Source organism: Cervus elaphus, chromosome 23 (genome assembly GCF_910594005.1).
Source record: "Cervus elaphus chromosome 23, mCerEla1.1, whole genome shotgun sequence".
Classification (NCBI taxonomy): Eukaryota; Metazoa; Chordata; class Mammalia; order Artiodactyla; family Cervidae; genus Cervus; species Cervus elaphus.
Window position 1 is genome coordinate 24,312,561 of NC_057837.1, and position 144,179 is coordinate 24,456,739.

The 144,179-nt window shown below is 39.4% G+C and overlaps 1 long non-coding RNA gene across 1 annotated transcript; it reads left to right on the forward strand.

The window, feature by feature from the left end:
• The first annotated feature begins 1,244 nt into the window (after nt 1–1,244).
• Nucleotides 1,245–114,675, forward strand: LOC122682234. Its single transcript, XR_006337273.1, has 8 exons — nt 1,245–1,563; nt 3,570–3,662; nt 9,441–9,511; nt 106,575–106,779; nt 109,531–109,626; nt 112,502–112,555; nt 113,915–114,107; nt 114,246–114,675. It is a non-coding gene; the product is annotated as an uncharacterized LOC122682234 (long non-coding RNA).
• Nucleotides 114,676–144,179: the final 29,504 nt, after the last annotated feature.

Here is a 144,179-nt window from a genome sequence, read left to right on the forward strand (position 1 = left end):
AGAGAGATTCAAGCTACTCTCCGAAGTAGAAATGAAGGACAGACATTGTGGATCATACCTCATCTTGGATCTTGAAAATATATCACAGACCTGATTAGGTAAAAGCTCAATTTGAGCCTTTAAGCATGATTTGAGGAATCTCCTTCTAGAATCCAGATAGCTCTTTCACCTGCCTAACCCAGAATAAATACATATTTGTTAAGTAAGTGGTAGGTAAGGTATTTATGATTTAGAATCCAGGAGCTGAGCAATATTTGTCAATTACTCACAGATTATGCCATATTGGCAATTCTCGGTTTTGTAATTTGACAAACTGCTGGCTATTGACTTCGTTAAGTATTGTTAGTCGATCAGAAAAGTAGTGAGCTTAACAAAATAATAAGCAATGACTTTACTTAAATTCCAAAAGCAGATTCCTTAAAAAAAAAAAAACAACTTTATGTGAAATTTAAAGGACGTCTAACCAGGATGTTATGATTAATTAACAATCAAATCTGTCAACACCAGAACAGCTACCACTGCTTGACTGATTTTAACTGATAAATTTCACCCAACTGATGATCCTTAGTACAAATACAATGACCCCTTGGGATTTCCCTGGTAGTCCAGTGATTAGGATTTCCCACCTGCACTGCAGGGACACAGGTTCCATCTCTGGTCAGGGAATTAAAATCCCGCATACCCAGCGGCTCAGCCAAAAAGTAAAAACTGATGAGAATCCCATGGACAGAGAAACCTGGTGGGCTATAGTCCATGGGGTCACAAAGTCGGACATGACAGAGCGACTAACAGAGTGTACTATTTAGCTAGTACAATCTGGATATTATTCCAGGATTTTGCGTTTAGTTGTCAGCCAAAAATGGAAAAAGTAAGAGACTTTTACAAAATACGCATTGGGGTAGGGTGCGAGGTGGAGTGAACTTCCTCTGCTTGAACACATCAGAGATAAATATTAATAATATGCATATTTTCTCATACCAATTACCAACTAGTTGCCATTTAGATGAACGCCTCACAATAAATATGTTCTGGCACTACGATTTTTGTGAAGTAGGTTTATATTTGAAAATTTAAGAAACTGTTATTCATTCACTCATTTATTCAATTGATTTCACTCCTCTCCCTCTCTTCACTCGGGGCTCCTCCCACCTCGTCACTCGGGGCTCCTCCCACCTCCCTCAGAGGTTCTTCTTGCCCTCCTCTCTCAAAACTCCTCACAGCGTCGTCACTCGGGACTCTGAACAACTGCCTCCCTCAGGGCTTCTCTGGCTGTCCTCACATATGGCTCCTCTCACCCTTCTCGCTCAGGGCTCTTCTCACTCTCCTACCTCAGGGCTTCTCTCGTCCTCCTCACTCAAAGCTCCTCACACCCTCGTCACTCAGGACAACCGAAGCCCTCCCTCCTCGGAGCTTCTCTCACCCTCCTCCCTCTGAGCTCCGCACAACGCCCTCCGAGATCCTCTCGACCTCCTCACTCAGGTTTCCTCTCACCCCCTTCCCTCAGACCGCCCCACAACCTCCTAGCTCAGGGCTCCCTCCAAGAATTTGAAGGATTTTAAATAGGTGAGTAAACAAATAAAACCGTTTGCTTACTGTCTAAAAATATCACTGTGTTGTTAAGAGAATGAACTGCAGTAAGGCAAGAGGAAGAGGCCATTGCTCTAGTCAGGGTGAGAAGAAGGGAGAAAGGCAGTGGCCATGGAGAGAATCAGGCAGACTCAGATTTCATAGGTCTAGTTGAGTAAATAGAGAATTTGAACTCCACCCAGTTAATACCTCAACATTTTTTTCTTAGCTGAAAGGTGACGTTTTGTAAGAGATCTGTACATCATTGTTATCTCATCCATTCTGTACTTGATTCTGAATCGAATTTTACTGTTGGGTATATATTCTTGCCTGGAAAATTCCATGGGCAATTCCATGGGACCCTGGTGGGCTACAGTAAATGGGGCTGCAAAGAGTAGAATGCAACTGAGTGAGCACTGTCATGCAAAACAGGAGAACATACAGACTCATTATATATTAAAAATGATGTCCTGACTTAAGTTTTTAAAGTTCCAAGTAAGTAATTTCAGTGGGCAGTAAAGCTTTCCCTGTGTTGGATAATCCCAGATAATTGTTGGTAAGAACACAGTTCCTGTGTCACTGCAGTCACTTGTCTACTGAGTGGAGATGCATCAAGCAAGGAGGTCACAGAGTATGAAACCCACTGGAATAAATGTAAGATTGTCTGAGCAGAGGTCCTGTATCACTCAATGATATCATTGGGGAATATCACCCAATGATTTCTGATTTTGGTATAAGAATTCTGAACAATCAATTTGAGTCTTTTTGATTTGTAGATTTTGTATATGTGCTGCCGAAGCGAGCACTTGATTTGTAGATTTTGGAAGGTGATTTAGTGACGTGACTGAGGAGAGAAATCATCACTTCTTTTTTTATGGCATTCCTGCTGCATGCTTTGCACTCCATGTTTAAATGAACGTGTTTTCTTCTATTTGAGGAGATAATTCATACACCTGTGAAACAACGAACAAAACAGCTTGAACACTGAATATCACAATATGGTGGAAAGAGCATGGACTTCAAAATTAGACACAGTTCTCAAAGTCTGCTTCTTCCTCCCAACAAATGCATGCTTTTAGACAAATCATTAACCTCATCGAATCTTTCTCTTTCAGCTTAAAAACATTTTTAAAAAATATTTTTATTTATTTATTTATGGCTGCCCTGGGTCTTTGTTGCTGGGTCAGGCTTTCTCTAGTGGCAAGCAGTGTCTGCTGTTCGCTGCGGTGTGCAGCCTTCTCATTGTTATGGCTTCTCTTGTGGAGCACTGGGCTCTAGAGTACAGGCTCAGTAGTTGTGGCCTGTGGGCTTAGTTTCCCCATAGCATGTGGAATCTTTCCAGACCAGAGATCGAACCTGTGTCCCTTGAATTGGCAGGAGGATTCTTAACCACTGGAGCACCAGGGAAGTCCTCTTTTTTAGCTTTATCTAAGGGAAAAAATGGAAATATGGATTCATTTTCTGCCTTAGTATGCTAGGATTAAATAGAAAAATCTGAATGAGAATGAAAAGAAAAGAAAACTTGCACAGTAATAGGTACTTAAGGTATGTTTTTAAGTTTCAAGAGGGTGATTTTGAATTTCAGAGCAAGGAAAGCTTCCTCACATTGAAGGAGTTAGAATAATAGTTGTTAAGGAAGCAACACACACATTTGTTCTGATTGCCTCCAGGTTGGAAGTGCATGGCACAAAGTTTAGAAGCATTAGCTTTTGTGTTATTAAATAATCACAGACTTTGAAAGCATAAAATGTGCAGATCAGGCAAGTATAAAAAGAATTGGAAAGATGAGTATGGGCTTTTAGTAAGCTGGAAACTATTAGTCTCAGAAGGCTGATTAGAATGTAGATAAGTCTGTGGAAGAAGGGGTGTGACAGGAAACTAGAAATATCTATTACCTTTCTCTTCTGCACTGAAATTCTCTTCCCCAGCCAGGATCTGAGCTAGCGGAGTCAGCCAGACCAGATGATCTTTCTGTTTTCCTTTTCCTGGTTCAATTTTTGCAGGACTCTGACTCCCAGCCAGAGGAACTCAAAAAGTCTCTGCTTTCAGCAGCATGTTCTACTGCCAGCTTCTGTCTCCACATCTCCTAAATCAAGGTAGGCTTCTCCACTGCCAAAAGCACCGGACAAAAAGCAGAATGACCCTTTGATCTCTTATGTATGGAGCTCCTATGTTATGCAAAGAAGTTTATGGTGTGTTTTATAAAGAGAACTGAATTGGTGTTTAATCTCAAAGGCATTCAAGAGCTTAGAATCTAAGAAACTATGAATGTGTGAAATGAGATTGCGCTGATTCAAATGGTAAAAAATTCACCCTTAATGGATTGCTGAAGAGGGGCACTTACTCTTTAGAATGACACCGAGACAATACTGCACAGAGTTGTTGTTAGGAGTAAATGAGCAAATACACACAGAGCACTTAGATGTACCCTGTAGGCAGTGTGTGTTCAATAAATGTGAGCTGCTACTGACTTCAAACAGTGTTGCCTAATATGTCTTGTGGTAAAAATCTCTTGGGGGGATTTGTTACATTTAGAGATTTCCAAATCCCTCCCAGAAAATGATTATATTTCAGTTGGTCTGAACAGGGTAGTGGGAAGTGGAATCCTTACAGTTAATAAATGTCTCAGAATTCTTTAGATTTCTCAAGTTTAGAAAACACCACCTTAGTCAAAATGTACAAACTTCCAGTTATAAATAAATCCTGGGGCTATAATGTACAGAATAGTGACTATAGTTAATAATACTATATTGTATATCTGAAAGTTGATTGAGAAAATTCCCTTCTGGACAAGATTCACCCTTCTGGAAGCCATTAAGAACATTTATGATTTATGGGTAGAAGATAAAATTTCAGTGTTAACAGGAGTTTGAAAGAAGTTGATTCTAACACTCATGGAATACTTTGAGGGACTCAAGCCTTCAGTGGAGGAAGTAACTGCAGGTGTGTGGGAAGTATAGAAATAATCAAAACAATAATAATTATTAGTGATTATTACTTTTTAGCATACAGAAGAAGGAGAAAAATGATCCACTCTGTTCAATATGCTAGATATACCACAGTTTCCTCTTGGTTTTAACTGAAATAGAACAGGTTAATCAGAGCAGAGAGAAAATGGACTTTACAACAAAAAATTAATAAACTCAAACCTTAGTGAAAACAGTTGAGAGGCCAGGATGGGGAGGGCCCATGCCCCCTGGCAATAGTGGAGCCCAACAGGAAGAAGAAAGACTTCCTTTTCTCACCTGGCAAGAGCTCAGCCAATGAGAGACTGTCACAACTCAGCCAATGAAAAGTCACTAGGCTTCCAACTCTCATTTCCTCCAATAGACTCTTTGTTTACTACAGCACTTCGACTTTTCTACTCTTTGAAAGAGTTCTCTGCTTGCTCTGTGGGGCTTGCACAGTGGCTCAGTTTGGCTATAGACCACATTTGCAATTCTTTGTTGATTTCAAGTAAGCCCATTTTTGCTGGAGAAATAACTATTGTCTATTTGTTTCAGAGCAGTAATAACCAACTTCCTGTCTCCCTCCTTTCCCATAATAATTCAAGAAAAGCCAAGGGACCAATTAAGACCTCCAAGTATGCTTTGATTTGTGACCTAGGGCTATTCTTCACAGACCAGAGGAGCTTGCTTCTTGAGTGTTTGTCATTTCAAAATTTATGTATTCTTGTACAATGGTGATTTCAGGAGGAGTTGCATTTTAAATGTGGTAAATGTGTTGAAGGGTATTTTAAATTTGTTGATTGTCTGTCGTCTCATGGCAAAAGTGTTCCTAATGATTCTTAAATAAGCATATTTTCTTGGCATTGAGTAGTACAGTCAATGCCAGGTGGAAAATACTGACACCAGGTTTAAATTGTAAAGTGTTTTGCATGTTCTAAGGGCAACACTTAGTGAATTATGTTTGGAAATGTAATTTCTTCAATGAACTATTTGTGAATTTGTGGATGCAGTGTGCCCAGCTTCTCGGTTGCTGTTTGATCTCCTGGGCACACATCCACTAAATCACTGAAGTCGCTCAGTCGTGTCCAACTCTTTGCGACCCCGTAAACTGTAGCCTACCAGATTTCTCCGTCCATGGGATTTTCCAGGCAAGAGTACTGGAGTGGGTTGCCATTTCCTTCAGAGGATCTTCCCGACCCAGGGATGGAACACGGGTCTCTCTCATTGTAGGCAGACGCTTTACCGTCTGAGCCACCAAGGAAGCCAATAGATCACCAGCACTATTTAAATTGTTTCCTCTTCCTCCTCCTTCTTTCTCTTCACCCCTCTGCTCCTTTGTCCTCCACTTTTGCTCCACGCCAAAGGCTTATAGTTAAATTCCATCCGTACATTCCCATACATTAATTTGTGTCTGATGTAACTCCACAGTATTTGGCAAGTCATGGTATTTTTGCTTCTCTATTCTTTTCACTCACATTAAATCAATTCAAGAAACCCAGAATGTTTGATTTAGATAAATGCAACTAACAGCATTGGAGGTTGCTTATGTGCATGTTTTTGCAAAGTAATCTGATCTTAAAAGGTAATTGTATTAGGACCTTGCCAAAGTCAGGAATAAAATACTCTTAAAACAAATCACAACTACTTCTGATTTTCTAGAGTTAGCAAGGAGCAGGACTTTGCAGGCAACAAAAGTTAATGACTAGCCAAAGGGTTTTTCAACTCTCCTCTTTATTTTCTACCTAAAACCATGTTAAGCCATACCTAGATAATATGCTCATTGATTTTCAGGTATCTACAAATAAGATAGTCTTCATAAAATCTTGAAACAGTCTTGGACTCTTATTAACTTGGACAAAAGTGAACACAAAGGAATTTGCCTGCAGCACACAGCTGGGCCCTGTGACCCCACTGACCCAGCTTCTCTTCTAAAGGGTAGCAGTGTTCTGCCCTTTACATCTCCTCTACAATAGAAAATGTCAGTGAGAAGACACCCAGCCTTCGCTCTTCTCCCACGGGGAGCATGCTCACTGGGCAGTTTTTCTCTAATAATCTTAACTGGCAAAAGTGCACACATTTTGAACTGAGAGAAAATTCTTATGGCATTTTGCAAACATCATGTAGCTGCAAATATTTGTCTTCTGGGGAAGAACTTGCAGAGCCTTGTGGTAAGTTGCTTAATAGTAGTCATGGTCTGTTAATTCCATTTTTTCTTTCTTCCTAAGAAAGAGTGAAAAAAATAACTGTCTGGTGAATATCAGGATTCTTAGGCTCATATAGGAGCACTGAACCAAAGGTCTCCCAGAACAGCAGTGTTTTATTCTAAAATATAAAAATTGACTTACCAGAGCAGGGATCTTGACTAGAGTCCATGGCTCTTAGGGGAATTTTTGACAGGAATGCAGGATGCTGAAGACCTCTCTAAAAAAAAGAAAGAATACAAAATATAAGTTTTTTTGTATGTACATTTCATCAGTTTTTCTAAAGCTCCCCTGACTTTCTAAAATGATCTTCTTTTGCAGCAATCCAGAAGCTAAGGTTTGCCTCTCAAAGTTAATTCTGAATTGGCATATGAAACTTACATGCCATTGCCTAATTCCATTTTTTGGAATGTTAAGTAAAACAAACACCTAGGAAACAAGGACAATATTAGAATATGACTGAGTCTTGCCCTGCTTTTTCTTGTTTTAACTTAGTGGTACTGTATTGATTTCAAGAGCTTTGCACTGAAATGTGTTGTTCAGTTCAGTTCAGCTGCTCAGTCGTGTCCAACTTTTTGCGACCCCATGGGCTGCAGCATGCCAGGCTTCCCTGTCCATCACCAACTCCCCGGAGCTTGCTCAAACTCATGTCCATTGAGTTGGTGATGCCATCCAACCATCTCATCCTCTGTCATCCAGTTCTCCTCTTGCCTTCAATCTTTTGCAGCATTAGGGTCTTTTCCAACGAGTCAGTTCTTTGCATCAGGTGGCCAAAGTTTTGGAGTTTCAGCTTTGGCATCAGTCCTTCCAATGAATATTCAGGACTGATTTCCCTTAGGATTGACTGGTTTGATCTCCTTGCAGTCTATTCTCCGTCATCACAGTTCAAAAGCATCAATTCTTCAGTGCTTAGCTTTCTTTATAGGCCAGCTCTCACATCCATACATGACTACTGGAAAAATGATACCTTTGATTAGATGGACCTTTGTCGGCAAAGTGGTGTCTCAGCTTTTTAATGTGCTGTCTAGGTTAGTCATAGTTGCAGTCACCATCTGCAGTGATTTTGGAGCCCAAGAAAATTAAGTCTGTCACTGTTTCCATTGTTTCCCCATCTATTTGCCATGAAGTGATGGGACCGGATGCCATGATCTTTGTTTTCTGAATGTTGAGTTTTAAGCCAGTTTTTTCACTCTCTTCTTTCACTTTCATCAAGAGGCTCTTTAGTTCCTCTTCACTTTCTGCCATAAGGGTGGTGTCATCTGTGTGCCTGAGATTATTGATATTTCTCCTAGCAATCTTGATTCCAGCTTGCACTTCATCCAGCCTGGCATTTCGCATGATGTACTCGTCACGTAAGTTGAATAAGCAAGGTAACAATATACAGTCTTGATATATACTCCTTTCCCAATTTGGAACCAGTTTATTGTTCCATTTCCAGTTCTAACTGTTGCTTCTTGACCTGCATACAGATTTCTCAGTAGTCAGATAAGGTGGTCTGGTATTCCCACCTATTGAAGAATTTTCCACAGTTTGTTGTGACCCACACAGTCAAAGGCTTTGGCGTAATCAATAAATCAGAAATAGATGTTTTTCTGGAATTTTCTTGCTTTTTCTATGATCCAACAGGTGTTGGCAATTTGATCTTTGGTTCCTCTGCCTTTTCTAAATCCAGCTTGAAATGTATTGAAACACCACTAATTGAAACAGAAAGATAGTTACTTCATTTGAGTAAATGTATGGTACTTTATGGGTTTCCCAGGAGGTGCTAGTGGTAAAGAAACCACCTGCCAATACAGGAGACACACAGGAGATGTGGGTTTGATCCCTGGGTTGAAGATCCCTGGAGGAGGCATGGCAACCCACTCTAGTAGTCTTGCCTGGAGAATCCCATGGACAGAAGAGCCTGGTGAACTATAATCCACAGGGTTGTAAAGAGTTGGATATGACTGAAGCAACTTACCAAACCACACACATGGTACTTTAAAACTAAGGTTCTTGGTTTGTCAAATACAATCAAAACTACATACAATGTTTGGCGATTTGAAAGAAAAGATTGGGTTTTTAAATGTGAAAAGCCTTTTTTTTTTTCTGAGTAGAAAAATTGGGATCACTTTTTCCTTTCTTTAACTCAGTTTTTCTGCATTGCTTAGATAGGTTTTAAAAGGGCACTTTTCTTGTATAAGGGAAACCCTGTCTTAGACACTGTTAATGAATTATAACACCACTTATAGCAACAGGACAGGCAGGCCTGTTGTGCTACAGTCCATGGGGTTGCAAAGAGTTGGACACGACTGAGCGACTGAACTGAAGTGATAGCAACAGTTTGATCACAAATAGTGATGAGAAAAATCCATAAATACTAGGTGGACCTTTAAGTAGAAATTTTACAAAATTTGGGGAAATTGGCACTGAAAATGTCAGTTCAATGGAAGTTTGTTAGCTAAGTTTTGGGGTAAGTTTACCTACACCTCTTGAATACCTTCAAGCAGGGTTTAATTTGGTGTCATCCTGTTTAAGAGCATTTATTAACCCCAAGAGCTAAATGGAAAGAATTCCTATAATTAAGTACATTGGTTTGTTTTTATGTGGTTCCATAATGTAATATATTAAGCTCTTACTAGACTTTGGACCCTGTGTGTGCTATCTGGTTTATGGGAATTTTCTCATTCAGTTTGTCAACAACTTTTATGTGATAGTAATTAAAACAATCATCCTTGTTTTGCAGATAGAGAAACAGGACTGGAACCCAAATTCTAGGATTCAAGAGCCTGCACTCTCCGCTGTACAAAACTTATTGTAAGTAAAATTAAATATTAATAGTAAATAAGCAAAGTGAAGAATTACATTTTTTAATTATGGAAAATTTCATGGGTTAAAGAATTGTAGGGATAAAGAACTTGCAGGTTTTCCAGTGGGTAAGAATCCACACTCCCAATACAGGGAGCATGGGTTCCATCCTTGGTCATTGAACTAAGATCCCACATGCTTCATGGTGCTGCCAAAATAAAAGAATTGTACAGTGAACCCTCATACACCCATCCTCCAGCTTTGACAATCATCAACACACGGCCAATATTGCTTTGTCTGTAGCCTTGTCTTCTGTCCCATCTCTGTTATAAGGCAAGTCTCAGACATCGTATTGTTTCACTTAAGGGAATATTTAAATTAAATAAAGATATATGTATCTAGGTAAGAATAAATATTAATAATATCTGGGAATTTTTAAAAAGTACATTCTCTTGTATCATCTCATTTCATTCTCATCATGATCTTTGAATTGCTGATGTTTATTCCCATATTGGAAATGAGTCTCTACCAACTTGTAAAACAAATAATGACAGAGTTGAGACTGAAATTTAAGCCATCAGGTTCTAAGTTTCAGCCTCTTTCCTCTGCACAATTGTAGCTTTACAGACTGTTATAAATGGACTTCAGCTACATCACTTATGTGAGTGAGAAAGGGAATTTAAAATGGTTCATGCATTTTACAACTTGATCTTCCATTCTTTGAGAGTGTTTCTGGAGTTCATTCTCCTTACATCAGTAACTGTTTTTAGTCCCGTGTTGTAAAATTGAGACTCTCAGAACCTTGCAGGAAATTACTCTTAGTACGAACAAGGCACTGGGTTTAGACTAGATTAATAAGTAATTGGCACATTCTCTGTCCTGGTTAAATTCACTTCTCTGTGCTTCAGTTAGAACTGAAACTCTGACTCAGTTCCTGAGAGCCGTGTTTATGCATTTACTTTTGTGCTTAAACTTGCTGTGTTTTCATGGGATACCAAAATGAACAGAGCAGTTTCTGGCCTCAAGAAACTTATAATATAATGGTAGGGGGAAATATCTATTTACAGAAATAAATATGAGCAAAGAAAAACATGTCATGGTCATATACAGATAGAAAGTTTAGAAAAGAAAGTGAAAGTGAAGTCTCTCAGTCGTGTCCAACTGTTTGCGACACCGTGGACTGTAACCCACCAGGCTCCTCCATCCGTGGCATTCTCCAGGCAAGAATACTGGAGTGGGTTGCCATTTCCTTCTCCAGGGGATCTTCCCAACCCAGGGATCAAACCCAGGTCTCCCACATTGCAGGTAGATACTTTAACCTCTGAGCCACCAGGGAAGCCCCAGGAAGTTTAGAAGATTAACACAAATATCCACCATTTATGAATGACTTCCCTGTTAGGCAACAGGGATGTGCTTTATTTTTGTAATGCTTCAACACACACACACGTATGTGTGTGTGTGTGTGTGTGTTTTAAATGATCATATTTTGATTTCAGCCTGGAGTTTTGTTCCTTTTATGGCCGCACTCCATGCCATGTAGGACCTTAGTTTCTCAATTGGGAATCGAACCTGAGGCCTCTACATTGGAAGGCAGACTCTAAACCACTGGACCTCCAGGGAAGTCCCTCAACACACATCTTAAAAGGGAAATGCTATTAACCGAGCTACCCATGATGAAGTTGAAGCTCAGATAGGAGGTGACAATGGAAATTGGCCTTCAGGGGTGGGTAGTTGGGCATCCCTGGTGAGTTGGGCATCCCAGGTGAGAGAATGATAACAGAGAAGCACTGAAAGAGCAAGCGTCTGGGAAACCGAGAAACATCCCAGGTTCAGGGATCAGGAAATAGCGACTAAAATGGTCAAAAGCATATTTGAGGCCTCTATCTGTGATGTAGGCTGCACAAAGAAAGTGTGGTTTCAATGAGGTGTTTGCTAATTCATGAAATTCCAGTGGACGTTGGTGTGATGTGACTGTTTTGGGGGAGGCCATGCCTTTAGAATTTATGAAACGTTCTGATTTGTACTTTTCATTTTCCCCTGTGATTCTTCCGTTTTTGTTTTTTTTTAATTCTAGACAGTCTGTAGTCAGATCTCTCCTTTAAGCAATTTGCTAGCAGCTGAACTTTGGATAAAGCCTTGTAAACCATCTCCATCATCATATTACTTACAAAGAATAATTTTATAGTAAGTCAGTGAAGACATTTTTAATTTTATATTGTTTAATCATCTTTGTTTCATTTGGTTGTAGCCTAAGCACTTGTTTTTATTACTATCCAGGTGTCTCTTAATTAGATTTGATTGGTAGTTTTTTTTTTTTTTTCAAGTTAAGAATTAATAAATGTTACAGATGTGAAGCTATTGTGGATGATCCTACAATGGTGGATAAATGTCATTATACATTTGTCGAAATCTGTAGAATATACAACATCAAAAGTGAACCCTAATGTGAAAAAAACGTAAAATGAACTTTGGGTGATGATGACGTGTCAGCGTAGATTCATTGATTGTAACGCATGTTCCGTGCAGGTATGGAAGCTGATAGTGGGGAGGGTAGGCATGTGTGGGGGCAGAAGATGTATGGAAAATCTCTATAGCTGCTGCTTAATTTTTCTATGAACCTAAAACTTCTCTGAGAAATGAGGTCTATTAAAAAATGTAATAGAAGTAGAGAACGAACGAAAGACCAAAGCCTTCTATCTGGGTATTTTCATGTGTTGAGTTCAGAAATGGGTGGTAGAGATGGAAGTATTTTGTCAAATGTACCTGGAGGCAACAAGATGCTGGGGTTCTTCTGGCCGCAGGAGTGGTAGCAAGAAGATCTTTAGACATAATGAATCTCTTGTGGTGTGAGTAGAGTCAGCCAATGAGAAGATGACAGAGGAGGGATCTCAGAGTCAGAAAAGCTATTATAAAGTTCTAGCAGTGCAGGATTTGTTCTCCTGTACCATTCAGAGGTGATGCAGACTTGGCCTCGATTTCCAAAAAGCTTTTTAGTGATGTCTTCCCTTAAGAACAACTCTTGATTTTGTGATGGAATTTGGCTCTTAGGTCATTTTTCATTTTTATTTTAAAGCTTAAAACACAAAGAGAAACATACATATCTAATCTTATTTAATCTGTCAAGTCCTGCCAAGTCTCTTTCTCTCTCAATATTTTGTTAGAAACTGGTAGCAATGAAATAAATATCCTTGGCATTTACATGCCTTTTTGCTCTCACATGCCTGCTTAACTTAAATACCCTCTACTATCACTTATTTTTCCATCTCTGAATTTTAATTTTCACTGAATACCTTCTTTTTAAAAAAAAGTTTTAAAAATTGAAGTATGATTGATGTACAGTATTATATATGTTGCAGGTATACAATACAGTGATTAGCAATTTTTAATTTTTTTATATTTATTTATCTGGCTGCATCGGGTCTTGGTTGTGGCATTCAGAATCTTTCGTTGCTGCACACAGATTCTCCAGTTGTGTCATGTGGGCTCCAGAATGCATAGGCTCAGTAGTTGTAGCTTAGTTGCTCTGTGGCAGTGGGCTCTCAGTTCCCCAACCAGGGATTGAACCCACGTTCCCTGCTTTGCAAAGTGTATTATTAATCACTGGACCACCAGGGAAATCCTAATTAACAACTTTTAAAAATTATACTCCAGGACTTTCCTGGTGGTCCAGTAGTTAGGAATCTGCCTGCCAATGAAGGGACATGGATTCGATTCCTGGTCCAGGAAGATCCCACTTGCCACAGGGCCACTAAGCCATGTACTGCGGCTACTGAGCCGGTGTTCTAGAGTCTGTACTTCAGAACAAGAGAAACCACTGCAGTGAGAAGTGTGCACACCACAATGAAGGTTAGCCCTGGCTCACTGCAGCTAGAGAAAGCTCATGCACAGCAACGAAGAGCCTGTGCAGCGAAATAAATAAATTATTAATAAAAAAAGCCTTACTCCATTTCATTTAGTTTTTATAAAATATTGGCTATATTCCCTATGTTGTACAATATATCCTTATAGCTTATTTTATACATAATAGTTTGCACTTCTTAATCCCCTATCCCTATATTGTCTTTCCCCCTTGAATACTTGCTTTTGAATCTTAGTATTAAAAGCTATAATATGAAAAACATCTTCAGAAACAGCAACAATATTGCATTGGGATCTGGAACGATGGTTGTTTTATTTTGGTATTTCTATATGGCTGATTTCTGAGGTTTCAATCTCTAATCTTGTATGTCTTCATTTGTTTAGGGGCCTGGGTCCTGGCCCAATACTTTCACTGCTTTAAGGAACTGTATGACTTGTGATTACAGGAGGGGACTAACTGGGCCAGGATATGAGGATTCTTGATCAACCCTTTAGTCATTTTTCTGTAGTGTTATTCAGTTCAGTTCAGTCGCTCAGTTGTGTCCAACTCTGCAACCCCATGAACTGCAGCACCCCAGGCCTCCCTGTCTATCACCAACTCCCAGAGTCCACCCAAACCCATGTCCATTGAGTCGGTGATGCCATCCAACCATCTTAACCTCTGTCATCCCCTTCTCCTGCCCTCAATCTTTCCCAGCATCAGGGTCTTTTCAAATGAGTCAGCTCTTCCCATCAGGTGGCCAAAATATTGGAGTTTCAGTTTCAGCATCAGTCCTTCCAGCGAATATTCAGGACTGATCTCCTTTAGGATGGACTGGTTGGATCTCCTTGCAGTCCAAGGGACTCTCAGGTCTTCTCCAACACCACAGTTAAAAAGCATCAATTCTTCAGTGTTCAGCTTTCTTTATAGTCCAACTCTCACATCCATACATGACCACTGGAAAAACCATAGCCTTGACTAGACGGACCTTTGTTGACAAAGTAATGTCTCTGCTTTTTAATATGCTGTCTAGGTTGTCATAACTTTCCTTCCAAGTGTTATTAGTGAAATCAATTAAGTCCTTTTGTGTAATTCTAATCATAAATCTGGTGTCATCTATATCAGTCTTATTGAATAGTAGGAAAGAAAATTGGTATGAGCCTGAGGGAGATAAAATAATTAAGTATCTTGGATTCAGCTATTGTACTTTTAGCTAAAATAACAATATTTACTGTTCTTCCAGTGCATGCTCAGTTGAGTCCGACTCTTTGCAACTCTATGGACTATAGCCCTCCAGGCTCCTCTGTCTATGGGATTTCCCAGGCAAGAATACTAGAGTGACTTGCCATTTCCTTCTCCAGGGGATCTTCCCAACTCAGGGATCAAACCAGTGTCTCCTGTGTCTGCTGCATTGCAGGTGGATTCTTTACCCACTGAGCCACCTGGGAAGCCCAATGTTTACTTTTAGAATGCTTTATTTTCTTAAAAAGAAACCCTGCATATTTTTCTACATAAATAATGTTTTTATGTTGAAATGTATTATTTCTTAAGAGAAATATAGCTTTAGGCTTTTTTCTTGCAGTGCAGTCTGCCAATCAGAGAAATTGAGTGAATGCCTAAGACACCAGCCATGAACACCTATGTCCCTGAATTCATTTTCTTCCAGCATATTTTATTAATTTTTTCATATTCCATAAAGTATCTATGAGTCCTATGTCCAAAAATCTTGATTTTTTTTTAATACTGCATAATTGTGTACTTTCTAACTGGTGATCTCTTGTTAATCATTTGCAAATATTTATCTGCATCCTGCTAACATTAAATATCCTGGGATTACTTGCTGCATCAAAATGTTACATAGTTCTTTGGCTGTTTAAATGTCTATTATTGATGTCTCAAGTGATTATTTATAATTTAATTTTTCAATTAGTCTTGTTAAGTAAGAAGGTAAAGCTACTTTCTTCAAAAGAGATTATTTGACCATATTTTTAGGAAATCAAAGATATTTCCTATGAGTACTTCAATGATCACTACTATTTATATACCCAAATATGTCATCGATTCCTGTCAGTTTTGCTACTTAAATATCTTTTCATCTCCCTTCTCTTAGTTCAAGTGCCTTATTAACCAGTTTTTCTTAATTCTAGCATCAACCCTCTGCAGAGCATGCAAAGCCAAGAGAATTTTTTTCTTTTTGATATTTTTTCCTTAAAATTTTTTATTACACCCAAAATGAGTATTCATTATAAAAAGGTTAGAAGATACAGATATTTAAAAATAATAAACATAAAGCTTATTTATAAAGCAGAAGTAGAGTCACAGATGTAAAAAACAAACTTCGATTATCAGGCTATAAGAGGGGAGGGGTAAATTAGAAATTGGGACTGATGTATACACACTTGTTGTTCAGTAGCTAAGTTGTGTCCGATTCTTTGTGACCCCATGGACTGCAGCATGCCAGGCTCCCCTGTTCTCCATTATTTCTTTGCTCAAATTCATGTCCATTGAGTTAGTGATGCTATTTAACCATCTCATCCTCTGCTTCCCTCTTCATATACACACTACTATATATAAAATAGATAACTAATAAGAACTCTCTGTATAGCACAGGGACCTCTGTACATTACAATACTCTGTAATGGCCAATATGGAAAAAGAATCTAAAAAGAAAGAGTGATTATATGTGTAACTAATTCACTCTGCTCTACACCTGAAACTAACACAACATTGTAAATCAACTATACTCCAATAAAATTTTTTTATGAAAGAAACAAAAGATACCTGTAAGCCACCAGCCAGATGAATGACTGTTAAAAATATTTGTTATGCATTCCCTCAGACTCTTTTAGACATGCAAATAGTAGAATGTTATGTAAGATTGAACACAGGTAATTTTTGAATCCTTGATGAGGAGAGATGGAAAATAAACTGAACTGAGATTTGCAGTCTGACCTACAGTGGATACGGATGGTGCACCCACTGTGCTAATAGACTCATCAGACCATTGGTTGGTGATTGATAACTGGTCGATTGTATTTTAAAGGACCATATGGCCAAATCCCATATCTTGTTGCAGTTACGTCTTTTTCTGAGAGAAATAGATGTCCTTACTGTCTGTCATCTTAGGACTGATCAACCCTGGAGCCTGAAACTTGGAAGGCAAGCTGAGACAAAGTAATAGGCATTTCTTATTGTAACACCAAACGTTCCTTTAGTCTAAATTTTGAGGAACAAGATTCCAAGACATTTCTAATGAAGTAACAGCTCTGGAAACATGGAGGAGGCTGGAAGCAAATCAGCCCTATTAGTGACCAAGAAAATAATGTAGGCGTGAGCAGTAGAAATTCTGAGTTATTCTTCTTGTGGTGCCTCCTTCGCAGTATTGGCAAAACTACAGTGAGACTAATGGGAATTATAGCCCACTTCTGCTGAACTATGGGGAAATAAAGGAAAGGGTCCATTTGATACTTGAGTCAAAAATTAAATGACTAATAAATACAACTAGAAAGAGCAGACAGAGCCAAGATAGCCGGAAAGTAAATGTCTTTGAAATAGTTTCCGTCTCTGGCCAGTAACTTAAATTCAGCAGTAACATCCAGTAAGTAAATTATAGTAGACAATTGACATTACTTTTTCAGAGTTGGCGGAACTTAATTTACTTGCACTACATGTTTATAATCCTTTGTGTGGCAATAACTGAATGACCTTTAAAAGGTAAATTCTTCTCTAGGTGTTTGATTTTTAGCTAGATAATAATCCTTTGAGAAAACAAGTCTTCATAAATAATAAGTAGCCATGTCTATCTTTGATTTCATTGTTCTGAATCTCTTCATTGTTGACTGCCATTCACAGTTTTTTTTCTTCTTTTTTTTTATGATAGTCCCCCCACCCCCAACAATATTTCCATGTTGCCTTCCATGATGATGTTGCTTTAGTGCTTTTTGTCTGATCTGTTGTGAAGGAACTTGCAGCTCTTCAATTTCAATCTATCTTGCTAATGCTTCCTTTCTTGTTCTATAGTGGAAAGTAGATATGAGATTTCCTGGGTCTCAAAAGGCAATTTTATATACCAATTACTTTAACCTAATCTCTTTGAAATGTGGTCATGTGTGGATGTGAGAGTTGGACTGTGAAGAAAGCTGAGCACTGAAAAATTGATGCTTTTGAACTGTGGTGTTGGAGAAGACTCCTGGGAGTCCCTTGAACTGCAAGGAGATCCAACCAGTCCATCCTGAAGGAGATAGGTCCTGGGTGTTCATTGGAGGGACTGATGCTAAAGCTGAAACTCCAATACTTCGGCTACCTTATGCGAAGAGCTGACTCACTGGAAAAGACCCTGATGCTGGGAGGGATTAGGGGCAGGAGGAGAAGGGGATGACAGAGGATGAGATAGTTGGATGGCATCACCGACTCGATGGGCATGAGTTTGAGTGAACTCCAGGAGTTTGTGATGGACAGGGAGGCCTGGTGTGCTGTGATTCATGGGGTCGCAAAGAGTCGGACACGACTGAGCGACTGAACTAACTAACTAATCTCTTTGATAACAATAATTAATATAGTGTATTTAAATAGCTAAGTTTTCCCTCTGCACATCCTGGCCTCTGACGTGTCACTGATCCCGTGTATCTACTTAGACCACAGGGAGGAGGGTTTTCCAATGAACATAAAAATAAAGTCAGCTTTTCCATTCCTAAAGCTAGTTTTACTTTATTGTTGTATAACAGATTCAAGTGGGAATCTGTTCGGTAAGTTATCTTTTGTTTCTTAAAGATACTCTTCTCACAGAATTAAGCTAAGTACCTTTTCAGTCTTTTTCTAAGTATTTTACATTTGAGGATCTGAAATGAGAATATTTTGGCTTTTACAGCACCAAGCTTATGTCTGAACTTTTTATAATGAAATAAAATACAGCAGGATGACTTCTGTTTTATAAATTCCTTTATACTAATTGAATTAAATGCATGCTCATATTTAAATTTTATGTACACTAATATTTAAATATTTGTCTTCTCCTAAGGCCCAAGATGGCAGGTGTTTATACCACTAGATCTCCAAGTTTTTGCTTGCATCCTGATTGCTTTGGAGAATATTGGGTCCCCTCAAGTTTCAGTAGGTTTGGGGAGGGGCCAAGAATTCACCTTTCTAACAAGGTTTTAGGTGATTCTCATGCCTGATGACCCCATTTGGAGAACATACTGATGTGAACATTCAGAGGGATGGACTTCATAGGTCTTGCCTAGATACTAGAATGTTTTTTTACTATTAGACACAGACAGGGATCCTTCATGGATGGTCCAGTCCTAAGACCTGTGGTCTTACATCTTCATCTAATTTTATGACTTTTGGGGTTTAATTTCATGTCATGTCGTTTGGAATTTAACTTAATGGTGTTACCTTTGGAGTTCTGGTCCAGATGATGGGAAGAGGGCTGATGCTGTTAGCTCCAAATCACCTAGGGAATAGGCAGGAGTACAGGAGTTTGTTACATGGGTTTATTCAAGTTGAGCTGGAAGTCCAGGTGGAGGTGTGCTAAGGGCAAGTAGAAATGATGGGGCATCACTCAGGAGAAAGAATGAGGCTGCAGAGTGAAGGGAAACCAAAAACTTATTGATGACAGATGCATATATCACCTCCTTTCATTTAATCCACACAAGTCAACTGAGGGTGGGGAAAAATATTTCTATTTTTAATAGATGAGGCAGGCACCAGAGACTTGGAAAGGTTAAGTAACTTGTCATTGTCTAAGGCCCAAATTTGAATCCCTGTTGGTCTATTTCTAGACTCCTTTTAAAAATATTTATTTCCTATTTCTTTATTTGGCTGCACTGGGTCTTAGTTGCGGTGTGAAGGCTCTTCGATCTTCTTTGTGGCATGTGAGATCTTCAGTTGTGGCAGGCAGGGTCTAGTTCCCGGACCAGGGATTGAACCTGGGCCCTCTACATTGGGAGCATGGAGTCTTAGCCATTCACTGCACTACCAGGGAATCCCTAAACTATATATCTGTAGATGAAGAAGCTTGAGAAGGGAAGGCAGGCGTAGTGTTCTGTCCTTCAAAGAGACTCTGTGGGATGAAGGCTGAAAAAAGGCCAATGAGGTTTGCTGTCTGAAAAGAAAACCTTCAGTGTTTTGTTTGTGGGAATACGTCCTCCAACAGCAGAGGAAAAGGAAGGAGACGTAGTAAGTGAAAAAAATTTTTGAACAAAAAAAAGAATTTTAAAAGGAAAAAGGCAAGAGAATGATATCTTGAGGATTAAAGCTTTCCCTAAAATAGTCACCTGTTAATGGACTGAACATTTGTGTCCCATCCAGGGTCATATGTTGAAGCCTCAACTCCCAATGTGATGGTATTTGGAAATGGGGCTTTTAGGAGGTAATCAGGACCTTTATAACCTAATCTAAATAAGAAAAGAGAGAGAAACCTCTTTCTTTATGTTCATGCACCCCAAAAAGACCTCCTGAGCACACAGCAGGAAAGTGGCCATCTGCATTCTGATCTTAGACTTCCAGCTTCCAGAACTCTGAGAAAATAAGATGTCTGTTGTTTCACCCAGTCTATAGTATTTTGTCATAGCAGCCTAAATTAAGACAGCACCCATGCAAATGGGTGATTTGTTTATGCAGACATAAAGGTTTTTGAGTATCTCAAATTGGCATTTCTTGGTGTTTTTCCCCATCCCTACTTCTGTGGGAACACTTGCAAACAAGCAGGGTATTCCAGTCTTGTCAGGCTTCTCCTGCCAAATATACTTAATTATGTAACTGGGTGAGGTGTGCATTGACTCTTACATAAGAACCGGTTTTTCTGTCATTTATTGAGCTGGATTGGGCTGCTTCTCTTTTGCTAGTGTTCATGTGATACGTGGGGTGGTGAAGGTGATGTTAAAAGCACCAGTTTGAGTTTGAGAGCTGATGAGCTTAAGTTCTTAACACTTAACCCTAAGGAAATCAATTCTATTACATTTGAGTCTTTGAAGTCTTAGAGAAATTACAAAAGAAATTAAATATTAAGTTATTGATTCTCATGGGTCAGTCCATTCACATAAAACATAGTATAAAATGTTATTTCATTTCTGCTATGAAATTATTTTATCTTTTGATTTTGAAATTGGAACAGAGATCACTTATAAATGACCATAGATTTTTTTTCTGCAGCCTGACTAAGTTGATTTATTACTGAGCTCCCAAGTATTTAACAGGTAGAGCCAAGAGAATGAACAATATGTTAAACATGAAACAAGGGTGGCTCAAATTATTTTTAGGACCTGGCAGAATATTAAAAGATCCTAATTAATGTCACAAGGAAAATGATATGACTGATATAACCCTATTTCTATGAACCGAAAAGAGTTTTTTAAATGATGTGTGGATTTTTATTTTCTCTGAAGCATACCCAAGCTAAGTTTTCAAAACTGCGAGGAGTTCTTCCTGAGGGTAAATATGAAGACTGTGTGAAGCCATACTCTTATTCTTTAGCAGTGAGAGGACTCTGGAGTAGACAGACCCTCAAACTTCCCCCAGAGTCAGCCCTGCATGTAAGTAAAATTTAAGAGCCATCCACACAAGATTATAGATTTTATATGTAGGCTTTTATAGGTCAATTGTGGCACTAACCTTCTCCTCCTCAGTCTCCTGAAAGACATCCAAATGTTAGAACATAGCTTTGAGTTACACACCAAACAGGTAAATTAGTAGTGGTAATTTATATTACCATCACCATTCTGTGTCTCAATTTGCTTATCTGTAAAATGGGGATAATAGTAGTACTCACCTTACAGAGCTGTTCTGAGGAGGAAATATGAATGTGTGTGAAGACCTTAGAACTATGCAGTATGACATATATGAGCAAGAAGGGAAGATGGGATAAGTCATTGTCCTTCAAGTTGTCAGCAAGGAGTGACCGGTAAGGTTGAGGGGTTTCTAACTAGGTAAGTTTGCCAGTGAACAGGGAGCCTGAAGAGTACTGGAGCAGAAGAAGCTGCCCAGGAGGCCACAGCTGAGATCCACCCGCTTTGCTCAGGGATGGGGATGAGGGTGGGATCTTGTTGGGACAGTGTCTCCCAGTTGATGGCTAGAAGAAGCAGGGGCAGTTTGTCTGAATTCCCTTTATGGGAACTACATTTTTGCTTTCTGACTGCAGTCATCTTGGGGCACACCCTCCACTTCAGCAACCTTTGAGAGCTGCCACTTTCAAAGACTCAGGGTCCACCTACAAGTAAAAGAGGTGCTTCTTCTTTTCCATGCTTTCATATCTGTAATGGGGGGAAAGCACGTTACTTGACTGTTTAAGCATGTATGGACAGATACTTTTCCTAACACTCCCCTCTGATCAAAGAATCACAAAGCCTCCTCTGGATGTATATTTAGAAATGCTGTCATGGTCCCTGTTTCCCGTTTGGGCATCTGTCGTGTGGCTGTTTCAGCATGCAGGTGAGACTCTTCCAGTAAACACATCGTACCATGTTGGGGAACAGTCTATAGTTGGCCATCATCAGCCTTGATACTTGTTTTATGATTTTACTGTAACAGGGCAAATTGCTTGGCCTCCCCAAGACTCCATTTCTCCTTTTGTAAAATGAGGGTGCCAGGTGGACCTCGAACTCCTTTGAGGTGTGACATCATATTTGAGAGATGTCATCCTAGTCACAAAGAAGGTGACTAGCTCCAGGGCTACTCATGTATTTCTTATGTACCAATCACAAAATCAAGTAGACAGAAACCCCTCTACTCATAACAATCTCAAAGAGACTGGATCTGGTGACTCAGAAGCCACTATGACAGCTGAGTTCCCCTTGGTCCCCATTCCTTTAGTCTGACATTCCCCTGCCCCACTCTCATATTACTTGAAGCAGGATTTGCTATTATTATTTCCTCGAGGCTTCCAATGTTCAAACCAGCCCATCAGAAAATTTCCTGGGCTCACAAAACTTCATGGGAGTGAAAGGTTTTAATTCCAGCCTATGCAGGATTCATCTGACCAGGGTGAGACTGTTTTCAAGAAGTATTGTGTAGGATCTTTCTGTTGTTGGCAATTGCTAATGGAACAATTGTCCCATAATACTTTGAACTGGATCATTTTCTAAACATGATCATGATAACATTGTTCTAGGCAGTTAGCAACTGTGGAGAGAGGGCATGCAAAGAAAATTATTTGATATGGGACTATGAAATTGCTGTGAGATTGCAAAATTGGATTTTTTATGTGTTTTAGGGATCGCTAAATGACCAGCAAAAAAGGTTAGTGCCAATTTCATCAGTGACTAGAAAAGTCTAGGGCGAAGTAGATATTTTGTCTGACACTGATGGGATTTGCTCCCTGCATATTGCTAGTACTTGGCTGTTTAAATATAATGATAGTCTGTATATGGAGAACATGTAAGGTTTGGATCAAAGGTTTCATAAATTATTTTGCAAGCTTCTTGTGTGTAGGGATCATCTAATACTTATACTTTGAATTACTCCAAGTATCTGACTTCATTTTATTTGTAATAGAGGTTTAACTGTTTCAAATGCTTTTTGAGATGAAGAGAGGAAATAACTATATACATAAATAAATTGCATAGTGTGTTCGATAAATATTTTAAGTGAAAATGTGGTTTTCCTGTTTGAGAGAGAAGCTTATAGGTACTTGAACAAATTGGTCTAAAGTGTTCTATTTCCATTTTATCATTCTGTTTTGGGGGCTGAGAGATTTAAGTGCTATCAAAGTGCATAAAATAAGTAATTTTCATAACGCCAGGAGAAATATCAACAACCTCAGATATGCAGATGATACCACTCTAATGGTAGAAAGTGAAGAGGAACTAAAGAGCCTCTTGATGGGGGGGTCAAAGAGGGGAGTGAAAAAGCTGGCTTAAAACTCAACATTCAAAAAATGAAGATCGTGGCATCCAGTCCCATCACTTCATGGCAAATAGATGGGGAAACAGTGGAAACAGTGACAGACTTTATTTTCTTGGGCTCCAAAGTCACTGCAGATGGTAACTACAGCCATGAAATTAAAAGATGCTTGCTTCTTGGAAGAAAAGCTATGACAAACCTAGGCAGCGTATTAAGCAGAGACATTACTTTGCTGACAGAGGTCCATATAGTCAAAGCTGTGGTTTTTCCAGTTGTCGTGTGCAGATGTGACAGTTGGGCTGTAAAGAAGGTTGAGCACTGAAGAAGTGATGTCTTTGAATTGTGGTGCTGGAGAAGACTGTTGAGTCCCTTGGACTGCAAGGAGATCAAACCTGTCAATCCTGAAGGAAGTCAACACTGAACATTCATTGGAAAGACTGAGGCTGAAGCTGAAGCTGAAGCACCAGTATTGTGGCCACCTGATGGGAAGAGCTGACTCATTGGAAAAGACCCTGATGCTGGGAAAGATTGAGAACATGAGAAGGGGTGACAGAGGATGAAATGGTTGGATAGCATCACCGACTCAACAGACATGAGTTTGAGCAAACTCCAGGACATAGTGAAGGACAGGGAAGCCTGGCGTGCTGCAGTCCATGGGGTCTCAAAGAGTCGCACATGACTTAGTGACTGAATGACAATGCAGTTAATATCCTGTCCCTGTTTTTCTTAGGCTCGAATGCTATCAGGCAACTTTACTAGGGATACTAACATCTAAAATACTCTGTAAAACATGTAAAAAGTTGTAAAGCTGGTAACGCTTCCTTTACCACTAACCCAGACCATGGCAGAGGTGTCTTGTCTTTTTCCGAGAGCTTCACAAGGCCCAGGAATACACGTCAGCCCGCTCCTTAGCATGAAACAGGAATTGTTTCACAGTTTCATCTCAGAGTGCAGGAGTTTGCATCTATTTTGAGTTCTTTCTTTCTTTTAGGCTTTTTTTTTTTTTTTTAAATGTGGACCATTTTTAAAGGCCATATTGAATTTGTTACAATATTGCTTCTGTTTTATGTTTTGGATTTTTGGTGTAAGGCATGTGGGGTCTTAGCTCCCTGACCAGGGATCGAACTCCCATTTCCTTCATTGGAAGGCAAAGTCTTAACCACTGGACTGCCAGGGAAGTCCCTATTTTTAATTATTTCTCAAAATTATGATATGTTGTAGACCTATAAGAAGCGTAGTTGTTTAGTTGCTAAGTCATGTCTTGACTCTTCTGCAACCCCATGGACTGTAGCCCAACAGGCTTCTCTGACGATGGCATTTCCCAAGCAAGATGGGTTGCCATCTCTTGCAGTGACTCTTCCTGACTTAGGGATTGAACCTGTGTCTCCTGCATTGGCAGGTAGTTTCTTTACCACTGAGGCACCAGGAAGCATAAGAAGCATCAGTTCAGTTCAATTCAGTCGCTCAGTTGTGTCCAACTCTTTGCGACCCCATGAACCACAGCACGCCAGGCCTCCCTGTCCATCACCAACTCCCAGAGTTTACTCAAACTCATGCCCATTGAGTCGGTGATGCCATCCAGCCATCTCATACTCTGTCGTCCCCTTCTCCTCCTGCCCCCTATCCCTCCCAGCATCAGAGTCTTTTCCAATGAGTCAGCTCTTGGCATGAGGTGGCCAAAGTATTGGAGTTTCAGCTTCAGCATCAGTCCTTCCAGTGAAGCATAGATGATGGTATAATGTGCACTCCACATCCTGATCACCTGGCTTAAGAGCTCAAACACAACTGAAGTCCCCATGAAACCCTATCATCTTCCTGCACCCTCCCAAGTTTTTATCCTTTTACGATACAAATATACCCTTAAAAATTTTGGTATTTTGGGCATCTCTTTTTTCAAATATAATATTTTATTTGTTCCAGGTTTCTGATGGGTTCATATGAAATATTTATTTATTTGGCTGTGCCGTGTCTCAGTTGCCCCATGCAAACTCTTAGATGCGGCATGTGGAATCTGGTTCTCTGACCAGGGATCAGACCGGGGCCCCTTGCATTGGGAATAAGGGATCTTAGCCACTGGACCACCAGGGAAGTCCCCCGCCCACAACCCACCCGACAGCATTTTTTAACCAACTCACACAATGGAATTGCTGATTGGTTGTTGAAAGAGATCTTGCCTACATTCCCTGTCACCTAGTGCCCAAAACAAAGATCTGACCAAATATTTCCCAAAAGCATTACACCAGGAAACCTTGACCCCATATTCGTTTCAATATGCCACTTAAGAAAAATAGCATCAGAAATACCTCTGATGAGAGCAGTAGTGGTATATCAACCTGCCAACAGACAGCAAGACAGCAGGTTTAGCTATGATATAGTGATTGTAATTATAGAATTAGGATTTCAAAGAAAATAATCTTTCGTTGTTGTTTAGTCACTAAGTCATGTCCAGCTCTTTGCAACCCCATGGACTGTAGCCTTGGCTTCTCTGTCCATGGGATTTTCTAGGTGATAATACTGGAGTGGATTGCCATTTCCTTCTCCAGAGGCATGCCTTTAATTTTATTCAGCAAATAGACCAGCTCTTTTCCCTTGAGCAGTTGTTTCAAACTCTTCTCAGTGTCAATGAATACTGTATTAAACATTTAAAAAAAAATTTCTCCATCTCTTATGTAAGAATCTCTTCAGGAATACACATGAGGGAGTAGAATGGCTGGGTCCTAGGGTACACACATCTTTACCAAGGCCAGCTCTGGCCAAATGGTTCTCTAAACTCTGTGCCAATTGACAGTTTGCCTGAACGTCATTTCTGTTGCTCCACATTCTCACTCTTATCATCAGAATTTTTCATTTTTACCAATCTGATGAGTGTAAATAGTTCTTTTGGTTATTGTTTTAATCAGCATTTCTCTGATTGCTACTGAAGTAGAGCATCTTTTATATGTTTATCACCCATTCTGATTTCCTATTCTGAGAGTTATGTCAATTTATCTTCTTGCTTTTTCTTTTTTTGGCAATGTGGCTCACCTTGAAGGATCTCAGTTCCCTGACCAAGGATTGAACCCTGGGCATGCATGAAAGCCCAGAATCCTAACCACGAGGCCACCAGGGAATTCCCCTTTTGCTCATTTTTTAAGGTTGTTTATCTTCTTAGTGATTATAAGAGTGATCTTTATAATATTTGGTCACTAATATTTTTTCTCCCAGTCCGTGGCTTTGGATTTTTAAATGTTATCCTTCAATTAGCAAATCATTTGTTAATTATTGTTTTTAAGATTCTATTTAATAACATTTTACATACCCTGATTTCATAAAGTTAGTTTCTAAATTTTTCCCCTAAATGTTTTGAAGTTTTTTTCCTTCCATTTAGCTTTTAATTACTCTGCAATTGAATTTTGTAAATTGTGTGTGATACAGATCTGATTTTATTTGATTTTTCCTTTATATAAGCAATTATTCCAGCATAGATTACTTTTTATTTCTGCATTGTTTATTATCATTGTTTTTATTTGCATTTCCTCAGAAAGTCATCCTAAGTGTGGTCTTCTTAAATGATTGTATTGCATTGATGTTAGAAACTGGAGGACATATTTTATCTCCAGGGCTATGTCTTATTCACTAACATTACAAAAAGTTATTAGGTGATTTTTGTGTTTGGCACTCTGATAAGAAATAGAATTTGTGTGGGTTTTTGAAGATATTTTTATCCTCTCAGTACTTAACAATGAAGCATTTTATCTTAAATGTGTAGATCAAAGATGTTTTCAAAAACCAGGCTTACATCCATCAATTTGAAACAGAAGCAAGAAATATCAGAAAGATTAGTCAACATAACTTACTGGATGAAATTTTCTATGCTGGGAATTTTTATTAATCCCTGTATGGATTTGTTTAGCTTCCTGAAATTAAGGGATCAGGTTATTATCAATATTTGGGAAAACTAAAGACATTATAGGCTTCCTTGGTGGCTCAGGCGGTAAAGCATCTGCCTACAATGTAGGAGACCCGGGTTCAATCCCTGAGTCAGGAAGATCTCCTGGAGAAGGAAATGGCAACCCACTCCAGTATTCTTGCCTGGAGAATCCCATGGACGGAGGAACCTGGTAGGCTACAGTCCATAGGGTCGCAAAGAGTTGGACACGACTAAGTGACTTCACTTTCACTTTTCACTTTCAAAGACGTATCTTTGAATATCTTTTCTGCATTCTTTTTCTGGAACTCATAACTATGTTGAACCTTCTCATTCTGTCTTCCGTGTTTTTAAATTTCTTTTTCATATTTTTCACATCTTTGATTCTCTGTCTTGCTTTCTGGCAAGTCTTTATTAAACTTATGTAATGTATACTTAGTCACTTCAGTCATGTCGGACTCTTTGTGACTCCACAGATTGGAACCTGCCAGGCTCCTCTGTCATGGCATTTCCCAGGCAAGAATACTGGAGTGGGTTTATATAATGTATATATGTCTTTATTATCTGTATACTTGTTTCTCGTCTCTGACAATTTTATTATTTGAAGTTCTTCTACTATGTGTTGAGTAACTTGATTTTCAACATGATTTCCTTGTCTATTTATAAATTTTGGATTGTCAGTTCATCTTAAGTGGAACGTTCTGGTGGGAATCTTGTACAACCTCCAGAGTAGTTTTTAACTTCCTCTGCTAAGGCGATTTCCAGGCTGGCAGGACTTCTTGTTGTTGTTAGCTTTTAGGCTCAGACATCTCCAGACAATGGGATAGGCTCATGATTATACAATTTTGAGACAGATAATTATTTTTTCCACCTGAAGTTTAGGCCAAAATAAACAGTCTTTATTTTTTTGGATGGCATTTTGTTGTTGTTACTTTTTACAGATTCTGGAATCTCTCTTAATTCAGAAGCCTCAGTTCAAGCTCCCTTTGCTCAAAAAGGCTCAAGGTCCTCTCCATTACTTAAGATTTAAGAACCTAAGCTTTTGGTTGCAAAAGCATGTAAAACCCTGAGGAGCTGTCTAATATCACCAGCTTATTGTTATCTTTCAGTTGAAGTTTCTCATTTTTGTCTACTGTGTATTTTTCTGGCCTTATTCTCTGCAGTTTTATAGAAGGAGCATTTTCAGTTTTTCCCAATTCCCAAACTGCCAGAAAGGGAAGTCTGTTTGCTTTACTCTCAAAACTTAGGCTATTCAGCTGAGTCTCAGGCGAGAAAGAAAATGATTTACACAGTAATAGAGCCAATCACAGAGCATAGTATACATGTGTTTACTTTAGAAGTTAGTCTTGTGTGGTTGCCTGCATTAAATTGTAATTTCAGGAAAATAACTTCCTCTTGACTGAAAATGTTTTTATTCTTCCAACAAGTTGTCACTAAGTGTCTACTATCTGCTGGACAGCATGGGGTGCACTTCCAATTTCAGGATACTGGCTACTGGCCTGTTTCTCTCTCAGCCAAAAGATAAACAAACCCATGTTTGAATTGCAAAAATGACAATCAATGCTCTGCAGATCTCCCTTGTGAAAACGGTGTCCTTAAGACAAAAAGGAGATTTGAATGGTGCTGGAATTTTGACAAAGTTGTCACAAACTGATGCCCATTTAAAGCTATCAGCTTATTGTTCTTATTAACTGGATGTGCAACTTAATGGAGCGGAAACAACTCACATTCTAAATCTGATTTCATCTCTTTTTTTGCAAGTAATTATGACTCAAAGGGAGACTCAGTTATATCTACAGTTATACATATGTGCTTGCTTAGAAACAGTATCCTGTTATCAAGTTTCTAGAAAATGAACTTTTCCAGTTCTTCCAGGGTGGTTTACTTGGCCTGAGAATACATACAGATACCTACTTACATCTATTAATTTGGCTGAGAGATAAAACAAGAGTCAGGTTGGTAGTGACCTTCATCCAGTACACCTTTCCTGAAAGATCACTACACTGGATTTCGAAGCAAAGTGTTCATTTGAGAAAAATTCATTCAGCATCCAAAAAACTAAGATCGTGGCATCCAGTCTCATCATCTCATGACAAATAGAATAGGAAAAAGTGAAAACAGTGACAGATTTTATTTTTTTAGGCTCCAAAATCACTGGGGACAGTGACTGCAGCCATGAAATTAAAAGACACTTGCTCCTTGAAAGAAAAGCTATGACCAACCTAGATAGCATGTTAAAAAGCAGAGACATCACTTTGCCAACAAAAGTCCATATAGTCAAAGCTATGAATTTTCTAGTAGTAGTCATGCATGGGTGTGAGAGTTGGACCATAAAGAAGGTCGAGTGCTGAAGAATTGATGCTTTTGAACTGTGATGCTGGAGAAGGCTCTTGAGAGTCCCTTGGACAGCATGGAGATCAAATCAGTTAATCCTAAAGAAAATCAACCCTGAATATTCATTGGAAGGGCTGATGCTGAAGCTGAAGCACCAATACTTTGGTCATCTGATGTGAAGAGCTGACTCATTGGAAAAGACCCTAATGCTGGGAAAGATTAAGGGCAGGAGAAGAGGGTGACAAAGGATGAGATGGTTGAATATCATCACTGACTCAAATAGTGATGAGACATGAGTTCGAGCAAACTCTAGGAAATAGTAAAGGACAGGGAAGCCTGATGTGCTGCAGTCCATAGGGTCGCAAAGAGTTGGGCATGACTGAGAGACTGCAATTAGAACTGAAAAATAATTCAAATCTTAATAGAAAGTTTCTGTGCCCTTAAATGGTTGAGGGACCTCTAGGTATAAGGATCAAGAGGAAGTCTGTTTCAAAGTCACTTGGACCTTAAAGCAAGCCAAAGCACAAATTTCTATATGTCTCTTCCCATGGCCCAAAACTATTGTGAAGTGACTCAGAAACCACAAAGAATACCCTTTTTAATATTCTTTTTTAAAAAAATTCTTTTCCATTATCATTTATCATAGGATATTGAATACAGTTCCCCAGCTACAGATTAGGACCTTGTTGTTTACATTAATTCTAAATGTATCTACCAACCCCAAACTCCCTCTCGCTCCCTACCTCCTCCTTGTCAACCACAAGTTTCCATGTCTGTGAATTTGTTTCTGTTTTGTAGATACAGAAATTTGTAGGGTCATTTGACAGGACATCCTCTGGGTGAAGACAGAGGGGCAAATATCCATTACTTTGTTGTGGCATCTCTGACATTTTTCTCACTAGTCCTTGAGATGTTCAGGGGATCACAACAGCCAAGTGTGATGGAAAAGTCTATGGGATCTATTTTGCATCTCCCATGACTGAGTTGCTTAGCAAGGCTGAGAAGCTACCACTGTCTCTAGAACTGAATTTGTGATCTCTTTGACTCCATAAACCATCAGTGAATGAGTGATCCACTTAAAAACATTTAATGAGCGTCTACTAGGTGCTTGGGTTGAAGTGACAAAGGCAAATAAGAAATAGTTCTTGCCTTAAAGGAATTCACAGGGTGGTAGAGGAGGCAGAGGGCTCATAAACCATTTCAATACAATCTGATGAGAGTCATGTGAATGGGAGAAGGGCACAGATACAACAGTGGGAGCATGGGGGAGAGGGTCGGGAAGAAATTCCTAAAGGAAGCCACCTCTAACTTGAGTAAGAAGAGAGTTACGTGTATGTTTGCCAACTGAAGTGTCCTCAAGTACAAGAGAAAAGCAAAACTTAAGTATCCTTTGGTTAAGAACACAGCAGGTGTGGCTCTTTCTTGAGGTATGGCACCCCATTTGATTATCCTAGTTTTCTTTAGATTATCTTGGTAACTGAACCTCTACTATTATGTGAAATTATTTCCAGAAGCAAAAACATATCTCCTTTTGAATAGCTTAGCTGTTTTATGTCATAATGAACTCTTAGTGCATCCTCCATCACCTACTGCTGGACTAGGGTTAACTGACTTGCCAGGAGATGCCTTGTGAGGGTGACAATGAACATTTCCTTTTTTTTTAAAAAAAAAATTTTATTTGGTTGCACTGGGTCTTTGCAGCATACAGGATCTCGTTCCCCAGCCAAGGATCAAACCTGGGCCCCTTGCATTCAGAACTCGGAGTCTTAGCCACTGGACCACCAGGGAAGTCCCAACAATGGACATTTCTTTCTTCTCAGGCAGCGCATCAACTGGGAGAGAGAGTGGTTGCAGCCTGGGGTCACTATGAAACTAGATGCCCCTTATAAGTACAGTCAGTCCTGGGTGTTCATTGGTAAGACTGATGTTGAAGCTGAAACTCCAATACTTTGGCCACCTGATGCGAAGAGCTGACTCATTTGAAAAGACCCTGATGCTGGGAAAGATTGAGGGCAGGAGGAGAAGGGGACAACAGAGGATGCGATGGTTGGATGGCATCACCGACTCAATGGACATGGGTTTGGGTGGACTCCGGGAGTTGGTGATGGACAGGGAGGCCTGGTGTGCTGCGGTTCATGGGGTCACAAAGAGTTGGACACGACTGCACTGAACTGAACTGATAAATACAGTGACTAGAGCAAAACTATGAGCATTTGGTTTGGACTCTTTGCTGATGACTAGAGAAATGCAGACAATGGGCTGAAATGAAGAATGGTAGCTTTGGGATGGAGGCATGAAAAACAGATGGCAGATTCTGAGAATATCCAGGGACAAAGGGTTCACCATCTCCATTCTAGTAACTTGGTGATTTCGCAGAAGAAGTTTCCAAAATTCTGCACTTTATCATTGAAAGGAAACAATTTAATTCAATGTGAATTCATTGAGCGCTAGCTTTTGGACAGCTGTTGTAGTGAATGCTGGGTTTACAATGATGAAGAAGGTTTATTTCTGCCTCAAGTTGCTTACAATGTAGACAGACTCTTACCCAGATAAACATAATGGAATGATAGAGTAGATTTGGCTAATTTGTAAAGGGATTGTGTGTCCGTAATCTTATTACCACTGATGCCCTGACCAGGCATGATAATGTACAAGAAGACAGTCAAGTCCCGATTTTCTATCCCAGATCTACCCAGCGCTACTTTTCATTCCATAATTTTGCTTGCATTTCACACACCAGATCCCACTCATAATTAATCATCTGTCAATGTACCACACCACTTTTGTGGAATTGCTCAGAGGCACGCAAACTCACTCCTCTGATAGAATTAGGCTCTGTCTCCAAAGTGTCTTTGTCCCTGGACTGACACCTCTGCTCTATGTCTCCCTCATCCTATCCCACCATTAACCTTGGTCCCTATTTATCCTCCATCCTTAATCTTATCCTCACCCCTCCATTCAAAAATCATTTACTCAAGTTTTGCCATTTTTTAATCCACATGGATTTCAGCAAAATGTAATGAAAGCAAAAAACTGAACAAGCAGCCATAGGAGTTACATTCTCAGTGCTTTAGCCCCATCGTGGAAACTGCAAAAAGAAAGCCAGGGTCTTAAAAGAACTGAAGGTGGCAGTAGAGGAATAAACATTCTGTCTGGTCTTGGGACTGAAAGAAGCGAAATAAGGAATTCTAGCTTCACGCAATTTTCTCTCACCTTTGTATTATTTCTCTTCATGCTTCTTCCATTTCCCTTCTTTTTATCCCTAATTCAGCCATCTCTCTCTCCTTTCAACTCTTATCCTCCATGTCTTCCCAATTGTTTTCAAAGGCTTTGTGCAGCAAAGATAGCCACCTAGTTTTTCCTCCACCTCCCCGTCAAAAAATATTAAAACTGCTATTCTTTGCTTTTTCCACCCCCTTAAGCCTTTCTAAATAAGTGGTCTCTAAGAACATTATCTTTAATATAAAATGTACCAGAATAACACTGCTGCTGCTACTGCTGCTAAGTCACTTCAGTCGTGTCCGACTCTGTGCGACCTCATCCCTGGGATTCTGCAGGCAAGAACACTGGAGTGGGTTGCCATTTCCTTCTCCAATGCATAAAAGTGAAAAGTGAAAGGAAGTTGCTCAGTCATGTCCGACTCTTCACGACCCCATGGACTGCAGCCTACCAGGCTCCTCCGTCCATGGGATTTTCCAGGCAAGAGTACTGGAGTGGGGTGCCATTGCCTTCTCCGAGAATAACACTGGGTAGGTAAAATTAGCAAAGAAGTGATTTTAAGCAATTGCCTGTAGGAATTTCAGCTAGTAGCTAAACTACTTCAGTGACATTCTCCAGGAAGATCTACATCAGGGATCAGCCAGCTAAATTCCCAAGGGTCAAATCTGGGCTGCTATTTGTTTTTGTAAATAAAGTTTTATTGGAACATTGTCATGCTCATCTGCTTACCTATAGTCTGTGAGTGCTTTGCATGACAATGGTAGACTTAAGTAGTCCTGACAAAAACTGGATAACCTGCAAAGCCTAAAATAAATCTTTTCTGGCTGGGTGTCTATATTAGCGTCCTGAAGCTAAAACACGCTGCAATAGCAAATGATTGAAAACCTCACTGGTTTCCAACGAAGGGGTATTTCTCACCATATGATACAGTCTTTGAGGGTCAGTTTTGGTGTTTCATTTCAGGATACAGGCTGAAGGAACAACCTCCACGTGGAATAGTACCAAGAAAACTTTGATAATGATACAGGCTTTTCCCTCACACTGCCACTTCCAGACCTTGCAGGACTGAATGGAAGCAATATTCACTCACTCATTTACTTCTTTTAGCATCTGTTTAAAAATGCCCATCTTACAGATTGTAGTTACTGTGCAGGTTAGGTGTTTGTAGGTGTTTAAAGTACATTTTTGAGCTAGTGTGTGAGAAAACCACAGGCCTTGGGATTTTCGGGGATTGCTGGTTTCTGCTGAAGGCCATCCCTCCTTCACTCCAGGACTCTGTTGTATATTATACACATGCATGGCGATATGTCTCCTTAGACACCTTCAGATTTGCACTTGCATCACACCAGCAGACATTTTCTAAGTAATCTAGGTCTCCTGGAAACTCAGGGGCCAAGAATCCTCAAAAGACCTAATAGAAGAGTTTTGATGAATTGGGTCCCTTCTTGCCTGTCCTTTACTCAGGACTGTGATCCCCCACATTGGACTCGGATGGCCAAGGCAAAATGTGAGTGGAAGGAGCTCACCGGTTCCTTACTTCTAAGTCATGGTGAACCATAAGCCACTTAGTTCAACGCTGAAAATACTCAGTGAAGCTTTGACAGAAACTCTGAGGTAGTGCCTGGTTTTTCAAGAAACTTTCTCTTCTTGACAAGCAAGTTCTATTCTAGGTGCTAGGGGCAGGTGAAGTGGCCACCATGACATAGAGCAGTTGGGACTCACCTGGTGAATGACCATCATTCATGGTCTCACCTTTTGCCTCTGGTTTGCTGAGAGCCCATCTGCAAGTTACTTCTCACCATGGACCTCTTGTCTCTGTAAAATAAAGGGGTTGGCTGAAGAAGACCTACTGGTCTTTTCCAGCTTGGTCACTCCTGGAATGCTGTAGACTTTTTTTTTTCCCAGTACTGGTTGTTCTTTCAGCTCTAAGTGAGCCCAGCCCAGCTGCTCCCTTCTCTTGAGATAACATTTTCATTGTAATCTTCCCCAGTCTCCACCCTAGTCCTGTGGTTTTTCTCTTTTATATCATTGTTTTCTTATTCATATCTAATCTGGGTTGGTTTACAAACTTTCTGGAAAAATTGAGATGGACTCAGCCTATATCATTTGAGGTATTAATCTGAACCACACACTGGGGATACAGACAGGAAAAGACAGGGCCCCATCCCCTACTCCCCACACAGCTGGGAAGAAATGCCAGAGTGTTCCTTTCCTGCAGGTTCCATCTTAGAGACCCTAGCAGCTATCAACATTCCCACTCTCTGCCATCCTGAGGATTTTGTTTATGCATTTCCAAAGGGATATAAGGAAGTTAGCGGTAGCTATTTGTACCAATAGGGATGAACATTTTTCTCTGTTTCTTTGATGCAAAGATAATGTATACTTTCTGTCCAGGATTAATGTGGTTGTGCTACTTACATTTTGAAGAATTGTTATCTTACTGTGGCAGTATTTTTAAACAATGACAAAGATGCTAAGTAAAAAGCAGAATGTTCAAAATTTTGAGGACTCAAGAATTGAAAGGAAGGCATGCCCAGGGACCAGTGGACCAGCGGTGCTCTCTGAGAAGGGAGGTCAACTTGCGTGACTTAAAAGGCACCATAGCTCCCTCTAGGGGTGGTAGTTACTCAATTACTTCGCTGACCTGCTGCTCTTCTGCTTTGAGAATAAACTCTTATTTAGAACAAAGGAAATCTATCTATTCCCCACTTTAGGAAGAAGCTAGGTGCCCACAGTGAGGTTTGTTTTGTGACCTGGTAATAGGTTCAGAATATCCAGTTTCACATACTTCACTGAAAACACATAATTACTTCCAAGGGAAAAAATTCCAGTGATTTTTTTTGAATGGACCTCACCTCCATGCATCTCCATTTTCTTAAATATTATAAGAATGTTATATTTAATACACTTTATAGTTGCAGTTTGTTTGGTTACTCTTTTTTTTCTGGTAGTTTTATTGACTGATTACTAGTGATTGTTGATATTTACTATTAATAAACAACCATCCAGAAAATTTATACAGACTTCATTTAGGATTTGAAAAAAACACTAGCAAGTGTGGTTGTTATTAAAGAATATTTAATTAGGAAAAAAATCCACTTTAGAAAACACACCTTTTCTATGTAACTTATCCTATCTTATCTTTCACCACCAACTCTGAGCTCTTGTTTTCCTCCCCTGAATTGCTGACTCTTTGAAAGTAGAACATCATTTTGCTCTTTTTTGTGTTCTTCCCAATTCCACATGCTTGGTTTACTGCCACAGACTTTTTTTTTTTTTTTTTTGGCTGTGGCGGGTCTTGGTTGCAGAATGAGTGATCTTTAGTTGTAGCATGCAGACTCTTAGTTGTGGTATGTGGGATTTAGTTTCCCAAACAGGGATCAAACCTGGGCCCCTTGCGTTGGGAGTGTGGAGTCTTAGCCACTGGACCTCCAGGGAATTCCCTGCCATGGATTTTAGAAAAAGCCCCGTGATAGAAGGAATTAAGCAAATCATTGACCTACCTGTCACTTGACAAGAGAGGTCAAGTGACTTTCCCATGGTCATACAGCCAACAAGTAGTAGGGCCTGGATTCAAACTCAGACAGTTTGGTTTGAGTTCCCCCTAGAGAGTCAGGTGTGTAAATCAGTATTTACCCCTCACTTGCCTCTCCCTATTTCCCGACGGACACTGTCTCCGTTTCCTGTGACAGCTCTGATTTTTGCACTAATACCCGTATCTCCTGAATGTATCCCATTTACTGAGAGGAGCAGATTTCATTGCTGGCTACTGACTGAGGGCACGTTGCTTCAGCTGACGCTAATTTGGGCTCCCATTCCCTGGCTAGAGTTATTGCATCTAGGGAGGGTAGTAAACCTGCAGACCATGCTTGCTAAAGAATTTCTGGGAGAAAAGTGTCCTCTCTCCTGGAAAAACTTTGAGTAACCACCTTCCTTCTCCGTCCTTGGATATGAATGAAAGTATAGCTCCAGCGGGCTTCCCTGGTGGCTCAGACGGTCAAGTGTCTGTCTGCAATGCTGGAGACCTGGGTTCGATCCCTGAGTCGGGAACATCCCTGGAGAAGGAAAAGGCAACCCACTGCAGTACTCTTGCCTAGAAAATCCCATGGACAGAGGAGCCTGGTAGGCTACAGTCCATGGGGTTGCAAAGAGTTGGACACGACTGAGCGACTTTACTTACTTACTTATAGCTCTGGCAGTTGTGAACAGACAACCAAGAGAACAGAAGTGAAACTGATGTTGCCAAGGGCTGACTGATGCAGCAGTAAACTTGGTCTTGGGTGATACTGAGGAGCAACTAAGTCTCAAATCAACCCTGAAAACAACTCTAGCTTTAGCGTTTAGTCATGTAAGCCATTATATCTCTCTTTGATTGTTTAAGCCGCTTTGAGTTGTTTTGATTTTATTTTTTAGTCATTCAGTGCAGACTCTTCATGGCCATAATTTGGGAAGATAAGATTCTATATCTTTCTCAAAAGCTAACTGATTAGAATTTTGACCAGCTATAAGTTATTAAACTTGGAGAGAATTAATTAGATCTCAGTATCTAAGAGCTATGTGATAACTAATTCATGTTATATTTACAACTCTAAATTAAAATAAAACCTAAATGTCAGGTGCCTGAACATGAATATAAAAATAATGGGACCTGCTGTTGCTGCAGCTGAACCTAAATTATGACTCCCTTAGGGAGAATCAATACTTTTCTTTTAAGCCAAATTCAGATTCTTACATGTACCTCCAAATAATGAATAATAAATAGAAGGAATTTTTTTTTCTAATTAGGGGGAAAAATGCTACCTGCCTGTTACATGAGTTGGAAAAATCGTCCCTTAAGCTCATTCTGTAAAGAGTCTTGCTTCTTCCCCAATTTAAAGTCAATTAAATAACTTTAATTGAAATAGCATGGAAGATTCGATAGTTGGTGATTGCAAAGACAAATAATTCAAGGGTAAAGACAAATAATCCAAAGATAAAACCAACATCTTGAAAGAGAGTTTCTTTAAGATTTCAATGGTCCCAAACTTTAAACTTAGAGCAGAGCTTCTGTTAGTACTGAGAGAGCCTAGAGGACCAGGTATCTCCACAATAACGGGAGGGCATATTGATTCTTCTTGGTTAGGAAACACATAATGCCCCCTTATTCCAAAGTCCCTGTTGTGTTTTATTTTCTCTGACAGAGTCAAAAAGCTTAATACTTTTCTTTCCAGCTGGGAAAGAACCTCTTTTTCCTTCACCGCCTGGTATTCTATCCTGAACAGTCCAATAGAATTAAAAGATGCGTATAAAGTTGGCAAGAAATAATTATTTCCTGCATTTATTTCTTTGAATCAGAAGGAGTAGAGGGTCCCAAGCTATCTAATGTAATGGACACATCCTATTGAAATCCTTGCATTTCAATAACTTGCTGTAAGGAAGAAGGGCTTGATTTTCAAGGTCCCTGGACTACAGAGAACTTGAACTCTGGCTGTGAGTCACTCACTTGCCTCTAAAAGACATAAATAACCATAATTTCCAGGAAGTATAGCAGGTAATCTCTACAAATGCCTGGATAAATTTAAATGAAATACAACTCAAGACTCCGACACTTTAGACTCCATTGAAGGCAGTGTTCTCTGTCAGCTGGTAAGATTTTAGTTTGTTATTATATTTTTATGACAAAATGTAACTATAACTCATTCATTTTGTCCATTAATCTTCTCTCCTTCATAAAAATGGCATACATGATGATGACCTAATAATTAAAGTAATTGTCTCCCATGTGTAGTATTATAGTCATAAGCCATAAATAGTATATAAGTTTATAGAAAATTAATATATAAAGCCTTAAACTACAGAAAAAATATATATCTTTTGAAGTTTTTTTCTGCTTATGTATTGAATTAGTGTTTCAGCCATTTGAGCCACCTAGTGGTAATATCCATGAAATATGATTTATTATCCTGAAAAATGAGATAAAAGCTTTAACAGTTTTCAACTTACTAGGAATGAAGTAAGTAAAGTGAATCATAACTATTATATATACTCAGATTTTTGAATTAGTATTTATTTATTGGGAGAAGATTGAATATTGTAAAATAGATAATAAAGCATAACTTTTTGCTTATTTTGTTCCTTCTGCTAGAAGCCACATAGCCAAGAATACAAAAATTTTAAGAAAGAGTAATTGATGAAGGGGGAACTTTCAATATGTATAACAAAGAAGTAGCTGTCAAACGTTTAAACGACTAATACATTTTAGAACTGACTGTATTCAAATATGCTGGGTGTGTGTGCTCAGTCACTCAGTTGTGTCTGACTCTTGCGAGCCCGTGTACCATAGCCTGCCAGTCTCCTCTGTCCATGGAATTTTCCAGGCAAGAGTGCGGGAGCAGGTTGCCATTTCCTTCTGCAGGGGGATCTTCTCCACCCAGGGCTCGAACTTCCATCTCTTGCGTCTCCTGCATAGATAAACAGTGTTGAATGTGGTCATGTTTTCCAAATCTGTCTTCGAGTCAGTCTTATGTTTTCTTATTTTCAAAGAACAAAAAGGTAATCACCAATCTGCTCAGTGACCCTTTAGAAACACTCCACACTCAGATTACACTGAGGTTAATTTTAGATTTCTTTCATTGGAACTGTAGATCAAACTAAGTTCTTTATTGATTGTGTTCTGGTATAATAACATCCAGGAGAGCCAAATCACTAAATACCACTGACTTCACATGTTAGAATCTATGGTTATCTTTGCCTTGTTGACTTTTAAGGAGCTTTTGATTTTATTTATTGATCCAAGAATGTCATGTTCTTTGGTTTCCTGCTTTCTTAAATTGCCATATGTCCCTGAAGAGGTTTTCTTGAAATCAGAATTAGCACAAAGAAATAATAGATTTGTCATCTTTGAATTCACCAAGCTTCCTACCTGGTAGTACTGCAAAGCTGAAGCATGAGCCCAGAAGTGAAAATATCCTCTCTTTGGGGCCATCCTGCTTGTCTGATCTTTTTCCATCTTATCTGTGTTTTCATTAGGTGAGCAGAAGACAGGTAGTTTGCACAAGTAATTCCCAGAAGGAAAGGTGTCTACAGAAATTTCCAGAAGTGAAGAGTGTCAGTCTGGGAGTAGATGAGACCTTTAAGGAGTAATAAAGCAGAATAAAACAGGAAAAGTTTCCCTGATCTATAAGGCACGCAGGCATATCTGTGGAGGAGAGAAGAATCTGAGGGAAGATTCCACAATGAGCATATGGAAATTGTCTATTATTTTGCCTTTTTTTTTTTTTTTCCTGAAAATGTCATCTTTCTTGACAAATTGTGGTCTTGGGTTAGAAGCGTTTCCTGGGCTGGGTCAATCAGAGAAATTCCTCAGGCATTTTGAACTTAGGACCAGTAGAATGAGTCTAAGAGCTCCTCTAGAGTGGAAACTGGGAGATGAGAATTGTGGTGCTGCCTCCTGCTCTGTGGAAAAAGTCAGTCCAGGAGATGAGAGGTGGAAGCCAAGATGGAGAGAGGGGCAGAGACACAGGACTGAGAGCATGTCTGAGCCAAGCTTCTTGGAACCAATACACTTCTCCTTTTGCCTCAACTCGTTTGACTTGGGTTTCTGTCACTTGCAACTCAGACACTTCTGATTAATAGTGAGCCGATGCCCCCTGCACACTGCTGACTAACTTGTACAAGTATCTTGGTGAACAGAATGTGTCAAAAGATGAGGGGGAAAAGAGTAGAATCAAGTAGATAATGATCAGGAGAGACGGCCAAGACCTGCTGTTGACCGAGGCAGGATGAGTGACCTCGTGTAATAGCATAAGGCACACCAAGAGGAAGTACACATATGTGGGTGTTTTAAGAAGTACATAAAGAAATGGAATTTTTGTAGACCACATATTTCCTTAATATGCTTTTTCATCATTAAAATGTTCAGCAATACATTGTGGTGACTCATGTTTTCCACTGGAAAGTACCAAGATACCTAATAAGAGTTTCTGGGTCTGATGCTAGCTATATCAGTATTGGTGCCTGTTATGCCCACGGCTCTGTTTGAGTAAAACTATCAAATGTACACTTCCTAAAACCTCAGTCTCATCAGGTGATTCACTGATCCTCATCCTCATTCCCACTCTCACTCTTAGTTCATTAGACCAATTCAAATTTGAAAAGTAGAGTCTTCAGGAAATTACACAAATTCCAAAATGACCTTCAGAAACCCACAGAAGACTATAGAGCAGTAAGTAAAGCCATCCAGAGAATGGATGGGTTTTCCTTTGTTCTGGGTGCAGTTTTTTTTTTACCTAGCCACAGCTTGTGGGATCTTAGTTCTTCGACCAGGGGTTGACCCCTGCAGTGGAAGCGCAGAATCCTAACCACTGGACTGCCGGGGAACTTCCTCTGGGTGCAGTTTTTTTTTTTTAATTGAAGTGTAGTTGATTTACAATGTTGTGTTATTTACTGCCATACAGCCAAATGATTCAGTTATACACATATTTAGGGCTTCCCTGATAGCTCAGTTGGTAAAGAATCTGCCTGCAGTACAGGAGACCTTGGTTCAGTACCTGGGTCAGGAAGATGCGCTGGAGAGGGGATCAGCTACTCACTCCAGTGTTCTTGAGCATTCCTTGTGACTCAGTTGATAAATAATCTGCTTGCAGTGCAGGAGACATGGGATCAATCCCTGGTTTGGGAAGATACCCTGGAGAAGGGAAAGGCTACCTGCTCCAGTATTCTGGCCTGGAGAATTCCATGGACTGCATAGTCCATGGGGTTCCAAAGAGTCGGACACAACTGAGCAACTTTCACTTTCATACACATACTTAAATTCTTTTTTAAAATATTTTTTTCCATTGTGGTTTATCATAGGATATTGAATACAGTGTTCTGTCTGATACTGTCAGACCTTGTTGTTTATCCATTCTATGCATAAAAGCTTATATCTACTAACCCCAACCTCCCACTTCATTCCTCTCCCAACCCCCTCCCCCCTTGACAACCACAAGTCTGTGCTGTATCCGTGATTCTCTTTTTCATAGATACGTTCATTTGTGCCATATATTAGATTTTACATGTAAGTGATGTCATATGATATTTGTCTTTGGGTGCAGTTTTAATGTGGAGTGATGGACATCTGCCAAGGCTAGTATCTGCTCATGATCAATTTGAGCTTGATTCTCCATCTTCTTCTCATTCTTCAGAGGCTCTTTGTCATTTTAAAAGTTTATTTTTAGTTGGAGGATAGTTGCTTTACAATGTTGTGTCGGTTTCTGCCACACAGCAACATGCATCAGCCATAGGTATTCATATGTCCCCTCCCTCCTGAGCCTTCCTTCCACCTCCCACCCTATTCCGTCCCTCTAGGTTGTCACAGAGCACCAGATTTGAGTTTCCTGGGTTACAGGCAAATTCCTACCGGCTAGCTGTTTTACATATGGTAATCTGCATATTTCAATGCTACTCTCTCAATTCGTCCTACTCTCTCATTCCCCACTGTGTCCACAAGTCTGTTCTCTATGTCTGTATTGAAAGTGAAAGTGAAGTTGCTTAGTTGTGTCTGACTCTTTGCGACCCCATGGACTGTAACCTACCACACTCCTATGTCCACGCGATTTTCCAGGCAAGAGTACTGGAGTGGGTTGCTATGTTCTTCTCTAGAGGATCTTCCTGATCCAGGGATCGAATTCGGGTCTCCCGCATTGTAGGCAGATGCTTTACCGTCTTTACCACCAGGGAAGTCCTCTGTGTCTCTATTGCTGCCCTACAAATAGGTTCATCAGTACCATTTTTCTAGATTCCATATATTTGTGTTAATACACGATAGTTGTTTTCTCTTTCTGACTTGCCTCACTCTGTATAACAGACTCTAGGTTCATCCACCTCACTAGAACTGGTTCAAATTCTTTCCTTTTTATGGCTGAGTAATATTCCACTGCAAATATGTACCACAACTTCTTTATCCATTCTTCTGTTGATGGACATCTAAGTTGCTTCTATGTCCTGGCTATTGTAAATAGTGCTGCAGTGAACATTGGGGTACATGTGTGTTTTTCAATTCTTGTTTTCTCAGGGTACATGTCCAGCAGTGGGATTGCTGGGTCATATGGTAGTTTTATTCCTAGTTTAAAGGAATGTTCATACTGTTCTCCATAGTGGCTATATCAATTTACATTCCCAACAGTGCGAGAGGGTTTCCTTTTCTCCACATCCTCTCCAGCACTTATCGTTTGTAGATTTGTTGATGATGGCCATTCTGACCCATGTGAGGTGATACCTCATTGTAGTTTTGGTTTTCATTTCTCTAATAATAAGCAATGTTGAACATTTTTTTCATATGTTTATTATCCATCTGTATGTCTTCTTTAGAGAAATGTCTGTTTAGCTCTTCTGCCCATTTTTGATTGGGTTATTTGTTTTCTTTAGAGGCTCTTTGAATGAATTTATCTTCCCCCTTAATTTGAGCTCCCACCATTGCATCAAGGGCTTCCAGATTTACATCTCTATTACTGAATTCTTTCTTGAACTCAGTATCTAATTGTAAATTGAGATTTATTCTTAAAAGTCCTGTGAAAACCTCCGTGTCAATGCAATGTCAACTGAACCCTTCCTGAGTTCTTCGTATTCTCTGGGTCAGAGAGTGGTCTCACAACCTGCCTGGTTGCTCAAGCCACAAACCCATGAATCATCACCCCTTCATTTTCTGACCCCCTCACATCTTATCAGTCATTATGATTTTTCCATGTTACCTATTTATTATTTCTCAAAAGCATCTCTTTCTTTCCATCCTTACCAAGACCTCCTCAGTCAATATCTTTATCATTTTTTGTATGGCCTATTTTAACAGCCTCTTAACTTTTCTCCCAAACTTGAGTTATCCAGCACTGGATATCAGTCCTCCTTTCTGGAGCTAGCTTTCTAAATTTAAGCATCTCATAACATTGTTCAAAAAAATCTTTCATTACTTCCCTTGCCAAAGAACTGAAAGTTCTCCTGTATGGCTTCCTTTCCCTCCAACATTATCTTTAGCCAGTCCCCTGCTTACTACCTCTCTACTTTCCAGACACTTGTTGCTCCCTGAATGAGCTGTGCTCCCTTTCTCCTCCATGCAAAAGAGAGGGCAGCTTCTTCTGTGAAAGCTGTCCTCATCATTCTTGCCTACACATTTTCACAATTCAGCTGAATCTTAGTTCCAAAACCAGGGATCGAACCCATGCCCCTTGCAGTGGAAGTGTGGAGTCTTAACCACTGGATTGTCAGGAAAATCCCAGGTGTTCCTTGAGAAAGCCTTTCCTAACCTTTCTACTCTATGCTTACTTCTTTTTCTTTTTTTTAAATTTAATTATTTGGCTGTGCTGGGCCTTAGTTGCTGCAGGCAGTATCTTTGATCTTTGTTGCAGCAGGCATATGAACTCTTAGTTGCGGCATGCAGGATCTAGTTCCCTGAGTAGGGATGAAACGCAGGCCTCCTGCATTGGGAGCATGGAGTGTTAGCCACTGGGCTACCAGGGAAACCCCTGTGCTCACTTCTATGTCTCCCCAAATGCGCTGTCAGCTGCTTGAAGCTAAAACCAGCACCTGGATACTGAATGAATAAGCAGTCTTTTAGTCAATCGATCGATTCAAAGATGAATAAAACCACGCACCATTTACTCATTAGCCTGTTTGGAGTTTACACCCAGGGCAGCATCAATTCTGCAACAATCAATAAGAAAAACGAAGATGGCAGTGCTATATTAGTGTCGATAAAAGACACTGCCAAGGAGGAGCCATTATCCACCCACCTGTAGCAGAACAGATTGGTGGGTGAGAGAAATGAAAGATGGTAGCCTAAACTGACATAAGCTAGGGTGGGGGGAGGCAATCATTACATTCTGATAGAGTGGTTCCTGGGTGGAGACTCTGCTCCATTGTGAACTTTGAAGCATCTGTAACAAACGCTGGCAGATGTCTGAATGGGCAACTTTGAAAGCCTTTGATTGTGCAAAAAAGACTGGGAAAGACTTTTTCAGATGCAAGAGAGAAGAGCTGCTGTGTGGGATCTTGTGAGGGCTCAAATGGAAGACTGGGTACAATTTGGATTTTTAAGCTTTCAGTTCCAAGAATTGGCCAAGTACCTGTTTTCAGCCTGTTTCCTTCCCCCCCCCCCCCGCCCCCCCCCCCCCCCCGCCTCTATTTGAGCTGTTTCTCTCTCGATGAAGTATGCAGACTCAGTTGTCTCTGACTCTTTGGGACCCCATGGACTGTAGCCTGCCAGGCTCTTCTGTCCATGGGATTCTCCAAGCAAGAATACTGGAGTGGGTTGCAATTTCCTACTCCAGAGGATCTTCTCGACTCAGGGATTGAACCCAAGTCACTTGCATCTCCTGCACTAGCAGGCAGATTCTTTGCCACTGTGCTACCTGGGAAGCCCTCTCTCTTGATGACATTAGGCAATTAGCTATCAAAACAGCATTTGCCTTTGCTTGTAGGTCAACTAAATTAGTCTCAGGATCTCTGTCTCTTTCCTCTTGGGACCCTGACTCGGCTGAATTAGCTGCTAGAGAGCTAATTCTCCACAGAGGAGAGCTAGAGATGCACTTGAGGGACACAAAAAGGGATCCAGCATACTGGTCAAATCAGAAAATTTCAGCAACATTTATTTAATACCAACTCAGAAGTTGCTCCAGAATTTCTATGAGAAAGGGAATTAGAGGCAAAATCTGTTTGAAAGTGGGAATGGGTAGAGGTTGATGGAGATACGGAGAGGATGGAATGGTAGGGTGAGGCTAAATCCCTTCTAAGCTCCATGAGCCTTCTTTTTGTGTTGCTATGGTAACTGTTTTCTTTACAACATTGTGCTGGACACAGTAGGAGACTGGGGAGAGAAAAAGCACAACTTGATTAAAATGAACCTTGCCCTCAAGAAAATCAGAATTTGGCCAGGGCAAAGAGAAAATCTAACACGTTTAAAGGGCTGTTAATCAATTTGGAAGAATTTTCTGAAGACAACTGAAGTATAGGAAAACCCTGCTGTAAGTTGATAAACGAAGGTACCAAAGTTCTAATAGTGTAAATATGGAGTCAACGTGGTTGCAAAATAAATCAGGTCACGAGGTAAGCCTGTGCAGCTGGTTGACCACGCCATTTAAGTCCTTCCTGGTTCCACATGCAGTTTGGTGCCATTCTGGCTCAATATCAGTCGGAGATAGTAGGAAGCTGATATCAAGCACAGGAAGCTCAGCATGGTGCTCTGTGATGACCTAGAGGGGTGGGATGGGATTGGGGTGGGAGGGAGGTCCAAGAGGGAGGGCGCATATGCATATGGCTGATTCACTTTGTTGTACACCAAAAACTAATACAATATTGTAAAGCAAATATATTCCAATAAAAAAGAATAGTGAACCTGCTATGGGCTTTGGGAAATAATGATGTACATGTAGGTTCATAGATGGTTATAAATGTACCACTGAGGTTCTGGATAGTGTGTGTGGGAGGCTGTGTATATGTGGGAGCAGACGGGTGTATAGGAGCTCTTTGTATTTTGCTATGAACCTAAAACTCTTCCAAAAAATTAAATGTATTAAATTCATAATATATTGCTCATATACTTATATACTACTAATATTATGGCCAATATGCTATTTTCATTTAATAATACTGTATATTGTATAATATTCTGTTTTATTGAAATGTTTTTTCAGTTAAGTTTTAAAATCTTTTACATTTCAATTGCATGTCCATATATAGGCATAATTCTGGGTCTTGAGTCTGGCTAGACTGGACTTTCAAGTCAGCAGTAGGAATTCCAGATCTCACTGGGTTTCTCCCAGCAATCTTGATTCCAGTTTGTGCTCCATCCAGCCTGGCATTTCACATGATGTACTGTGCATATAAGTTAAATAAGCAGAGTGACAGTATACAGCCTTGATGTACTCCTTTCCCGATTTGGAACCAGTCTGTTGTTCCTTGTCCAGTTCTAACTGTCCAGTTCCTGACTTGCATACCGATTTCTCAGGAGGCAGGTCAGGTGGTCTGGTATTCCAATCTTTTTAAGAATTTTCCAGAGTTTGTTGTGATCCACACAGCCAGAGGCTTTGGCATAGTCAATAAAGCACAAGAGGTATTTTTCTGGAACACTCTTGCTTTTTCGATGATCCAACAATGTTGGCAATTTGATCTCTGGTTCCTCTGGCTTTTCTAAATCCAGCTTGAACATCTGGAAGTTCACGGTTCACGTACTGTTGAAGCCTGCCTTGGAGAATTTTGAGCATTACTTTGTTAGCATGTGAGATGAGTGCAATTGTGTGGTAGTTTGAACATTCCTTGGCATTGCCTTTCTTTGGGATCTACTGTTGGCTGTACCTGTTTCCTCTGTTTTGTTTTGTTTTTTTTTTTAATAAAATACCTGAGTCTCCCTTCCATTCCCAGTTCTACTCCGTTCCCTCGAGTTCATCTCTTGAAGACCCAGGTGATCTCTTTGCCGAGTTAGAAGGCACTTGTCATTTTCACTGCCTCTGCTTCTTTTGGGCTTCCCTGGTAGCTCAGCTACCTACTGGAGAAGGCAATGGCACCCCACTCCAGTGCTCTTGCCTGGAAAATCCCATGGACGGAGGAGCCTGGTAGGCTGCAGTCCATGGGGTCACACAGAGTCACACACGACTGAAGCGACGTAGCAGCAGCAGCAGGTGGCTCAGCTGGTAAAGAATCCGCCTGCAATGTGGGAGACCTGGGTTTGATCGCTGGGTTGGGAAGATTCCTTGGAGAAGAAAACAGCTACCTACTCCAGTATTCTAGCCTGGAGAATTCCATGAACTGTATAGTCCGTGGGTTGCAAAGAGACAGACATGACTGAGTGACTTTCCCTTCACTTCATTTCACTTCAGTGGTTCTTTTATCTTCCCTGAGACCACAAGATCCAGGTCTTCTGCTTCTTTTTCCCTCTTCTTTTTTTCATCTCTCATCATTCTTCTACCTACTCAGTCTACATCTCTCCAAAGCTTATTTTTCAGAACTCAGCTGTTCTTTTGATGTGTTCTTCTCTTTGAAAAGGTCATCTATTTTCATAGTTTATCTGTCTATACCTTAGTAATGTGCTCTTACCCAAATGTCAGTATTTATTTCCAAGTGCTCCCTGGAAATTTCCATTTAAGTATTCTTTTGTCACCATTAAGCTCAAAGTGTATAAGGTTTAGTGCATAATAATCCCCATGTGAATTCTTGTAAATGGAAGATGTTTAAACATCATGTACATGAAGTCTGGAACCATGCTAAGCACTTTATATGTATTCACTCATTTAGTCCTTAAAACAGTAATAATCCTTATTTTACAGATGAAGGAGCGCGGGCTTAGAGATGTGAAGCCATATACCCCCAACTGACATCATACAGCTACAAAATGGGGGAACCCAGGTCCTAAGAGTCTTGATTCCTAACCACTGCTTTATATTTTTATGCTATGTTTTCTGAGTCATTGCACTCAAAAGTATATTCCTCAGCCTTCTTTTTCTTCCAGTCCAACTCATGACTTCTCTACTTTTCTTTCCAATACTTTTCATTTTAGTATTTATATTCATCAGAGTCTGCAGAGATGTAAATGGCCCATTCGAAAAAAAAAATACACAGAGATAAAATTAGAGAAACCATAAAGTGATGGGGAAGCTCCCAGGTGCTAACACCATTGGGATGCAGTTACCACCCCTAGTCTTGAAAAGGAGTAAGCAATGTTGTGAGAGCCCAGAGAGAGGTGAATTTAATGAAGTAGGACCACTTACCAGTTCCTAGAGGAACATAGACATTGCTAAAGTCTCATGAGGCATGGGATGGGGTGAGGTGGTGTGGGGAGAATAAATACCCCAACTTTTTTCTCCTTGTGGCTTGCAATTTCCAGCTTGTGCTTGGTTATCTCATGCCTGGATCATTATTGCCGCCCCCTGAGTGATCTGCCTTCATTCCCCTCGGCTCTACCCTGCAGTTCTATCACCAGACCACTCTCTCTGAGATGCTCCTTCGTTTTTCTTTTCATCACCTTTAAATGCTTGTCACTGCTCTTCAATCTATTGTTGACAATCTTCCAAATCCCGAGTCCAGTCCCTTTTTCAGATGTTATCTAATGCAACTCTCCCAGCCCTGGTCTCCAGTTGGCCTCCTCCTGCTGTCCCTCCTTCTGCAGACATGACATTCTCATGTGTGCATGTGCTTAATGTGTCTGACTTTGCGACCCCATGGACTTCGGCCCACCAGGCTCCTCTGTCCATGGGGATTCTTCAGGCAAGAATACTGTAGTAGTTTGCCATGCCTCCCCCCAGGGGATCTTCCAACCCAGGGATCAAATCCAGGTCTCCTGCATTGCAGGTGGATTCTTTACTGACTGAGCCACCAGGGAATCCCAAGAATACTGGAGTGGGGATCTATCCCTTCTTCAGGGGATCTTCCTGACCCAGGAATTGAACCGGAGTCTCCTGTGTTGCAGGCGGATTCTTTACCAGTTGAGCTACCAGGGAAGCTACCAAGGAAGAGAATGCAGACGTTCTTATACCTGCATCAAATGCTGTAGCTCATATCCCTCCCTTGCTGGAAATAGCTTCAGTTTTCTTTTCTTTTTTTTAATTAATTAATTAATTTATTTTTTCAGTGGGTTTTGTCATACATTGACATGAATCAGCAATAGATTTACACGTATTCCCCATCCCGATCCCCCCTCCCACCTCCCTCTCCACCCGATCCCTCTGGGTCTTCCCAGTGCACCAGGCCCGAGCACTTGTCTCATGCATCCTACCTGGGCTGGTGATCTGTTTCACCATAGATAATACACATGCTGTTCTTTCGCAACATCCCACCCTCACCTTCTCCCACATAGTTCAAAAGTCTGTTCTGTACTTCTGTGTCTCTTTTTCTGTTTTGCATGTAGGGTTGTCGTTACCATCTTTCTAAATTCCATATATATGTGTTAGTATGCTGTAATGTTCTTTATCTTTCTGGCTTACTTCACTCTGTATAATGGGCTCCAGTTTAGAACTGGTTCAAATGAATTCTTTTTAACGGCTGAGTAATATTCCATGGTGTATATGTACCACAGCTTCCTTATCCATTCATCTGCTGATGGGCATCTAGGTTGCTTCCATGTTCTGGCTATTATAAACAGTGCTGCGATAAACCTTGGGGTGCACGTGTCTCTTTCAGATCTGGTTTCCTCAGTGTGTATGCCCAGAAGTGGGATTGCTGGGTCATATGGCAGTTCTATTTCCAATTTTTTAGGAAATCTCCACACTATTTTCCATAGTGGCTGTACTAGCTTCAGTTTTCTATCCAAATGCTGTGTATCCTTCAAGGTTCATGCCTTCTGGAAAAACTTCTCTGGTCACTCATACATATGTGGGACCCTCTGTCTTCTCAAGTTTCATTCTTTGTTCTTCCTTTTAAAAAATATTTATATATTTGGCTCACTGGATCTTAGTTGTAGCATGTGGGATCTTCCATCTTCATTGCAATATGTAGGATTTAGCACCCTGATCAGGGATTGAACCTGGGCCCCCTGCATTGGGAGTACAGAGTCTTAGTCCCTGGACTACCAGGAAAGCCCCTCTTCTGAAGTTTCTGATGAATTGTGAGTAACATCTTAGCAGTCAGACTTTAACTTTTTCAATTGGTTTTTTAAATACAAGGTTTCATAAAGCCTTGTTTCCTCTTAATTGAGGATGCTATGTGTGTGCTCAGTCACTCAGCTGTGTCCAGCTCTTTGCAACCCCATAGACGATAGTCTGTCAGGCTCCTCTGTCCGTGGAATTTCCCGGGCAAGAATACTGGAGTGGGTTGCTATTTCTTCCTCCAGGGGATCTTCCCGACCCAGGGATTGAGCCCGTGTCTCCTGCATCTCCTGCATTGTCGGGCAGATTCTTTACCAATGCGCCACCAGGGAAGCCCAACTGAGGATGTGAATTCCAAAATCAAGGGTATGGTTGATAATTTGTTGGTGTGACTCTCAGGTTCTAAGCTGTAATAGATTGAAGGAGTACAATTAAAGCAGTGTGAGGGATAGTTAACATGCCAATGAAAAGTAATCTATGGTCTTACTGTAAAATCAAGGCAACCCCAGCCTTTAAGTCCCTCCCTCTCCTGGTCAAGTCCCAGGCACTCTTCTTTGCTGCTAGAAGAACTTCCGAACAAGGGTCTAAGGTCATCTCCAATGTGCTCCACCTTTGGTACTGTAGGCTGTGGGTTGAGATTGATCAGTGTTCTGTAAGCATGCATCAACTTTCATTTCTGTGTGGGGTTTGTTTACTTCTATTTGGTATTCTCACTCTTTGCCATGTAAGCCATCCTATTTGCTAAGAGTTGCCTGTTGGAATGAGATTATTTGATTCACATTCCTAGAGAATTCTTTACCTAGTGTTTCTGGCTTAAGTTGGTCCATGTCAACTCTTCCCTCATGTAGGGCAAGGCCTAGGAGATGACCTTCTTTTCTCTTTTTGCTCAAGAATCTCAGTGCTGGAGGTTCTGTGAGCTCTGCCCAGCTGAGAACCCTTTATGCCATAAAATTTAGGAACCTTCTGTGACATGCTTGGACAGACCTGAGTACCCTTAAACAGCATAACAACTTGTTCTCACAGGACCCTTCTCATCTGTCGCCTACTCTGATGTCTGCATGTTGATTTTTTTCCTCCTTCCTTTTTCTAATTTTATACTTTAAGACTTTTTAGAATCTCCTTTACTGCTACTAAGAAGACTTGAAAGTTGACTTTTTGACAGTTAAGTAGAGGCAGGAGGAGTTACTGAACATTAATGGACTTACTCCATTGATAATTTGGGTGGTTTCTCTTGCCTTCCATTTAGAAACCTTTTTCATCTTTGTATTTTTATACCCTGCCATTTTCAATGAATGTTTCTTAAGATGACAGGTTCTCCAAGAGCTTAATCTGAACTGGAGGAATTTAAAAAACTGATCCTAAGAAAGGCCAAAGGATTTCAGAGAAAGGAAGAATTTGCAAAGTGAGATCTATAATAATGGCTATCTTGGGGTCTCCTGAATTAAGTATGCACTGTTTAAAAAATAATAATTCTGTGTACCTATTAATTTTGGAGCAAAGAAATGCAACACTCATCTTTTCTAGGCTATCAAAGTTTGTAATTAAGTGATGAAATGTATTCTTTCCAAATCAGCAGCAGTTAGTTGTCTAGATGTTTCTTTTATCAAGTAAAAACTATATTTTTTTTTAGAGATGATCACAGAAATGAAAAAACATCATTAGACTAGCTAAATCAAGACAGTGAATGGAAGGAAAAAAGAATCATTTAAAAAAACAACTGAGTCCATACAGAAACATTCCTTCTAAAGATTTTGACATGGTGAAGGAAGTTATTTATGTATCTCAACTGTTATAAAGTTGTATAATGTGAAAGAAGAAGGCAGAACTAGAGGAGTACAGAAAAGGGGACTGGGGAAATTTCCTTTTACAGACACAAAGACTTTCTTTTGTTGAAATGGAAAAAAAAAAATAGAAAACACCAGAAGCTGAACTTGGTGGGTTTGAGGGCTTGCAAATGCAACCAGCTGAAACTTCGTAAACATTTAGCATAAAACTCATTTTTAATCTCATAAAGTTAATTTTTCCCCTAGCATATGGGATGCATAAAAAGGAAATAAAACTTTAGTAAATTGAGCCTTACTTGTGCTTTATAAAAAAGAAATTGAATTGCTCTAATGGCAGCTGCAGCTGGCTTTCAGCTCCGAACAACCAGTGTAAATCTAGTTTTTAGTGCTTGATTTAGTAAACACTCAGCTGCGAACAGGCTTCGAAAACAACTCTGAATGCAGGGTTTTCCATAAAGGCAGTTATGTAACCTCTGTGTGTTATGCCTTTAAAATATGTGAAGAATAGCAGAATCCCTGATATCTTATAATTATCCTTTGCTCCATGTTTAAATCTGCATGGACTTTGCTACTCAGTATACATAGAGCTGGCACAAATGGGTTCTAATAGGCTATAAATCTAAATGTATGTATAATACTTATTAAAAAATTTTAGGGACTTCCCTGGTGGTCTAGTGGTTAAGACTCCATGTTCCCACTGCAGGGGGCCCGGGTTCAATCCCTGGGCATGGAACTAGATCCTGCATGCCACAACTAAGATCAAGTATCCTGACTGCTGCAGCTAAGACCCAGCACAGCTAAGTAAATAAATATTAAGAAAAAAAATTTTTTTAAGGTACAGCACTCTGGCTCGAAAACCAGAGTTGAGCTGAACTTTTATCTCCAAGTGATAATCACAGCTCGTTTAGGTTCTGTTCTTCTCTGAGTCTTGACACACTCCCCATACACTGGGCAATATCCAGCTGCTTCTAAATTGACACACAAATAATGATTCTAAAGTCAGTTTATCCTAAATATTTCTCAGTGACCTGAATTGCGTGCAGGATTTTTTGCGTTTTGCTTGTTGTCATTTTTTTTTTCCTCAATCACTCTATATAATCACAAAATGAGAGTTGGCCCTTTACGATGTTCCTACTGAAGGAATCTTGTAAAATAATTCTGGCTAGGATGGCCGAGGTTAACCCCAGGAACAACATGGAATTAGGATAAATCCGTGCCTCTTTCTTCCTCCCTTAATCATCTTCCAGTATCTCAGGCTTATTTTCAGCTGGCTGTCAACCCATCTTGTTGACAAGTGGTAAGGTACTTACTCTTTTTCAGGGACATTTCCAATTTTGGAAGAGAAACTTGAATGTGGAAAAGTCCTAACACCTGAAATTCGTGCTGTTTCCAGGACATGTTCTGGGGTTGATATTCTGAGCAGAGGGTCATTTGTTCTAAGGCTGAGTCTGGACACAGTGGCTGGACTTTAGAGAAATAAATTCACACACATTCTTTTTCCCACCATCTGGTCGTTCAGCAGCCAGCAGTCAGAGCTTAGTAAACTTTATGAAACGTGAAAAGAAGATTGCTGTGTAGCGCAGTAGGTGAAGAGAGTCACAAGTGGGTGAATCTACTCATGGCTGTGTTGTGACCAGCTGAGTGACCTTAGGGAAGTCACTTAACCTCTCTGAGCTTCTGTCTGGCCTTTCAGAGCTGTTGCAGGGTCAATTAAAAACATGAGAAAGTACTTTGAAAACTGTATTATACAATGTATTATACAATAATATTATATAATACAATAAAACTGTACTATACAATAATACAATACATTGTAAAGTATTATACAATGCCAGGGGGCTTAGATTATTCAAGGCAGTGCAGGTTACATACATAGTGAAGAGTGTCTTCTTTCCTCGAAGAGGGTATTGGTCTCCTGTACCATTGAGTTTAAGACAAATAATGTGAGCAAATAACAGATCCTGTTCTGTCTGTGGATGAAATTCTGGATCCTGGAGAAGATTGGATCACTGACTATGCAAACAGTGAAAAAAGATGAAAGCGCTACAGAAATACAAGTGAAAATATTTATCGTGAAAAGTGCTGGTTATTTCAGGTGTAATCTGTGTTAAACCCTACCCAGTCAGGGGTCAAATAACATCATGTCTCTTTTTAATACTCAACTTGAGAGCCTACTTGTTTATATTGGAAGTTCAACATTTTTCTTTTCTATATTTTCATTTTAAATTTTAAATTAAAGCTTTGTATGTATGCATTGTTTAATAGTTTAAACTCACAATAGTTTAAAATGGCCAATAGTAGTCAAAGATCTATTTCAAAATTTAACTGTTTCCTGACTTACCCCATCTCACTTCCCCTGGTCCCAGTCCCCAAAGGTAATGACTTTCAATTCATTTAAAGCTGTTCTGGCCTTAACATATCTCCAGAGCTCTAAAAGCTATGCATTACATTGTTATCTTTTATTTGTTTATTTTAGACATTATCTATTTAAATTCTTTTGTTTTCTTTTACTTTTTAAATTTTTTTTGCCACACTGCACGGCATGCAGGATCCTATTTCCTCAACCAGAGATGGAACCTGCACCCCCTGCAGCGGAAGCACAGATTCTTAACCACTGGCCTGCCTGGGCTGCTGCTGCTACTAAGTCGCTTCAGTTGTGTCCGACTCTGTGTGACCCAATAGACGGCAGCCCACCAGACTCCGCCATCCCTGGGATTCTCCAGGCAAGAACACTGGAGTGGGTTGCCATTTCCTTCTCCAATGCATGAAGTGAAAAGTGAAAGTGAAGTTGCTTAGTCGTGTGTGACTCTTCGTGACCCCATGGACTGCAGCCTACCAGGCTTCTCCATCCATGGGATTTTCCAGGCAAGAGTACTGGAGTGGGTTGCCATTGCCTTCTCTGGGACTGCCAGGGAATTCCCCTTAAATTCTTATTATGAAAGATATATCTACCTCTTTATTCTGCCATCATTTTGTTCCTCTTTTCTTATTTTCCCAATATAGTTCTACTGTAATTTTGGTTAAACTAGTATGATGATTATTCTAATATTCTTTATAGTAGAGCATCTCTGTATATATGGTTATTTTTCCTTCCTTACTCTATTTTTGATAAAATTAAGAATGCCTGTTTTTTTATTTGCTAATTTTTCTTTGTATTTATTTTTAGTAATTTCCATTTCTTCTAATAGCCTTTTACTAAAACTTTCCACAAAATTTATCACAACAGCTAATCTATCAGTTCTTATATATACATTTTGAGACATTGCCTCCTAGAGATCTTTCTAGGCTGGCTGTACAATGATCATTTTTGGATAACTTTTGGCCTCATTCCAGGACTCGATGGGCTTTCTGAACTTGTAACTTGCTTTTTGTTTCTCCTGGCAAATAGTATAGCAGAGGGAATCAGGATGGCAGCCGCTGCCACACCAATCCCTTGAATCGGATTATTTCATTCATCTGTATACTTGATGCCCTATTATCATTAGGACTTTTTCTTCACTGTCATTTTGAAAATTCCCCTTTTTCTCTCTCTTGTTTTGATTCACCTCTTCCTTGATTCCTATATAGTCGTCCTCCTTCTACCCCCTTACATAGTTGAAGGCATCTTTAATAGCTTCCTGAAAAGTATAGAAAAGAAAGTTTTTGAGATTTAACATTTCTAAAAGTGTTTTAATTTTACCCTATCTATAATTTATGGCTGAGTATTGAATTCTAAGTTGGAAGTAATTTTCCTTCATAATTTTAAAGGCATTATTTTAGTGTCTTCTGGATTCCAGTGTTGGTCTTGGGAAGTACAAAGCCATCCTGAATCCTAACAGTTTGAATGTGACCATTTTTCCCTCTCTGTCTAACTTGAAGGACATTTTCTTGGTCCACAGCACAAGCAAACCTTGTTTTATTGTGCTTCACAGATACATAAGGAAGGTTTCTGACAACCTGTGTAGAGCAAGTCTCATGGCGGCATTTTTCCAAAAGCATTTTGTTCACTTCTTGTCTCTGTGTCAAATTTTGGCAATTCTTGTGATATTTCAATTTTTCCATTATCATTAAATCTCTGTACATCAGCTGTTGTACTGTACTCCTGTACTTTTCAAGGTACTGTACTATTAGATTGAAAATATTATTTTTGTGTTTGTTTTTTATGTTTTATTTGTGTGAAGTTTTGTAAATCTATTACAGTATAATACTATATAGCTGATGATGTTAGTTGGGTATCCAGGCTAACTTGTTGGACTTATGAACACATACTAGGAATGGGATCCAAGCAGTCCATCCTAAAGGAAATCAGTCCTGAATATTTATTGAAAGGACTGATGCTGAAGCTGAGACTCCAATACTTTGGCCACCTGATGTGAAGAGCTGACTCATTTGAAAAGACCCTGATGCTGGGAAAGATTGAGGGCAGGAGGAGAAGGGGACGACAGAGGATGAGATGGTTGGATGACATCACCGACTCAATGGACATGGGTTTGGGTGAACTCTGGGAGTTGGTGATGGACAGGGAGGCCTGGCGTGCTAGGGTCGCAAAGAGTCGGACATGACTGAGACTGACCTGGAACTGGAACTTGGAATGGAATTCATTCATATGTAGGAGACACTGTATTTGTTATGTTGAGCTGTGATTAGTGATCTTTAATGTTACTATTGCAAAAAGTTTATAACTCATTGAAGGCTCAGATAAGGGTTGACATTTTTTATTATTTTATATTAAAATTTTCATTTGTTACATTTTTTAAAATTTAAAGAACACTTTTTGTTTTCTGAATGCTTGTTTTTGGAGGATTCTATTCTTGCTTCTCGAATGCAATTTTTGCCTCTGAAGATACTAGTTACAGTTTTTTAAGAGCATTCCTCTCTTTGTATTTATTTGTTTCCTTGAAGTTTTTTTTCCTGTTTGTCCTGATATTTACCTTTCACATTGAAAATGAAAGTCACTCAGTTGTGTCTGACTTTTTGCCACGCCATGGACTGTACAGACCATGGAATTCTCCAGGCCAGAATACTGGAGTGGGTAGCCTTTCCTTTCTCTGGGGGATCTTCCCAATCCAGGGATTGAACCCAGGTTTCTTGCCTTGCAGGCAGATTTTTTTACCAGCTGAGCTGCAAGGGAAACCCAAGAATAATGGCGTGGGTAGCCTATCCCTTCTCCAGGGGATCGTCCCAATCCAGGAATCAAACTGGGATCTCTCACATTGCAGGTGGATTCTTTACCAACTGAGCTCTCAGGGAAGCCCACCTTTCACATTAGAGTTTTCTCATGTGTCTGGCAGCCCTTGTTTGTCTGCTCATAATCCAGATTAGGGAACTTAAACTCTGATTAAAATCTCTGCAAATGTGGTTGAAGCTTGTTAATTTTGAGCTTCAAAGTGGAGTTATCTTCACTTGGGTCACTTGGAGGGAAGAGGTCCATGTGAATATTTTGAAAACTTTCTCTTTTTCTCTGTTACAGTTTTACTAGTCTTAACAATTTTTGCTAAAATTTCAGGATCAACACAGTAGCATACACTACAGTATCCTATTATAATTCTGTGCCTTTGAATAACTTTTGTTGTTGAGTAAGACATTTGTGAATCTTGTTCCTTTTGTCTTTTACTGACCTTGTAAGCTACATAACTATAAAATGTGGCTTATTACATAGTGCCTTTTGGTATTATTCTTTCTGAAAAAGAGATTTTTCTATTGCAAATATGACAAGCAATGTCTTTAAAACAAAAGAAGTATTTCCCAGTCTCCTTACTTTGAAACACATGATTTTCATCAGCTGCTTTTCTCTTCTTGGCAGCAACCATTTGGAAAATGACAGACTCTACTTACACCATCATCATCCATTCTTCCCACCATCTGCTTTCCCTCCAAGCCAACAGACTATACCTCTTCTTGCAAGGCAAATCCAATCAATGCTTATCCTCCAACTGTCAGACCCTACTAGTGGCACATCCATCAGCAGCACAAGAGTTGCAGATGTCATAGGTTGGAACCAAGATGAGATAGATGCCTTGTCTCCCTAGCTGTTAAGTAGGAGGATTTCTGATATTAGATGTTGGGCTATTCTGCCACCCTGAACTTTCCTTTTCCTCATCTCTAAGTTGGGTATAATATCGCTAATTTTCACAGTGGTCATGAGCATGGATAGCCTAGATAGCATCACTGACTCAATGAACATGAATCTGAGCAAACTCCAGGAGATAGTGAAGGACAGGGAAGCCTAACATGCTGCAGTCCATGGGGTTGCAAAGAGTTGGACATGACTTAGCGACTTAACACCAACATGAAGATTGAATGAAATGATTAGGCTGGAGGCTTCTCAGAACTGCTTTAGAGCAATTTTAGCATCTGGACCTTTTAGAGGAAGTTTGGGCGGGGGGGTGCCTGAAGAGTGCTTGCTCTGCCAGAGGATGCAGGTGCTGCCCAGTGCCCTAATATGTGGATTCTAGAGCATATATTGTTTCAATAATTACTCACTTCAAGGTATTTCTTTGTGAGGTTATTTTTGTTGCTCATGAAAATTTCATTGCAGGAATGAAAGCCAGGTAATGAGAAATAACTGCGTAATTCCTACCCGGTGTCATAAGCGACAAATAGGACCAAATTTTCTATGTTCATTCTCTTCCCTCTTTTCAACCAAGGATTCTGTCTGATGAACCCCAATGACTGGCTTTATAGTAGTTCATAGAGTGATATACATTAACTGTGCCTATTCAGTGGGAAATTCAGGCCCCACCTGGGTAGTGTTGCCATAGCATGAAAAGACTGTGAATTCTAAGGCCAATTTGCCCTGGGTTGGATTTCTGTTTCTGTCCCTGCCTTTTTAACTTGTGTGAGTCACTTATCTGGGCTACAATTTCCTTAACAGTAGGATAGGGTTGATGACACTTGACAGTGTTGATATGAAACTATGTTCATACAGTATCTTGTACATAGGACATAGCAGTGAAAGCGTGGCATCCTAACCTCTGGACTGCCAGGGAATTCCCCACAATTTGAATTTTTAAATAAACCCCCAATTATATTCTTCTTAATGTCTGCTACAGACTTATGCCACACATTTTTCTTTAATAGCCGTAGGCTATTTAAGAGAGCGTATCTAGTCCAGCTTTTTTTTTTTTTTTTTTTAAAGAAGTTATGGATTCTCAAAGGGTAGAAAGAGGGAGGTCACAAAATATCATACAGAATGCAGTGTGTGTCTTTGTATATTGTGTGTCTAGCACCATATGGGCTGCATTTCCAAGCATAGGGTTAGACTCTCCCCAGGCCTTGGTGGGAACAGGGTCTGCCAGGAGAAAGAGAAGGACAATGCCTGATCTTTAGCCTACTTCTTTCTAGTCTTCATGACCATCCCTGTGTACAGTTCTCAGTAACTTTAGTGTTTGGTAACCGTGAAGCTTAGAAACACAATAACCACTGATCCATAAAGTACTTATTGAAAACATGTAAGAAAATACATGAAGTACAGTAGTAGAACATCTAGTGATTAGAAGCATGGGCTTCAGAGTTAGAAAGACAGATTTACCCCATTTTTTTGCATAAATGTTTTATCCTCAATTTCAAGAGTAAAAAAATGGAGATAATAATAGTTCTTGATTTACAGGATAATGAGATCAAATGAAATAATGAGTATATGTTACATAAATAGTCTCAATACATATTATGGTTTTAACAAAAAGTTTAATGATTTTTATCATTTTAATTTACCATATCAATGTTTCATTAAATATCTCTCAAGATACTTCTCTATGTATGTAAATTCACAAGGCTATGGGAACTGTCTTTTTTACACAAGTGAGATCAAACTGTATATTCTAGTATATTATCTGATTTATTCACTTGAGCGTATGTTGAAAGACATTTTCCAAGTAAAAAGAAAACTACAACATCTTTTCAAATGGCTATAGTGAATTTTATTTGATGAACCCATATTATATAGCCATCCCCTCACATGTGAACTTTTAATTTGTGTACATTTTTTTTAACTGAAAAATTTTGGAATGGATATCTATAGGTACTTTTAGGGGAGAGCACACATGTGCATTTTTATTCTCAAGGTAAATTTTAAGAAGTGGGATCACAGGGTCCTTAAACACTCTTATTTTAACTAAATTAGTCCATTTTAATATCTCTGCTGGAGACCAATGCGAAGTCTGGTTTGGATATTTTTCTCAAAATATTCCCCACTAACATATCACACATTATTATCTTCATTTATTTTTAACCATACTAGTTACATAATTTTCTGGATTTTAAAAAGAACTACACATATAGCAAGATATCAACATCAATTTCCTCAAAAACAACCAACCAACCGCTGTTATTAATTTCTGTATCAGTAAATATAAACCTATCACATCCTTTGCTTTCCCAGGTGGTGCTAGTGGTAAAGAACCCACCTACCAATGCAGGAGACATAAGAGATGTAGATTTGATCCCTGGGTAGGGAAGATCCTCTGGAGGAGGGCATGGCAACTCACTCCAGAATTCTTGCCTGGAGAATCCCATGGACAGAGGAGCCTGGCAGACTGCAGTCCATAGGGTCGCAAAGAGCTGGACACGACTGAAGTGATTTAGCACAACATATTCCTTCCTTTGAAGCTACTGTATATAGGCATATCTTGATTTAACCGCATTAAAAAATATGGGCATTTAAAATGTTTCCAAATTTTTACTTCTACAAGTGATACTCCAAATAAAATCTTTATACATGCTTGTTATATACATGTAGGAATATATCTCCAGAACAAATAACTAGAGGGGAATTGATAGGCCAAATGGTAGGTATAAATAAAGTTTTAATAAGTTACCACACAATTACCCTCCAACAAGACTGACAAATTCTTACTCCTACAACAACTTGTACAACAATTCATTACCCCACAGCTGTGCCAATAGGAGTATATCAGCCTAAAATAATTTTTGTCAATTTGATGGATCAAAAAAAATGTGGATTTTAAAAAAATATTGGAGTATAGTTGATTTGCAGTGTTGTGTGCAGCAAAGTGAATAAGTTATACGTATACATATATCTACTCTTTTTTAGATTCTTTTCCCATATAGGCCATTACAGAGTACTGAGTAGAATTCCTTGTACCTTGCAGTAGGTCCTTGTTATTTATCTGTTTTCTATATATAGTGTGTATTGGTCAGTCCCATCTCCCAGTTTATCCTCCTCTCTTTCCCTCCCTGGGAACCATAAGTTTGTCTTTTGTATCTGTGACTCTATTTCCATTTTGTAAATAAGTCCATTTGTATTACTTTTTTTTTAGATTCCACATATAAGTGATATCATATGCTATTTTTCTTCCTCTGTCTGACTTCTCTCAGTATGACAGTTTCTAAGTCCATCCATGTTGCTGCAGATGGAATTATTTCATTCTTTTTTATGGCCACGTAATACTTATCAAAAATGGGAGAATGCTCTCAGTCTGTTTTGAAGGCAAACCATTCATCATCACAGTAATCCAAGTCTATGCCCCAACCACTGATGACAAAAAAGCTGAAACTGGACATTCCTAAGACGGTCTATAACATTTTCTAGAACTAACACCAAAAAAAGATGTCCATCTCATTATAGGGGATTGGAAGTCAAGACATACCCAGAATAACAGGCTAGTTTAGCTTTGGAGTACAAAGTGAAGCAGGGCAAAGGCTGACAGAATTTTGTTAGGTAAACCCATTGGTCATAGCAGATACTCTCATTCAACAACACAAGAGATAACTCTACACCTGGACATCAACAGATTGTCAATACTTAAATCAGATTGATTATATTCCTTGCAGTCGAAGATGGAAAAGCTCTATACAGTCAGCAGAAACAAGACCTGGAATTTACTGTGGCTCAGATCATGAGCTCCTTATTGTAAAATTCAGGCTTAAATTGAAGAAAGTAGAGAAAACTACTAGGCCATTCAGTTATGACCTAAATCAAATAAATCCCTTGTAATTATACAATGGAAGTAACAAATAGATTCAAGGCACTAGATCTAGTAGACAAGAGTGCCTGAAGAACTGTGAATGGAGGTTTGTAACATTGTACAGGAGGCAGTGATCAAAACCACCCCAAAGAAAGAGAAATGCAAGAAAGCTAAGTGGTTGTCTGAGGAGGCTTTACAAATGGCTGAGGAAAGAGAAGCAAAAGGCAAGAGTGAAAGGGTAGGATATATCTATCTGAATGCAGAGTTCCAGAGAATAGCAAGGAGAGAAAAGAAAGACTTCCTAAGTTGAACAATGCAAAGAAATAGAGAAAAACAATAAAATGGGAAAGGCTAGAGAAAATTTGAGATATCAAGGGAACATTTCATACAAGGATGGCCACGATATAGGATAGAAATGTTAAAGACCTGACAGAAATGTTAAGGACCTAACAGAAGCAGAAGAGATTAAGAAGAGATGGCAAGCATACCCAGAACTATACAAGAAAGGTCTTAATGACCTGGATAATGACGATGGTGTGGTAACTCATCTAGAGCTGGACATCCTGGAGTGTGAAGTCAAACAAAGCTAGTGGAGGTGACAGAATTCCAGCTGAGATATTTCAAATCCTGAAAGATAATGTCGTTAAAGTGCTGCACTCAGTATGCCAGCAAATTTGGAAAACTCAGCAGTGGCCATAGAACTGGAAAGGGTCAGTTTTCATTCATTTCAAACTACTGTACAATTGTGCTCATTTTACATGCTAGCAAGTTAATGCTCAAAATCCTTTAGGCTTTAGCAATACATGAACCAAGAGCTTCCAGATGTACAAACTGGTTTTCAAAGAGGCAGAGGAACCAGAAATCAAATTGCCAACATTCATTGGCTCATGGAGAAAGCAAAGGAGTTCCAGAAAAACATCTGCTTCTGCTTCATTGACTATGCTAAAGTCTTTGACTGTGTGGATCACATCACACTGTGGAAAATTCTTAAAGAGATGGGAGTACCAGGCCTCACCTTATCTGTCTCCTGAGAAATCTGTATGCAGGTCAAGAAGCAACATTCAGAGCCTGATGTGGAGCAACAAGCTGTTCAAAACTGGGGAAGGAGTATGACAAGGCTGTATATTGTCACCCTGCTTATTTGACTTATATGCAGGGTACATCATGTGAAATGCCAGGCTGGATGAATCACAAGCTGGAATCAAGATTGCTGAGAGAAATATCAACAACCTCAGATATGCAGATGATACCACCCTAATAGCATAAAGTGACGAGAAACTAAAGAGCCTCATGAGGAGAGTGAAAGAGGAAAGTGAAAAAGCTGGCTTAAAACTCAGCATTCAGAAAATAAAGATTGTGGCATCTGGTTCCATCACTTGGCAAGTAGAAGAGGAAAAAGTAGAAGTAGTGACAGATTTTATTTTCTTCGGCTCCAAAATCACTGTGGATGGTGACTCTCACCATGAAATTAAAAGGCTCTTGCTCCTTGGAAGGAAAGCTCTGGTAAACCTAGATAGTGTATTAAAAAGCAGAGACATCACTTCGCCAACTAAGGTCTGTATAGTCAAAGCTATGGTTTTTCTAGTAGTCACGTATGAATATGAGAGTTTGACCATAAAGGAGACTGAGCACCGAAGAACTGATACTTTCAAATTGTAGAGAAGATGCTTGGAGTCCCTTGGACAGCAAGGAGATCAAGCCAGTCAATCCTAAAGGAAATCAACACTGAATATTTATTGCAAGGATTAATGCTGAAGCTGAAGCTCCAGTACTTTGGCTACCTGGTGGGAGGAGTCTACTTATTGGAAAAGATCCCGATGCTTGGAAAGTTGAAGGCAAAATGAGAAAAAGGCTGCAGAGGATAAGATGGTTAGATACCATCACTGACTCAGTGGTCATAAGTCTCAGCAAACTCTGGGAGATAGTGGAGAATAGAGGAGGCTGTCATGCTGCAGTCCATGAGGTCACAAAGAGTTGGACAAGACTTAGTGACTGAACAACACAATATTCCATTGTATGTATGTACCACATCTTCTTTATCCATTCTTCTGTCAGTAGACATTTAGGTTGCATCCATGTTGTGGTTATTGTAAATAGTACTGCAATGAACATTGAGGTGCATGTATCTTTTCAAATTATGGTTTTCTCAGGATATATGCCCCGGAGAAGGCACTGGCGACCCACTCCAGTACTCTTGCCTGGAAAATCCCATGGACGGAGGAGCCTGGTAGGCTGCAGTCCGTGGGGTTGCTAGGAGTCAGACACGACTGAGCGACTTCACTTTCACTTTTCACTTTCATGCATTGGAGAAGGAAATGGCAACCCACTCCAGTGTTCTTGCCTGGAGAATCCCAGGGACGGGGGAGCCTGGTGGGCTGCCGTCTATGGGGTTGAACAGAGTCAGACGTGACTGACGTGACTTAGCAGTAGCAGCAGCAGGATATATGCCCAGGAGCGGGATTGCTGGATCATAGGATAGCTCTATTTTTAGTTTTTTAAGGTACCTCCTTACAGCACCCCCATAGTGGTTGTACCAATTTGCATTCCCACCAAGAGTGTAGGAGGGTTTCCTTTTCTCCAAACCCTCTCCAGGATTTATTGTTTGTAGTTTTTGATGACAGCCATTCTGACCAGTGTGCGGTGATACCTCATTGATGTTTTGATTTGCATTTCTCTAATAATTAGTGATGTTGAGCATCTTATAATACTCTTTGGTCATCTGTATGTCTTCTTTGGAGAAATGTTTATTTAGATCTTCCGCTGATTTTTTGATTGGGTTGTTTGCTCTTTTATATGTTGAGCTGCATGAGCTGTTTGTATATTTTGGAGATTAAGCCCTTTAATTGGTTGCTTTGTTTGCAAATATCTTATCCCATTCTGAAGGTTGTCTTTTTGTTTGGTTTATGGTTTCCTTTGTTGTGCAAAAATTTACTGATTTAAATAATATTTTACATTAATAATGAGATTGAATGATTTTCACACTTTAATGTCCATTTATAGCTATTATTAATTTTCTATTTGATTGTCTTTTCCTTCTAGGTATATATGTATGTGTGTGAAGGTGTGTGTTCATATATTAATTATTTTTCTTTTATATATGTTGCAGATATTTTTTCTGGTTATTGCTTGATTTTTAACTTTGTTAATAAGGTCTTTTCTTGTATGATCTCCAAGTTTTTATGTCATATAATTTATTTAAAAATAACTTTATTGAGACATATATCACATATCATACCATTCTCCTATTCTAAGTAGTTCTCAGTTCTCCTATTCAATAGTTCTTAGTATATTTATAAAATTGTGCAACCTTCACCACAATTAATTTTGGAACATATTCATTGGTGCCCAAAAAAACCCTTATACTCATTTGTAGTCACTTTCCATTTCCCCTCAAGATGCTCCTATTTCCCCATCCTAGGCAACTAGTTTTTGTTTCTATAGTTTTTGCTTATTCTGGACATGTATAAATGAGGTTATATAATATGTGATGTTTTGTGACTGCCTTGTCTCACTTACTGTAACATTTTCCAGTTTCATCCATGTTATAACTTCATGTTTTAAAATCATCTGGAATTGACTTGTGTAAACTGTGTAAATAATTATATATAAATTATTGATCTTTTTAAAAAGTTTAGTCAGTTGTATCAGTACTATTTCCTTGAGATTCAGCCCATCCTTTTCCCACTAATCTGTCTCCTTCATCTGTGTGGGTGGACCTGTTTCTGAGCATGATTTGTTTATTCTTGGGCTGCCATCACATAACTGTGAGGACTGCAGCCTGATAGTATAGTTTTGGCATATAGTAAGGCAAGTCTTCCCTTATTTTTCTTTTCTTAAAATTTTCTTGGTGATTCTTCTACGTTTTCCCTTCTCTTTGAATTTTAGAATTGGGTTCTTGAGTTTCATTAAAATAGTGTTTAAATTTTGATTGGAACTTTGTTGAAATTGTAGATTAATTTTTAAAGAAATTTTATCTTTATAATACTGGGGTTTCCAATATTTTAATTGAATTTATGGCTGTAATTTTAATTCATTAGAGGGAGGCTAGATATTCCATCTGGAATTAGCTTTTTAATTGGTTATTGATGTATAGGAAGGTCACTTACTGAGATTGAAACTGCAGAGGGAGGAATAGAGTTTGATAAAAAGATAATGAGATCTGCTTCTATGCATTGTACCTGAGATGCTTATAAAAACTGAAGACGGAGATGTATATATCAAATATTGCACCACTAATTTTGGTGATTTTTTAAAATAGCAGTGGGAAGAAGAAATGGTCCAGAAGGTCTTTTGAGTGAGAATATGATATTTAAACCATACATGAAATTATTGGACTTGAAAGCAAATCCAATAGCTTCTCACATGTAGTTGCAAATTTCTTTTTTAATAAAGAGGAAACAAAGCACCACTAATTGTTTTATTTGACTTACCTCATGTTGAGAAACTACTGGAATAAATAATTCTTGAACTCATAGCTGGTCATGTTCCCTGCAGCCTTCCCCTTTCTCCAAGGTCCTGGTTGCATTGTATTTTTCCATTATCCCAGGTTTCAGCAGAGCAGGTTGTAATTGGGTTTCCTAGGCAACCTAAGTGGTTAGGATGAAGGTGATGATAATGGTAACCAGTGATAGGCTTCTTCCCTGTACATGGGTCCTCTTTTAAGATCCCTAATTTCTCAGTCTGAAGTCCTCAAATATCTCAAGAAGCCTTCCAGGGCATTCTGGTGAGTTTCTAAGCATGGTTCCCTTAGATTCCTCTCAGACCCCGACTTCTCCCCCTCTGCTGCTGTGTCTCCGACACAGTGACTTGATGCCTGCTCTCTGATGTCCACCAAGATACTAGGGGGTTGACTCATAGCCACGTCCAGCACAGGGTCATGCTGCCTTTCACCTGGGCCACAACTGACATTCTAACACATGCTGTATCAAAGATGGGTAGCAGATGCACAAAAGCCTTGCTGTATTCTCTTATTAGTGGGGAGACTCCGGTCTCTGAACCTCATGTAACTTTCTTCCCTGGCCAGAGGAGAGCCAGCGTGGGCTCTCAGCAAACACCTGTCTGCATGGGAGGGGTTCACTGGATATGCTGTGTAACTCCACTGAGTTCAATGTCTCATTCTTCTCCAGTTGTCCACCTGGGTGTGGGGCCCTAACCAAACTTGTGTGCCTGATTACCAGTCTCTTCAGTCATGGTCTCACAGATATTTGGTGTCCCATCGCTGGGCATGCCTAGAAATGACGAGAAAGTCTGAAGCCTAGGATGACGACAGTGTAGATTCAAGCTGAAACCCCTTCTGCTCATCAAAGGAAATGAATCAGAATTATGTATTAAGTTTGAGTCATCCTAATAGGCTTGTAGCCATCTGCTCATACTTGTAAGAAAAGAGACAAATTGTGGTTTCAGGCATATGGCTTTTGCTATTAAACCTTATTGTATTCTTTTATTGGTGAAAGCAATACATTATTTAAAACTAAGAAAATGTTATGAAAGTGTTAGTAGCTCAGTTGTGTCTGACTCTTTGCGACCCCATGAACTATAGCCCACCAGGCTTCTCTGTCCATGGGATTCCTAAGGAAATGTTATAGCATGTGACTAAACCTATAATGAAATATTATACATTATATTTATGATTTGATACTCAAACTAAAGGAATGCATATGAAGGCAGAAATGGATGGAACATGGGGAAAATTGTGGCCATGGACAAAAACACCAGCTTCTATCTTACTCATCTTTTTTTTTTTTTTTGGATTGGGAGTGGCTGGAAGTTGAGAGAGAGACTGCCTAGATGGCCATTCTTTGACCTAGTGGTGAGTTAGGAACTACCTCCTCTGTATTTGTCCTTCTCTTCACTTCAAAGGGATGAAGAGGTTTGGTGACCTCAACTTGACCTAGTCTTTAAGACCTGCTGTGGACACTCGTTATGACTTCTCTGCTTTGATTGATTTGAACTATTGGAAACATACAGAATTTAATATTAGAGAGTTCCACCTTGACGATGTTAGAGTCTTCCAGAGAAGGGTGGGTGGATCTGAGATGTGAACTTTAGAAGCTTGCTGTTCTAACTCAACCTCTGCTTTTAGACAGGACTTCCATTCTATCGTTCAGTCTATTCTAGTAATATCTCAAAGACAGCCTGTGGTTTCATAGTGCCATGGCTCACACGCATTAATGTTTAGGAAAATGTTTGCAACTTTTGAAACATACGGCATGTATTCCCATTCTATCTTCAGTGAAAATGACAAATAATTATTTAGTCCTTCTGCCTCCAAACTGCGTGTGGAATGGGATGTAAAGGAAAAAATTTTTAAACAGAAAAAATTTATTCTTTCATAATTCTGAAGCACAGAAGTGAAAAATCAAGATGGTGGCATGGTTGGTGCCTTCTGGAAGTGCTGAGACAGCATCCACGCCATGTTTCTCTCCTAGTTTGTAGTGGTGGTTGGCAATTCTTGGTGTTCCTTGGCTTGTAGTTGCATAACTTCAAGTTTTGTCTTCATCTTTACCTGGACACTATGTCTCCATGTCTTCTCCTTTCTTGTCTCTTATATGGAAACTGGTCATTGGATTTAGAGCCCAGTCTAAGTTCAGGATGATCTCATCTTGAGATCCTTAATGGAATTACATCTACAAAGACTATTTCCAAATAAGATTGCGTTCACAAGTACTGGGGGTTTAGTACCCACCATGAGAAATACATAAGCTTTAATGTCAAACAGACCTGAATTTAAATCCTGGCTTCACCACTTCCTATCTGTGTGACCTTGGAAAAGTCATTCAACCTCTTGGAATTTCTCTTTCTGCAACTTCAAAGTGGAGCTCCGGTTCCATCTCAGTAGGTAGTTAATATGAATTAAATAAAATGATAGCTGTGAACAGGGCTGGCATATGTTACGTGTTCAAGAAATTCACTTAACCTATGTGTTATTTTCAGATGTGCCCAACATCTAAGTCACTATTTCCTATTGATCTCGCTGCTTATGTAGCAAGTGACGTCAGTAAGGAAAGAGTTCATTATAATCAAGGAAGTCTTTAGAAATCTAGTTACAGCCTGAAGATTGGACTGATACCCAGGAGATGGAATTATTTTGCAACCTAAGATTAGTTCAGTGAAAAAGATTAATGAGTCACATTATACAATCAGCTCAAGCTAATGACAAATGAATAAGTTCTGGTTTTTAGCTAGAGTTGATTTGATAATATTTGTGCAACAACAGCATTAAATTCAAAAGCTGTTTTAGTGAGTTGACCGTGACCCAGAACTTTCCTCTCAAAGATGAGATCATTTGGGGACAGCCCCTTGTATTCTGGAGGTTCTAGGGTTGTCAAGAATGCCTCCAATCCTCAAAGACCTTGTTCTTCCTCCTTTTATCCTGTGAAGTGTGAACTAACTAAAGCTTTTATCTACCTGTTTCCACAAATTACATTATCTGGAAGAATTATAGGCTAAGCCAGAATCAGGCATTTATACCTTCATTGACATTAATTTATCTGGTTAACCACAGCAAATAGTAGAAAATAGTAGAGTCCTGAGGTCATTTGCATTGGAGAAAAGTAAGTCAGGATAGGAGACTCAGACTCTTGGGAAGTCATGGGTCATCTACAGGGGCTGAGCAACAACTGGTGGGGGGTATTTATTACCCCGACCTATTGGAACTCTGCTTACATTTCAATTTGTACTTGGGTCAATTATGCCTTGTTTGGCATTCCTGTCTTTGGATTCCTGTCCTTCCCACTAGGTTATATCTTCAAGGGAAGAGAGCATCCCTTTCATATTTGTGACTTTTCCTCAGAGAGCCTTCCTCGTGTGTAGCAGGCATTCAGTAAATGCCTGCTGAATGAATAAGTCAGTCAGTGGAAGTAAAGGGGATATGCAAAGTGGAATGAAAAGACATTGAAGGAAATTTGTGGTTTTTTTTTTTTTTTTTTACTAAGATTGAACTTCATAACTCTATTTCCATTTGATGCTTCATGTAAACTACCCTTCTTGAGAAGGCTTCTCTATTTTCTGCCCAGTTTTGGGTCTGTCTACCCTTTCTGTGATCTTTATAGCCATTACCTCCAGTACATCTGGGCAGGCTCACCTCCTGTGTGAGACTTGTGATTGTCTCTGCTTTTTCCATCTCACTGAACACCTGGCGTCCCTCTGACGATGCTCGAGTGACCGGGAAGATATCTTCCACTTCACTGTAATGTCTAAGAATTCTGCCTTAGATCCCAAAGAATTTCTCCTATTTTTTTCTAAAAGTTTTATAACTTTACATTTAAGTTTGTGATATATTTTGAGTTAATTTATGTAAATTACAAGACAGATTGAAGTTTATCTTTTATTTACTTTTTTGCCTGTGGATATTCCGTTGATCTAGTACCATTTGTTGAAAAAAGCTCTTTTTCCATTGAATTGTTTTTGTACCTTTGTCAAAGATCAGTTGGGTGTTATTTGTGAGAGTCTATTTCTGGGTTCTCTATTCTGTTCTGTTGATCTATGTGTTGATTCCTTCACCAATATAATGGTTTTGATTACTATACCTGTATAGTACATCCTGAAGTAGGTAGGATGAACACATAGATACCTAAATGAAAAATACAATACCATTCACAATCACTCAAAAAAAACCCCAAAACTTAGGTGTGTAAAACTAATAAAACATGTATGGGACTATATGAAAAAGACTACGTAACACTGATGAAAGAAATCAAAGATGTAAATAAGGAGAGAGAGAAACTGTGTTCATGGATTAGAAGACTCAACAAAGTAAAGATGTCAGTTCTTCCCAAATTGATATCAGATTTAATATATATCCGATCAAAATTCCAGTGAGTTTTTGCAAACATACATAAGACTATGCCAAAATTTATATGAAAAGGCAAAGGAGTTCATAGTGAGGCAGGAGGCTGTAAATTCCTCAACTGGAGCCCGCCTATTTCTTATCTCAAGAAGTACAAGTAGAAGGGTGACTGTAAATTTCCAACCTGGAGTCCATCTATCTCCTACCTCAGGATTTGATGACATAAATATTAAATATTTTCTTAGAGTTCTACAGATCTCTGAGTCTCTCTTCATTTTCTCTGTTGTTCAGATTGAATAATCTCTACTGTTCTATCTTCCAATTCACTAATTCTTTCCTCTCTCCTCTCCATTCTGATATTGAATCCATCCACTGGGCTTTTAATTTCAGTTCTGTGTTTTTCAGTTATAAAATTTCCATTTGGCTTTTCCTTATTATCTTCTAATTCTTCCCTGAGACAATTTTTCTCACTGAACAATTTTTCTGTTTTTAATTTGTTTCAAGTGTGTTCATAATTGGTCTTGGAAGCATTTTCATCATGGCTGCTTTGAAATATTTGTTAGATAGTCCTGAAATTTCTGTCACTTGAGATTAGTGTCCATTGATTTTTTTTTATTTTTTTTAATTTTTTTATTAGTTGGAGGCCATGGAAGCAACCTAGATGCCCATCAGCAGATGAATGGATAAGGAAGCTGTGGTACATATACACCATGGAATATTACTCAGCCGTCCATTGATTTTTTTAATGAAAATTTGGACATTTTCATATTATATTAGGATAATCTAAGTCTTATGTAAATCTTCTGTTTTAGCTGGCAGTTTCTGACAGTGCTCTGCCAGGGAAAAGAGACCCTATTACTGCCACGGGAATCTGGGTGGTCCAGGGGAGTCTGGGTTGTCCATATTTCCCACTTGATCTCTGTTGACACCAGAGCAGGGACCATCCCTTAGTCTTACCTGAGCAAGGACTGGAGTTCCAGCTCTCTAGAGATACTGCAGTGCAGCTGGCCTCCTTCCCACTGGGCCATAGAGAATTTTTTGACTGTTCACTAAGCCTTCTCTGACATTACCTCAATGGGGTTTTCACATGTTTAAAAAAAACCTTATATTTACATTTAAAAAAATCTTCCTTATATCTAAGAAATGAATGTGACTAAATTTCTTTAACAAACTATTTAGTTTTCCATTTCTATCAATTCTTTGTTGATTAATTCCTTTATTTTCAGTAAATATCTTCTCCTTGTCTGAGCCTGGCAACTGCAGACATGTTTTTTCCTCATCCATGATATATTTTCTTATATGCAGCTACTATTTTCTCCCATCTTTATTTCTGCTTCTCCTACTGCTTATCACAAGTTACCTTATTCCTTTTGAAGGTGTGTTTGCATTGTGTGTGCTTTTTTTGAGCATTTCACTTTTGAAATAAAAGAGTGAAGTTAAAGTGCTGAGAACGCTGGTTCATGCATCCTGAGCTGAGATTTCTCCTGGTGAGTGAGGGGGGTGCATCTCAAGTTGACTGAGGAAGGGTCATAGGAGAGATGAGACAGGGATCTGATTTTGAAGACTAAAACCCATTTCCTCTGAGGAAAGGAAAGAGTGCAAAACTATTTTGGATCCTATTTCCTTGTCTCAAGCCACTTGGGTGGTATAATGACAATCAGAAACTATAAATAGATAAGCTTTGCTAGAAGCATCTTAAAGCACCATCAGGAAATGACTGGCCTTAGTCATGATATTTTAAAAAGTAGCATGTTCCCAATTGATACGTTTATCCCCCATTTCACTTCTGCAAATATTATTCATGGATTTTGTCACCTCTTTGTCAATCTCTGGGATTCTCAGAGGTGTCCTTTTAATTAATGCCCCATCCTCCCAGGCTTCTGGATGGCCAAATAGGATGTGAGTGATTGATTAGCAAGTTCTGCTAATGATTTTGATTAGCTTTATTTGTTTTGCTTGTAATTATCTTTTCTTGGTAATTAGAGTTTAGTCACACTATTTATACTTGATGTAATTTTGGATAAAAAATATCCTAGCTAAACCCAGACATATTTATAATTTCCAAGCAATTATAGAACAATTCATCCAAATTTACAATAGTTGTATCTTCTGAGGGAAATAGTGTTCCCTTGTGTCTTAAAATGTAAAATAATTTTTGCTTATGAAAAATGACTGACAACATGAATTGGTTGTGTTTTTAAAAATGATGTTTCCTGGAACCTCCCTGGCAGAACAGTGGTTAAGACTCTGTACTTCTAATGCAAGGAGTGTGGGTTCAATCCCTGGTGAGGGAACTAAGATTCCACTTGCTGCATAGTAGGGCCAAGAGAAAAATACTTCCTGAAAACTATTTGCTAGATGAAATTAATATTAATCTAGGACATAGTAACCTTTTCTTCAGAGAGGCATTTGAGTGAGTTCGCCTTTTGGATACATTTGGTAATCTTCTTTTCAGATCCCAATTATGCCGTATCTGGTATCTGGAAAAGAAACAGCACAATGTCCTGTCCACTTGTGTTCACAGACCCCAAGAAAACATTCTGTTTGTGGACTTAGCATTCAGCTAGTGTCTGAGCAGGTCTCCCTTTATCCCCTTAGGGAAAATGAAGTGGTTATCTGGATTTATCCAGGTCAACGGCAGAGCCGGACTGAGCAGGGCTTTAGTTGATCCTTCTCTTAGTCTGCGGGCAGCTGTGTGGCTCCCTAAGCCCTTGCTGAAAAGAGAAGAAGTACCAGGGCACCCCGATGGGGTGCACCAGCCCTGATTCCTTCCTGGACTATCAGTAAGGCCAATGGGAAGGGAACATTCCTGCCCTTCTGACAGTGTACATTCTTCAACCACGTTCTTCTGTGAATTTTCTTTTGGAGGCACTAATGATGAGTGTGAACTGCTTCCCATGGCTACTTTAAGGTCATCTTAATTGGCTACTTTTGATTATAAAGCTTTTCGAAGAGACTATATATACTTTGGCGCAGACGCATATTAATGATATTTCTTTTGGAATTTGATGAAAGCAGCTTCAACTCCAATTTTTGTATGATTTGATAGTGGTTGCAGAGTAATCTAAAGTAAAGCTCCCAGCATGTCACAATTCCTGCGGTGATCCAAGGGAATGTCGGCATAGAATAACTCCCATGCCTATGCTTTGCTGGCCACCTGGCTGTCGTGAATGCTGGCCACCTGGCTGCAGTTCACAAAGCCATGTCAGGGGACTCATGAGCATTGTTGGCAATGACACTGCCGCCTAAACAATTCAACTCCCTTCAGCTTGGTTTTCCCACAGACACTGCTGACTGTGACTGCTGATAAGCCAAATAAGGCTGGAGGTCAACAATTCCCAGACTGCTCTTAATGATTAAAAGATCAACACATCTTAATGCTCAAGTCCTCTGAACCCAGGGCCAATCAACTGGGTTTCAAAGAGAGTTTTCCCTTCTCTCTCTTTGTTTTTTTTTTTTTAAGAATTTTTATGTGGACCATTTTTTAAAGTCTTTATTGAATTTGTTACAATATCATTTCTGTTTTATGTTTTGATTTTTTGGCACAAGGCATGTAGGATCTCAGCTCCCCAACCAGGGATCAAACCGGCACCCCCCTGCATTGGAAGCCAGAAGTCCTAACCACCTGATGGTCAAGGAATTCCCTCTTTCTCTTTAAATTAGCAAAAACAGACAAAGCAATTGTTAAGGGGAGCCGAAGGATTTCCCCTGGTACTCTGATTGTAAATTTGGCACTTAAAACATTGAACAGGGAGCAGCTATTAATTACTCTCCAAACTGAAGCTGCTGTCTCTTTGCCACCTTGATCTACACACTTGGTTAATGGAACCCTGACTTGGTCCCACACCATGGAGCAATGGGACTGAATAGCACACTGGAGCCTTGTGTGACTTCTGTGAATTAGTGGCTTCTCTTATCCTAAATTAAACTCCTCAACATGTAATTATCCATCCCACACATTCAACCTATCTCCAAGGTAAATGTTTCTGCAAGGCTAGTGGCTGATTATAGCACAAAACAAGTCCTACTCTCTCCACCAGCTCCCTGTCACCACTGTCAGGCAAATTGTACATTCTCCTTCTGTTCTTCAGGCTGGGTTGCTGTAACATTTTTAAAAAATTGAAATATAGTTGATTTACAATATTATGTTAGTTTCAGATGTGCTATAACATTTAGGTGATTACACAAAGAAAAAGTTAGCCTAAGGAATTGTTGTTGGTTCTTCCCCCAACCCCTGCTTTTTTCTTTCTTTTCAGAATTTGAGCAAAAGGTGTCAAATTTGTTAGAAACAATAAAGCTGGATTTCATTAAAAAACTTAGGAAACCATTCAAATCAAAACAGTTTACAGTGCTGCCAAAGGAGTTAACTGGGTGTGTTATTTCTAAAGCATATTACTTACAAGATGATGAGAACTATAGTAAATTTGGCTGCAGTGAGGGATCCGAAGTGTCTGTTCCAATTCTTAGTGAGATGAGGTTTCAGGGAGTCTGCCTGAGTATTCTGAGTATGTAGCAGCTTCAATATTTAGTGTCCTAGAGTTTACACAGCGATAGCACAAAAGACAACAAAGATAGGCAGTTCACTCTGAAAAAAAAAAGGAATACAGCAAAATGGCCAAAACATAGAAAAAGGGAAGTTCAAAGTAATTAATAGACTTCCATGGTGGCTCAGATGGTAAAGAATCTGTCTGTAATGCAGGAAACCCAGGTTTGATCCCCATGTCCGGAAGATCGTCTGGAGAAGGGAATGACAACCCACTCCAGTATTCTTGCCTGGAGAATCCCATGGACAGAGGAACTGGTAGGCTACAGTCTATGGAATCATAAAGAATTGGACATGACTGAGTAACTAAGCACGTACAAACTAATTAACAAGCCTACAAATGCAAGTTAAAAATCTATTTTTTTGCCCTATCAAAATTTGCAAAGATATAAGAAGTCATAATACTCAGGATTGGTGAAGGATACAGGAATTTTCTCCAGTCAGATAGACTGGGTTTGCTCCCTAGCTCTTCCTCTTACTAATGAAGGGAACTTAGGCTATTTTTGTCATTTATAAAATGTAGATAATATTAGTAACCACCTCACAGAGTTTTTGAGAGAATTAGTGAAATAAAGTGTTTAATATATTGTTTGGCACGTGGTAAATGCCCAATTAATATTAGAATAATAATAATTATTATTGGAAACTAAATTCCTGATACACTAAAAGGGGAATGTAAACTGGTAAAACCTTTAAGAATGAACATTTGACATATATGTTAAAACTTTAATGATATGTATAGTTTTGACTTAACTGTTCCACTTCTATAAATTTGTTCTTGGGAAACAAGGCACAATGATATGTTTATGAGGATATCTTTCATGGTGTTTTTATAATGGTAAAGATGAAACAATGAAAATAACTAAAAGCACTGGAGATATTAAAAATTACGGTTTGTCCAAAAATAGCAAATTGAAAAGATACATGCACCCCAATATTCATAGCAGCATTATCTTTATCTTCAGTCTTTAAACTTTTTAGTTTGCGTTGGGATATAGCTGATTAACCATGTTGTGATAGTTTCAGGTGAATAGGGAAGGGACTCAGCCATACATATGTGTGCATCCATTCCCACCCAAACACCCTTTCTATCCAGACTGGCACATAACATTGAGTCGAGTTCCATGTACTATACAGTAGACCCTTGTTGGTTATCCATTTTGAATATAGCAGTGTGTACATGACCTTTCCAAACTCTCTAACTATCCATTCCCCCTGGCAACCATAAGTTCTTTTTCTGAGTCTGTGAGTCCCTTTCTGTTTTGTAAGTAAGTTAATTTGTACCATTTCTTTTTAGATTCTACATGTAAGGAATGTCATATGATATTTCTCCTTCTGTGTCTTTCTTACTGCACTCAGTATGACCCTCTTTAGGTCCATCCATGTTGCTACAAATAGTTTATTTCATTCTTTTTAATGGCTGAGTAATATTCCATTGTATATAGGAACCACATCATCTTTATCCATTCCTCTGTCGATGGACATTTAAGTTGCTTCCATGTTTTGGCCACTGTAGGTAGTGCCTAACAGCATTATTTATGATTCCCAAGGTATGGAAGCAACCTAAGTGTCCATCAATAGATGAATGGGTACTTGGCATAACCAAGTACCATAAATTGAGTGGATTAAACAACGGAAATTTATTTTCTCTCTGTCCTGGAGGCTAGATGGCCAAGATCAAGGTTTCATTCAGGGCTGGTTTCACTCTGAGGTCTCTCTCTTTGGCATGCAGGTGACTTCTTCTCTTATGTCTTCACATGGTCTTCCCTTTGTAATTGTGTCCAAACGTCCTCTTCTTATAAGGATACCAAGTTGTACTATATTAGAACCCTCTCTAGTGAACTCATTTAATTTAATTATATTTTAAATATCCTGTCTCCAAACATAGCCACATTCTGAGGTACTAGAGCTTTAGGTTATGAATAGGGGGGGCATAATTCAGCCCAATAATAGAAATTATTTGACAGTATTTCTCATCTGAGATTGCTCTTCTGAGCCATATGATAAAAAAAACTAGGTGTCCCTTCCTTTTCCCTTCAATGGAATATTTTCAGCCCCTTTAAAGAGCCCCTTGAGGAAGACTAAAAATATGTATCTCTCTTTGAAAGTCTGCTCATGGCCGCAGCGTGGACAGTGGTGGAGATTTCATTTTGGGTAAAGGGGACCTTAGATTGGTAGTCCAAACTCACCTCTGGAAAGCAGTGATGTTCAAGGGTTTTCCTGGCACTTTGAGTCTGCTGCAGTGTTTAGTCCCCAGTCCCTATCTCAGCCCAGAACGAAGCGTTCCAGGTAGACCTTCCAGGGAGGACTTCCTGAGGGAGAAAGTGGTGTCCCAGCATCTCACCAGTTTCAGATGCACAGTCTGAAGATTAAATCTTTTTCTAGGTATGTCAGGGGCCACCCAAGGAGAATGAGTCACTGGTGAAGAGCAGTAGTAAAAAATGATTCTAAAATTCCATCATTCAGAAGCTCCCTTCAAATAAATGAAAAAAAAAAAAAAAAAGAAGAAGCTCCCTTCATTATATAAATCCAACTTACTTTCATTAAAACAGGTTTTAAAGAAGAAAGGATATAGATGATTTTTCTCAACTGGAGAATTCCTACAGTTTAAGGTTAAGTTAAGATTAAGCTAGACACATCAGGTTCAACCCTGTGTGTGAAAGATTGGGAAACTGGTCCTCCAAGACTCTCAGGATTTGCTTCTGATCACACATCCAACGGGGCTTCCCTGATGGCTCAGATGATTAAGAATCTGCCTGCAATGCAGGAGACCTAGATTTGATCCCTGAATTGGGAAGATCCCCTGGAGAGGGAAATGGCAACTCACTCCAGTATTCTTGCCTGGAGAATCCCATGGACGGAGGAGCCTGGCAGGCTACAGGACATGGGTTTTTCTTTTTTTTTAAGAAGAAAGATTTTTTTTTTCATTTATTTTTATTAGTTGGAGGCTAATTACTTTACAATATTGTAGTGGTTTTTGTCATACATTGACATGAATCAGCCATGGATTTACATGTATTCCCCATCCTGATCCGTCCTCCCACCTCCCTCTCCACCCGATTCCTCTGGGTCTTCCCAGTGCACCAGGTCCGAGCACTTGTCTCATGCATCCAGCCTGGGCTGGTGATCTGTTTCACCCTAGATAATATACATGTTTTGATGCTATTTTCTCAAAACATCCCACCCTCGCCTTTTCCCAGAGTCCAAAATTCTGTTCTGTACATCTGTGTCTCTTTTTCTGTTTTGCATGCAGGGTTATCATTACCATCTTTCTAAATTCCATATATATGCCTTAGTATGCTGTATTGGTCTTTATCTTTCTGGCTTACTTCACTCTGTATAATGGGCTCCAGTTTCATCCATCTCATTAGAATTGATTCAAATGAATTCTTTTTAATGGCTGAGTAATATACCATGGTGTATATGTACCACAGCTTCCTTATCCATTCGTCTGCTGATGGGCATCTAGGTTGCTTCCATGTCCTGGCTATTATAAACAGTGCTGCGATGAACATTGGGGTGCACGTGTCTCTTTCAGATCTGGTTTCCTCAGTGTGTATGCCCAGAAGTGGGATTGCTGGGTCATATGGCAGTTCTAATTCCAGTTTTTAAAGAAATCTCCACACTGTTCTCCATAGTGGCTGTACTAGTTTGCATTCCCACCAACAGTGTAAGAGGGTTCCCTTTTCTCCACACCCTCTCCAGCATTTATTGCTTGTAGACTTTTGGATAGCAGCCATCCTGACTGGCATGTAATGGTACCTCGTTGTGGTTTTGATTTGCATTTCTCTGATAATGAGTGATGTTGAGCATCTTTCCATGTGTTTGTTAGCCATCTGTATGTCTTCTTTGGAGAAATGTCTGTTTAGTTTTTTGGCCCATTTTTTGATTGGGTCATTTATTTCTCTGGAATTGAGCTGCAGGAGTTGCTTGTATATTTTTGAGATTAATCCTTTGTCTGTTGCTTCGTTTGTTATTATTTTCTCCCAATCTGAGGGCTGTCTTTTCACCTTGCTTAGAGTTTCCTTTGTTGTGCAAAAGCTTTTAAATTTAATTAGGTCCCATTTGTTTATTTTTGCTTTTATTTCCAATACGTGGTTTTTAAATGTACCCAAAACCTTGGTTGCCCATGACCATTATATTGCCTGTGGTCACTTTCAAATAAATTGCTTTGAAATTTTTTCATTTTTGTGTGCTCTTAGTCAGAGTGTAATTTAGAAATTACTCAGATTGGTGAGGAAATTTTTAAGATAACTCAGTCCATGTACCAGAGAACAAAACGTTACAAAAACTGCCTGCTTGTGAGCTGTGGTTCCTTGGCAAAGAATCCTGGCTGAAAAGAACGGCATTTATAGGGTATGACCGCTGCCTCTTGCCCAGCTCCTTCCGCACTGTGTTGTGGGCTTCCTGGGACTTGGCCCTGCCACCGCGGGCCACTGAACCTGAGAAGTGACGTAAGAGCCACTGAAATGTCCACAGAGCGAAGAGTAGATAGGACCCCATCCTGGTCAGCTCAGGATGTGTGCCCATCACAATCCACAGGCAATTCATTAATTTACAGTGAGAAATCACTGTGACAGAGACCAGAAATCCTCAGAATCTGCATGTCATTCTCTGTGTAAACAGACTTACATGAGAAGCCACATAATAATTATAAAATTTTACATGAGTATGGAATCAGAAAGTGGGGAGTTAATAGCATCTGGCTAAAAGAGCTGGAGGTATCCTTTTCCTAAAAGGGATGTTCTTACTAATGGGACTACATTATTTGAAGTCCATTAGCTAATACTCTTTCATTCCTAGATGTGCTTGGATAGGCATTCTAGCATCTACCTCAGTGACTCACCTTGTTCTGTGTTTCCTAACTGACCATCTCCTTTTAATGATTGATGCATTCTTTATTTAGACATGTCAATACACTTAATCATATCATGGTGGAATTAGACCTGCTTAGGAGACATTCTGTCTCTTTAAAATGATGGCCATTCATCCATCAAATATTTATGGAGTGTTTCCTATGCACCAGGCTCTGTGCCCTGCATTAGGCCTACAGCAGTAAGCGAAACAAACAAGTGATACAGTCTGGTGGGGGAAAAATAACAATTAAACAAGCAATCACGACCCCATGGACTATATAGCCTACCAGGCTCCTCCGTCCATGGGATTTTCCAGGCAAGAGTCCTGGCATGTGACTTCTCCAAATGTGTGATAACAGAATGAAAATAGCAAGGAGCCATAAATCACATCACCCCTTGTCTAGGGGGCTTTTGGGAGAAAGTGATGCCAAATTTGAGAACTGAAGGATGGAGTTGGAAAAGGCAGAGATGAGAAAAGTATTATTTTTTAAAAAAACTAATTTTTATTAGAGTATAGTTGCTTTACAATGTTGTGTTAGTTTCTACTGTATAGCAAAGTGAATCAGCTATATTTATACATACAGCCCCTCTTTTTTTGGATTTCCTTCACATTTAGGTCACCACAGAGCACTGACTGGAATGCCTTGAGCTATACAGTAGGTTCTCATCGGTTATCTATTTTAAACATATCAATAGTATATGTATGTCAACCCCAATTTCCCAATTCATCCCATCCCTCCCTTCCCCTTTGGTGTCCATATGTTTGCTCTCTACATCTGTGTCTCTATTTCTGTTTTGCAAATAAGAACATCTGTACCATTCTTCTAGATTCCACATACATGTGCTAATATATAATATTTGTTTTTCTCTTTCTGACTTGTTCACTCTGTATGACAGTCCCTAAGGTCCATCCACATCTCTACAATTTCATTCCTTTTTATGAAAGAGTACTACTCCATTGTATCATGCACCATATCTTCTTTATCCATTCCTCTGTTGCTTCCATGTCCTGACTGTTATAAATAGTGCTGCAATGAACATTGGGGTGCACGTGTCTTTTTGAATTATGGATTTCTCTGGGCATATGCCCAGTAGTGAGATTGCTGGGTCATATGGCAGTTCTACGTTTAATTTTTTAAGGAACCGTTCTCCACAGTGGCGGTAACAATTTACATTCCAACCAACAGTGCAAGAGAGTTCTCTGTTCTCCATATCCTCTTCAGCATTTATTGTTTGTAGATTTTTTAATGATGGCCGCTCTGACAGGTGTGAGGTGATACCTCATTGTAGTTTTGGTTTTCATTTCTCTAATAATTAGGGATGTTGAACAACTTTTCATGAGTTTGTTGGCCATCTGTATGTCTTCTTTGGAGAAATGTCTATTTAGGTCTTCAGCCCATTTTTTGATTGAGTTGTTTGCTTTTTTTGATACTGAGCTGCATGAGAAGAAAAGTATTTTGGTAAAGGGGACTTCCTATGTGAAGGCTTTGAGGAAAGAGAGTACAAGCTACCTGTAAGGCACTGAAATACTATCATTAGGGCTAAGATATAAGATGAAGATGATAGTGGCTGGTGGTCTTAGTAGGGAACCTCATGAAGGATCTTAGTAGACCTCTTACGGAGACTGAACTGTATCCTGAAAACAATGGGGAAGAGTCTGGAGGGTTTTAGCAGGAGAATGATGATTAAGTTTGCAGTTCAGAGAGATCACTCTGGCTGTAGCATGGAGAAGGGATTTGCAGGGAGAAAGATTAGAAAGTGTGAAGCCAAAGAGAAGATCATGGCATGACTGCAGGCAAGAATGGGTGGGTTAATAGGTTGAATTATGGTAGTGATAGTGAGAGAATGGAGAAAATCGTGTTTTGAGATGTATTTATGGGGAAGATTGACTTCCCTGGTGTTTCAGTAAAGCATCTGCCTACAATGCGGGAGACCCAGGTTTGATCCCTGGGTCGGGAAGATCCCCTGGAGAAGGAAATAGCAACCCACTCCGGTACTCTTGCCTAGAAAATCCCATGGATGGAGGAGTCTGGTAGGCTGCAGTCCATGGGGTCACAAAGAGTAGGACATGACTGAGTGACTTCACTTTGTCAGTTTTTTTGTCTTTTATGGGGAAGATTAGATAAAACTTGATGCCTGGATCAAGTGTGTGGATGATGAATTCAGGGCAGAACATATTGAATCTGAAGTGTTCATGAGTCTGTAAGGTGGTTAGATATGTAAATCTGTAGTCCAGGAGAAATGTCAGAGCTGGAGATAAGATTTTAGAATCATCACACCAGTATGGTCTTTGAAGCTATGAGAAGAGGTGAGCTCATTTATGGAAAGTATGGAGGATACAGGAAGGGATGAGCATTAAATTACAGCTGGAAAAAAAAAAAAGCAGCCTGAATCAGTTAGAAGGAGGTAGTTTAGATGAATGGGCAATTTGAACCTCAAATCCTGTCCTGTGTGTCTGCTTTCCAGAACCATTTTTCTATTCTGATTCTCTTAACGTGGGTTTCTCTGGAAAATCTTCTAACGCAACGGTTAATGTTCATGCTTCATATAGTATGTTCAAACCCAGGGTAGCAAGGATGAAGAAAAAGGAAGAGAAGAAAGAAAAATGAGAATCAAAGCAAAATGATGTCAGTGGGGACCAGGTCATGGAGATTATTAGACGTGTTAAAGAAACTGGACTCTATCCATGTGTGTTAGTTGCTCAGGTGTGTCCGACTCTTTGCGACCCCATGGACTGTAGCCTGCCAGGGTCCTCTGTCCACAGAATTCTCCAGGCCAGCATACTGGAGTATGTTGCCATGCTTTCTACCATTTCACAATAAACATACCTCCCAAATTGATGAGTTCCAGCAACATATCAGATGACCAGTCCAGCCAGGTCTCCAGCAGAGTGAACACAGTAACAGTGGGACTGTGGTGCACACTTGGGAAGGAGATGAAGGAAAAGAGCTGGCAAAGGAAGGAAAAGTGAAGAAATCAATAGATGGTTACTGGAGGTTTGGGGACGTGCCCTTTTGTACTCATTGCATGACAATGTAGCTTGATAATACTAAACTCCCATTTGAGGAGAACAGATCAGGTTATAAAATTTATAACAGCTTTCTGCAACTTCTGCTATTTGGCCTTTGGGCTCATGTAAAATGTAGTGGTCACAACGCTCTTTGCGCCCATAGGTCAGCAGAAGAATTATCTTCCTGCCTCTGATTATAGCATATTATCATTTAAGAGAGGGCTCTTTTCATCTTTGCATGCTGCTCTCCCATCTGTCCCTTCAGTTTGGACTTTTGCCCGAATTCAAGCTAAAAGTCACAGCTAACCCTCTAATGTAAGATGTCTGTGGTGCTCAGTGTTAACTCGCTGAATTGAAAGGATCAAACAGACTAAACTTTTCTAAACAAGAAAAGCTTCTTAGGCTTCCTGAAAATTTGCATATTTTCATTTCACTGCTTTATAAATTATCTTCAGGAAGTTGAATCTCTGTTGTCTATAAACAGTATGATGAAGGGCAATTTTTTACCTCTAACGGATTTGTTTTTAAAGAAAGGAAAGCTTGGATTCAAATATTTCAAAGATGTTTTCTATGATCCCTTGTTATTTAAAACTCATTCATTAAACATCTGATGAATAGGTCTATTACATTTTTTCAAGCTGATGAAATGCTCGTTTGGAAGGATAGAATGAATGATCTTACAGTGACTTCACTGCAATACATCTTTGTCAATGTCCAGTATTATATGGAATTGAGTCACAATTTGCTCTACAAATTGACAGGCTAGCAGTTACTATTTTTCATGTATAAGCAGGGTCTGTCTTTGATCTTAATCGTATTTTCAGTAGTAGAGGAGATGGAGGTGGTGCAGCATTATTATTTTCCCTGCATAGAAAATTATACCACAAAATAAATCATGTGCAGGGCTATCATAATGGCCACAGTGGTTATGACAGGAAAAAAGAATAGTTATAGCTACCCTTCAGTACACAGTGAAATAGTGAACAATTTGTTAAATATCCCTGGAGTCCATTAAACTGGTATATGATCAGTTTGGTGGCTACCGAGCCTCAGTGGGAACCAATTAGAATTCACCAAAAATGAAAATGGATGAATTGGGAAAATCAGTGTTAGATTTACAAGGGAAAGCAATCACATAACATCATTGAGCTAAGAATAATCTTGGTAGGCGTTCTCTGAAGGCTTTTGGTCAGAGAGGATTGTGTAGTGACATGTTCATAGTTCTTTGACTGTTTCTTCTGCAATGTTTTAAGCCATCACTGCAAGGGAATTAAATTGGTAAGATGTAGCCTCCACAACATGAGAGAATCATTCTGCAAATTGCAGCCATTATTAATTTTGTTCCAGAAGCAGCCTTGAATGAAACATTCGTGTGATTTTTCTTTTCTTTTTGCATTTAAACTTCAGATAAAGGCTACTGATTGCTCTAGATAAATGCTATGAAAATGCTGAAGACTTTACAGCATTCCTTTTAAAGTCAGATATTCAATTGTGAAAGATGTTCGAACAATCTCATGATGGATGTTCATTAGTTCACTGCTCTCAAGACAAGTTACTACTCCACATCTCTGATACTGATCATGTTTTTGCAGTCATGATTGAGCTATTGAAGAAAAAGCACTCTGCAGAGCTCTCTCAACTGTGTCCAAACCAGCACCAACTTGAAATATCATTGGCTTACTCAGCAGCATCAAAACCCACAAAAGCAAATAGGTTAGATCCATCCCAGAGACTTTTCTGCAGCAGTAAATGGATTTGCCCTTTTTAGAGCAGGGAGCACGGTTCCGATACAATTATTCTTATTGGACTAGACGAAGGAATTTACTTCAAATGAGGTTGCTAGTTGTCCTGTGGAAGCTGTGTCAGAATAAATATCCAGCTACTCTTCAGAGGCATAATTTGTTCATTCTCCCATGAAATATGTACGCCTCATGAACTGTAGATAGCTGACTTTGTTTAGATGGCGGAAAAATTCTTTTATTCTATTAACACTTGCATTGCTCAGGTAAGGTACCATTTTAATGAAAACACCTTGACATCCAGTTTTTTTGCAAAGGGGCCATTTTCACATGCCAGATGTCCTGAAGCAATCTCTGTCTGTTACTTGTTCACAATCAATTTTATTAAGGGAAAAATTCCAAGTGACAGATGTCACCAGTGAATGTCCACTTCAGTTTAAGGAAGAAGTGCTTTGAAATGTATCATTGTCAGGTAACTATTTAAATGCAAAGCCTATACTGCTACAATTTGACAGGATGTAAAGCTTTTCAGTTGCAGGAAGACAGACGCTGCCAGTTACTCCTGTGACAGAGCACATACTTCATCCTTCTCCAAAATCTGAACCTCCCTGAAAATAAGATAGTGCTGGACATAATGGGCACCTCTGTAATAGGAAATGCTTGACAATGAAAGAGATGATGACTGGGGCCCAGTGCTTTGTATGGGGGTGTTTGATTGACTGAAAGCAAAGACGAGAGTGACTGGTATATGCCATGACCAGTAGGAATAGGCTGGGATATGTTTTCAAGACCTAACAAAACTTCTTATGAAAGTGTGAAAATGTATTATTCTAAAAATATTGTATTCCTACTAGGTATAAAATGTTAGGTTGAAATTCTAAGAGATACAAAATCACTGTGGGGTAACTTGGGTTTCTTGGTGTGGCTTGGACTGTGAATGGTAACACCTCAATTTTCTGTCTTTTTTAAAAAATATATTTATTTATATGACTGCACCGAATCCTGGTTGCAGCACACCAGATCTTTAGTTGCAGCATGTGAACTCTTAATTGTGGCATGTGGTATCTATTTCCCTGACCAGATTTCGAAGAACTCAGGCCCTGTGCACTGGGCGTACAGAGACCTAGCCACTGGACCACTAGGGAAATCCTCTTTTCTCTGTCATGAAATTTAAGGACTGCCAACTTTGGGCCTCCAGTTAATAGAAGATTGGTTTACAATGATCTTGAAATAAGAGGGAGAACTGTCCCTGAAGCGGAACCCTTTGGGAGAGCTTCTTACATTGGACTGAGAATTAGGCAATAGGAGACCCAGGAATACAGCAAATAACCTTGAATGTGTTTACATAGGTCATTCCTAACACCAAGACCTCTATGCATGTTTAAAGCAGCCACTGAGTATATTAAGACTTATATCTTATTCCTTCATCCATTGACTCTGGAAGCATCAACACTATTTAACCAAGTCCCAGGTAGCCTCCATTTATATATGTCAAGGTGGGACATCCCTCTTCTGTTGGCCCCTTAAATGGAATGCTCCTTGTCCTCTAATATCCTGGACGTGACAGATTCTGTGTTCTCACTGTAAAGGTGTCATTTAGAAACTGGACTCTTTATCTATTCATATGTCCTGCCCAACTGACAAGGGAATTCTTATTTTTTCTTTGACAGGGATTACTTTTTCTCCTTAGACTTTTCTTTTAAATATTTAACATATTAAATCGAGTATTACAGCTGAGCCTGCTCTTTCACTGTTATCAGGGATAATACTGGAGCAGATAGTGTTGGAAATATCCCCTTTTCAAAGAGATGTATTTTTTTTTTTTCCAATTTGGCCTCTGATTAAATCAGTGCTTCCAATTTATCATAGCATGTTAGTAACAAAACCAGTCAATTTTTGCCAGGGCCATTCCATCTTCTAGCAAAATCTCCAGGATACAAAGAGTACATTTATCATGAGGGGATTCTAAAGGTTCACTTTGACATTTCAAAGGAGACTGATTATATGTATTCTTTTCATGGGATGTTGAAAATCTGTTTGTATATCAATTATGCCCAAGAAACTACAGCTCTTGACAGCTTTCCTGCCTCCAAAGTTAGACTATTGGATCCCACAATTAGGGGAAATTTAGCTTGCTATGGACTGAATATTTGTGCCTTCCACCCCCTAAATTCATATATTAAAATCTAACTCCCAAGATGATGGTGTTAAGAGGCAGGACTTTTAGGAGGTGCTTAGGTCATGAGGGTGAGATTAGTGCCCTCATAAAAGAGATCCCAGAGAAATTTTTTATAAATTAAAAGATAAGAAAAACAATGAAAGAGATCCCAGAGAGATATCCCTTCCCAGGGGTCACAGCAAAAAGGCACATCTATAAACCAGGAAGTAGGCTCTTAACACACACCAAATCTGCCAGTACTGTAGTCTTGGATTTCCCACCCTCCAGAACCGTGAAAAATACCTATTTGTTTATAATTCACCTAGTTTATAGTGTTTTTGTTATAGCAGCCCAAACTAAGATGTAGCTTAAATATGGTTCCTAGTACTTATAAATAAATAGAATTTTTAAGCTTTAAGTATATTTATAACATGCAGATAATTGGGAAAGTAAACACTTTTTACAGTTTTTGTTATGGAAATTTTCAGATACTCAAAAGTAGAAAGTATAGGATAATAAACCCACACGTACCCAACTTTAGCAATTTTCAGCATTTTGCTAATTATGCTTCCTTCCTTCCACCCATTGTTTTTTGTTGCAGGATTTTAAAACAAATCCAAGACATCGTGTGATTTCATACCAAAAACTTTCATATGCATTTTTAAGTCTTTCCCCTATGCACCATTTTTTAAAAAGCAACATAACTACTATGCCATTGTCATAGATACTAAAACCAACAATAATTTCTTTAATTTCACTTAAATCCAAGACAATATTCAGATTTCCTTGATTGTCTCAAACGTCTTTCTATGGTTGATTTATTTATTTTTAGATTTCATACAAGGGTCATATGCTGCATTTAGTGAACATTAGGTCTTTTTAAATCTTATAACCACATACCCCCCTTTATTTACACCTTTAGTTTGTTAGAGAAACAGTCATTTATCCTGTAGAAATGTCCCACATTGTGAACTCAATAATGCTGTATCATGTCGTTCTTCTCTCGTCCATATTTTCTGTAACTGAAATTTTGTTGTGGTTGTTCAGTCACCAAGCTGTGTCTGACTCTTCGCAGCCCCATGGACTGCAGTACACCAGGCCTCCCTTCATGGATCTCTGTCTCGGCGAAGGGGCTGGCGTAACTTAATGAAGCTATGAGCCATGCCCTATGGGGCCACCCAAGATGGATGGGGTCATAGTGGAGAGTTCTGACAAAACATGATCCACTGGAGGAGGGAATGGCAAACCACCCTAGTACACTTGCCATGAGTACGTCATGAACTGTACAAAAAGGCAACTGAAATCTATGTTCAGAAAATTGATCAGATTCAGGGTGAATTTTTTTTTAAGTGTAAATAGAATTTTTAATAAAAAATGAAGTACATTTTGAACACACCAAAATGGTTAGTTAAAAGAAATATTTATAAAAATAAGTGTAATGTTTGCTGCAAAGAAACTGTTTCTGTGCAAGGAGACAACTCTTTGGAAAAGAACTAGATACTGGAAAAGATTGAAGGCAAAAGGAGAAGAGGGCAGCAGAGAATGAGATGGTCAGATAGCATTACCGACTCAGTGGACATGAATTTGAGCAAACTCTGGGAAATAGTGGAGGACAGAGGAGCCTGGCATGCTGTGGTTCACTGGGTCTCAAAGAATTGGACAAGAATAGGGACAGAACAACAACTTGTGAGTAATTGGGAAATGTGTTACCCTATCATAATAAAGAGAAAATGAACAGGTTATAGAAAAATAATATTAGAAGGCACAGTGTCCAATAGAAGAATGTGCTATGAATTAGGCAGAATGGCAGGGGAAAAGAGGCAGATACGTTACACAGTGAGACAGGCTGAACTTTTAGACGCAATTCCTTCTCAGGGGCAAGGGGTGCACGGTACTCCGAAAAGCATCATGTCACAAGGTGCTGGTCATCCCAGTTGTTTTAGTCTCTCTGAGGCGGGGCGGGGTGGGCAAGTGGTATCTGGTTAATATCTCCATTATAAAATTTGCCATCGACCTTCCTCCAAATGAACACCTTGTTCACTGACGATGGATTTAGTGTCAATAAGTCAGGTACTTGAGACTTCGTGACCCAGCCTCTCTTCAATCGAGTCCCTGGTTCCTATGCCACTCCTTATCCCTTGTTTTGACACCAATTTTATGCTTCAAAAAAGGCGCTTTAACAGCCAGCATTCTTTACCCTCCCTTTCCCCCAAAGTGCGTATACAACCGTCTTTATTATTGGCAGGCACTTATCTTTACCCTCCCATCCACTCTGCTCTCCCCAACTCTGCCGCCATCTTTTTTCTTTTTTTTAACCAAACAGATTCGTCTGTGGTGTTTTTTTTAAAAGAGGAAAGTTCAATCAGGACTGTTCAGTAGTCAGCTCTGGAGAAACCGTACAGCTTCATTTCCTGTTTACAAACAGGGCTGCTGGCTACTGATACAGACAAAACCCAACCAGGAGAGAGTGAGGCCTCTCCGTCCCTCCTAGTGTTTCTGCAGTTAGTGTTATTTTTTTTTAATTTTTATTTTATATTAGAATATAGTTGATTTACAATGTCATGTTTCAAGTATACAGCAAAGTGACTTCTTTTTCAGATTTTTTTTTCCCCATAGAGGTTATTACAGAGTATTGAGTAGAGTCCCCTGTGCCATATAGTAGGTCCTTGTTGATTATCTATTTTACATATAATGTGATGTATATGTTAACCCCAACCTCCTCATTTATCCCTGCCCCCAGCTTTCCCCTTTGGTAACCATAAGTTTGTTTTCTAAGCCTGTGGATCTGTTTCTGTTTTGTATGTAAGTTCATTTATATCATATTTTAGGTTCCACATATAAGAGATATTATATATTTGTCTTTGTCTGACTTACTTTATTTAGTATGATAATCTTTAGGTCTATCCACATTGCTGCAAATGACATTATTTCATTCTTTTCATATATATGTACCACATTGTCTTTATCCATTCATCTGTCCATGGACATTTAGGCTACTTCCATATCTTGGCCATCAGTGTTTTAGAAATAGATCTTTTAGAAAGTAAGGTCCAGGATGTATTTTAACTTGTACAGTGGCAACTATGGCATCATCTATATGATGGGGCTGCTGGTCCTTCAGTAAGTTCCAGTGGTTTCAGGTAGGCTACTTGGAGTAACTACTGCGGTTTGACAGTGACCTTTGCAACACAGAACTATCTAGAACCTTTCAAGTAGTGAATGCCATTGAATAAAAATTTGAATTTTAAAATTCCCACTATTCATGTGATACAGAAATAGTAAATAACATATATTCTTATATATCCTACAGAATCCCAGTCTTGGGAGCAAATAATTCCTTTGCATGGGAAGAGTGGATATAGAAGATATTTAGAGTGGATTCAGAAAATGGACTGGGGTAGTAAGAAAGATTCTTTAGGCAAGAATTCAACTGGACAATATTTATTTTTCAATTTTTCAACTAAATTCTTACATTTCCATGAACCTGTTCCCACCTCTGCATGTGGGGAAATTCTGAAGATAACAGGAACAACTATCATTCTGTGAGTGCTTTACCAGATGCCAATCATGGGAACAGACTTCACATTCCTGAGGCTCCGAGAGATTATATAACTTGTGCAAAATCACACCGAGAGTAACTGTCAAAATTCTTCCGAAACTGAGGTCTCTTAAATGTGACATTGCATTGCTTTTTTGCTGGAAAGGTCTGAGAAAACCCACACCTTTTGCAGTTTCTACATTGTGGAGATTTGTGCAGTATTCATTAGCAACAGCAAGAACTCTTAAGACAAAAGACTGTATTCTCAGGGCTAAACTTTGGGCAATTGAAGATAATGAGCTAGAACTCTGCAATGACACATTAATGACAAAGCCAGAAAACGACCAAGTCAGTGCTCCCCAGTGAGAAGCACATGATTAAAGAATGAGAATTGAGGATGGAGAGGCAGGAATAGAAAATAAAATAGGGGCAGTGAAATGTTGACTCTGGCTGTACTGCTCTTGGCCAAAGTCTTCACCAAGAGAGAATTGATGGGTAGATAATCCCATACCCAGGCTGGCCTTGGACTTGCATTATTTGTAACTTGCTGCCTCTATTAGTGATTAAAATCATTAAGTTGAATTATTCTCAACCAAAGCTTGTTTGTTTTTAATACAGTTTCAAATTTGAAGACTCTCTTCTGTTATTTTAAGAGACAGTGTCTGGACCAGGTGGACTGGACCCATAGATGAAGTCATCCTTAGTTCTGTTCAGTTCAGTCACTCAGTCGTGTCCAACTCTTTGTGACCCCATGGACTGCAGCACGCCAAGCCTTCCTGTCTATCACCAACTCCTGGAGTTTACTCAAACTCATGTCCATTGAGTCAGTGATGCCATTCAACCATCTCATCCTCTGTCATCCCCTTCTCCTCCCACCTTCAATCTTTCCCAGCATCAGGGTCTTTTCCAGTGAGTCAGCTCTTCGCATCAGATGGCCAAAGTGTTGGAGTTTCAGCTTAAGCATCAGTCCTTCCAATGAATATTCAGGGCTGACTTCCTTTAGGATGGACTGGTTGGATCTCCTTGCTGTCCAAGGGACGCTCAAGAGTCTTCTTCAACACCACAGTTCAAAAGCATCAGTTCTTCAGCACCCAACTTTCTTAATAATCCAACTCTCACATCCATACATGACTCCTGGAAAAACCATAGCTTTGACTAGATGGACCTTTGTTGGCCAGATAATGTCTCTGCTTTTTAATATGCTGTCTAAGTTGGTCATAACTTTTCTTTCAAAGAACAAGTGTCTTTTTATTTCATGGCTGCAGTCACTATCTGCAGTGATTTTGGAGCCTAAAAAAAATAAAGTCTGTCACTGTTTCCACTGTTTCCCCATCTATTTGCCATGAAGTGATGGGACCAGATGCCATGATCTTAGTTTTCCGAATGTTGAGTTTTAAGCCAACTTTTTCACTCTCTTCTTTCACTTTCATCAAGAGGCTCTTTAGTAGTTCTTCGCTTTCTGCCATAAGAGTGGTGTCATCTGCATATCTGAGGTTATTGATATTTCTCCCGGCAATCTTGATTCCAGCTTGTGCTTCATCCAGCCCAGCATTTCTCATGATGTACTGTGCATATAAGTTAAATAAGCAGAGTGACAGTATACAGCCTTGATGTACTCCTTTCCCGATTTGGAACCAGTCTGTTGTTCCATGTCCAGTTCTAACTGTCCAGTTCCTGACTTGCATACAGATTTCTCAGGAGGCAGGTCAAGTGGTCTGGTATTCCCATCTCTTTCAGAATTTTCCACAGGTTGTTGTGATCCACACAGTCAAAGGCTTTGGCATAGTCAATAAAGCAGAAATAGATGTTTTTCTAGAACTCTCTTGCTTTCTTGATGATCCAGCCAATGTTGGTAAGTTGATCTCTGGTTCCTCTGGCTTTTCTAAATTCAGCTTGAACATCTGGAAGTTCACGATTTACATACTGTTGAAGCCTGACTTAGAGAATTTTGAGCATTACTTTACTAACCCTATATTAGTGATCCAAATCATTAAGTTGAATTATTCTCAACCAAAGCTTACTTGTTTTTTAATACATTTTCAAATTTGAAGACTCTCCTCTGTTATTTTAAGGGGCAGCGTCTGGACCAGGTGGACTTGCGCCATAGATGTAGTCATCCTCAGTTCAGTCATCCTCTGGGTGCTATAATAAAGTAGATTGAGAATCACGCTTACAAAATAACTCCCCAAAAGGGATAATGTTGGAAAGAACCCACTGTTTCACCTGCATTAGAGAAATACATATAGACTTACTGGATTGCTTAGTCTTCATTGATATAACCAGTAACCAGTAACCAATATAACCATAAAATATGCGGTTTTATAATTATAAAACCATTTTATATTAATAAAATATGCAATTCCTATGAAACTTCCTTGCTTGACTACTGCAAAGATCATCCTACCTACATAACTCCTTCCATTATAAAACCAAGGTTTAATTATACCTGTGATCCATGAAGGTGTTTTCTCTCCAAAAAACCAAATCACTACTGACAAAGCAAAAATTCAATGTTTATTCTGGAGTTATAAAGTAATTCGTTTTGAAAAGATCTCCATGAGTAAGCGAAAGCAATGAATTCAAATGAGCTTTCTTTTTGCAGCCACTGAAGGTGAAGTGTTGAGGATGAATCCTCAGCAGTTTGCCCAGTTTTCTATTTGCTTCCACGGGGGAGCTTGGCCATGTGTTGGGTTAGTTAACAATTCGTGTCTAAAGCTCACTAAAAGGAATTTCAGGGGTCATGTAGTTTATTGCCTGTCTGGAAGCAAGACCAGCAGGGAATCCATTTCTCAGGGGAATTTGGCAATGGCATATATTTAAAAAAAGACCAAAGAGATATTTTCTGTGTTTTTTTTTTCCCCCTCTAAGACTATGTCTCTCTGCAGATTCTATACCCTGAATAGTATTCATTCTACTATTTAAAAACCAGTAAAAATTTCTGTGTCATGATTCTAAAAAACTTTTTTTTTACCTTTGTCATCTTTTCCTGTAGGGCTGTCAAAAGTATGCCAATGAGAAGAAAAACAAAATTAAAAGCTGTTCTGAGAAATTAAATTTCTTTTTTCTTAGGAATTTTTTTTCAGGTGGAAGAAAAATTGGGGATTTGAGGTTGCTTTCATTATTGCTCTTCAAAAATCACAAATAGCTTTTACCTTTTTCTCTTTCTTCTTTTTAAGCAGTTCAGACATTTTTATTTTAAAATAACCTTCAGTTTAGAAAAAAGGCAATGTAAAACTTCAGTAGGCCAGAGGAATCTGAATCATGTTTTAGGGCAGTTTTTCCCCAGGGATTTGGAGGACTAGGGTTAGATCTTATATCAGAATTACCAATGGCTTTTTTCAAATTGTGTTTGCTTAATAAGGGCAAGACAGAATTTGAAGGGACTGAAGTTGGTACAGGGAGGGTGGTGGTCCATTTCCTATGGAAATTGGTTATGTTGCATTTTATCAGAATTGTTTAGAGGTTCTCAAATGAATGAACATTTGTCCAGATAACCCCCTCTCTCAGGTGGCGCAGTTGGTGAAGAATCCACCTGCTAATGCAGGAGACATAAGACACACGGGTTCAATCCCTGGGTCAGGAAGATCCCCTGGAGTAGGCAGTGGCAACCCATTCCAGTATTCTTGCCCAGAGAATTCCATGGACAGAGGAGTCTGGCGGGACTACAGTCCGTGGGGTCGCAGAGAGCTGGAATCAACTGAGCATGCACTGGCTGGCTGGTGGGTCAGGGGTGGGGAGATTCTGTTGAGCATCATTGAGTAAATGAGTTTTAAGCATCAAAACTCATTTACTTCCCACCAACAAAGCTGAAAAAGGCTAGGTATTTGTCCCTACCTAGTTGCTTTTGAACTGTGGTGTTGGAGAAGACTCTTGAGAGTTCCTTGGACAGCAAGGAGATCAAACCAGTCAATCCTAAAGGAAATCAACCCTGAATATTCATTGGAAGGACTGATGCTGGAGCTAAAACTCCAATACTTTGGTCACCTGATGCGAAGAGCTAACTCATTAGAAAAGACCCTGATGCTGGGAAAGATCAAAGGCAGGAGGAGAAGGGGACAACAGTGGATGAGATGATTGGATGGCATCACCAACTTGATGGACATGAGTTTGAGTAAGCTCCGAGAGTTGGTGATGGACAGGGAAGCCTGGCGTGCAGCAGTCCATGGGGTCGCAAAGAGTCGGACATGACTGAGTGATTGAACTGAACTGAACTGATCTGTCCCCACCCCACCTCACCAGCAAAGTGTGAGAACAAGCCTCAGCTTAACCAATCACAGGCTCTCATTGAAACTTTGAATGAGGAGCTAGTGACATGGAAGGAGGACAGCTCCAGTTCCCAAGGGCAGAAGAGCCAGTGTCCAGACCTGGGGATAGAGGGCAGCAGCAGTAAAGGAACCCACCCATATCTCTGGTCCTTGTTCCCTTGTCTTGCCGACCAGTTTTGGAAACTATTCAGTGTGCTTCCAGTTCTTTTTCTGCTGCAGTCGTCCAGAGTGAGTTTCTATCACTGGTGATAAGATCCTCATGGAGAGAGGCTCTTTCTGAGATTTGAACCTGGATGTGTAGAGGTTAACGTGAGCTCCTGTGGGTGGCCTTGCTAAAGCCCAGCCTGCTCTGTCTCACCTGCTTCCGCTCAGGACACTTTTCTTGCCCAAGTCAAAGCCCAAAGGAGAATGATTTAATCACCAACAGCTCAGAGAACAGAGTCAAAGAGCATAGTTCCAAGAAAAAGATTAATGTCACCCTTTCCAGCCCTTTTAACACTGGTTTTAATTCCTGTTCTTTCATGGAGAGCAGCAGTTCTGGAAAGGCACTGGTGTCTTGAAGCTTGATGCTGGGGTTCACTTAGCCAAGCCTTGTTGAAGACAAACTTGCCAGCAGCTGACAATTACCTTTTCCTTTTTCCTTCCCCCTCCTACACTGAATCCATTCAGGGTGCTGAAAAGTACCAACCCAGAGCTAAGGCCGGCTCTTACCTGCTAGATGTTCTGAGACGGAGCCTCTGAAAATGAGAATATAATTTATCAAACAGTGTGTGTTCAGTGATTCAGAAAGATCCATATGTGCTTTTGTTTCAGCTGCTCTAATGAGAATGTGTCAACTTCAGTTAGATTCTTCTATTATCAGGTTTGTTTGTGACTAAAGCAGAGTGGCTGCTCTCCAGGGAGGCACGGTCTTCCTGTTTTGGTGTGCTAGGTTTGCAGAAGATATTCTTCATCACTTGGGACCTATGGCCTAGGCCCGAGCCCCCTTAGGACTGTCAAAAATCGGTCTATTCTTTCCATAAGGACTTTGACAACATTCCAGCATCATTATCCACCTCTAGTACTTAGCAAGCAAAATAAAAGATCTAAGGCAAGAACTTCAAGAGTGACCAGTTTAGAGGGATGCAGGGTGGGCCGGAGCCAGAGGCTGATGCAGAACAAGAGGTCACATTGTTTAACATATCACAAGGAGATGACATTCCTTTCCAGTCTCTGCTGAAATGAAGGTCAAGTCTTCCTGTTTGGAGACAACCGGTGTCTGCAGGGGACAGAATATTTTGCAGTCAGAAAAATGTGCTGTCCAGCAAATAGATGCTGAAATACATGGATGGCCATGGATTAGTATAAATGTGCCACTGAAGGAAAATGATCCCCACCCAGTTCTAGCAAAACCTTGAGCTTTTGTATAGAAAGAGAAACCCTGGGCATGAAAATGGGAATTTAGTGTGAAGCAAATAATCTTTTTCTCTTCCAGCTCAATATTCCATCTGTCTTAAGGGTGAAGGAGGCATAAGAAACTTCATGGCCAGGGAGACTAAGGAGGGTTTTTTCCATAGCAGTCAAACATTCTCTGTGTGGGGGCAGGTCTAATGGCTTATTTGTGCAGATGGTCAAGTAAGAGTAGGGGTATAGAGAAAACAGAAGGCAAGGGAATCAGGCAGAGCGCCTTTGAATGTATTTCTATGTCATCACTCTTGGGGTTTCTGAAACCAAGATTCCTTACCTTTTACTTTGGGTTGAGGTTTTCATTCTGATTCCTTCACAGGCAGTTTGCATTAGAAAAATGTGAAATTCATGGATGAAAATTCACAAATTTGCTTTGTTTCACAATTTGGTGGATGTTTCTGAATCATATCACCAGCTTCTTGGGAAACTTAACAATTGTCAGCCCTCATGAAGATATTGCAAGTGACAGCCAAAACTGTGAGTCCCTCGGGGAAAAAATAATCTCAATGATTCTAGTAAAATCTGTAATTTACCTCCTTTGTTCCTCTACTTTGAATGATATCTGTATTTTTATTGACTGCTTCCTAGTGTTGGCTGTTTAATAATATCCTGAGGGAGTCTTGAGATGGTTGACAGTTTTAGCAGATGACTAGAATTTTGACAGTATTTCTCTCACTCACCTTTCTATGTTCCAATAATAATAATACTTTTTTGAGTGCCTAGTAAGTGTTAAGCACTATGTAAGTTTTGTAACAAGCCTACTTAATGTTGGTGCTATGGCTAATTTTTTTAAACTTTTTATTTGGCATTGGGGTATAGCCAATTAACAATGTTGAGGTAGTTTCAGGTGAGCAGCAAAGGGACTCAGCCATACATATACATGTTTTCATCTCCCCCAGGGGCTTCCCGGATGGCTCAGATGTAAAGAATCTGCCTGCAATGCAGGAGATGCTGATACTACCCCTGGGTCCAGAAGATTCCCTGGAGGAGGAAATGACAACCCACTCCAGTGTTCTTGCCTGGAAAATCCCATGGACAGAGGATCCTAGCAGGCTACAGTCCATAGGGTCGCAAAGAGTCAGACATGACAGAGCACGCATGTCGTATCATGTCATTCTCCCCCAGACCTCCCTCCTATCCAGGCTGCCACGGTGCTATAGCTCATTTGAAGGACTGAGACTTCCCTGGTGATCCAGTGATTAAGATTTTTGCCTTCCAATGAGGAGGGTGCAGGTTTGATCCCTGGTTAGGGATCTAAGATTCCACATGTCTTGGGACCAAAAGCCAAAATATAAAATAGAGGCAATATTGTAAAAAATTCAATGAAGACTTTAAAAATGGTCCAATTGAAAAAAAAATCTTAAAAAAAAAGGATTGCACAACTATAGCACAAAAATTATCTAAGTGATTTCTGCACACTAGCTGTTTTCTTATTTGCTATGGTTCTGTTTTTCTGGTGGGTTTTCTGGTGGGTTTTTTTTTTCTTTTTTTTGCATGTATTCAGGGAGAGTCTTGCTGGCTTTGTGGATTGATGAATGCACAATCCTGATATTTTGCTTTTTCAACCTCTTCCTGCCATGTCAGGAGCACCTCATTCGATTTTGTAATTGTTTCTGATCCTTTTCAAGTTAAAGCTGCTTAACTCGCCCTTCAGCGGGGTATCAAAGTTGGCTGCTGGCGGCTGATAGGTATTATCAGAGGCTGCAGATCAGAAAGTGCTTCATCAAATCAATGCGCTGTGGCTCTGGACGGGCAAGCACATGGGTATTTCCTTCTATCACGGTGATGGAACGTTAGTAAGAATTAACTAATTTGCTGTCTGAATGGGAGTCTTTGATTTGAGGCCTTAGAAAACTATGCTAATACTACCTTTCATCTATTTGAAATCTTGTATTGAAATTTCCCCAAAACTCTATAAGAGTTGAGCATACGATGTTAGACATTTTCTAAATGCTGAGTGAGTTGAGTCAGAATACACAGTATGTTAATTTGATTTCTTTAATATTTACTAACATGCTGTCCAATGAATACACATATGACATGTAGGAACAACACGTTTAAAAATATGGATACAGAATGAGAAACTTGGGAAACAACTATAAGATTTTTTTAAATAAGATTTCCCCAAAATGATTATAAAATTTCCCCAAGTAAATTCTCTGGGACACAAGTGGGTCCCTGAAAAAAAAAAACAAAGAAAGTTAAATTGTTCAATAAATTTGGAAGACAGTGCATACTTTGTTTCTTACTTGGAGAGAGGCGATGAATATTAGCGTGTAGTGGAATCTATAGCCCTCTGCAGCAGGAGATCTGGGTTTTCCTCAAGGCCATTCTTTCTCAAATGTACTTGACCCTTGAAGATTTTATTGGGTAATGCCTTTTAACGTCTCACAAAAACCACTATTTGGGAAATGCAGACAGTGAAAATGGAAAGAAAGACAAGCTTCAGCTTTCAGATGTGGATTCTTCTACTAGAGAAATTTTGAGAATGCCATTCTCTGCAGTCAGGATTAATGAGGTTCAAGCCTATGAAAGAAATTCGGGGGCAGTGTGGAAGACGTCTGTACTGATATGCACCCATCTAACAGCCTGGTATATAGTTTGGCCAGACCCATGCCTCCCCCTTGGTGACACTCTCTGTAGTTGGAGAAAAGATCCTGTGTTCACTCCCCTCCCTCAACCAAATGCAAAAGAGGGGAATAGAGACTTGTGAAAACTGAATTGTTGTTGTTGTTTAGTCACTAAGTCGTGTCCAACTCTGTGTCCCCATGGACTGTAGCCCTCCAGGCTTCTCCACATCCATGGGATTTCTCAGGTAAGACTACTGCAGTGGGTTGCCATTTCCTTCTCCAGGGGATCCTCCTGACCCAGGGATTGAATCTGTGTCTCCTGCATTGGCAGGTGGACTCTTTACCACTAAACCACAAGGAAGTTACTTACCCTCTTATTTATATTTATAAGAATTTTGATGTAGCAGAATTTTTTCCCAAAGTAAATCACATTTTTGTTGTTCAGTCACTCAGTCGTGTCTGACTCTTTGTGACCCCATGAATTGCAGCACATCAGGTTTCCCTGTCCTTCACCATCTCCCAGAGTTTGCTCATACTCATGTCCATTGAGTCAATGATGCCATCCAACCATCTCATCCTCTGTTGCTCCCTTCTTCTCTTGCCGTTAATCTTTCCCAGCATTGGGCTCTTTTCCAGTGAGTTGGCTCTTCACATCAGGTGGCCAAAGTACTGAAGCTTCAGCTTCAGCACCAGTCCTTCCAATAAGTATTCAGAGTTGATTTCCTTTAGGATTGACTGGTTTTATCTCCTTGCTGTCCAAGGGACTCTCAAGAGTCTTCTCCGGCTCTCAGTGTCATATCTTTTTGCCTTTTCATGCTGTTCATGGCGTTCTCAAGGCAAGAATACTGAAGTGGTTTGCCAGTCCTTTCTCCAAGTAAATCACATACATACATTTTTTTCCTTAACGGGAAAATACTACTTTTGAGTATTCTGTTGTTAATGCAAGTCCGAATGCCCAATGCACAGGGAAGCCAAACAAACTGAAATGTCAAGAGGTGGGGGCAGCAAAAGGTTTATTGCTTGGCCATGCAAGGAAACAGGGTGGCTCATGACCTAAAAAGCCTGGAGCTCCCAGGAAGAGTTTGGACAGCACTTTTAAAGACAGCTGGGTGAGGGAGGAGGGTCACAGAGTCTGGGATCAGCCTGGGTACTGTTCTCTGATGGTGACTGAACGAAGTGGTGTCACATGGTTATTACCTTTATCAGTCCTTGGACTATAGGAGGCCTGGGGCTATGTGCTTAGGGTGGTCAAGTAACTAAGATCTTCAATTTAGAGGGAGATGGGGGTTTTGCATCTGCAAAACAACTTAGGAAATTTTGCATTGAATACTATTTTCCAGGTACTTCAGAGAGGAACTAAAGCAGAGGATGTGGGGGAAGGCCCCTCAGGGTCCTGCTCAGTTACATTATAATCCATCAGTTTCCACAGGCCGATTTCTTTAGACCTATAGAACAAGAGAGGAATTTATATGTGTCACAATCTATTGCCTTATATTTGTTTTGAATGTGATATTGCATTTCATGCCCTATATGCTTTCCCCACCCCCTGTGATTATGTCATTCGTAGGGACTATTCCAATTAGATCGTGGTCCTTTAACGCTGGCTAAGCCAAGCTGGAAGCAAGCTGTGGGTGTCAGTTTTTATTAGCACTTTTTAGACAACAGGCTTCCAAAAGGAAAAGGTGACAGGGCAGAGTTGAGGAAAGCGTAACTGTATGTCAGTAGATCAACATCTTGAGTTTTCAAAGCGGTTGTCTGTCTTTCAGCTGTCTTAGAGGAGGGAAATGGATCAGGATTTCATAATCTTGAATTCTTGGTCCATGGCCCCTCGCCAGCTTCCTCCCAGGACCCTACCCAGCTTTTAGTCTTACCAGAAGGCTTGTGATGCGCTCCCTCTGAAGGGACTTTTTAATCTGGAAGAGGACACTGTCCCCCTTGTTGAGAGGGAGTCGGGAAGGATATTCCTGGGCCTCTTGGAATCTCATTCAGCCCAATGTACTTGGAAATGAACTCGCTTGTCAGAGAACAATTGACAAAAGAAAGAAAAATCTCGATTAAATTTTGAGTCTAAAAAAAGCTGCTCTTAATCACTTCTTAAAATAGCAGTACTCTTTCATCACTAAGCCCACAAAAATGTGCAGGCCTGAAATTTGGTCAGCCTTGTTTCAAAGATATGCTTATAATGTCTGTGCAGCCGTTCACCACCTAAAATAAAACAAATCAAACACACACACACACACACACACACAACAATTAACTAGGAAAAAAAAAAGATGTTTCTTCATAAGCCCCTTCCTACGATTCCTGGTTGCTCAGGGATAATACTAGCTTTCTTTCCAGTGGAAATATTTTACTAAGAATTTTTTAGCATTCAGGCAAATCTCCAGACCAGAGATAGTCTAGGACTGTGGTATCATGTCTGTGCCCTCCAGTGAACAGTCTTCTGAGATACCCGTTGTAATTTTATTTATTTTTGGCTGTGCTGGGTCTTTGTTGCTGCTGGGGCTACTCTCTAGTTGCAGTGCACAGGCTTTTCACTGTGGTGGTTTCTCTTGTTGTGGAGCATGGGCTGTAGGGCGCAGGCTTAATAGTTGTGTGTAATAATGGTCTTTGTTGCTCTGAGGCATGTGAGATCTTCCCGGATCAGAGATCACACCTGTGTCCCCTGCATTGGCAGGCAGATTCTTTACCACTGAGCCACCAGGGAAGCCCTGATGTACCCATTAAATAGCTCTATCAGTGGGGATTGTCAAGGGCGACCCAAGCTTGAGATGCTTCTACTGTGATTTCTCTGTGGCCAAATTAATCTGCCAGCTCAAGGGCATCCAGCCTGTGTCGAAGGGAGAGACTAGTGTGAGGCTGCCAGGGTTAATACCATGACGGGTGGCCTGGACCTAAGTTTTAGCTTCCCCCGAAATGGTAAGATTCCCTACCCCCATCAGGTAACCTGGAGCCAGCCAATCAATATGCGCCCAGTAAGAACAAAGGGAGAGCTGAAAAGCCCGCGAAAGTCTGTACCGATAGAATTACTTTGCAAACATGTAACCAATCCGCTTAAGCCAGCTACTAACCGCTTTTGCATATCTTATAAATTTGTGTACCAAGCTTGAGCTCGGCGCTTTTCTGACCCTGCACCACTGTGATGTTTGTGGCAGAAAGCCCTGGCTCGAGACAGTAATAAACTTCCCTTTTTGCGAGTTGCATTGTCTTGGAAGCCTTCTCTCTCTCCCCGCTCGGGGATTCGGACATCAATCAGATTCGGACATCGGGCATAACACTAGAGGGAGAGACCATTCAGTAGCATTCTTTGTGGTCAGAATTTCCTTATCAAGGGTAAAATATGATATAGAAATCTGCCAAAGTTAAGGTTACTGGAACTTGGAATCACCAAAGAACATAGATAAACAGATCCATACATAGATGGGGCTTCCCAGGTGGCTCAGTGGTAAAGAATGCTAAGGGAGATGAACTCAAACCAGGAACCTAGAGAAACAGAGCTCTCCTGGGACAGAGGTTTTGTTTTAAAGAAATCGTCATGGCTCAAGCAAGGGTAGCAGTGATGGTCGGGGCCCAGGGGCGGTGGTGGTGTTTCCTACGAGTCAGGGACGAGCTCTGTCATAACCACAGGTTTCTACCCACTTAGATGGTGGGAAAGCACTGTTTTAGATGCGATGACTTTGGTAATGTAATGGCCTCCCAATCTCCATGATGCTCTTTCTTCTCATCCCTGTGCTTCACTTTCTCCCTTTGCCCCGTAGATCCCTTAAGGTAAAATATCTGGAGGGCATATCTAGTATTATTTTATTTTTAATAATATTTTTGTGTATGACCATTCCTTTGATATTTCTAAATCGTATTTTACCCTTGATAAGGAAATTCTGACCACAAAGAATGCTACTGAATGGTTTCATTCATTCTGGGGGAAGATAGCGTGTGTGGGATTTAAGTGCAAACCTGATGGCCAAGGATTGAAGGTGACCCCACAACTTCCCTGCTGGGTACACTGGACAAGTTGTTAACTCTCTGTGCCTCAATTTCTTCATCTGTAGAAGAGAGAGAATAATAGCTCTTTTCACAGGTCGTGATGAGAATTAATATTTTTAAAGTGTTTAAGACAGACCCTCGCACATAGTAAACATTGCATAAATATTTTCCTATTAATTAAGATACTCTGCACATGTTTCTATATTTCTTTATCTGGAAAGGGAGGGTGTTGGGGATTAACATTGTTAAGCATCTACTATGTGTCAGAAACTGAGCTAAAGGCATTTAGATTGCTTTACTTAATCCGCATGATAACTTACAATTCAGATATTACTCTTCCTTTACAGATTAAGAAATTAAGGTTTGCAGAGCTTAAATTGGTCACCATCATGTAGCTAGTGAGAGGTGAGCTGGAATTCAAACCCAAGATGACCTGGCATGAATACCTTGTCCCATTTTTATTTATTCCCTTTTATCTCATTCCCAGTTCTTTTTTATGATACCCCCTTGAGATGATTTTCCATTTTCCAGTGAAGAAAACCTGATGTACTCAGAATGTCCAAACCAGAATTTCTAACTCCCATGAGAACTGCCTCGAAAACTATTAGCTACGTTTTTTTTTCTGCTACAACATAAAACAAAGAGTAATGGCATGAAAAATATGACTTGACAAGATCATTTATATTATAATTTCCCCCGTATTATGAACTTTATCCCTAAAACAATACCCTTTATGGCAAAATTTAGCTTACTTTTGTTCTATTGTCAACTGCAAAAATTACATTTTAGTTTTTTGGGTTTCTTTGTGTTCAGAGAGCTTGTGAGCAAATATTTCTACACAGAAGAAAACCCCAAACTGAGAAGATTAATTCATAGTAAGTCAAATCTGATGCTAAGATAGTTTGATCTGAGATTACCATTGACTACAAATTGCCATCTGTGCTTATTTGTTAAAGATGTCAAGTGTAATTAATTCAGTGGACCCACTATTTGACAACCTCTGTTAACAGGATTTGCAGAATACATACTGGTATGTTAATTTTCAAATTAGAGCTGCTAAGTGTTTGTTGGTTTTGCAAAGATAGCTGCTTCCCTCCTCTGACCAAACTTCAAAAGGCCCATAAGGGGAAAAGAAGTGATCTTTTATTAAAGATGTTCTATATGCTGTGCTGAGTACTTTGACCCATGTAACCCTAATTCATCCTCCATACTTTCCTGTAAGGGGGCAGTTATTAGCTTCTTCAGTGAAAAAAAGATCCCAGAAAGCTTTTCTTTCAGACCCCATGAGATGGGATAACTCTGACTTGAGCCTTTATGTTCAAGACTCATCATTAACATGTAGGGACTTCCCTGCTGGTCCAGTGGGTTAAGACTCCTCGTTTTCACTGCAGGGGGTACAGGTTTGATCTCTGGTCGCACAACAAGGATCCTGCATGCTGTGCAGGCAGCCAAAAATAAATAAATAAATAGAAGTAAAAGACTCATTATTAACATGTATTTGCAAACCTGATATTCCTTTTCATGTTCTAGGGGGAAATAGAGGACAGAAAGAGGGAATCACCTTGTCACTCATGTATTTCCCAGTCACCTTCAATGGTCAAAACCCTTAAGTCCTCAAGAGACTCATGTCCTTGGACAAAGGCTAAAGGACGAAAGCCGGCAGACTGATCTTGTTCATATTTCAGTCAGGGAGGAATACTCTCTTGGGTAGAAGCAACAGAAAGTGGAAAGGAAAAGAGAGACTGGTGCACCACTATTTGTGAACAGGATCAGAAACAGAACACTGACAGTAGAAGGCAAAACCCGGGCTCAAATCAGAATACTGAAAGAAAGCCTTGACCCCGAACCTGTTCCTATTCCCCTAAACTTCCGCCCAAGGCCTACCTCATTTTGCATATTTCCCAGCACCCCACCATTAGTCCTGTGGCCAGAGCCCCTACACTAGTTTGTAGAAGCCCCCCTGAGTGTCCTGGGTTAGAGAGGGTCACCCCATTGTCAGGCCTCAGAAGGTAGAAGGGGAAGTCCAAGTCCCACTGCAGTAGGGAAATAAAATGCTTTTCTGATACTTCAACTTTAAACGGAATTTATTTCCCATGGTATAACTGTAAGAAATGGTGTATAGACTCTGAAGTATTATTGGAGTTAAGCTCCAGCAACAATTTGCAAGAAATGGTTTTGTTTTGTTTTTATGAACTGGCCTGGGAACCTAACAACTGCAAACAACATAATTTTCTAAGAAAGTGTCTTCCTAATTTCCTATTTTTAAAAAATTAAAAATATATCATAAGTTGGGTCTAGCTGAAAGTTAATGAACTATGGGAAGGACAATCAAAAGAATCTTAAAAATTTCCCCAAATAGGGAAAATAGGAATGTAACAATCAGAAATGGTTCACAAAAGGAGATGCTAAAATTGGGGCAAAATGGAGGAAAAAAAACTTAATGTACTTTGAAATGATTAAGTAATTTACAAAACACATTAATCTTCAAATTTCTGACATTATGAAATCAACCCTGAATATTCATTGGAAGGACTGATGCTGAAGCTGAAGCTCCAATACTCTGGCCACCTGATGCGAAAAGCTGACTCATTAGAAAAGACCCTGACACTGGGAAAGATTGAAGGCAGGAGGAGGTGACGACAGAGGATGAGATGATTGGATGGCATCACCGACTCAATGACAGGAGTTTGAGCAAGCTCTGGGAGATAGTGACGTACAGGAAGCCTGGAAGTACATGGAAGTCCATGAGGTCCCAAAGAGTCAGACTCGACTGAGCGACTGAACAACAATTAGCATTTATCTCGGATAACATACATCTACCATGAGATAAAATACACATCAAATATATGAATCCTTTATTCATTTACCAGTTTACTTTTATTTAAAATTTTGTGTATTTATATTAGACACATGTGCAAATGTGTACTATAGTTTTTTCAGAAACAAATTTGTAGTATTAAATATGCATCAAAGTTCTTAAATCATGCCTCTTACTTTTTATAATCTTTCCATATCCCCATTATCCACATTTTACTTTTGTAATTTTCAGAATTGTCTGAACTTTTGCTAAGTGAGGGTTTTCCTCTATGTTTTTATTTCTGGTTTCTGCATTTTCCTGGACCTTAAATTTATGTACAGTCATAAGCTAAAAAGAAAAAAAAATCCTTGCTTACTTTCTAGGCAAGGTATGGTAACTGAGGAAATACTTGCTGTTCCTTTAATATTTTTCTACATAATTGGATCTATTTTAGCAGTCTGAGCTATTGCAGCTATTATGAACTGAACAATGGAGGAAGGCCAATTATTCCAAAGCTGCATTTAACTGTGGCTCACCTTATACTGCTATCGCTCTTCAAAATCAACTACAACCCAACATGCATTTTCTGAAGAATTCAAAAGGTAGGCAGATCAACACCATGAAACAGCGTCGTTTTAAAGTGTAGCATTAGACATTAAGAATCTTGGACCATCTGTGCTGTCATTCTGCTTCTTAGAGTTCCTGGCCAGTGGTACTCTTAACTACATTTTTAAAAATGCAGATTGATGGTTAGGAACTATATCAAAGAATTTTTGTTCATAAAAATCTTCTATATGAGAGGCATGTTCTCATATATCCTGTGTATTCAATATAGATGAGTCCTCCCAAAATTAGCCTCAAAATTGGCTTGAGCAAACAGCTGTAAGAATTAGGGGAAGTGCATATGCCAAGATGAAAATCCAAATGAAAGGTACCAGTTGAAAGAGACTGGAAAATTGGGTAATAAAATTCAGTTTAAAAATAGCAAGTGGGTAACATAGACTGCTGATATGGCTTCTGTGTGTCCAGGATTGATGCCACTGAAGCAAACCTGATACCCAGGAGCTCCTAAGCTAACTGATTGACTTCTTTTTGCCGTAAGAAAAATGGCAGCTTGAGTGATGTTTGTCTCCAGCACCTCCTTACTTTATGTGACTCCCATCATTGCGCATCTCAACACCTTATTTCAGTTTCCTGAGTGCTTGAGATCCCTCCACTTCTTCCATCCTCCGTGGTAAGTATCCCAGCTCCTTGATCTTTCTTACCCCTCAAAGCGTATCTGAAATGCATTCAGTTCCCTTAGGGCACGTCTCCCACTGAGGTAGTAGCACAGCATGACTTGGGAATCAGACAAGCCTTCCAAATTCTGGCTTGGATACTTACTAACTGTGAGACCTTGAGTGATATATATAACCCTTTTGAGCATCATGTTCAAAAGTAAAATGAGCGTTAATAGTAGGAGGAGCTAACAAGATTGTTGTATTACAACATAGTATATTTGAAGTGCTTGGTATTATATCTGAAAAGGTCTAGTAAATAAAAGATACTGTAAATGATTTGATAACATACAGTAAAAAGAACCCAGACTCTTACATTAGTGAAAAATCTAGCAAAAAACATACAAGTACTCTATAAGAAAAATTACAAAACTTTATTGGGAGAAAGGAAGGAAGATCTAAATAAATGGAGTGATATGCCATCTACTTGGATTGAAAGAGTTGACATAGTAAGGATTTAAATTTTTCCCAAATCAGTCTCAATATTCAATGAAATCCCAATTAAAACCCCAAGAGACTGATTTTCATTTTAGCCAGCTGATATTAAACTTTTAAAGAAATAAAAAAATTCCCAAGAATATTCAAGGCACACTGAAAGAAGAGTTATGAGGAAAGAGGATTTCTTCTGCCAAATATCTGGCATGACTGTGTGGAATTGTTGCAGATAAAGAGACTCCTGAAAAAGAATAAGGATACCCAAAACAGACTCAGGCATAAACTGATATGATTTGTGACAAAGGAGGTAGTCCAGAACAATTGGGGAAATGATGGTCTTCTTGTTAAATAATGCTGGTTTAACAGTATCTAAATGTGACAAGAAGGCTTCTATGATCGCTCAGCGGGTAAAGAATCTGCCTGCAATGCAGGAGACACAGGAGATATGGGTTCAGTCCCTGGGTCAGGAAGATCTCCTAGAAGAAGAAATGGCAACCACTCCAGTATTCTTGCCTGGAGAATCTCATGGACAGAAGAGCCTGGCTGGCAGTCAGGGGTCACAAAGAGTCAGACACGGCTGAGTGCCTGAGCACAGCACAGACGTGAAAAGAATCAAACTGGACCCCTTCCTCACACCACACACAAAATCAGCTTCGTGTGGGTTATAAGCTTAAGTGTGAGAACAAACATTTTAAAGTGCTTAATCAAATTCATGAAAAGGCACCACAAATAGTGTGAAATTACAAGCCACAGAAGGAAATGACATCTGCAACATATAATCAACATAGATTTGTATCCACAAATCAGTTAGAAAAAGGCAGACAACCCAATGAAAAAAATGAGCAAAAGTCTTAAATAAGCACTTCACAAAGAAGGAAATCTAAACAAAGAATAAGAATATGCCAAGATGCTCAAGTTCATTAATAATTGGAAAGTACAAGCCGAGATCCTAAGGCACACACAGGAGGAGCAAAATTAAAACTCTGATAATAACAAATGTTGGCTGGGATGTGGAGAGCTCTCATACACTGTTGGTAGGAGTAGAAATTAGTACAATTACTTTGGAAAACAGTTTACATTTTCCGGTAAAATTGGAGCTACACATACTTCGCAATATAGCACTCCTACTCCTGGATATATCCCTAGAGAAATGCACACAACTGTGTCTCAGGAGATGTATAAGAGTGTTCCAAGCAGAATTTTGATAATGATCTTCAACTGTAAATGAACCAAATGTCCATTAACAGTAAAATGGCCATAAACATTAAGTGAATGACTGAATTGTGGTACACCCATTAGCACATTGCAATTCTACAGCAATGTAAAAGGAGAAAATAGAGGGTTTCTGGCGGGGAGGAAGAATCTTATAAACACAATACTGATCAAAAGAGCAAGGCACGTAAGAATGCATACAGCTTATTTTTAATTGATATAAAATTGAAAAACAAGAGAAAGCACATTTCATAGGGAATAAAACTATAAGGAAGCTAGGAGAGTTAGGACTACCCTAGGAGAGCTAGGAGAGCTGGGACAGGACCTCCCACCAGAATAATCAGGGCAGTGGTTGCCTCTTTGAATAGGAAGTGTCACAGTGGGGACTTCAGAGGAGCAACCAATATTTCATTTTAAATCTTGGACATTGGTTACAAGCATATTTACTACATAATTATACATTACAATGTATGTTTGTGTCCTTTTTCATTCTTCTTTGTGTGTGTAATATGTCAAAATAAAAAAGAAATTAAAAAAAAATATGCCCACCAGAAAGAGAATCATGGTGGTACCATTTTAGAATTAAAATTAAGTGCTGTTATTATCCAGCCTCTGTGCTTTGAACATAAAACCAATGTCATGCTGACATATTGAGCAACTTTACAAGTGTCATTGACAAACTATATTTAATGTTAAATAGCAAGATAACTTATATAAATTAAGCACTTACTAGGTCCCAGACAATGTGCTAAGGGTCCAACACACATGAGCTTATTTAATCCTCACCATAATGCTGGGAGGTAAGTGTTATGATTGTTTTACAAATGAAGGTAATGTATGTTTGTCAGAAAAGTGTGTAAAGTCACTCAGATTGAGGAAATGGCAGAGGTAGACTCCAACCCAGGGCAGTCTGACGGTCCAGCTGGCTTGCTGAGCCTATTGTCCTGTTTTCCTCCTTTGTGAACATTTAGACTTGGTCATTAATAACAAAATCTTGAACATAACCATATGATTGCTATACAGAGATGGTTCCAACAGCCTGGCATTCATTCATCCCATAGACATCTACATGCCAAGCTCCATGTTGGACTTTGTGGCTACAAAGAGGGAAATGACACCAGCCCTCCCCTCGGAGCTCCTGATCTGGGAAGAGTCTAGTAAGTAAACAAATAAACAAACCCAGTAGTCTATGGGTTTCTAAAGTGTAGTGAGGACACTCAAGGCTGGAAGAAGGAAATAGATAAAGGTAAGTTCAGTTCAGCTCAGTCGCTCAGTCATGTCCGACTCTTTGTGACCCATGAATCTGATGGCCTCCCTGTCCATCACAAACTCCTGGAGTTTACTCAAACTCATGCCATCGAGTCGGTGATGCCATCCAGCCATCTCATCCTCTATCGTCCCCTTCTCCTCCTGCCCCCAACCCCTCCCAGCATCAGGGTCTTTTCCAGTGAGTCCATTCTTCACATGAGGTGGCCAAAGTATTGGAGTTTCAGCTTCAGCATCAGTCCTTCCAATGAACACCCAGGATTTAGAGAAGATGCTTTAAACCATATCCTTTTAACCAACCAACCAACCTTTATTACCTATCCTTCTTTATTACCTACTTCTATACTTGTCTCCAGTTACTTTGGAGCTAACTTTATCCCATAACTTGCTTTTTAACTGGACTCCAAGTTTTTCCATTCTTTGTTTTAGAAGGTGTGATTTTTTTTTAGTTCCTCTTCTTTCTACCCTCACGCCCCCCCCCCCCCCCCCCCCCCCCCCCCCGCCAAGCTTGAATACCTCTACTCCCCTCCTGCTCCCTCTCCTCTGCTTCCCCCTCGTTCAGCTTAAGTCATACCTTGTCCCTTAATGCCTGGATCAAGTACACCTTTCTCTAAATCTCATGCTACCCCTCCCCCCTACTCTGGAAGTGAGTGCTATCTTTCTGACATCCTTCCACTTTTTTTTTTCTCATTTATTTTTATTAGTTGGAGACTAATTACTTTACAATATGGTAGTGGTTTTTGCCATACATTGACATGAATCAGCCATGGATTTACATGTATTCCACATCCCGATCCCCCCTCCCGCCTCCCTCCCCATCCCATCCCTCTGGGTTTTCCCAGTGCACCAGCCCTGAGTACTTCTCTCATGCATCCAACGTGGACTGGTGGTCTGTTTCACCCTTGATAGTATACTTGTTTCAATGCTGTTCTCTCAGAAATCCCACCCTCGCCTTCTCCCACAGAGTCCAAAAGTCTGTTCTGTACATCTGTGTCTCTTTTTCTGTTTTGCATATAGGGTTATCATTACCATCTTTTAAATTCCATATATATGCCTTAGTATGCTGTATTGGTCTTTATCTTTCTGGCTTACTTCACTCTGTATAATGGGCTCCAGTTTCATCCATCTCACTAGAATTGATTCAAATGAATTCTTTTTAATGGCTGAGTAATATTCCATGGTGTATATCTACCACAGCTTCCTTATCCATTCGTCTGCTGATGGGCATCTAGGTTGCTTCCATGTCCTGGCTATTATAAACAGTGCTGCGATGAACATTGGGGTGCACGTGTCTCTTTCAGATCTAGTTTCCTCGGTGTGTATGCCCAGAAGTGGGATTGCTGGGTCATATGGCAGTTCTATTTCCAGTTTTTTAAGGAATCTCCACACTGTTCTCCATAGGGGCTGTAGTAGTTTGCATTCCCACCAACAGTGTAAGAGGGTTCCCTTTTCTCCACACCCTCTCCAGCACTTATTGCTTGTAGACTTTTGGATAGCAGCCATCCTGACTGGCATGTAATGGTACCTCATTGTGGTTTTGATTTGCATTTCTCTGATAATGAGTGATGTTGAGCATCTTTCCATGTGTTTGTTAGCCATCTGTATGTCTTCTTTGGAGAAATGTCTGTTTAGTTCTTTGGCCCATTTTTTGATTGGGTCATTTATTTTTCTGGAATTGAGCTGCAGGAGTTGCTTATATATTTTTTAGATTAATCCTTTGTTGCTTCGTTTGTTATTATTTTCTCCCAATCTGAGGGCTGTCTTTTCACCTTGCTTAGAGTTTCCTTTGTGGTGCAAAAGCTTTTAAGTTTAATTAGGTCCCATTTGTTTATTTTTGCTTTTATTTCCAGTATTCTGGGAGGTGGGTCATAGAGAATCCTGCTGTGATTTATGTCAGAGAGCGTTTTGCCTATGTTCTCCTCTAGGAGTTTTATAGTTTCTGGTCTTACATTTAGATCTTTAATCCATTTTGAGTTTATTCTTGTGTATGGTGTTAGAAGGTGTTCTGGTTTCATTCTTTTACAAGTGGTTGACCAGTTTTCTCAGCACCACTTGTTAAAGAGGTTGTCTTTTTTCCACCTTCCACTTTTTATGTATGTTATTTTTATAGCCTTATCACATAGTTACTCTTGTATCATAATTATTTATGTGCATGTTTTGTCCCCCCTGCTAGAGTGCAAGTTCCTTTAGCCCAGAGACCATGATTAATTTCTCTTCGTGTTCATCTGCTTTGCTAGATAGAAATGGACACATAACCAGAGCTTAGAGGTATTTTGGCAGCAACATGACTGAACTTTTTGGTAGTTGAATGGGTCTTCTGGAGCAAAGGCATCATAAATACTGTAATAACAACTTATAGTATGTTAACATTTTAAGACATTTTTAGATGGGACAAATGGAATCTACAAAGAGGGATGGTATTCATAGATGAAAGACTATTGAAATTATTTATGAAAATACTTTCTCCTTTTGCAAGAAACGTCATTTATGAAGTAACAGCCAAGTTTTCACAAGTATAGACTATGGAAAGGATGGCTAATCACCATTGATCTATGTTACCCTGCTCATGAATTCAACCATTAGCAGCAATAATTATGGAATTTAGAACATAGTATATGTAAAATACCACATTACTTTATATTTGTGATTGTTTTATTTTTGCTTGTGATACGGGATAAGGTCACTGAAATCCTTCCAATATTCTGCATTGGAAATTGCTTCTATTTCTGTTTCTTAAGTGGATTTTGTCTCATTTCTTTATTACAGCTTTTTCTGTGTTTTTCTCTATTGGAAAAGTTTTCCAGCTGCTAGACCTACAGGGTAGGTAGAAAATTTGATGAGAATTTATGAAAGCTTGATGACCTTTAGAGATCTTGCCTTGAAATTTCCTTTTGTTTTTTAAATGTTTGATGTTAAATGGTTCTGAGGGAGCTGCACTGTGTAGCTACCCAAAAGTTCAATGTAACACACTCAGGTAAACTGTTTCAGAGGTGTACATCTAAAAGAGAATGATTGATAGAAAAGATGCAACTTTTAATGAAGGCCAATAGGAAGATAGCTGCAATTCCAAATTTCTCATTTCCCTGATGGTGTCCAGGGATACCTCACACCTTCTCCCTGGAACCGTTTGAATTCCTCCTGTGGTTGAAACTCTGATCTCCCTAGTCTCAGCCTCATACATGGCTGTTGCCCTCATGAAACCATAGACCAAAACTGGATATTGTCTCTTGGTTGGGCTCTTCCAGAGATCCCTTGGGATACTTTATCAGTGGGTCTTTAAGGAAGTACAGGGAGAGAGGTAGGTATAGACAGCAGTCCTAGGTCTGGGCCTCATGGCAAATTGGAGCATTTTCCGTATATAAAATCAGTCTGGTGGCTCACCCAGAAGAAGCTCATCAACTGCTTTTTGCAGTGGCTTCCAACCACTTTTGATCCTTCAGTGGTCAAAAAAATAGAGCATGTCCCCAATATATATATTTTTAATGTATGCAAAAATAGAAATGAAGAAGCAATGAGATAAATAAGTGCAAATAAGAGTTCTACTATTTTCTTCTAATGTCACAATGGATCATCTTGCAGACCCCACCTTGGGCATCACTGCTTGCATGGTGATCCACTGTTCCATGGTAAAGTGTGTCTCAGCAGTCTCTTCTGCTGCTCCTGGGCTAAGAGCTAATGTCTCTCCATGTCATGGTTCCTCCTACCATGGCTTTGTGTCTCTCCACTTTTTGCTTTGCCTCTTGTAGTGCTGATTCACTCTGGATGCATCATACAAACTCCATTAAGAAATGGATCCAGGGAACTTTCCTGGCAGTCCAGTGGTTGAGACTTCACCTTTCAATGCAGGGGGCCCAGGTTCGATCCTTGGTTGGGGAGCTAAGATCCCACATGTCTTGCAACCAAAAAAGAAAAAAGACCAAACAAACAAAAACCATAAGACAGAAGCAGTATTGTAACTAATTCAATACAAGCTTTAAAAAAAAAGAAACAAGTTCACTACTCTGTGTGGAACTCTTCTCTGGACAGAGCTTTCTGGCCAGGCCCCAGGAGGACCACTGACCAGCTTAGATAGCTTTGTGGAATTGGGAGTTTGGCCATGGTGAAGCCATCTACAGCCTGGGTTATGGATCTATGATTATTAATCCTGATGCAATTCTTCCTTTCTTGTTTGGTCCACAGCTTCAAACAACCCCCAGCCCATCAACTGCAGAGCCACAATTTGTGTATGAAGCCCACTAAGGGGAGGCCCCCCTACTTCTGTCTCCCGATGTCCCCAGTAAAGAAACACTCATTCAATCCACTTTTTGTTAATACAAGTCCCTTCCCCTGGGAAGGAAATACAAGTTTTCAGGATAATCTGGCACATCTCAGGGTGAGTCCTCTTGGCATATTTAACCCTTCTCCAGGAGGTATAAGGGTGAACCTTTGCCTGCCTTTCCCTCCTCGTTGAGAATTTTAGATCTAGAACCACCTGATGGCAAGAATTTTTCTGGGTCTTCTTTCTTCCCAGAGCCTATGGATATTTGTCCAGACTGCATCCATGGCACAGGGCTCAAGGTGTATACATGTGCTGTGTGTCCTGGAGAAGATGAGGCTGCTTCCGGCTCTGCTCCGTCTGTGTGATGCAGGGAGCATGGGGCTAAGAGCCTGGGCTCTGCAGCTGGCTTGCCGGGGTCCATGGTCCAGGGTCAGCCACACGTTCGTGCCGTGATGTTAACATTTCACTTATCTCTTTGTGCCTTGGTTTCCTTCTCTGTGAAATGGCAATGATGATAGAACTTGTCTCATAGGATTATTGTAAATTAAGGTACAAATGCTGAGACTTCCCAGGTGGTCCAGCAGTGAAGATTCTGCCCTTCCAATGTAGGGGGTGCAAATTCTACCTCTGGCTGGGTAGCTAAGATCCCATGTGTCCCATGGCCAAAAAATAAAAGCCCAAATAAAAAAAAAAAGCCCCCCCCAAAAAAAAACCCTCTGTGACTGTGGTGATAGTTGCACAACTGTCTAAATATACCAAAAATCACTGAATTATGCAAGTAAAGCAAGTAAATTGTATGGTATTTAAATTATAACTCAATAAAAAATTTTAAAACAGATGCAAATGCTTATTACAGTTAGCATTCAATAAATTCCTAAGAGGAATAATAGCTTTTGTGTGTTTTTTTTTTCCAGTCAAGGAGGGTTTATTAGACTTCTCGCTGAAACCACCAAAGATGGACAAAGTGGATGGATGCACTTAGTTACCTGTAAAATGCAGGAACAGCAAGCTGGGCTGGGCCCTGTTCACTGCTCTGTCCTCAGTACCAAACCTCATCCCTGGTACAATGTAGACACTCAATAAATATTTGTTATTGGTCTAGAAAATGTTAGGAGATACAGTTACATAAAAGTAAGTATTCCTTAATGGATTTTAATAAATTTTTCTCTGCTGAAAGAAAATGCAGTGATGCTAATAGACTCTGGGAATGTGCAGTGAGGATCATTTCCGTTTATTGACTGCCTCCCTCTCCCCCAGCCAGATATATTACATAATACACATAAAGTCCTCAGAGGTAGATATTAGTAATCACATTTTGCCAGTGGGAAACTGAACTTCACACAGTTTGTGACCTTCATGAGGGTGACAGGGTTCTAGGTGACAGAAAGGGGATGTGAACCCAGGCTACACAGATGGCTCTGAAGTCAGAGACTTTTCTGTTTATTTATTTCCCAGTGGTAAGGACAGCTTAGACGAAGAACTGCTCTCTAGTGCCTCAAGCATCCAGAACTTTGAGATGAAGAGCCAGTCACTCTGGGATGTAGGGTCCTCATGCTTCCTAGATGTGCACCCACCATCATTGAGTTCCTAAACTGGTCATCAGAAACTGGTGTTTATCCAAACAGAACTAAGAGGCAGACAAATTGCTACATTAAATTCAATTGCTTGATGAACTTTTCACCATAGGCTTGTCTTGTTTGATATTTCTTCTCTTAAAAAATGCAGAATTTAGTTGATACATTACACAAGAATGATCAAAACTCAAGAGATGTAAAATATATATTGGGGAGCAAGGAGAAAACTGCAGAGAGTGTAGAATGGGGTGGTTAATTTCAGGCTTTCATTAGCATCTGCAAAAAAAGGTTAAAGCCTACTTACCTTCAAACCAAAGGGGAGTTTGCAGGAAGCATTATTTAATGTTTTTAAAAAATAGGGTTTTAAATTATTAAGATAAATGCTAAAAATAGCTAAGCAATAAACCCCTTTTAAATATTTTACCAAAGTATATTGCTCACATGCCTTATATTCAGACTGTGTCCTGATTTGGATATTTCATGTTTCTACAGTTTACTTTGTAGATCACTAATCAAAATTAAATAGTGTCTATGCCTAATTACAATGATCATTTTTCACACACTGCAAAAAGAATGGAAATCTTGGAAATAAATGCTTTTGCTCGGAATGAATTCTGTCTGAAATAATACACTGATGAGTGATTTGTTGAGATAATATGATATAAGTGGTTGCCACTGGAATTAATTAGGCTTCCCTGATAGTTCAGTTGGTAAAGAATCCGCCTGCAATATGAGAGACCTGGATTCAATCCCTGGGCTGGGACGATCCCCTGGAGAAGGGAATGGCTACCCACTACAGTATTCTGGCCTAGAGAATTCCATGGACTGTATAGCCCATGGGGTCACAAAGAGTCGGACACGACTGAGCAAATTTCACTTCACTGGAATTAATGGGATGAAATGAAACTGGAAAATTTGGGATGAATATCCAGAAAATTCATCCCAAATTTTCCAGTTTCATATAGTTGCTCCAGTATTCTTGCCTGGAAAATTCCATGGAGGAAGAGCCTGGTAGGCTACAGTCCATGGGGTCACAAAGAGTTGGACACGACTGAGCGACTTTTCACCATTCACCATCCAGAAAATAGAAGGTTAGAAGGTTATAAACTTTTATTAGACTGTGTGAACTTCTTCTTGGGGAATAGGTAAAAGTCCTGGGCATTTATATTAAGCTTCAACACCAAAAGAGACTATTCAGCAGGAAAGATTTAAGTCTTTCTAAATACCATTCAAGAGTATTATGAAGCATACTTCTAATGTCCCTTAGATCCTAAGCAGGTAAGACTTTGATATCTCTGATAAAAAACATTGAATTTTAATGCACCACAAGTAATTATTCTCCTAAGTAATTTCCTTTAGAAGTATAAATTGTCTGGCTCTATCTACTTCTAGGGAAGTGGGAAGTATTAGTCGCTCAGTCACATCTGACTCTTTGCAACCCCGTGGACTGTAGCCTGCTAGGCTCCTCTGTCCACGGGATTCTTCAGGCAAGAATACTGGAGTGGGTTACCATTTCCTTCTCCAGAGGGTCTTACCAACCCAGGGATCAAACTTGGATCTCCTGCATTGCAGGCAGATTCTTTACCACTTGAGCCACCAGGGAAGAATATTTTTTTCTTGAGAAACTATGATCTGATCTTGTGGGGCTATAGAGCTGAAGGCAGGAACTTGACCTCTCTGGGTGAATTTGCTCAAGGATCTCTTGAGAATCCTTAAGTCACAGAAACACAAACACCTCCAACCTGGATTCAGTGCAGTCTTATTCAACTCATAGGCCATCTCTCTGGACTTCTTTAAGTTCCCAGTGGCCCTAATGAGCAATCAAGATTGAGAACCACTGCCAGGAGAAGAAGTGAAGTCGCTCAGTCATGTCCAATTTTTTGCGACCCTATGAACTATAGCCTGCCAGGCTCTTCTGTCCATGGGATTTTCCAGGCAAGAATACTGGAGTGGGTTGCCATTTCCTTCTCCTGTTTCTTGCCTGCAGTACAAACCTGGGTCTACTCTCCTGGTTCTCTCGAGCCTTGGATTACTGCTTCTGCACTTTTGCCTGAACTCAAGGAAAATGATGTCTACGATACCTCTACCAAGGTTCTTAACTGTGATGGTTAATTTTATGTGTCAATATGACTGAACCATGGGTGCCCAGGTTAGTCATTGTTTGTGGGTGTGTCTTTGAGGGTATTTCTGGATGAGCTTAATGTTTGAATCAGTGGACTCACTACAGTGGACCGCCCTCCCCAAGTAGTTAGGGATCATCCAATCTGTTGAGAACAAAAGGCAGAGGAAGGAGAAATTTGTTGCTCTCTCATATTTTCCCCCTGCCTCACTGATTGAGCTGGGACATGACATTTCATCTCCTGCTCTCAGACTAGGATTAATAGCATTGACTCACCTGATTCTAGGGCCTTTGGATTTGGACTGAATTATACCTCTGGCTTTCTTGGATCGCCAGCTTGCAGTCATCAGACATGTGGAATTTATTAGCCTAAATAATTGCATTAGCCAATTCCTCTATCTATCTATCTATTTATCTATCTATCTGCTATTGGTCTGTATCTCTGGACAACCCTCACTAATAACATTAACACTTTTTAATTCATGGACTCCTTGGAGAATCCAGTAAGCAATAAACCTTCTCCCAAGAAAACACACTTTATCTTAGAAGCAACTGAAACATGTTTTAGAACCCCAGAACCCCACCTCTAAAAACCTAGATTAAAGCCCCTCTCTTATCTAGATAATGCTTGAAACCAGATGCCCCTATTCTTATCTATCTGGAGTTGTTGCCTCTGAAGCCTGTGCCTGAGCCAGGCGGGGACTAGGAAATTGTCCTGTCCTTTCCCAAAGAAGCAAGAGACACCTCTAGTAAAGCCCAATGCTGAACTCTGCTAGTGGGGCTGTTCAAAAATTATTTAGAACCCTAGAGGTACACACACAAGAATATAATTCAAAACCTGGGCAGAGGTCCAGCAATGCAAATCTGTAAAAGTTACATACAAATGCCCTGGGATGATTTGCTTTGCTTCAGTCCAGTATTAACAGCAGAGCAGATGGGCTTGGCTTGAGTGGTCTCGGCCCTGCAGCTGAGAGTGGATAGATACTATAGAGACCACTGTATGAACAGTCACGACATCAACACTTGTTCTTTCTGGTTGTCCTGCAGCAGCTCTGGGGCCTGCCACATCAACTGCAGGACCACCCACCATGTACTCTTGGGGTTCATGACCCCACTGCAATGTCCACATCTCTAAAGCAGTGGTCATCATTTATCAGGAAGCTCAACATCTGCACATATTTTCAAACATCTTTTCATTGTTTATGTTTCAACCATTTCATTATTAAATGGTTACATTTTCATCTAAAATTTGAGAAACTACATAATTTGCATATATGGATTTGTCTCGTAAACAATTAGAACACAGTTTAGTATTGAGCAAGACATTTGAAACTGGATTGTTTTGCTCTATAAATTGCTTAATACAGAAATGTGGTTTGAATCATAGCTCCTCCAAGTATTATCTAAATTTTTTTTCCCCCCACTGAAAGGGGGAAGGAGAAAGAAGCAATGTCATCTTTAGTCCAAGTAAGGAAATGCTCAGCAGTCCATTTATTTGAAGCATTTTGTTTCGTTTGTTTTTTTGGTCTACCTTTCTACTTGGCAACATTCAAAGTTAGAAAATCCAGGTGAAATAAATGATAATCTAAAAAAAATACTGTCTCGAAAAGATAAAATTTGTTTAGATCATGAACTATAGTAGAAAGTGTAAAGCAGGTAAATATCAACACTTTCCAAAAGGCAATAAGGTTACTTTATGGGTGATTCTGCAAAACCTGTAAGTAACAGATAATTACTATTTTTTTTTTTAATTTTTTTTGATAATTACTATTTTAAACCGTTGTGAAGTATTAAAAAAGAAAAGTTCTCTCATTTACTCTGTATACCTAGCATAATTCTGCTGTAAAAATTGGACAGGCATAGTGAATGGAGCAGGACACTGTGATCCTTTTGCTCCCCCATGTCCTCAGCCTGCCTTTTGTCTGTGGAAAAACTTTAGTTGAAGAATAAGTTTAATCAGAGCAGTGAGAAAATGCAGAAACAGTCCAACAAGACTAATATTAGTTTATAGTTATTAAGCATAGTCAGGGACCTTTTGGAGCAGGCAATGGCAGCCCACTCCAGGACTCTTCCCTGGACAATCCCATGGACAGAGGAGCCTGGTGGGCTGCAGTCCATGGGGTCGCTGCGAGTCAGATGCAACTGAGCGACTTCACTTTCACTTTTCACTTTCATGCTTTGGAGAGGGAAATGGCAACCCACTCCAGTGTTCTTGCCTGGAGAATCCCAGGGACAGGGGAGCCTGGTGGGCTGCTGTCTGTGGGGTCGCACAGAGTCGGACACGACTGAAGCGACTTAGCAGCAGCAGCAGCAGCAAGGACCTTTAGTTCCTCCTCAAGGGTTTCTACAACATTCTGAGCCATATCCTATGAGCTGTCTTGTAGATACTGAAACCCCCACCAGGTGGAAGAGGTTAACTACGTGATGACCAGACTGTAGCCATGACATAAGCTGCCACAATTCTGAGACCTGGCCTCAAAGAAATGGGAACAAACTGACTCTGGAACTGAAGATTAACTGTACCTAATCCAATCAAGATGACACTGACCAGACTATTGCAGCACCAATTTCATGACTGCCAGAGCCGACTGTGCTATTTCTGCATGTGGCCCCACCCCTCCCCGCCTCCATAAAAGCTCTTGCCCACTGATTGTCAGTGTGGAGGAGTTGGCCTTTGTCAGGAGTCCCCTGCCCCCAGGCTGTTGTCCTCTGAAATGAAGCAAACTTTCCTTTCCACCAGCTCGCCTCTTCTTTGGCTTTAGAGTGGCGAGCAGCTGGGCCCCACTCTCGGTTTTTGGCTCCTTCTGTGGGACTCCTATGCTCTCGCGATACCTGGCTTCTGGGGTTTCCCTCAAGTAGAGCCGCCTGGACGACGCTCCGGGATGGCTGTGAGGAACTGCTGCTCGAGGCTACCTGGCCTTGAGAGGAAGATTTTAGTGGGGACCGGGACGGTGGGGGGGGGCGTCGGGATTCTAGCAGCTGCTGAAACCATTTGTTTCGGGGAATCCTCCCTGTTTCTTCTCTGCTCGGCACTGGCTGTCAACGTATGCTTTTCCTCGGTGGAACGGAAACGTGCGCCTGGATGAACTGACGAGCTCCAAGACCTGGTAAGTCCAGGTGGGCACCCAGGCTAACTTCTCGTTTGAGCGCAAAGTGCCATTTGGGCATTTTGCCAATTGGTTCTGACGTGCCTGACGTTGAGGACCATTTGTGTTGGGGGCGTCTTTGTTTGGGACTCTGAATCGGTCATTATCTTGTTGGATTTGTGATGATTCTGTCTTCTGGTGTGTGGGTATATATTCCATTTGTGTGATTGGTATTATCTTTTATAAATTAATTTTTATTGGCGTACAGTCGCTTTACAATGTTGTGTAAGTTTCTGCCATACAGCAAAGTGAATCAGCTATACATTTTGGATTTCTTTCCCACTGAGGTCACCACAGAGCATTGAGTGTCTTGTGCTGTAGGTTCTCATTAGTTATCTATATTATACATAGTATCAATAGTGTATATGTATCAATTCCAATCTCCCAATTCCTCCCACCCCACCCCCTCTTTCCCCCCCTTGGTGTACATATATTCATTCTCTACCTCCGTGTGTCTATTTCTGCTTCTCTAATAAGATCATGTGTACTGTTTTTCTATGCATTAAAATATGACATTAGTTTTTCTCTCTCCCCCCCAAAACAATGCTTTATTAATTCATTTTCTCTAAAGGTAAGGATTTTTTCCTATAATTTTGGTAACCTACTTCTTGATCACCTCTCCATATGAAAATTATTTTCTAATTACTTTTTTTTAACTGGAGGATTATTGCTTTATAATGTTGTGTTGGTTTCTGCTGTACAACAACACAAATCAATCATAACTATATACATCTCCTCCCTCTTGAGCCTGCCTTCCATCCCCCCATCCAACACCTCTCGGTTGTTACAGAGTGCCAGGCTGAGCTCCTTGTGTTCTACAGCGGCTTCCCACCAGCTATCTATTTATATGTGGTCATGTATATGTGTCAGTGCCACAATTTCTGCTCGTCCCACCTGCTGTGGCCCTAAGTCCCTTCTCTATGTCTGTGTCTCCATTCCTTTCCTCCAAATAGGTTCATCAGTACCATCTTTCTAGATTCCATATACATGCTTTAATATACAATATTTGTTTTTCTCTTTCTGACTTACTTCACTGTATGACACTCTCTAGGTCCACATGTAATTGATATCTTTATTGTCTTTTGTAAAATGGGAAATTCAGATTCAATTCATTAGAAAAATTTTAGCTATGTGATTATGACTAAAAAAAAAAGAAAGGTAATTAAAAAAAACTTTTTACTTTGTATTGAGGTATAGTTGATTAACAATGTTGTAACAGTTTCAGGTGAACAATGAAGGGACTCAGCCATACATATACATGTATTTATTCTCCCCCAAAGTCTTGTCCCATCCAGGCTGCCACATAACATTGAGCAGAGTTCCCTGTGCTGTACAGTAGGTCCTTGTTGGTTATCTATTTAAAGTATAGCAGTGAAAGATAGTTTTTTTTTTTGTTGTTAAGATGGTATTGTATTTTTTTTTTTTATTATTACTTGGAGGCTAATTACTTCACAACATTTCAGTGGGTTTTGTCATACATTGATATGAATCAGCCATAGATTTACACGTATTCCCCATCCCGATCCCCCCTCCCACCTCCCTCTCCACCCGATCCCTCTGGGTCTTCCCAGTGCACCAGGCCGGAGCACTTGTCTCATGCATCCCACCTGGGCTGGTGATCTGTTTCACCATAGATAGTATACATGCTGTTCTTTTGAAATATCCCACCCTCACCTTCTCCCACAGAGTTCAAAAGTCTGTTCTGTATTTCTGTGTCTCTTTTTCTGTTTTGCATATAGGGTTATCGTTACCATCTTTCTAAATTCCATATATATGTGTTAGTATGCTGTAATGTTCTTTATCTTTCTGGCTTACTTCACTCTGTATAAGGGGCTCCAGTTTCATCCATCTCATTAGGACTGGTTCAAGTGAATTCTTTTTGACGGCTGAGTAAAATTCCATGGTGTATATGTACCACAGCTTCCTTATCCATTCATCTGCTGATGGGCATCTAGGTTGCTTCCATGTCCTGGCTATTATAAACAGTGCTGCGATGAACACTGGGGTGCATGTGTCTGAAAGATAGTTTTTTTAAACATTATATGACAATGGTATTCATTAGACTGCAGGAAAAAAATGGTTAAGATGAAACTTTTGAAATTTCAAAACTAGTTCTTTTTGCATATGCAGTTAGAGGAAGCTAGCTTGATAAAATACTGTTTTAAGAATGCTGAGGATGAGAGAACAAAAATATGCCTAGGAGAAAGTTTGAAGTTAACTCTTATCATGTCCTTGAAATACAAACACAGCCCACTTTGCCTGAGACTTCAGCCTTGGGTTAATTAGTAGAATTTCAAAAGATGTTTGGGTTTATTAAACACGCATCTTGTACCATATTAAAGAGTAAGTATGCTATGAGAAAAATGCAAGTTTTTAGAGGTTATGGAATATGTGCTTAAGTTTTCCAATCAGTAAATGCTGGTATAACAGTTTAGTTACTTGTTTCCTGGTTTTGTTAAGGCTTTTAAGGGTTAAAAATTGTAATCTGTAATTAAAGTTACTAAAAATGATAAGGGAAACATTCCAGTGTGTAAAGAAGTAGGGCATGTGTTGTCGGCAAGAGAAGGTATAAAGAATGGAGATATTTTTGTTGAGGAAAAATGATGATAATAATTTTGTCCTGGAGCTGGTTATCTCTAGATTGGGGAAAATATGGGACAAATTATATGGATACAAAAATTAATAAAACATTTGGGGAAAAAGGGAACTTTGAGAAAAGAATTTTGTATGCTGTCAGGAGTGATTAAGATTAGGTTGGATTTAATTTGGTAAATGAATCATGTTATTAACAGTAAGCTGATTGAAAACTGGAATTTGGTTTTCTTTCTCTCTGTTAAGAGAACAAAACTTTCCTGAGAACAAAACTTTCCTGAAATAAAGAGCTGCTTTTGATAACAGATTGTTTCTTTCTCTAGCTAACTTTGACTATTCCAAATGGCCCTTAGGTGTCTCAAAAGAAATATTTTTATGGTTTAAAATTTTTATTTAATGTTTTTACTGTGATAATATGTACATACAATTTACTATTTTAACCATTTTCAAATGTACAGTTCAGTGGCTTTAGGCACATTTACATTGTTGTGCAGCTGTCACCACAACCTATCCATCTCCAAAACACTTTTGTCAGCCCAAAGTGAGACTCTCACCCATTAAACAATAACCTTCCATTCCCTCCCCCTAGCCTGTGACACCCACCATTCTATTTTCCATCTCAGAAGAAATATTAAAGTAACTAGAATTATTTGTTATGTTAAACTATATAGAAAATATTTGATAACTTTCAGATCATACTGCTGAAGTGGGTAAGAAATTTAAAGAATGCTAATGGAAATCTATTGTTTTGCTTCAAGTCATATTTTTGACCCCAGGGTTCAGGATTGATGTGTATCACTGCTGGTTTTACGTTTACTGCTAAAAGTGTATGTACAATGCTTGTGTAACAGTTGGGTATAAGTGATAAAATGTATCCTATAAAATGTTTCCCCATAAGCATACCTCTGTATTTGTTTGCTGTGTCTTAGTTTTAGTTTTCCCCCAATGTGGATGACTAGGCCAATATATAAGCAAAAAATAAGCCTAGCACTGAGGGACATGAATGGATCTAGAAACCACTCTGAGAATGCTGGGAAAATATAATGATTATTAATGCTTTCTATGAAAAGATCTGCCATTAAAAGGGGGAAATTATGCAAGAAATTTTCACATATTGTGTTATGAGGAAGTCATTCTGGCTTATTCATGATTTAATTTGAACTTTAGGTTAACCAAAAACATCCTGTTTATGGCCTAAAAAACATGCATTGTGCACGTGTGCTCAGCCACTCAGTTGTGTCTGACTCTGTGGCCCCATGTACTGCAGCCTGCCAGGCTGCCCATGGAATTTCCCAGGTAACAGTACTGGAGTGGGTTGCCATTTCCTGCTCCAGGGGATCTTCCTTACTCAGGGATCAAACTTGCATCTCCTGCATCTCGTGCATTGACAGGTGGGTTCTTTACCACTGAACCACCTGGGAAGCCCTCAACATACATTGTACATCTGCTTTAACCATTAAGGTTAAAAAACCCTAACATGTTTAAAGCATAATACAAAGATGCATTTGATTATTATCTTCATTGTAATGTCTCTGTTGTCCAATTGCTGAGTTGTGTCTGACTCTTTGCAACCCTGTGGACTTCAGTATACCAGGCTCTTTTGTCCTTCCCTGTGTCCTGGAGTTTGCTCAACTTCATGTCCATTGAGTCCGTGATGCCATCCAGCATCTCCTCCTCTGCTGCCCCTTCTCCAGTTGCCTTCAATCTTTCCCAGCATCAGGGTCTTTTCAAATGAGTCACCTTTGGCATCAGGTGGTTAAAGTTTTGGAGCTTCAGCATCAGTCCTTCCAATGAATATTCAGGATTGATTACCTTCAGGATTGACTGGTTTGATCTCCTTGCAAATCCTGATTTTCATACTGATCCTGTATAGTATGTCCAGGTACTATGACAAAGTACCTGGTAAAAGAGAGAGGCAATATTTTCAAAATACAAAATACTGATGCTAAGCTTGGAACTTGAGATTGTTTCCAATTCTGTATCCATTCCCCAAATTAGGCAGGAATATACCCCACTTCACCAGGAAGTTGCTAGAGTGATTGTCACCCCATTCCCTCCAAGAGCTGGAAATAAGTTGAACAGAAATGGAACTAAAACAGGGTTCCTCTGCCACGTTTATGATTACCCTCTCTATCCAAAACTTTGTTCCCTTTCTTTTTCTGTACCTGTCTTTCCTCAAGACTGAGAAGTACAGAAGAAAAGAGGGGACTAAAACGAAGCAGAACTCTATAGTCCTCTATGTCCTCAGCCTACCTTTTGTCTGTGGAAAAACTTTAGCCACAGAATAAGTTTAATCAAAGCAGTGGAAATGCAGAAACAGAGGAAAACAGTCCCAAAAGACTAAATACTACTTTAGTCGTTAAGCATAGTCAAGGACCTCGAGTCTATCTCCAAGGGCTGCAGATAATATTCTGTGCCACATCCTTTGAACTGTCTTATAGAGACTAAAACCCCCACCAGGTGGAAGAAGTTAACTATGTGATGACCAGACTGCAGCCATGACTTAAGCTGCCATGATTTCCAGAGCTAATTTCAAAGAAAGGGAACAAACTTACCCTGGGACTGCAGATTAACTGTACTTGAAACAGTCAAGATGACACGGATCAGAGGGTAGCTCAGCTGGCAAAGAATCCACCTGCAATGCAGGAGACTCCAGTTCAATTTCTGGATCAGGAAGATCCCCTGGAGAAGGAATAGGCTACCCACTCCAGTATTCTTGGGTTTTCCTGGTGGCTCAGATGGTAAAGAATCTGCCTGCCATGTGAAAGACCTGGGTTCGATCCTTGAGTTGGGAAGATCCCCTGGAGGAGGGCATGGCAACCCACTCCAGTATTCTTGCCTGGAGAATCCCCACAGACAGAGGAGCCTGGCAGGCTATGGTCCGTGGGGTCGCAGAGTCGGACACGACTGAGCAACTAAACACAAAACAAGATTACACTGATCAGACCACTGTAGAACCAATTTCAAGATGACTATCAAGAGCTGACTGTGCTGTTTCTGCTTGTAGCCCCCTCTCTTCACCTATAAAAGCTCTTGCTCACTGATCTTCAGTGGGAGGAAGTCAACCTTTGGACAGGAGCTCATCTCTACCCCCCTTCCTTGGGCAACTGTCCACCAAACTTTCCTTTCCACCCAGCTTGCCTTTTTATTGGCTTTCAAATGACAAGTATCTGGACCCCAATTTGTAGTAAAAATAGCACTCAGATAAAGGGAAAGTGAAAGTCAGTTGTGTCTGACTCTTTGTGACCCCATGAATTCTCCAAGCCAGAATACTGGAGTGGGTAGCCTTTCCCTTCTCCAGGGGATCTTCCCAACCCAGGAATTGAACTGGGGTCTCCTGCATTGCAGGCAGATTCTTTACCAACTGAGCTATCAGGGAACCCCCAAATAAAGGGAAATTATAGTACAATTTGAATATATAGATGCAAGTACATAAATAAAATATTGAGAAATCAGATCTAATGATATTTGAGAAATAGTTGATGCCCAAGTAGATTTCATCTCACGAATAGAGAGGTGGTTAACATCAGGGTACCTATTAGTCTAATTCACAATATTAACAAATGAAAGAGAAACCAAATTCAATGCTCAATCATGATAATGATTATTAAAAACACTTGTTATGAAAAGAATAGAAAAGGACTTTCTTATGTCCCTCAAATAAACCTGATGATGAAACATTAAAAGCTATTTCCACTGTAATTGGCAAAATGACAAAGATAGCTACTGTGACTATTACTATTCAACATTTTATGGAAGTTCTAATTATTGAAATAAATCAAGAAAAAATCAAGTAATGATCCGGAAAACTATTAGGACTTATATGAGAATTAACGAGTGAAGTTGGAAACAACATGCAGAATTGATAGCATCTACCATTACCACTTAGAAAATGTAGTAACTAATACAGTGCCATTTATAATTTGCAACTCATTTATAAGATACCTAATATGAAATGTCAGAATTATATAGATAGACAGACAAAAATTTATAAGATATAAATCAAGACATATACATATCTCCTGGATGGGAATATCCAACATTATAAAGACATCAAATCTACCTACCACAAATTTATTGATTAATTAAATATAACATCAATCAAAATTCCATAAGAATTTCTGTTAGAAATCTGAAGCTTATTCTAAATATCACATGAAATAGAAAAGGCACAAGAACAACAAAGACATTTATAAAATAGAGGAACAAGGAAAGGGATGGAAAAAAATACCATAAAGCTATAATAAATTAAACAGTGAGACAGTGGCACGGATATAGACATAGTAATCAGTGAAACACGGGAGTCCCAAGACAGACTCCTGGAAACATGAAACTTTCATTTTGATACAGGTAGCATTTCAAATATGAGATAAAGAGTGGACAATTTAATAAACCGTTACTGGATAATTTCCCACACTTTTGGAAAAACATAAAGCTAGATTCATTATGAAGCCTATAAATTTACAAGTGATGCATTTAAGGACAAAAAAAAATCTTGGAAGGTTAATTGTCATTCTCTATAAAAATAAGAAAACAAAATAATCAAAATTATTAAATTATTAGAAGGAAATACAGAAAAGTATTTGTATAATATTGAGTTGAGGTTGACCTTCCTAAACAAGACAAGAATTTGGGAAACCCAAAGTTAAGTATGCAGGAGACCCCCGGTTTGATTCCTGGGTCGGGAAGATCCCCTGCAGAAGGGATAGGCTACCCACTCAAGTATTCTGGCCTGGAGAATTCCATGAATTGTACAGTTCATGGGGTCACAAAGAGTCGGACACGACTGAGTGACTTTCACTTTCACTTTCAAAGTTAAATCAGACAATCTCCTTTTTAAAAATGAATATAAAAAAGACCATATAAGTAAAATTAAAATATGAGCAACAAAGTTGAGGAAATATTTACAATATGTTTTAAGACAAAGGTCACTATTCAGAATATATAAAGAGAAAATAAAAATCAATAAGAAAAAAATAAAAATATTAATATTTGAAAGATAAGAATAAACAATTCATGGAAGTGGAGATAAAAAGGAACCAATGAAAAGATTCTCAGTGTTACAGGTAATCAAATACGGATTAAAATCTTAAAATATATTTTAACCATCTAACTGACAAAATTAGAAAAAATACTTACTTTCACTATTTGCTGAGAAATGTGTGTAAACACGCATTTCTATTAACTGTAGGTGAACCTATCTTGATGCACATTCAAGAAGTCAAGCTGCTGCTCTATATAAATGAAAGAAAGTTTCCATCATTTGGTTCAGGCATTTTATTTTGGGGATTCAATTCTTTAGAAGTATTTAGATTTAAAAATAGAAATATACGTAAAATGACATCCCAGTATTGTTTCTTGGCAGGAAAAACTGGGAACAATCTAAATCTCCAGCAAAACATAGCATTTCTGCTACTATTGAATGCTATATAGCCTTTAAAAATAACAATAATAGAAAACCATCATCACAAAACAGAGTTAGTATGACCTCATTTACAAATCTTTTACCACCTAAACACGTGTGTGGATGTGTGATTGTGTGTAAATTCATAAGAAAGGGTTAGGAAGGACCCACCAAATACTGACAACCAAGGTTAAGTCATGAGTAGAAGAGACGGAAGAGGAAAATTTTTATTTTCTCCATTTATTTCTATTTTATTTCAGTTTTTAATAATAATTGAATAATAAAATATAAAAACAAGAATGTAATGTGAGTAATTTTAATCATATTATATAGCACAATGACTTGAATTTCCACCTCCCACCAATTTCTGTTTGAGCCAGTAGATACTGTTGACTACCTGGCAGGTGAACCAAAGTGTCCACTCCTCCTCTACATGACAAACTCATTCAGGTGAGCCTCAAGGCACGAGATTAGATCCACAGATCCAAAAGGCAAGACACCAACTCAGAGAAGATATCCACAGGGCATATACTTGACCAAAGATTTATTGATTTTACCCAGGGATTGAACCCACATCTCTTGCATCTCCTGCATTGGCAGGCAAGTTCTTTACCACTAGTGCCACCTGGGAAGATAAAGATTTATATCCAGAATCAATTAAGAAGTTAAATGGAAAACTTCTATAAATCAACAAGATAAAAGATACCAAATTAAAAATAAATGGCAGAAGCATACTGGCTTCTTAAGAAATAATAAAATAAGGATCTCAAAAAAACAAAAAACTACTCCTTCATAAAGGCAGTTAGAATACTGACCAAAAATATCATCAAAAGTAAACTTTTTCGGAACTCTGGAAAATAACCAAAAGTTTACAACAATCCAAGGAACATCAAATTGAGAAAAACAGCTGACTCTCAGTAAGAGCATTGAGTTTGGTGGCATTGTAACCTGCTCTGTACCCTTCTGCTTAGCTCCAAAGTAGCCTTGAAAACTTAAGGCCTTGTAACCATGGTAACTGTGAAAACCAGCAGCCTAGCAGCCACTGGAGGCCGCAGACAAGTTTGGAGCTGTCCCAAAAGCTCTCTCCCCAGAGAATCGTTTCTGTTTGATCTGTCTGGCTGCTCCAGCCCCATTCTCGAGGTTTGTCTCTATTTGACTGGACTCAGAACTTGCTCTACATGGACAGCCTGTCACCAGTGTGTTTGTCAAAAACGATCAGAGGAAATCATTTAACACCAGAGCTGTCTGAAATGGGAATACAAGCTAAATGGGAATACAAGGTGGGATATGCAAGAGGCTGACCAAAAGACTCCAAAAAAAAAAAAAAAAAAAGCATGGGAAAGAGATACCACAGAGCACCAAGAAAAACTTTTACTTATTTCTGGCAATCTAGAAGGCCACACAGTGCAGGGCTGTGCTCAGGGGAAAGAGCAGAGAAGGCCCTGATCTCTCATCTCTGCCTACTTTGAGACTGTGCAAGAGGGAGTTAAGATTAAAGCAGAGTATATTATAAACTGCTGGAGTATTGAAGATAGGCTACTGTGTGCTTGGACCCTGTGGCAAAGCTTGAGAGGCTTATTGGCATTTACAAAAATCTCTGTCCAATCATTAACAAGCTCAGCAGAGACTTCAATGGAGAACTTTACAAATTGGATCATCCTTCACCCCAATGGGATTGTCATCATTGCTACTGGTTATAGTTGCGGCTCTTGTGTTTTATTTGCTTAGCAGCTTTCCTGGACTAATTCTATAAAGCCTGTATTCCTTGTTGCAGGTACAAAAGAAGAACGTTAAACGTTCCAATCAAAAGGCTTGGATTTAAAAAATATGCTTCAAGGAGGTTATATTATATGACAGATGCAAGGCAGACATGAACAAAATGGAAGTACAATTATATGCATAAAATATTGAGAATTATTTTTCAGAGCTTGAAGAGATTTTCAGAATCATCTATCCAAGCCCTCATTTTCCATATGAAGGAAAGTGCAGGAGAGAAATGGAGCCGTTGTTTGATTACTATATAGGATATTTTAATTTGTAAATAGTCTAAGTGTTCATTCTTTTCTTTTCTCCTCTACTATGTCTAGCAAGGTATATCCTAGCCCCAAAATATAATATTATGAATCAATATTGCTTTATGATTTTACTTTTTGCACTTAAACTTTAGTGTAAATCCTAACACAGACTGTTAATTAATGCTTTTCTTCATTATCACCATTGTTCAACTAAATTGTTATTTCTATTCTGACTATAAATACTACAATATTCTTCCATCTGTTTTCTTTAATCTCTATTTTTTTCATAAATGTTTATTCCTGATTCAGAATCTATTTCAATTTTTATTGTTTTATAATATGTTACAATAAATGGTTAAGTAAGTCCTTTCAATCTTTTTTTTCAAACATATCTTGACTCATCTCAAGTTGCTGTTTAAGTAAAATTTTAACATTTTTTTTCTAAATAAATTTCATTTGGAATTATGGCTGGGATTATATTAAGTTTATAGAGTCCTTCCATGGGGTGTCTGAGTCACAGGAAGGTAAAAAGGATGCTCATATACAGAGAAAGTCTGGAGTGGGATTCAGAGGGCAGATAGGGTGAAGAGGGAAACATGCAGAGCTGTTGCTAGGTATTGTGTGTCAAAGCCTGAGTAGGACCTGGAGGGCATCCACAAAGCAGGGACAGCCTAGTCAGGGGATCAGCAGAGCATGGTTTACATCTGCAGTACCCTTGCCAAGGATGCATAAGTTAAACTCAATTTTAAGGAAATGTGAGACAAGTCCAAATTGAACATTCTACAAAACAACTGACCTATAGTCTTTTAAAGTATCAAGGTCATGAAAGTCAAAGGAAGAACTATTAAAGACTGAAGGAGGCATAACTAAAGGCCATGCATGATTCAGACCTGGATGTTTTTGCTATGACAGATTACTTAAGGGTTGCTCCTAATGCAGGAGGCCTGGGTTTGATCCCAGGTCAGGGAACTGGATCCCACAAGTGAGTGAAAATGAAAGTCGCTCCGTCATGTATGACTCTTTGAGATCCCATGGACTATGCAGTAGTCCATGGAATTCTCCAGGCCAGAATACTGTAGTAGTCTATCCCTTCTCCGGGGGATCTTCCTGACCCAAGAATTGAACCAGGGTCTCCTGCATTGCAGGCAGATTCTTTACCAACTGAGCTATCAGGGAAGCCAGATCCCACATGCCCCAACTAAAGATTACTAAGGTAATTGATGAAGCTTGATTATGGGGATTAATGATTAGGAGACAATAATACATCAATAATATGTCAATAATTTTCTGATTTTTAAGGCTGTATCGACATCATGTAGAACACGTTTGTTCATACGAAAAACACTAAAGTTTTAGATGATAGGAAAATGAAAAAGTAATTTACTCTCAAATAAATCAGAAAAAAGTGGGCCTTTGTATTGCACTCATCTTTTCTGTAACTATGTGATTGCTTCAAAAATAATTTTTTGAACAGGAAGCAATTTGTGCTGAAAATAAATGTATAGAGAGAATTGAATGATTCCAAGATTGAATCTTTCCATTCAGGAACATCTAATGTATTTCCATTAATTCAAAAATTTTAAATACACTCCAGAAAAGTGTTGTTACTTTTGTATGTCTTGAATATTTCATCTTAAGCATTTTATAATTTTTTGCTATTGTGAATGAAATATTTTTCTATTTCAATTCTTCTTCTTCCTCTTCTCCTCCTCCTTCTTTTCTGATTCTTTTGAGATTTATGTGTTTAATTTATGTCTTTGGCATTCTGACCTTTTGGCATAACTAACATTCTGACCTTTTATTAGTTTTATTATATTTTTAGTTGTTTCCCTTAATTTTCTTAGAACTAAATTATATAGCTGCAAATTATTTTCATTTCATCCCTTCAATTTGTGAATCTGTACCTTATTTCTTCACTGATCTTTTTGTTAATAATTCCAGAATGATGCACATAGTCTTTAAAACTGATATCCTTCTTTTAATCCTAACTTCTGTGGGAATGCCACTAATATTTTATATTAGCTATGATATTTGTTTTTAATAGATACTCTTTATCACAATAAGAGAATATACTTTTATTCCTTAGTTTGGTAATATTTTCCCCTAAGGATTGGATATTGAATTTTATCAAGTATCCTTATGGCAATTATGAAAATATTCATGATTTTTCTCAGTTAACTTGAGTTATGAATTAGGCAAACAGATTTCCTAAAGTTGATCCATTCATAAATTCTCAGAAGTAATTTGTTTGGAATTAATATAACATTGGATTTAATGTTATAACGTTCCAGAGAGGATTTTTACAATTATATTTATGAATGATACTGGTCTTTATTTACTCATGTTTATTATGCTATTCTTGTTAGCTTTTTTTCCTGCTTTTAACTTTATAGCAATGTAAACCTATAAAATTGACTGGGAAATATTCCAATTTTTCTATCTTCTGTAATTGCACAAATAATATAGGGGCTTGATTAAACCTTCAATGAATAGAGAGAACTTGTCCTTAAACCATATGGGTCTATTGCCTTTTCTTTTCCTCATTACAGTATTATTATTTTTAACCTTTTAAGTTTTTTTCCTGGATAATAAACTATGCAGATTTGATATGCTCTTGAGTCAATTTTGGTGTTCTGTGTTTTTCCATAGAATCATCTCCTTACTACATGTTCTAGCTTCTTTTGTTCCATTGATGTCTTTTGTTGTATTGCTTCCCTTGATCCCTCTCTCAGATGATTTGAAAGTTAGATGTCCAATTGTTATTCTATTATGCTTACTCTTACTTTTAAAATATATTTGAACTTAAATTTCCCTGTCATTCTCAAGAACAAAGTAATATCTATGTATTCTCACTCTATGGCCCTCTCTTTCCCCAAAAAATGTTAGCTTATTTTATATCCCTCTTTCTCCAACCCTCTCCTATATTTTGTTCAAGTAGCTCCATGTAGTTTAAAAATACTATACAATTTTATATTAAAAATGCTTATAATTGCTTTACTGGTCAGGAAGCAACAGTTAAAACTGGACATGGAACAACAGACTGGTTCAAAATTGGGAAAGGAGTCCATCAAGGCTATATATTGTCACCCTGCTTCTTTAACTTATAAGGAGAGTACATCATGAAAAACACTGGGCTGATTGAAGCACAAGCTGGAATCAAGATTGCTGGGAGAAATATCAATAACCTCAGATATGCAGATGACACCACCCTTATGGCAGAAGCGAAGAAGAACTAAAAAGCCTCTTGATGAAAGTGAAAGAAGAGAGTGAAAAAGTTGGCTTAAAACTCAACATTCAGAAAATGAAGATCATGGCATCTGGTCCCATCACTTCATGGCAAATAGATGCAGAAAGAATGGAAACAGTGACAGACTATTTTTGGGGGCTCCAGAATCACTGCAGATGGTGATTGCAGCCATGAAATTAAAAGATGCTTGCTCCTTGGAAGAAAAGTTATGACCAACCTAGACAGTATATTAAAAAGCAGAGACATTACTTTGCCAACAAAGGTCCATCTAGTGAAAGCTATGTTTTTTTCAGTAGTCATGTATGGGTGTGAGAGTTGGACTATAAAGAAAGCTGAGTGCTGAAGAATTGATGCTTTTGAACTGTGGTGTTGGAGAAGACTCTTGAGAGTCCCTTGGACTGCAAGGAGATACAACCAGTCCATCCTAAAGGAAATCAGTCCTGAATATTAATTGGAAGGACTGATGTTGAAGCTGAAACTCCAATACTTTGGCTACCTGATGGGAAGAACTGACTCACTAGAAAAGACCCTGATGCTGGGAAAGATTGAGGGCAGGAGGAGAAGAGGACGACAGAGGATGAGATGGTTGGATGGCATCACTGACTCAATGGACATGAGTTTGAGTAGGTTCCAGGAGTTGGTGATGGACAGGGAAGCCTGGCATGCTGCAGTCCATGTAGGTGCAAAGAGTCAGACATGACTGAGCAACTAAACTGAACTGAACTGAATTTTTTATTTCTTTTTAATCATCAAGTAATCCAGGGCTATATTCTGATTCTAAAAATTCAATCAGTCATTCTGTTTATTGGGTTGGCCAAAAAGTTTGTTTGGGTTTTTCATCAACAACTTAAACAGAAAAACATGAATGAACTTTTTGGCCAACCCAATAAAAATGAAGTCTTCCTTTATCACCACTGTCAATGCTAGTACTTTCCAAAGAAGTTATTGCTATTATGAATCTAGTGTATATTCTTTCAAAAAGTATATGGTGATGCATGGCATATATACTCAAATCATGTATTATACATGCAATATTTGGAATATGTATGTTTAGTGTGTTTAATATAGCACAAGCATCATGTAACTTCCTTATTTTCTTGGAAGTGTTTTCATGTTCATAGGTAGAGATGCACTTCATTCTTTTAAACTGATGCATCTCATAGTAGATATGTGCCCTAATTTATTCACCCATTCCCCTATGATTAGACATGTAGTCATTGTTTTGGAGTTGTTACAAACAATGTTGAAGTGAACATTCTTTACTTGCCTCTTTTTGAACAGGTACAAGTGTAACTGTAGGGTTTTCTATCTATTCAGGAAAGAGAGAAAAAGAGAGGTTTTTTGAATATGAAAGGATTTAAATAGAAGTAAGTTGTCTATAAAATAATTGTAAGTGCTGGAGGTATGGAAGTCAGGGTATTTCACTGAAACTTTGACTTGAGTGTTGACCACTCCTGATGCAATCCCAGGATTCAGTGATTGCTGCAGCCACAGCTCCAAGAGCTGCCACCATCACCTCCACCTCCACCCATGGAGCTGGTGACTAGACTATGGATTATGACATCTGGCCACTCCAAGCCCCCACCCTTCACAGCTTGCTTGTCTGTCCACATTGTTACAGAAAGATGGTATAACTCTTTCAAAAAAAGCTCATATAAATGTGTTTATATATATATATAAATAAGGCAGAACCAAATTTACATCCAGAATCCTAGCAGCAAAAGTCTGAAGAATGTAGTTTTTAGCTTTCTCAGCTCAGTCAGTCATGTTCGCTCAATTGTGTCTGACTCTTTGCAGCCCCATGGAAATGGCAACCCACTCCAGTATTCTTGCCTGGAGAATCCCATGGATGGAGAAGCCTGGTATGCCACGGTCCACGGGGTCGCAAAGAGTCGGACACGACTGAGCGATTTCACTTTTTTTCTTTCTTTATTTCTTTCTTTGCAGCCCCATGGACTACAGCCCACCAGGCTCCTCTGTCCATGGGTTTTCCCAGGCAAGGACACTGGAGTGGGTGCCATTTCCTCCTCCAGGGGATCTTCCTGACACAGGGATCGAAGCTGCATCTCTTGTGCCTCCTGCACTGCAGGTGGATTCTTTACCACTGCAGCATATCACCAAATAGAAAAATTGTATGACATCCGAGTTGAGAGTCAAACCATTTTGTCATAGTCTACATTTTTGCCTGGTCAATAACCATAAACAAAGTTTTATGCACACGGAGTCTTCCAAATAGCTGCAAGGGCAACAACTTACTCCCATTATGCAACCATCCCCCATGCAAATAAAACATAGCATTTTCTTAAAGAAAAGACCCAAACTCCCATTAAACACTGCATTGATCCTTGAAGATCTTCATTCCTTTCTAATTCAGCCACAAACCTATCTTGGTAACCAATAACCTCAAAACTAAATTATCATTAACTACCACCTCATAGAAATAAAAGCGAAGAGAAAATAAATAGAAAATTGGTCAATTACATACAAATATATATATAAAACAAAGCAAGGAATAAAAATATGTAGAACTATTATGGTCTTCAGTTCTGCAATAAGTCAGAAGAATACAGTTGGTATTTATAACTTCCTTTGCCCACTACCAATTTTCTGTATCAGTTTGCCCTCAGCCAGCAATTCTGTGGTCAGCGTTCTATATCTGGTGGGGTGATCCAAACCTTCCTTCCCTAAGTGCCTGAGTTCTTCCTGGTTTTACATGTATTGTGTTGCTGTGGTCTTCCATTAATCTTTACTATTGGATACAGAAATTCTAGGAGACACCCTAGGGGATTCTCAGGGTTATAAATATTCCTTCATGCCCTTGATATATACCAGTAACTCTATTTCTGCTTGACAATGAAGGTCAGTTACTCAAGTTCAGTGAATCTCTTCTTTGTCTATTATTCAGTTTAGTTAAATCACTGGTCATAGGTGGAAAGAGTCCTCCACTGGGAAATAAGACATGTAAGCCTGAAGAGTTCAAAATCATGGTAATGGGAAGCAAAAATTTTACAAGTGAGTAATTAGGCATTATAGTGAAAGGAACCACTGGCATTTTATCTGCTCAATTCCCAGACTCTCTCATTTTATTGACAGGAGAATCAGCACTTGATTAAATGTATGATGTCCATATTAGAGGATATTTAATATTTATTCTGATTACAAAAGTAATTTATGGTCATTAAAAATGTTATCATTCAAAAACATATAGAAGGTGAGATTCTCCCTTATTCTTTCTCCCGTCTCCCAGTGATTACCATTGGCATCATTTGTATTATAAACACACACACAAATATACATGAGCTATACTATAATTTATTACTAAATTAATAAGTATTTTTACTACAGGAATATGAATATACACTTCTACATTTAAAACATTTTAAAAATATTTATTCATTTATCCTTGACAGATCATCTTATTCCTTTGAGCAGTGGTATAATATTCCATGGCTGGTTACATTGTAATTTATTTATTCAATGTAATACGAATAGACATTTAGTAGCTTATAAGTTTTGCTTTTTTTAATCATCTCTGTGCACATATGGAAGATAATCTTAAAAAGTAGAAATTTTACCTTTTCTCTTCATCAAAGTTAGCAAACTATGGAGGCCACCTAACCTTATGATTTCACCAATCAATTTGGAAAGTTAGACTTACTTTTGGATGTTAATTCAGAATCATTTCAGAGAAAAATGAGCTCCTTTATTTTTTTTTGGAGTGGAGTGCACTGGAGGGTATGTGACTGCTAAGTACAGTTTGTGTGTAATTATTCCTTAAATAAATGTGTGACATAAGATGCTTTGTAAAGAATATATGTATCTATAAGGTAGATTAAAAATAACCTTTATTGGGGCTTCCATGGCAGTCCAGTGGTTAAGGCTTTGCCTTCCAATACACGGGCTGCGGGTTCAATTCCTGTTTGGGAAGCTAATATTCCACATGCCTTGTGGTCACAAAATGAAAAGAAAAAAAACAGAGACACTATTGTAACAAATTCAATAAAGACTTTAAAAATGGCCCACATGAAAAAAGTTCTTTAAAAATAAACTTCATTTGTGTCTTCAAGGAAAATAAAAACAATCTATATAATGATATTTTAACTGAACACAAACACGAATACACACACACCCCAGAAGCGGCAACTGCTTAGGTTAGACAGGTTTTCATACTCCATTTGTAATAACTTTAAATTTTTAAGTCACTGAACCATTGTATCATCAATTTTCATTTCTTTTTATTTTCCTGTGAGGTAGACTGGTTCCAAGTTGACTAAGTCACACATTTAAAATAATTAAAAGTTTTACATTGTAGAAGAAAAATATACTCTCTCCTCCACCTTGGTGTGTGTCCTTTTCTCCACTCATTTATCACCATAATACTGAAAAATAGTAAGCCAGAGCAGCATTTCATGTTAACCTTCTTGCCTCAGATATTTAAGATGAAACATGAGTTTATACAAGCTCCAAGACATTGAAACGACTAAATGTTTTTGAAATGACATTTACAGATAGTGTTTGTGCATTTGTATAATACTTTTTTAAAAGAGTATTCATGCTAGAAACATACCTATACATAAATGAAAAACCAAGGTGAATAAATATGTACTGCAAAGGCAAATGTATCTCAACTGAAGACAGAAGGCATTGCCCACTGGTCTTTTTCTTTTTTGGCCAACTCACTCAATCTGGAGGATCTTAGTTCCCAGACTAGGGGATCCAATCCAGGCCCCCCACAGTGGAAGATCAAGAGTTCTAACTACTGGACTGCCAGGGAATTCTCCATGCCCACTGGTCTTTTTTCTATTATTTTTTCTTTTGTCTTTATTTTTACTGCACTGGCTCTTCGTTGCTTCCTGTGGGCTTTCTGTAGTTGGGGTGAGCAGGGGCTAGTCTTCATTGCAGCGCACGGGCTTCCCATTGCAGTGGCTTCTCCTGTTGCAAAGCACAGGCCGTAGGAGCCCTGGCTTCGGTAGTTGTAGCACAGAGGCTCAGTAGTTTGGCTCACTAGCTTAGTTGCTCTGTAGCATGTGGAACCTTCCTGCGCCAGGGATTGACCAGTGTGTCCCCTGCCTTGGCAGGCAGAGTCTTGTCACTGTGCCACCAGGGAAGGCCTACCTACTGGTCTTCATGACATAGCACCAGCCTGTGAATTCTCTTCTCTTGCCATCTCCTCCTGCTACACCCCTCCACTTCCTGTCTCCATAAATTGCTCTTGTAGATGCACTGCACTCATGTGTATTTCTCTAATTTTAGGTGATGGAGACACCAGAATGTCTATGCAAAAGAATTCAGTTCAGCTCAGTTCAGTCGCTCAGTCGTGTCCAACTCTCTGCGACCCCATGAACCGCAGCACGCCAGGTCTCCCTGTCCATCACCAGCTGCCGGAATTTACCCAAACCCATGTCCATTGAGTCAGTGATGCCATCCAAAGAATTAAGTGGTAGCAATTTCATAGGGAAAGGAACTTGAAGGTGGAATTACATTGCTCTTTACATAAAATTGAGAACATATTGATTCTAGTAAAGAATGTCCTTCCTCCCCCACAACCCAGAAATACCATTGCTTTTAGAGTGGAAAAGGAAGAGAATCTACTCTGATTCTGTTACTTTATATATGAGACTGAGGCCCATGAGCCGAAGCTAACCGCCTAGCTGATGGTAGACCTAGTCTCCCTTCTCACTCCAGGCCTGATATCTGGGAAGCATATTCAAAATGATAAGTAATTACCACAAGCTTGAAATTGGGTTTTTTAATTTGTTTTACATCTATACTGAAACATTGCAATTCCTGGTCTTTAGTTATTAGTGAATTCAGGAATTCATTTTAAATGAAAAATAATCAAGTCATCCAGCAAAGGCTTAATTTAGTAAGAGGTGAGAGAAAGTATAGTAAAGGGACACAAGCTGGGTCTTTTATATTGTAACAAACTTGTTAGCATTAAATATAGTCGTTTTTGCTGACTTTGGAAATGGTTTAGGGGAAAAAAATGAATTTGAACCCTATCACCAGTTAGATATGGGGCAAACGGTCTTCTTTCACCACAGGTGGTGGATGACTAGGTCTAGAACTTTACCTTTTCACATTCAGATCACAGCTGTGCATTCAGGGAGGGAGGGTAATGGATGAGATTTGTTGATCTGCTTATCTGACCGCCTTTAGAAATAAGATAAATTCTCATTAGCCTGGGGTGACTCAGGTGTGACTGCCTACCTGAAAGAGGATAAATTACAGTACCTTACCAGTGCTTTTACGTTCCAGTGATTTTGTGAGTCTAAGCTAAATTAGCTCAGATTTCTGAGCATTATAAATATAGTGGAATATCACTATAACATTTTTTGAGGGTTCATGTTAACATTATTTTATAAACTTAAAATTGGAACACGTGGTCTAGCAATAGATATTTTCTTTTTTTTTTTTTTTTTGCAATAGATATTTTCTAATCTCTAAAATGAGCAACAGGAAACCACACTTAGACACTGAAGGCACTACCTTTATAGAGAAGAATAAATTTATACTGGAATTGTCCCAGAAAAGTCTAAGATCTATGACCACTATACTTATAAATGAGAATAATTTATCAGGTGGCTATTTCAGTAACTATGCCTTTTTGGATATACCTTAACAAATTCTGATCTAGGGCACAGAATGTCCTAGTGAGTTTCTAGTGAAGTTCAAATCCAAGAAGTCGAATTCTTACTGAATAATTTAGACTTCTCTTCTTTAAGGCACTCTGGTCTTACTTTTCTCCCATTTTCCTCAGTATTCATGCCTTACAAAGGCTCTTTGTAAGGCTACTCAGAAACACAGTATCTCACTTAAAATGAGGAAGCCAATGAGAAGGAGTTAGCTCTCAATGAGGAGTTTTCAGTGTTGTAATTCATGGGAAATTCCTTCTACAAATGATAAAGAATTTCCAGCATGTTTAGCCACAGTTAATCCTATTCCTTTGGGTGCAGTATGGTGCTATATTTCAGAACGTTTTAAGAGCATTACCTAGTTAGGCAATAAACATGCTTTTAAGGGCTTATTGGTAGCAAGCTGACTCAAAGCAAAAATAATACTATTTCCAGTTGCCATGTCCTCATTCATTCTTTCTAAAGACCCTTGTAGGCTTTTCAAGGTCTCTTGCCCCCTGTGACAGTTTGATTTTGTAAGAGAACAGTCTTAGAATTCAGTTTGTTGTACAATCTTAAAACAGAGCAAAACAGAAAAAAGGAAAATCTCCATATTTGTTTGAAATTTCATGAGGTGAAGACTTCCTGTCAAGAGACCAAGTCCATTCTCTTCTTACTGTTAGAGGGCAAACTGTAGTCACCTGTGATCTGTGACTGGAACCCACCCATGCCACAGAAATCACTTTTGAACAAAACCATTTTCATTGGGGTTATGGAGCTGGAAAAGAGGAAAAGCAAAGGAAAGAAGGGACTGAGAGGAGATAAACCCCTTTAAAGCCAAAGGTGGGCAAAGGAAGGCAGGACCAGAGCTGCACAAGGGGGTTCTGAGAATAGGGCTATGGGAACTTCTAGTGATTCCCCATTACATCCAGAATCTGAGGAAGAGGGACGCTTGAAATACTTATTCTTGGAAACTTCGATGTTTTTTTTCTGAAGTTCTTGGTCATTAAGAATAGGAGTTAAGGGGTATACACCAGAGACCCTGACCATGAAGACACTGTAAGATTCCCTGAACTCATACAACTGCCCAACATTATAGTTGTTGTGTGTTTTTTTTTTTTTTTTAAATCTCCATTTCCCCACAGAGACACTGGTAAGCCCTCTAAGCGTGAATGGTCCATTCAAGTTCAGGAAACAGTCTCTTCTATTGTCACATTTGGAGAATGAGGGAACATGGGATATAAGGAAAGGCAGACAGCTTTAGCTGAATAGACAGCAGGGTTTTCAGGTGACCCTGGAGGGACACCTCACAAGAAATCAGCCAAGAACTCCCTCAGGAATGAAGTTGTGTCTTGAGCAGGGGGTGTCTGGAGGCCCACTGCATCACAGGGATCTTTCAGTTGCTGCAGAACTGGAGCCATAGTCAGCTGTTCTGGGGTTGAAGAGCTTATGGGAAGTGGATGTTTAGATTTCCTGTCTATCATCTTTCACTTCAAATTAGTCCTCTACACTCCTGTCTTGATAGAATTGTTGTTATTGTTGTTTTGTTGAGTTGCTCAGTCATGTTCCACTCTTTGCGACCCCATGGACCATAGCCTGCCAGGCTCCTCTGTTCATAGAATCTTCTAGGCAAGAATATTGGAGTGGGGTGCCATTTCCTGCTCCAGAGGATCTTCCTGCCTGGGGGATCGAACCCATGTCTCCTGCATTGGCTGGTAGATTCTTTACAGCTGCACCATCTGGGAAGCCAAACAGAACATGTCTTGATGACTTTTGAGATCAATTACCCCTCTCAGTGGCTCTCTGTTACCCACCAAGTTTGGCCCAAATTCCTTGACAATTTATGTCCAATTTCAGCCAACTGTGATTTGAAATTCTGCTTCCTGCTCTGAACATCACAAGTAGCCAGCAATTCCTTTTTAGTTCTGTCTCTTCTGGACACTAGCTTCATGGTTTTCCCCTTCATGGTTCTGTTTCCCTGGGTCAACTAGGCCATAAGAGTTCTTCCTGTTTTATAGAAAGTCACCAAGTTTAGCTCTTTTTGGCTATCTTACTTACTTTTTCCATTTCCAATAAAATCTTAAGGAAATTTTTCTGATGCTTTGTGATTGTATGGGGGTGGAAGGAGAGGGAAGTGGAACAGTGTGGGAGGCAGTCAGTAACTCCTTCTACTGCCAGTTGTCATCACGATTCTAATGCATCCTTTTTGCTTTTTATCCTTTGACTAGAAAACACATCCCCTCTCTTTTGGGCTCCCACAGTGATCTCTCTGTTCTCCAGTCTTCAAAAATCCTTGTAGCATAGTTTAGTTGCAGTTGTGACTATTTATGTCCCTCCCCTCTCCTTATTAGTGAGCTCCATGAAGGCAGGGATTGAATCCTACTTCAATTTGCAGCTCCAGAATCTAGCATTGTACCCAGAATTCAATAAATATTTACCCAGTAAATGAATTGGAATTAGAATCATCTTCCATCCTTGCAACACACAATAATGTGTTGCTTGTGATATTCTCCACTGAGTCTCCATTTGAGGCTTACATGTTGGCAATGACCACCTGTCAAATGCTGAGTCAGAGACAGCTTTAATCTAATCCTGGAGGGTTTTACTTTAGAGGAAAAGGACCTGATGAGACATAAAGAGTATACAGAAGCAGCTACTTGCTTAAAATGGACCTAGTGCACCCTTCTCTCTGGTCTCCTTGTGCTTTCCATCTACCCAGAGGGTATAAAATCATCATGTGACACAGGCACCAGAGGCTTCTGGATAAAATGGGTGGAAGGCTGTAATGCCAGGAAAATTCCTTCTTCTGCAAATGATAAAGAATTCTAGGCATGGAAGAAATATACTTAAAAAGTAAGGTCGAAATTACTGAAACTGCTGTCATCTCTGAGACTATCTAGACAGCCTCACTCTGAGAGCTTTCCCAAAAAGGGTTTTAAGAAGTGTTAATATAAAAGAAGGCTTCCCAGGTGGCTCAGCGGTAAAGAATCCTTCTATCAAGGCAGGAGACACAGGTCCAATCCCTGAGTTGGGAAGATCTCCTAGAGAAGGAAATGGAACCAACTCTAGTATTCTTGCCTGGAAAATGCCAGGTACAGAGGAGCCTGGAGGGCTACAGTCCGTGGGGTTGCAAAGAGTTGTACCTGACTTATTGACTAAACAACAGCAGCAATGTGAAAGAGAAATAGTGAAGAAGAAGAAAAGCCCAGATGACTCAGGCAGCAGGATAAGCTGTCTCACCCTCTCTCCTTTTTGGCCACACTGTGCGGCATGCAGGATCTTAGTTTCCCAACCAGGGATTGAACCCCTGGCAGTGAAAGCATAGGGTCCTAACCATTGGACAACCAGGAAAGTCTTACCAGTCTCAATTTTGAGTGGAGTGAGTGACAAAGAATCTTCTCTGAAGATTTCCAGGTCACCAGCCATGACAAGGATTTCAGCTCTGAATGTGCACTATTTATGTGATGTATAAAAT